The following is a 144,179-nucleotide window of genomic DNA, read 5'->3' on the forward strand; positions in this document are numbered from 1 at the left end:
GACCACAGTACATTTGCGGTGCAATCGGTGGGCCTGCGATGGATGAAGGCCGATGATGATAGAGTGGTGGTCACTACCCCAGCAGTCCAGCTCCAGGTGACAAGTGGGAGTGCCGGGATCCTACTACCACGTAAGATCCGGTGCGTATGTTGTACGTCGAGCTTGAGGTCCAGCCCGCGTTGCTGAATCGGGATGGTTCTGTAGTACAAACAACGCATCTGCGAAGGCCTCCCGCACACGCTTACCTCGGGGGCTAGAAGTAGGGTACTCCCAATCTGGGTGAGGGGCGTGGAAATCACCACCAACTAAAATAGGACACGCTGGTTATTGTCGACTGACATTCAATAACCAGCCCAGATTAATCCTTGAAGAAGAGTCACCGGCTGGTCTTACGTAGTATGACACTACCACAACAGTTGCCTTGGGTAACTTCACAGCTACTGTCAGTACCTCCCGATATGAGTTACACCAGTTTTCAAGAGAAAGGCAGACCTGAGGATAGCGCGTATCAGCATACACTGCCGCCTTTCCTGGAGGGGCAGCTGTGTGCACTCGACGGTCACTCATCGAAGGAGACACGTATCCAGTGAAGCCCATAATGGCAGGCAAGGCGTTGGTCTCCTGTAGTAACAGTGCCCACACCTGCAGCTTGTTCATGCGTAGATGGGATTTAAGCTCCCCCACTTTCGTGGAGAGACCTCTACAGTTACACTGCAGCACACCACAAACACCGGTACCCGCCATTTCAATTACGAGTCCAGGCGTTGTAAAATCACAGATGTCAGGTTGGATAACTGGCTAACCACGAACCGCAAAAGGAATGTTGTAGAGTTATCCAGCAACGGAGCAGAAGACCTGGTAGATTCTGCGAACGATACAGCAGAGCGTGACAGAGACGATAATGCAGCGGAATCGATCGTTGTAGTGGTAAGAGATTCCATTGCACGTCTGCGACGCGCAAGTGGTTGACGGTGCTGTCGGAGCTTGGAAACCTCCTTTAAATGGCGGGCAATTTGATTGTCAACTGCTGCCATATCATCACGCGGATGTTCCGGCACGCTCTACTTCTGTGTAACCAGTGGGCGCCGGCGGCCTTTGCGAACTTTGTCAGTGTAAGTCTGTTGGGAATGGGGTGCAGGCGGTTCGGGCTTGGAAAGCTTTGACCAGTCGTCGTCATCCCACTGGAGCGCCACAAACCTGTTTGATGTCGGCACTGGTTGTGTGGCAGCATGCTGAGGCCATTGCTCGTGAATCCCGCGGCGAACCTTCTGAATGGCCTTTTGCTTTCTGGGACAAGTTGGACAAGTTATCTCGTGGTCGTCGGTTTGCAGAGTTCACATCGGTAAGACACTGTAGCAGCTAGAACAGCTTCATCTGGCGCTGTAAACGGACAGGATCAGCGCATATGGCCAGGTCGGAAACAGTTGTAACAATAGACAACACTGGGCTTATATGGCCGAGGTCGTAGAATGCAGCCATAGTAGTACAGGTGGGCTGGGGGACTTGGTGGGCCCTACAAGGTGACGATGCAAGAGCGCCCCTTTCCCATGTAACGCGCTTGAATGACACGGTGAGTAGGACAGTAGAGCTCACGCTGGAGAGCAGTCTGGTCCTCGCCAACGTCAACGTTGTAAACGACACAGCGCTGTAAGTCCGAGCCCTCTACCACGTACACCTGGACCGGCACGGTGACTTCGCTAGTGATCGAGAGACACTGAAGTGTTTGCAAACGCTCGACAGTCAGTCTCTTGTCAGTACGTGCTACTTGTAACAGTAAGCGCTGGCTGATGACCAAGGTGTCGAACTGAACAGTATCTCAGCCCTAACCGAGAGCTGAACCGGTATTTTCAGACGATCCGCCACGCCCTCATCGATGACGATGAAGGCGTGAAGAAAACGGCATGACGACCACGGGCTACCGAAGCTTGGACGGCGGGAATGACCACTACAATATCACTACGACGGAATGGCGACGATGTCATGATGACAACTGAATTATGTCGGCGGAGTAATCATGACGGCGTGACGACGACGGCAGCATAACGAAACAACAACGCAGGGATGACGACAGAGGAAATACGCCGACGCGATCACGACGACACGACAGCTGAGAGATGATCACAATGAAATGAAGGCGATGAAATTACGGCGACGGAATGGCGACGAAGGCGCGTTCGAGTTGGCACTCACGTCCGCGCTTTTGTAAATCACCTGCCACCCCACGCAGCCTTGGGTTGCATTAGAAACCCTTCCCACGGTGATTACGTCGGCGCCGCTATGTTTGATATCGTGGGGACAACTCCATTGAGTGCCTCAGCTGCCTCCGTGTTTATATGTGCAGGACGCCAGTGCGGCTGGGCAAACCTCTGTTGGTGGATGGTGATAGAGTGAACGACACAAAGTTTTGGCAACAATGTCAGACTACTACTTTAAGAGCTTGCGACGCGTTGACGAAATGGCGAAAGCAGCACATACGGTTCTTGTACTTTTTTTAAGAACGCTGCTACATATGTATTCCAAGTTGCACAAACTTTCCGCATATGAATTAAATCATGATGAGTCTGTTTTGCTCTTCTTTCTTTATATGGCGAACACTTTCAAGCAGTGGCTTGATATGTTTTTGATTCAGCAAACTTCCTCAGTGCGGTCGCTATTTGGTTGTCTATTTTCTGTGTAATCGCTCGCGGGTGTGCCCGGTTGAGATATAACGGTTCTTGCTGCGTACAAGGCGTCTAACGTAGACGTCCTGCACTTTGTAGAAGCCTTTAGCAAAAACATAGTATCCCTAGCCACTCGTTTACTCTGTGGGCCGGTACGAAACGCTCAGCTTCGAACAATCTTGTGATATAGGTGTATGAAGCACTCATGCTTCACCGCACTGACTCAAGTGTGCACCCATTGAATTATTTTGATACGTTGGCGGTAGAGTGCGCGTAAGTTCGCGTGTGAGTTGGGATAGATGTGCGTAGGTAACGTTCTAGAAATTCACTAAGCCAGCAAGCGGCGCTACTCCATCTGTAACCGTGTAACAAACGGTATTCACTCTTGCCAACGTTGCGAGGTTGAAGTTCTTTCTTTGAAGTCTAGCAATATAACGCTCGCGGATGATTGAATTTTTTTATCCTCGAGGAAAGCCATACATAGGGAAGGGCCGGCAACACATGTAGTCTTTATGTAGCAGCTGTCCGTCATTCTGAACCATGCAAACCCAACCAAACATACCCAACCACACAGACCCTCCGCCTTGCACAAGGAAGCTATTGAACTAATTGAATTTCTCAAAGTAAAATACGTCACAACAGTTGTAAAGTATGAATTACACACAACCTACTAAGGTGATAGCGTCAGATTGTAATTTGAATACACGAGAAATGAACTCTTTTACTAGGAAACTCAAACACAAACTCCTTTTCGAGCGTTTCGAGCGTATATAGATAAGAGACGGCGTCTGAAATTGCGCGCGCCGGCGCGCTTCAATCTTGGAGGGCAGGGAGCGGCACGCCCGGTTCCTTGCAACACCTCCAGGTGGCGCTCACCTCCACCGCCGGCCTACACAATGGACCGCGTTTCTACCAGAAAGCTCGCATTCGCGCATAGCCTTCGCCGCAAGTCTTTCCCGGGAAACATTACAGTTACATAAGCTGCGGTTGCCGGAAAGCGTGAGACGCGGTCAGGGACCTTTGAATGCTATGGCGTTCCACTCTTAATAGCGAAGCTTGAGCGTCCTCCTAATTTTCCAGCATGAATGGAGCACAGTGCGTTAGAAAACACCCAATAAGATTGCTGAGTGCCCATCGCACAGAAGCAGGACATAATTGGTAACGGTTTCCTATTCGCGCGCTTTCACCAAAGCAACGCCTTGCGCGTTGCCGAACGCGTCATCTCGTTTCTCTGGAGCAAATTGTTCCGCTATGTTCCGTGCCTCTTTGTACTCTGTCTAGTAGCGGCCAATCTTGCAAGACAGCAGCCAGTATTCTATGAGGGATTAAAACAGGAAAATAACTTTAATAACAATATTGCAGACAGTTCAGTAAATTAGAGTCACAAAAGGAGTTGCCAACGCCATGACGCGCAATCCTGCGCATCTGCCCCACTATTCGTGTTTCAAACTGTTGTTGAAGGTCAGGCCGAGCTGACGCAGGAGAATTTCCAGTGCCTTCCTCCTTCTAAGAGAGAGAGAGAGAGAGTCACCTATACGACGGCAAGGCTTATTTGGGAGGAGCCCTCAGCTCAGTCCCCCTATGATCGCGGCTGCGACGTCCATTCCCCGGAAGAAGCGCTGCCGAGCCAGTGGAATGTATATTACGAAGTAGAAGAAGAAGACGACGAACAAGAAGAAGCGAATCCCGAGTTTCGAGGCCACATTGCAGCAATAGCGGAGACGCTCGACATCGCTGTGTCCTGCGTTTCAACTAGGAGGCCACAAACAAGAGCTGTTCGCCGCCTACGAAGCAAGGTTCCAAGTAAAGCCCGCGGATGCCTACTGCATACGGACGAGGCTTGCAGAGGAGGCGACACCACGGCTCTGCGCCCGGTGGCCATTACGACAATGAAGAGCCGCCGGCAACACAATGGATACCTACACAAGACCAACATGCCCCTGGTGAAGCACAGCGTGAGGATCCAGGAGGTTACGACAACGTTGCCCGAGACACGTTATCGGATCCTAGTGACCCGAGGCGCGGCGAACAATGGCGCGGAGGTTACAGAGACGAGTACAACCGTGCATCGGTCGCGCATGTGTGTTCGCCGACAGTATTCTTACCTCTTCCTGGCAACTCTGTGGGCAATATGGCTTGTAGGTGTGGTGGTTATAGCTGTGCCGTTGGCGTTCTTCCTGCTTCCGCTGATCAAGGAGAGTTTCCTAACCGCCACAGAAAAAGCTTTGGGCGCCAGTTCACCGACGCCCGCGAAATCCCCTACACCGCCTACACCAGCCACACCTGCTAAGACAACCAAAGGGGAGGCAATAATCAAAACTGCACGTATGGCAGAGCACGAGTGCCGTAGAGAAAGTCCTGACGTCACTGGCGCCGAGAACTTCTCTGACTTGCCCTCGGACAAGTGGTGGTGGTTTCGGCCTGACCCTCCCATCAGCGGTCTGCAACCAGTATACTGCGTCTACAATGTTACGCTATTTCGACGGCCGGACGATTACATCTTTCTGCCGCGACATATCCCATTAAACTTGTGTCCTGGCGTTCTGTATTGGTCTTGGAAGCTACCCGAAGGAAATCTCACAAGTAGGGCACTCGAATTCGACCAACGGTACGGTCTCGCTGCTTTCACAAACGCTGCCCGTCAGCAGAGAGCCGTAGTCGACGTCCTTCTCACGCTGGGCGGGTTTCGTGAGGACAGCGCCGACTTTCACAAGGTCGCCAGAGACGATACTGTACGCCACCGAATGGTACAAGGCTTCTACGACACATTTCGTCAGTACAACCTGTCCGGCGTCAACCTGCACTGGCTCCCGAACAAGCGTGACTGCGAGAATACTTACGGCGGTGGCGTACCCCATCTCGGCGAGTTTATTGACAGTCTCAGGGAGCTACTACTGCTGAACGTTCCCAACAGCCAGATGCAGGTAACTGCTATGGTCGATTTTGAGGATACTTACGAGATGCAGTTTTACCACGCCATTCAAAGCCGTCTTAATTTGACCTTCTTCAAGACTCACCAGCTCTCGGCTACCTACGGTTTCCAATACAGCTGCTCGAATTATATTCCCGTCTTCCAGCACAATTTAAAGCGGCTCAAGGCGTCGATCCTACCGCCTGCGCCGCTTCCCAACGGCGCTAAGAATTTCGGGAGGGACGGAGGACTGTGTGCGAGTTTCTCGCTGGCTATCTACGCCCGATTCGGTGACGATCTGGAATGGCCCACACCTGCGCAGCGCGTGTCTGGCACGCCTGGCTACCTGGGGCTGTTCGAAGTGTGCGAAGCCAAGGTGGAGTTCAGCAGGCCTAAAAAGACGGTGCCTGGTTGCATCTTCAGAAAATCTTCCAGTCCTTTTCTCAACGTAACGTTCGCGTTCGACACCAAGCAGACCTTGACGGAAAAGTTCGGCACGCTGTGGGCAGAGACGGAAGACGCATGCATTATCATATACGACCTCGACTTTGACACTTACCGTACGGGGTGCTTGGGTTATGATCGACCTTACCTAATGTTGGCGCATTTCTACTCTGCGAAGACTATCAACGATACTTTTGATATTGAGGACTATATTCCTTAGACTTCCTCAGTAGTCATAGCGGCGAGGTACTGTCGAGAGTCGGCGCTGCTTGACTTTGTTGCCGCAATCGTTGGGTGGTACGGTCCACTTATTTTAGCTAATTGCCCCCTTTCCCGTCCCATGCAGCCCCATTCGTGATTGGCCAGATAAAAGAAGATTACGCTGAGTTCCGCGGTTTTTATTTGTCGTTTAGTGAATATTTTAATAAAGCTTGAAATTTAATGTTGACCACTGGGCAATTTTTTTTATTAAAATCTCCATTTCCCATTTTAAGTGTAGTGCTCCCATCAGTACTCGACGTTATTGGGGAAATGAGCCACTTCTCGCACTTTTTGACGAAAGTGGCACTAATGAGGAGACACTGAATTCACAAAATTCACTTCCGAACAAATTTTCGCTTAAGAGAACTTGAATTACGTAAGTGTAATCACAACGCGAAAAAACGCTTTAGATGAAACTCTGGCGCCAGTGCGTACGGGAGCTGCAAGCAGAGCAGTTTATACAGCATGGAAACGGTGAGTTTTATATGGACTTGCCTAAACCTCGTCCTGCTGGCTACAAATGGCTTCTTGACATTGCAAAGTAATCATTTTGAAGAAAGTAGAACATTATAGGTTACGTAAAGGATATTAAAATAGTCCGACGGGAGAATTTTAATAGAGGACCTCTTGCAGAGAAGCGCGTTGTTGAAACCATTACGCCATGGACGCATGGTAAGCGAAACCACTTCAATTAGCAGCGATTATGTGTACTTGCAGAACACTATTGCCCTGTGCATTAAGGAAAGTCCATATTGCTTTGAAATTGAGGCTAAGCTAGATTGAGATAAAACGTAATAAACGAAGCCACAAGAACGTCAGAAGCCCCGAGCACGAAGATCATACAAGTCCGTGTATCGTTCCCATCATTCCCATGGTGGCTGAACGATCGCAGTGCCAGAGTTCTCTGTAGAAATTGTGGGAAACTCAACGTCAAAAATACCTGCCTCGCTATCAGATCTACCACCGCCGACTTGCTCGCTGCGGTTACGTGCTCGCTGCTCGCTTGCTCGCTGCTCGCTACGTGATCAGTGGTGACGAAACTGATATTTTGCGCCTGCACGCGGAAAACGTCGTGTAAGATGATTCACAGCGCCAAAACTCCCGTAATACTATGCGGCTACGACCAAGTCTCAGCACACGTTGAGACAACTCTTGCGAGCAGCAGGGTATGGATCTGTAACCTATATACCAGAAGGCAGTGCACTCGAACTGAAGAGTGACAATCGTATAGACGGATGAATTTTTTTTGACACTGTGAAATACTTTTCAAGCTATTATGCGATATTATCTACGGTTGCGCGGTTTTTGTAATGGTGAATAAGCGTCTTCGTGCATAGCGAAAAGCGTGGCTTGATTTGATCTAAACGCAAGAATAGTAGCGAGAACGGCATGCCTACACGAAATTTTGAGGCAGTTCTTGGCCGTGTTTATCAGTGACCGAGGTTTGCTTGTTGCCAGAATGATTTTCAAGTGTTTATGGAGCGGTCTGGTGCATTTCTCGGCTAGTTATTCTTATCGCTCGACGTGATACGAACCACTAACTAAGCTTTTATATGCGCTGTAAATTGTTTTAGAACAACTTGTATTCACCTACTGTTCAGCGCAGCACGTTTTGCGCTGTACTGTTGAGTTTCAGTGATTGCGCCAAATTGAGGAAGGGTTTTCACTAAAGAAGCAATGACTTGCTTTTTGAGAGTTGCTCTCGTACGCTTGGGCAACAAGCCTAGCACTTTCTGGGGGGAGGGGGGGGCGCATATCAACTATAATCACAACATCATGGGTGGTCGTAAAAATTAACGAACTACCTTACAATTTTTACGCTGAAGCACACCTAGGATGCAATGAAACAAGCATATCGCAGTGTCGTGCAGGCAGGCCATTTACCTTGGCTTGCACCACTCGCGCAGTACCACCATAGGAATGATGACAAATAAAGTCCCATAACGAGATTCTGTAAGAAGCTTTGAATTTCATCGACCAATCATTCAGCATTACAGAGTCAACACGTGGTGCTGGGTCATCCATTTTAGCAGTGCAATTTTATGATAGACATTCGCATTGAAACCGAAGGTTTCAAGTCTTTTACACCTCTTGGAACAAAAACGGTGATGATGTGGAAGTGGTCCTTTAAAGGAGGACCTTAAGGCGACCTGTAAGATTACGCAACGTAGAGACCACTTTTTCTCGTTGCGGAATCTGTATAGGAAGGAATTTTGCTATTTCTCGCGACGAGCAGAGCCAATATATTGAAAAAGAAATGTTGCTCGAATGGCTCTCCATCTAAAATACATTTAGCATGAATGCGAGATTACACCGGACTTCTACTCAATTTTGGCGAGGTGTTTATCTTTGCCAACCTTCTAGCGAAAAGTATTCTTCTGAAGAACTCCTCCAAATGGTGAAGAGCGTGTTCTGTCGCGGCTCTGTAGGGGGTGAAATAGTACCTAGTACAGTTAATGTCACTAGCTCATTCACGTGGTATTGGCATGATTGTGCCATAGAGTCTGTAAGTATGAGTGTAAATATTTCGTTTATCAGGTGATGCTTCTTTATGACACTCTGTGCACTGGAATAAATACCAGGAAAGAAAAAAATAATGTCGCCGAGGTGGTCAAAAGGGGTTACCGCCGGCTTGAAGTACGTCAGTTCGCAGTTCAAATCCAGGACGCGCGGCTTCTTTTTTTTTTTATCGAGTTATCTTTATTAAATCCTATGGCGAAACACTTCAATATTGCTTAACACTTTCGTTACCGCGAGAAAATGGTCTTTTATATGTCTTGGAAAAAATGTATTTACCTCCACAAATAATATTTCAGCACACATTGTAGCAAAGCATATTGTGCATAATGAAATTGTCGTTCAAAAACATACCTTGCCAAACAAAAAGAAAATATTAGGTAAAACATAAAAATTCTAGAAAGCGACATTCTTGCTGTCAGTTGATAAAAACAACAATAAAAAACATGACATCTGCAAAAACGGTACAAGCAAAGGAAAGTTAGAATATATATTTCAAAGGTAAATAACCCAGGAACAGTCTCTAAAAAAATGAATGCTCAGTACACCGCTGTTCTTTGGATACAAAAAAAAAAAAAAAACTGAGACCAGTTCATTGCTCATGACCTGGATTTTGTGAACGATAGGTGCACTCCGCACATTTCCCACAAAACGTCTGCTTTTTGTTCAACTTTGTGGTCCTCGTAACACATTTTGCAGTTCCACCTTTCCGCCATCCTATGAGGATGGTCCGATGAGAAGTCCAAGGAACGTACTTCACCAGTTCGTCTGGAGTCATGCACCTCTTCAAGGACCAATCACTCTCAGCGTAGCTGGGTAACTACAAGATTATGCATCCAAGCATATCTATTTGCATTTTTGCAGATTGTCTTGATCACCTCTGCAGAGAAGAAGAGTAGAAAGAAATCCCACGCCGTTGTAAACTGTCTTGCGCTGATCCGTAGCACTGGGCAGAGATGTGCTACGGGCGGCCTTCTTGGCGTGAACGAAAGAGGGGCACAATTGCCTTCCCACTGACAATAGTGGGGGGCAAAGTATGTCATTTGTCCCCCCCCCTTCCCCACACTTTTGAAAGCCGGCACTTTCGGTTGCACGCTCGCAACTCCAACAAAAGTACAGTTAAAACTATTTTTTTTTCTTAATAGAGTGAACACATACTGATGCTTTACTACACGCATACCCTGCTTGGACAGTGAGGGTTGTGTTTTGCGCCTTCTCAGGACGCCCTGTAGATGACGACGCGCGGGATTCGCCATGCACGCTTGCATTGCGGGGAATGCCTGGCGCTGGGCAATTCCCGCCGTAACAAATGTCAGCCTGCGCAACTGGCATCATGCCCAGTTTTTTGGGGGGCCGCTATAACCGTATTCAAATTAGCTTGCTACATTTAACCTGTGGTTGAAGAGTAAGTCCGGATACGTATTAAAATCAGCCCAACGATTGGTGTGCCTTACGGCATGAAGACATTGGGTTATCAAATGCGGAAACAATCTATCTCTGTCCAGAAATAGCCTGCATAGCTTTGCACTCTCAGTATCTTATCACCATCAAAATCTAATCTAACCTCTTACATGTATAACTGTGGAATTTCATTGTGTCGACAAGATTTATTGTAGATATGCTCGTGAAAATAACCTTGGTCGAACGTGCAAAGCCATTTCAATAGCAATAGAACACTGATTTGAGGTTTTTTAAAGGCATGTGTCCCTTCTGACTTTGACGATTTCATTTTCAGGCTGTTTCTGAGCAAGAGCTAGAGTATTACTTGTTTCCCCGCAGGAGAATAAACAGCAAACATTTCGTATTTTGAAAAAAATGAGGACCACTTTTTGCCGACGTCACTGACATATACGGAAAATTTGCGCTGCGGAGATTGCTTACGAACTCTGAAAATAGTTACTCATTATTCGCTTTCTCTCAATCTTAATGTGTTATACACGGCATTTAGTTGTGTTCCGCAGGTATCCTCGGTAAAGCGCGCGGGGGACGGTGTTTATATTCGAAGTACGAAGCAATGTCCTTAGTGACGACTGATATGTGTTAATTATTGTAGGTTCATTACATCCTTTTGTAGAGAGTTACACATTGAAGCGTTGCAGGGTGTCATACTGCCGCTAATCGAAAGGTTCCCAGCCTCCTAAAACAACCGCACGAGAGAGGGTTGAAATCCCGTGAAAATATACAACATTCTAAAAGCACTGCGTTGCGAAACATTCACTTTCGTGCTTTAAGTTCAAGTGTTGGAGATAATTACTTCCAATTGTTTTCGTGAATCATACCAGCTTCGTTGTTTGTTTCTGCGGTGTCCTCGGTCAGCTAAACAAGGCGTCTTGTTTATTTCTCGCGAAAGTTAGAAGCACGGTATGAACAATGTGAAGGCAATGTTCCGAACGGGTGGGTTAAATGCGGATTTTCTAGTAGAATACGTATTCGAGTGGTCCATAGCGCTATTTACGAGCGGTGAAAAATTTAGATGGCTGCGCTGGCATAATTGCAACTACAACTGAGCTAAATTTTTGCGAACATAAGGGAAACAATGCGCCAAGCTTATGTCCAATGGTAAATGCGTCTTGATAAATACAGGGTTAAAATAACAACTACATAAATTCTGCGAATCGTCTCTTAAAGCGTAAGCATCGTTTCGCTCGCCTGCGACTTGGGTTTTGCTAAGTGTTGCTTACATGCCTTTCCTAGCTTATGCATGTCTACCCGCGGCCGTTCCGGTGGCAAAGAATGCTTAGGCTTTAGAAGACAATTGTCAGATTTTCTCGCCGCACTCGTTGAACCCCTTCGATGGAATTGTACCGATTGAGCCGGAACGCCGGCCACGAGCGCGCTTCGACGGAGTTGCAGAGCGGTTGAAAGGAAACACCAGAGCTGCCATAGGGGCTGTTGTGACTTCGGGGTGGAGGACGAAAGACGGACTCGTTCCGTAGACGAAGAAGAAACGAAAAGCTTTTTACAATATTTACAGATAGTGGATGACAGCGTACAGGTAGCAGTAGGAGCGCATCAGACCCACTGGGCGGCTGCAAGCGACTTTCTCTTCTCACAATGGGCCGGTTCTCCCTTAAATCCCTTCGGCCACCCCTCGTCGACAGAAACCGGTTTGGGTGTGTTCTCATCGGCAGGAACCAGGCGGGGCAGGGTGATGACCTCGCCCGCGTTGAATTCTTGATTCGTCGCGGAGATGGCTGGGCGCTCCTTGAAGTCGCCTCCCGTGTCGAATTCTTGATTCGTCGCGAAGAAATGGGAGCTCCCGTCGCCTCGTGGTCGCCTCGTGGTGGCCTCGTGGTCACCACGTGGTGCTCGCAGTATGGCATAACAGGGCGCGTGAGGCGTTGCGTGAGGGGAGAGTGCATCGCCATGGCTCTATCGCTGTCGCTCTCGCAAGCCTTTGTAATGAGCGCGTTCCTTGTCTACGCAAGCTCTCGCCTGCGTTCTGATGGCGCCTCGGTAAGGCCCAATGAAAACGCACCAAGCGTCTCAACGCGCTCGCTTGCTTGCGAGGTGTTCATAACTCTAAGGACGCTCAGTAGCGTTCAATTAGACATTGGGCCACTCCAATATCTCAATCAGGGGCACATCCAAGTTTCAAGTTGGCTCACCCCCAAATTTTCCTCGTCGTCTTCTTCCGCAGCTGGCTGCCTCTATCTTGAAAGCGATCGTCTTATGCGAAGGAGGGACGGATGGACAGTTGTCTCGTTGGATAACCATAAAAAGACTTGCGCATTTAAAATCAGCCATTCACCTCTACACCCTGTCATATGAGTGTAAGGGGCAGAGTTATAAAAGCGAGAAAACACCGCACCCTCAACCACGTTATGCTAAATCCAGCGCACATTTGTGGCAAGTACGGAAAGTAGGAAAAGTGTATGCGGCTTGTGAAGTCCGCATACACTTTCGATAAATTCTCAGCGTTTCGAAAGACTGCTTGCGGCGCTTTACTGCATTATATACAGTAAAGTGACAGAATGTAATTCACAGGAAGTAAATTCATGAGAGCCGCCTACATGCACACTTATATCGGTCCAGGCATTTATCGGCTTAACTGGTGTTATGCATGGACCTCGTAGTAGGGATCTAAATTTTCTATTTTGTACCTTCGAGCCACATGAATGTCATGGTGAGTTGGACAGGCAAAGGCAACTCTTCTTACGCTTAGGTAAGCAGCAGCACTTGTGTAGGTAGGCTGGCGGGCTTATCAGGTGGGCTCGGCGTGGTTCACCACGTCGCTGAAGCTTTGTTGCTTTATCAGTAGTCCTAGAACTACAGCACACCCGCTTCAGATCAAGTAAAGTGATACCTAGGGTTAGGATTTAAAGGGAAGCTGAAGAGTCTGTCGAATTCAATAAGACGCCCATATACGGATGCGGGAACCTTATAAACCCTGCACGTAAAGCTTTGGGCGGAATTTTTCACCTAGGAACGACGTAATCACCGGTTAAAATTGCGTTGTCGCTCCGCCCCCAGTCGCTGCGTGCAGCGACTAGGGGCGGAACAGCATTAGCAGCAACGCCGTGCGCTGCTGCTAACGCTGAAGATGCGAGCGGAGACCGGAAACCGCGGCGTAGTGACGTCAGCACTGGTGTCCCGCTCCTTCGCAGTCTCCGCGACCGTGCCTGACCGCGCTTGTTTCGGCGTGCGTGCCGTCCTAATCTGCCTCCCTCGAGCCTACATTCCTTTGTTTGTGTGTATGTAGAGTAGTAGTTGACGTGCGCAGCGTCAATTTAAGTGGTGGGCCCATCATGCCGGCGTTCTGTGCAGCCTACGGTTGCAGGAACACCAGCGGCCGCGACGATGTTCCATTACTTCCCGCAAGACAAGAAGCTTGCAGCTAAGTGGGAGGTTGCTGTGAATCGAAAGAATTTCAAGCGCTCAAGAACAAAAGTGCTGTGCTCTAACCACTTCCATGACAACGATTACTACCAGAGTTTATCAATGATGCGTGAATGAGTGAGAGTACCACTTTCTGCTAGCAGGCTTACTAAACGCAGCGCGGAGAGGTCGGGGCAACGAACGCACAAAGGCGGGACGGGTGCAGGCGGACTGATTGTAATTGGTCTTGGAAGACCTTATGAATACACGAACTTGTCCAAACCTGGATTTCGATTTATTGCTAGCTCCTTCGTGATAGCACGCTGAACGGGAGGTACATGTTAATCTCCCACCCTTGACACAGGTTTCGTCGCAAACCGCCGTTAATTTTCTATTCGCACGTGTGTTGTGAAACAGCCAACATGCAGCTACCATAATGCAATGCAAGTGTAAAGTTTTCATGTGTTTGAAAGCCTGCGCACGCCAGGACGCTGCGCTCCCTTTCGCGCACAGAGAGAAACCGGCTGTCTCACGTAGCCGACGAAATTCGCCTCCTTTACGGCTCCGGTTACGAGTAGCCTGCGGATGGCGCGCTGATGAAGGCCACTACACGTGCTACAAGAGCCGGAAAACTTTTCCCACATGTAAAGCGTCTGTGTAGATTGCTGACAGCTTTGGGGCAGCGCACAAATGCCGACGATCGCATCCCTGCTGACGTTCCACGAGGAGGCATGCAGGAACATAACAGTACAGTTGTTTGCCCAGAAACGAACTCACTGGATCACTGAATAGAACTTTTGCAAATAACATACTCACCAAAGAACATTTCTAACACGAGGAGATCCTAACACTTCGCTTTCGTTCGCGTCGAAAGTGTTGCTTGCTACCCGCATATTTTGTTTCTTGGAGAGGCCGGCTACGTATACATGTAGGGAGCAACGCCGAACTCCTCAGAGAAACACAAGCTCTCGAAATTTACCATTACCGTTTCGCCAAACCACAGCGCCAAACCACCTTGCACCGTGCTACATGTGTGGTGGCAACGGCCGGTGCGGACGAACACCAATGTTGACGTCACGAGGCGCCCGACCAATCACAGGCGGAAACGAGGCGCGCGAGCTGCCCGAGTCTGATGCTGCACTTTTCGTCGAAATAAAATCTGTTTGCGCTTTCTTTCGCTCAATTTCGATGCGATATTCGAATTCGGAGGGTCGAAAACCATTACGTACAGCTCTTCAATAATTTTTTTCTGAAAGACTCTTCAGCTTCTCTTTAAGAGAGCTGAAAATTTAAAGCTCCCATTCCGTAAAGGTTTCTTTCCTATGAGTTAAGACTGCACACTCCTTGGCCATTCCTTCATGGTGAGCAATGCTTCAGCTCGTGGGTAGGAAACTACTAATCACCTCGTAGGGGGACCTAGCACACCTCTTCTCCGAGGCTTCAGATGTTGTTTATTTTCTCGTACTTCTACATCTCAGAGAAGAAACACAACGCCTGGCACACCTCTCATTTCATTTAATGAGATTAGCATTCACTCTACTTCGGGTGTTTCGAACCTGTCTGTCTGTCTGTCTGTCTGTCTGTCTGTCTGTCTGTCTGTATGTCTGTCTGTCTGTCTGTCTGTCTGTCTGTCTGTCCGTCCGTCCGTCCGTCCGTCCGTCCGTCCCCTCCAGCCGACCCAGTAGCCCATACTGTCTATTGTCTCGGGCCACTAGGTAAGGGCTTGTGGTCGCAGTGCCGTCGTGATCGTTGCATCGTTGCTATTCTAGCTTCGTTGTCCGGCTCACGTCACGTTGTCATCACCACACCTTTTAGGCGGACACAGTCGCCAAGTTGTTGAATACCTTCTGCCACTTTAGGTATGCGCTAGTGGTCGTGATGCCATCGTGTCCATTGCATCATCCTCATTCGAGGTTTGTCATCCGACACTCATCTTGCCATCTTCGTCATACAGTGCTTATGCATTAGTTGTCATGCCGTCGTCCCGTGATGATGTCGTAGTCATTCTCCGATTGTCATTCGCAGATTCATCATACGATTCTATTCATGCCATTGTCGTCATGAATGTCGTCGTCGTCACACCATGGGCACGTTGCAAGTGCTAGGCGGCGCCCTGTCTTTCCGACCCCTAGCGCCATCTGACGAATAGTTGCGCGAATGTGGTAGGATTACTCACGGCGTCAGCAGCTCGCGCTGCGTCTTTGGCGCCCTGTCAAACGCGAAACATCGTGCCGATATTAATTTTAACCGGGTTTCGGGAATTACAAGATCTTCATAGCTTTTTTCGTGAAAAGAATTTAGCAAAAGGAAGTCGTCTATTTGAAGTGGGGCACGTCTACGACGTGAGGGAAGTGTTGAACTCGCCTGATCGGAAGTAACTGCTAGGTTTATTCCGCAAACGAAAAATAATGCACCAGCGAGATGCGTGAAGCTCAGCGTAAGTTACTTCGTTATCTACGGTGTGGACGCATGAAATTATAGGCGACATTGATTCTTGAAGATCGGCGACAGCAGACAAATCCTAGCGGGGAGCTTCGATTACCGTGCTGGCATCGCAGGGAAGTGCAAGAACGCCGCGGTAGTTTCCCTGTACATACAGGACGGCAAATACGACTCCAAAACATATCATCCAAGAACGTGGGGCGTACGAACGACTCGTAAGACCTACCAGAGGTATTCTAACGTTGCTCTCCCCAAACACAAGAAAAGGGGATGAACTTACCAGTTGTGTTAGACTACGCTGGGAAAATATTTTCGCCCAAGTTACTGGAAGTGCGATACTTTTATGTTGCGATTTTTCAGAGCGTGCAAAGGAGGTTCCAATAAACCACGTTGTCAAAAATTTTGGTGATCTCAACTGCCCCTTAGTTGATATGCTGGGCTCAGAAGTGTATGCCAGCTCAGCCGGCTGCAAGCCCTAACGCTGTTTGAATGGGAGAGGATTGGGAAATAGTTCCACAGCTTTACTGCGGTACAGTGTGGGAACAAACTACTTTGTTTGCTGCATATCCTGGTACGCACTGCAAGCAGTGGCGTCACAACGGGGCCAGCGGGGGGGGGGGGGGGGGTGACAGAAGACCTATGGGCCCCGGGTGCCAGACGACGTAGCTACGCCACTGACTGCAGGTGTCCCGTTGCTGCCATCATTGATGTAAAAGCAAAGAATTCAGCGTTATAACGCACTTGGCATAACACCGGAACATAAAACAGCTTATGCCGTCGGACGAGTGCTATCCAGTGTTGACGCCGTTCTGCTTCATACGGTCGGCTTGGAAACCTGTAAAACTTTGTTCCTCGTGAGTTGGTGTAAGTGCTGTTGCAGCCCACTACTCAACAGCTCGGATTGCACTTCGGCATTGCTCAGAAAAGGCAACAGCTACGCGCGAAACAGTGCACAGACAGGCTTTCCGAACGCAAGCGGGCCGGTTGTATCCTGCCGGTTCCGCGCTCGCCGCCGCGAGGGGCGCCCTAGTAAGCGCGGAAACTACGTTCGCAACCTGCCTATCTTCGCAATACTCATACGTACACTGGGGTCGTCACGTCATCGTCGTCATACCTCGACGTTATCCTATTGTCCTCATGCTGTTATCAAAGACACCGTCCTCATTGGCCATCGTTATACACTGGTCGTCATTCATTCGTGGTCGCACCGTTGTGTAATGCCGTCTCAGTTGTTCCATGATCGTCATTTTACTTTCTTCGCCCGAATCTCCTCATGCCGCCGTCGCCATGCTGTCACCGTCACAGTCATCATACCACTGTCGCCACGCTGTAATCGTCACTCAATAGTCTTACCCGCGACATCACTCTACTAACGTCATCCCATTGTCACCATACCATCATCGTCCTACTACAATTGTCAATCCACGGTCGTCATTAGTTCTTCGTCATTTTATTGGAATGATGATGTCATTCAATCGGGATTATACCCTCGTTGTCATCTATGTCGTCATTTCATCATCGTCGGACAATCAGTGTCGCACATTCTTTGTCATACTGTCGTCGTCAAACAATGGCTCGTTCCGTCATCATCGTTCCAGCTTTGTCATCTGGTCGTCGTCACACCATCGGCGTGACGCTTACGTCTTCATAAAGCCTTCCTGATTCAGTCACAGCGATGCAATCGTCGTCATGCACTCGTGGTCATCCCATTGTCGTCATGCAATCTTCGCAACCCTATCCTCGTTACACCATCGCGATTTTTTAAAAATTTTTTTCCTCATTGTCGTCCGGCTGTCATCGTCATAGAGCCTTCGTCGTACCATCGATGCCGTTCTTTCGTCGTCATTGCGCCGTTGTCGTGCAGTCATCGCCATGCCGTCATGCTCGCGGCCGACCTTGGAAAGTGAGTGTCAGCAAAGTCGGCTGGGTATACTAGGTCCTGTGCAGGTCGCATGTAACCGAAGCAAGTGAGTTTCAGAATAACAGCTGCAGATTTCAAATAAACGTGTCTTCAGCGATATGGTTTCTAGGTACGTTGCTGGTATGCCAATCGCTTTACAGGGCATCGTTTCATGAATCTTGGCAAACTTTTTATTTGTTGAAATTTGTCCAGCCAGCCGCCTTATTCTTGCCCTATCTCGCGTAGTGGTTAATGCATTTGCTTTACGACCAACCAACCGATTCTCAAAGCGGCAACCTTCTAGGACTGCGCGGGAAGAAGAAGAAGAGAACGGGTGTGTGGCGACCGCTTATTGCATCTCCGCTCACGGTTTGTGCCAGTATCTCCAAAGATCTGCATCTACACCTACGTCTCCGCTGAGATCAACAACAACATCTCCGCTAGCTACCGCGCCACTTCAGTCAGTGCATCGCAAGGTCCGTCAATATATCCCGAGAGAAAGCAAAGCGCTAACAAGACACCACTGACACTCGAGATGACCAGTCCAGCTACAAGGGGTGCGAGGCATACGCGGCAACAACTGGGCGCAGTGCCTAGCACGCAGCACGCCGCCCGAAGAGCGAGACCGGAAACGCGACCGCAGCACCGGCATGACGCCGCGGAACCGAACCCTCCGTTAGGCGACGACGCCGCTGACTACGACGAGCAGCTCGTCCGTGTTCGACCGGATGCGGACGCCGGGAGACGCGCAGATTACATTTCCTCGTCGATCTCGGAAGCCTATGCCCGCCACCGCAGACGACGCCCCCGCGCGTGCATCGGCACGGTGTCAGCCTTTTGTCTAGTGGGTGCCGTAACGATCGTGGTGCCCGTGGCCATATTCCTGATCCCTTACATCAGGACCAGCCTCTTCGTCAGCGCGACCCCGGAATATTCCGGCGAAACGCCGGCTGACGTGTCGCCGACGATTCCATCGATACCGCCTTTGACGAATAAGGTAACAGCGGCGTTGGCGCCGGCGACGAAGCCGATCGAAAACACATCGCCGACTAAGCTAGACACCTGCCAGGGGTCCAGCCCAGACGTGCCCGACGCCGAAAACATGACGGACGTACTTCACCAGTACCTGGTCAACCAATTTAATAAACCGACAGGCCCGCCTCAACCAATATACTGTATTTATAACGTTTCGCGATTTCGACGACCTAACGCGTACGGATTCCTTCCGGCGGACATTCCGATGGCGCTCTGCCCGGGCATTGTGTACTGGTCTTGGAGGCTGTCCGGCGGTACTCTGGCCAGCAGGGCGAAAACATTCGACGTAAACTACGGACTCGCCGCATTCAAGAAAGTCGCTCGTCGTCAGCACGCCAACGTTGACGTCATCCTCACGCTAGGCGGCTTTCGGCAGGACAGCACCGACTTTCACGAAGTTCAGCGCGACGAAATTACGCGGCACCGATTAATTCAGAGCGCGTACACGACCTCCCAACAGTACAACCTGTCTGGCATCAACCTGCACTGGATTCCAAACGACGATAGCTGCGAGAACTCACTCGGCGGTCGAGCTCCACATCTGGAGGAGTTCGTCATGCGGCTCAGGGCACTGTTCGAGCTCAACGGACGCAGCAAGGGGTTCAGCGTCACTGCTATGGTGGACCCAAGAGATGGATCCCAGATGGAGTTCTTTCGAGGGCTCGCAAATCAGCTAAACCTAACCTTCCTCAGGACGCATGATTTGGCACCACTCAGCGAGTTCGGCGAGTACTGCGGGAACTCGCTGCCCAGCTTCCGGTCTCACCTTCGGGCCCTCACGCCTTTCTTTCGCCGCAACATTCGCCCTTCCGCTAGGCCTGCTGCACCACCTCCTCATCACAATAAACTCTGCATTAGCATGTCCCTCGCTTTGTACGCCCGGCAAGGCTACACAATGGATCTCCCGTCGCCGCCGCAAGCAGTGTCTGGAACGCCCGGATACATTGCGCTCTTCGAAGTGTGCGACTCAAAGATTAATTTCAGAGAAAAAGTCCGCCACGTTCCGGGCTGCGTGGTGAAAAGAACCACCAGCGTATTACTAGAGGTGACGATCGCGTTCGAAAACTCGTCGACACTGAGCGCTAAGCTGTCAGCTCTGGGGCCGAAAAAAGAATCGTGCGTACTCTTGTACGATGTAGACTTTGACAATTACCGGAGGGGATGTTACGGATCGACGGAGTATCTCATGCTGCAGCACTTCTACAGTGCCAGAGAAAACAAGAGCACGCTGAATATCACTAACTTTCTACCCTGACTAACTTGAGCATGGAAACTGATCTCAGACTTATAGTAGTATTGTTTTATACTTGTAGGACAAGCCGGCTTTGTTAATGCACTGTGTCTGCTTTGCTTTTTTTTACTCTTACAAGCACTTCTCTTCCGCTGTCTCTCGCAGCAAGTTTCGGTGACAGCATGTAGGGCTGCGGGGTATCTCAAGAGCTGGGAATTCGCTGCAATAATAAATAATTCACCCTTCCTCATAAGTGCTGCCGTATATATAGGGCGTTTGCATCTGAATATTGTCACAATTGCCATCTCGTTCCATAATACATTTGCATGTAGTGAACTCTGTGCCATACAGCGAGATTCAGTAAAGTCGTATCAACTTTAAAAAATTCACGTGTGTCACGGCGCAGCATTGCTTAAGTCGGCGAAGCACCGATCAACAGACGCCGAAAGGTCGTCGGAGTACGAACTGGCGGACAAGACGGCTATTGACGGCCACTCGGGCAAGCGGCCGAAAATATCGAAGGCAGGTTAACAGATTATTATTATTTTGTTGTTGTTGTTGTTGGTGGTGGTGGTGCGACCCTGACATGCCGAGTATCTTTTCTAGGAACCCCTTGCATTATCTGCCCCGCGCGTGCATTGAGAAGGTTGCTAAGCCGGGAAAGCTTGCGAATGCCTCGAAATATGTGGTGTCTCCGTGCAATCCCGTGTCCACGAATTGCAAACAGCGTATGTGTTGTCAGAGGGCTTGGCGCCGTATGGCTGGTTGCCGTAGTTTCTTCTGCGTTTGTCAACGGACAATAGAGTTCCGCCTGCCGACTCAAGGGTGTGCGCGTATGTCTGTGTGGTGCTAAGCAAGGGCGCGACCTCTAAAAGCGGGTGGGGGGCAATCACCAATTCCCTCGCCTCTAATTAAAGGTGCATGGCCAAGATTTAGGGAAGAGTCGTGCTACAATTGGGTGAACTGGATTGGATCGCCACCCAGGGAACTGAGGAAAGGAACAATTATTTAAATGAAGGTTTTAGACCGAGCTCGGCGGTCTAAAAACTGAGCATATAATCTGCTGAGAAGCTTCGAGGTGCTAGTATCGCCTGGGCCACCTAGCCGCGTCTTAACTCCGAGTGACTAATTGACGTAAGAGACGAGAAACCAACGCCTGCAACGAAGCTCACAGTTTTTGCCTCAAGTAAAAACGCACTCCTGTATAGGTAATGCCTGTCGTATGCACTCCAACCCATTATTATTCTTTTATAATTTGCTTCTCATGGGGGGGGGGGGGGGGGGGGATCAGTGTCCCCTGAGATTAACTGACCTAGGTAAGCGCACTCCTGTACAGATAATGCCTGCCGTATGCACCCCAACCCATTTTTACTTTTACGGACACTTATAGAAAAGTGTCCGTTTCATGATCAGGGTCCGCTGCGAGTAACCTAACTAGATAAACATACTCCTGTACAGGTAATGCCTGCCGTATGCACTCCAACCCATTTTAATTCTTCTGTAATTTTCCTTCTCATGATCAGTGTCCCCTGTGAGTAAATGACCTAGATAAACGTACTCCTGCACAGATTCTAGAGACTGACTGGCGATCTATGTCTTGTCTCGTCTTCCAAATACAGTGCACACCCACTATGGGGGATTGGGAAAGGGCAGGCTATTTCCTGGAATCTTGTTCACTTGTTCAGGCTACTGAACATTATCTTTGTCTTCTGCATATTAATCTTCAACCCCACTCTTACACTATCTCGGTTAAGGCTTCAATCATTTGCTGTTATTCGTCCCCTGTGCTGCTCAACAGGACGATGTTGTCTGCAAACCGAAGGCCGCTGAGATATTCGCCGTTGGTTCTCTGTCCTAAGTCTTCCCAATCTAATAGCTGGAAGAATTTTTCTAAACATGCAGTGAATAGCATTGGCGAGATTGTCTCTCCTTGCCTGACACCTTTCGTGATAATTTTTTTTACTTTTCTTGTGGAGAGCTAATAGGTAGCTGTGGAATCTTTGTAGATATATCTCCCAAGATATTCACGTGTACCTCTTGTACTCCTTGATTACTGAATTCTTCCATAATTGCTGATATCTATATGGAATCAAATGCCTTTTCATAATATATGAAAACCATCTAGAGAGGCTTATTGTACTGCGCAGATCGTCAGTTACCCGATTGATGACGTGGATGCGATGCATTGTAGAATATCCCATCCTGAAGCCAGCCCATTATCTTGGTTGATTGAAGTCAAGTGTTTGCCTTGAATTAGTAAAATAATTAGTCGCAATTGATTACCCAAGGTCATAGTAAATATGGTTCAAGTTGCTCATTAGAGCAGTAAACAATACTAATTTGGTGCATTTTCGTAACTCGCCCGTAATACTTTTAAAGCTTGGCCCGCCTAAGCTTATACACCCTGTTAGGTAGATCTTGAGTAGTTGTCAGCACCGAGTTCCGGACGTACGTGGCATCCTTTTAAAATTGATATTGCTTCTCTTGCGTAATTAATAATTTTCTAGAAAAACAAGACCCTCAAGCAAAATACACAAGCAAAAGTATACGGACCACAGGGTCGCCGAAAAAACTAAATTTCTTTGTAACTAACATGCATAAAGTGAAATTGTCGAGTACACTGGAAAGCTCGCAATGCCAAGTTTGGAGTGCAGTGCTCAATTTCAAGTTGCAGTCACAGGCAGAGGAACAAATAGGCTTTATCGGGCAATCCCTGGTTCGTATACTTTTGCTCAGGGGTGTACATGTATACTTGGTAGCGAAGCTTCCACAGAACGTAATACGTTCGAAACATGGTGGTTCATAAACGTTTCATGGAGGTTAGCGCCATCGGCGTTTTTAGGTAACATTTTCTGCGGTACAAAAAGGGGGACATTTTTGTGAACACAGACGCGAATATTATGTTGGCCTGTCATTGGGACCCGTACGTATGTCCCGCAACTAGATTTCATCAGTGCATCAAGTGCAGAAGATCTTCCTAGCTCGAAAAGTGGTGTCGCGCCCGAAAGTATCCAGTCTTCAGTGATTTAACTAAAGGGGCGCTTCTAAATACACTATCGCAGCTCTACTTTGCGTTCCATGATCAATTACTAACCTTTGACTTGCCATAGAAATAACGATGCCAGGAACAACGCTTTCTTTGTGGGAATCATAACAAACGCCGTAATATATACCAACATAGGCTATGGCAGTCATGCGGATCCCACAGCCTAATCCTTATGGAAGGAAATGAAAGCACCGACGAGAAACATTTATTTGCCTACAAACCATGCTGGCGGGTGATATTTGCTTTAGTGGCCACTTCTTTTGCAACACGATATTGTAGTCCAATTGAGGCCGGTTCACCGACGGACGGTATCAAGATTGGGGCGTGCTTTGCCCTGGTGTCTTCCTGGTAACCCCCACCTGGAATAGAAGACAGGTAACTGTTCTTCAACGCATGCAACAGAATGCCTAGTGGGAAAATACCTGGTGATTGGCACCTGATTCAAACCGTTAGCAGCATTGCTATCGTGTCCCGGTCGTAGACACAAAACACCTAGCAGTTTAGCGGAGCACAGCTGTCACACCAAAGTTATTAGCTCCACCTGCGCCAAGCTGACAATAACGATTTCAGCGTACCTACTGTGGCGCAAAGTAATTCTAGCCAAGCGCACGATTAGGCCAAGTTTAGCGAGAGTCGTCTCTAATTCGTGTTCTTTCAAGCATCCATCACTCTGGAAGGATAACAGGACATATGCAGCACGTCAGCGTGGCACGCCTAGCATAGCGGGCTCGTATATGCAGCTGCGCAGCATATACAATGTGCCCAATATAGCTTAAACAAAATCGGAGAACATTGAAGGATAACCTTATAATTGTGCGCCAAATTTCAGGAAGCAGCTTCAGAACTGACCCAGAAAAGCATGGAGGCCACAAGCAGACTCGCTGCTGACACCTTGTTTCTTGCTGTGGTAGAAAACTTCAGTACCTTTCGTGAAGAAACTATATATACGTTGTCTAGTGTCTTCTGTTGTGCCGCTCCGAGCGTCCACTTTCTTACAGCGTCCACGATGCCAAGCGCCTCTGACGACTGGGAGCATAAGCCCACCGACGGGCGCCATGTGGGCCGAGCCGATGACGTCATACATCACACAATAGCGCACTCGTTGTCCCTCGAGCGTCTCTGCTTTTTTTTTTCGGTTGATGGGGTCACGTTCTCTGCCACCACCGCACCCTGGCTAGCGAGGTGCTCACTATAATTTCTGATCGTGGCTACGTGTTACCGAAATTTTGACAGCGCTAAACGACAGTGCCTCGTCGTTCGTGTTTCATATTGAATTGTCCCGTCTTGGGCGCTGCTAAAACTTCAAGATTTACAATGTTACGAAATTTAACACCTTTGCCGTACGTCTTACCCTCACGAGGTGTTTTTCAAGCCCAACATCGGCACTTAGAGGAACAAGTGTAAGTGCGTTCAAAGTTTTGCAAAGCTGTCTTGTTTACAGTGACGCACCAATTTCCAGTATGCACGTTTGAGAACGTCTGCACGAGGAAGTCCTTGCGAAACATCTACGTTAAATTACGAAGGAAATTAATTCACAGTGTGATAATTAGGCACAGAAGGAAGACTAGCTCTATGTTGTGGTTGTATACATCGGTATGCCATGATGTTGAGAACTCGGAACGGCACATTTCTCAGAAAGCCAGGACACTGTGAAGTCACCTGAGGAGAGCAAAGTCCCGTCTGTCAGAACACTTCCCTCTTTACTAAAATAGCGTGCAAAATGCCCATCCTCCTATGTCGTTATTTGAAAATAAGCAGAACTTGTGCTGGGTCTCTGATCGTTTTTAATATAAACGTTAGCGGGAGCCGCTAAGCTTGGAAGGTAAGAAGATCTGTGCTCACTGCGCGTCAGTTTCAATAGTCTGTTCTTGTTTCCTTTACTTTCTTGTACCCAACTTCAGCAATCAATAACGACCGAGAAGAAATTTTACATGATTTCATTCTATGAAATTACGATATCTGCAGAAATGGCCGTTTCAGGCCAAGCCAAGGACGAGGAGAAGCCTTGCGCACTGGCATCCCGCAATTTCCGATGCTGGCACTGCGCATGCTGGGTATTACCAATGCATATTAGCGGCGAGACGTTGGAGCGGCCATCTCTCGCGACTGACGTCAAGGCTAGGACGCCGTTCGCTCTGGCTCTCTCGGCTTCCGCGGGCGCTCGCTTTATTTCGCGAATGCTAGGAACGAAGTAGGCGCGGGAGCCATGCTTCCCAAAAGGATGTTTCGGGTGCTTGCTGCTGTCCCGCCAGAAGTGGTTCGATTATTTTTTTTTTTTTTGACACCGCGCGACTCGCAAGCACTTGGAGGCTTAGACATTGGACGCTACGCAGAGTTGAAGATGCCTATTGGTCTTGCAATGCACAGGCGCCCCGTGTATGTCGGTAATCTTTTGTTTTCTTTTTAATGAAGGCCCGCAAATTCAGTGCGTAAAAATGTGTAAATTATTTTGTTCAAAACGTGAAGACTCGCTGTTACTGAGTTACAGTTGATACTGCATTTTGTACGGAACGGCAACCTGGCCTTTTGGTGTGAAGGTTGTGAATGCGCACCTACGACAGATACTGCCTGCGAACTTTCCGTCGAGCTTCTATTTGCCTGGTGAGTTCTTATAGTAAAATGTAGGCAGTATAATATTACATAAAAGGTAGAGTCCCGTTTGCGCATCCTCTGCTAAAAAAAAAGCTTGCTACTACTGTCTCTGTTCTCCGCAACAACCGCTAAAAAATACCTCATTCCGGGCTCTTACCGTACGACTGCGTGTCATATGTAGACACACATTTCGTGAATAGCTGGACAACTGTCTAAACCATTAATTAGATGGTTCAGACGGTGCTTTGCCGCGAAGCTCACTCTGATTTCCATAGTTAAGTAAATGCGAACCGCAGGAATACTTTTTTGAGACAACCACTGGGCCGATTTGGATTAACTTTGTCGCACTTGAGAGAGAAGGTAAACTGTAGCAACTCTGGGAAGCAGAAATATGATTTAGAGCCACGACTCTGGTAAAAAAAAAATTACAAGAAATTAGCAAGTTTAGAAATATACGTAGAAACACAATGTTTACTAATCCATAATTCTGCCCGAAAAAGATATATCGCAGTTCTCTTAATATATCTGTTAGACCTGCTTAGGTGGACATACCTTACGACAAGTTTACAGTTTAGATGGAATTGAATAGATCTCTTTATAGGCAATATTACATAGTATATAGGAAATAGCAGAGTCGAGCTGGGCACGCGCGAGACGCTATGACAGCTTTTCGCTTTGTGTGGTTCCGCTATTTTGGGGAATTTAGCGAGAAAGGCTAACGCTCGCGAGTCGCAAAGAAAGTTTCGCGTGGAAAACATGCGTTATCTAAATATTTTTCTGCTGGCTTTATTTATTTACAGTGTTGTTTTATTTCCTTCGAACTCCGTTGATGACCACTGCCAATGCTGCCTCGTCGCGTGTTCTCTCCTCATTTAGCACTGTTAATCGGTTTCTACATTTAGTTCGGCATTTGAGCTCTTTGATACAACGAATGGGTTTCGTTGCCTCCCTCCACCATTTCCGGGGTCGGTGGTCACAGGTCGGCGGTCATGCAAAGGCCGCCAACGCAAAGGCGTCGACTTGCGGGGGCTTGTTCGTCGCCCAAACTCCAGTTAGCTATTGGGATGCACCTGCTGTCGTGCGTGACCTATGTGGCGTCAGAAGATTTATACCCTAGTTAAGCTCCCGGGAAGTACCAACACCTCCTAGACTGGAAGTACTGCCCTCCTCTCCTCCCGCCGGTCTCTCCCCATGTGCATGCCAGCTATGGCAGAGGACTCCGGCTAGGAGAGGAGGAGAACGACAGTCGCACTCCGCGGCGGCGCTGCGCGAGGGTGGAGGCAATACGGCTAAGACGAATCGGCTTATAAGAAAAGCCGCCTGCGCTAGCGCTATATGCGTGGTGGTCAAAGAACCTGCTCTCCACGGAACTGCGCAATGAAAAGGCAAGCGCCGGCCAAATGTCATATCTGCAACGAACATAGAGGCCACTGAGCGCTTCATTCAAAAGAACAGATTTCTATATAGAAGCGTTCGGCTATTCGCTTACACAAAAAATCCTTATTGATGGCTTCTGCCCTCTTGATCTTCGTAAGGTTCCCGCTTCTTGAGAGGCGGGAGTGGCTTACAGCTTTGATATAAGAATATGAACACAAATACTGCTTAGAATAGTGGATGATACTTTGTCGCATTTGTCGCAACGATCAAGACGAGTGGCAACTGGACCACATTTATTGCCTCACGACAGGAGAACGAACGTCAGTCATTACATTGTTGGTTTGCTGAAGTGATTGCCGATAACGAGCGAATTTTCGTTCGCGCGACCATTCCTTTAGTCAATAAGCGTCAGCAAGAGAAGATTGCTTCAGGAATGCAGGATTTCATGGGCAACATAAATGCCTCCCAAACAACTAAGAAGTGCCCCTCTGTAGGAGCACAAACAATCAAATTGGAATTGTAAAATCTGGTCAGTTTTACTGTGAGGTGGAGAGTTCGCCACACTATAACCCAAAAGTACAAGACAACTTTGTTTACGCTACACTTATGTATAGCGAAGTACCAGGAAGACTCAATAGATGGAGGAAGGAAGTGCTTGGCAAATTTCTGAACACAAATGTTTCTTTACAAGCTTTAGCATTAAGCCAATTGAATGGCTTTAACAGTCGTCAATTCGAGCATCCGTCACTGCAGACCACTCGGAGCATGTCTTGACTAGAAGGCAAAGCCTGTGCCTTAAGGCAGAACAAAACAAAGTCCCAGATGCCGTCTCTTCTGTGTTTAACAGAAAAAACATCCCAATGACAGACCAAATTTGTATGTGTTGCCCGAGAAACTAATACGGCGCGCAGGTGCGTTCCTTCAATACCTACGGGGTGACGAGGGCTCAATGTCATTCCGCGTTAACACAATTGAAGAACGCGGCCTGTGGTACACATCTCATTCCAGACGTATTGTAGGCTTGTAGACGCCAAGCATTGCATGTTATAAGTGCATCAGGCGATGACAGCAGATATGTAGTGCAGCTATCGCGCTGCGCGAAATCGGCGCCGGTGGCGCCATGCTGCAGTTACGCCAGAAAGACATTTCATGATATTCCCGCTTTAAGGCTATCTTCCCTTACGACACGCCCAGCATGCTGTCATGAAACACGTACGCCAAGTCACACCTACCTGAGCGAATAGCCTTTGCAAGTATTCGGGTGGCGTTGAAGGCGCTCGACGCGCCATTCACCAGTGTTTTGCCCAGGGAGATCACTGGTGGCTCCAGCACCAGAACACGACCCGCGTCGACGCTGCGGCGCACCCTCGACCCGCTTTCCACGTCCGCAGCCGAGGCTGACGGCATCTCCGTTGACGGTTCAGCGCCGCCAACCGTTTCACCGGCAGCACTGGGGTCTGTGCCGGTGGCTTCTTTCGCGCTCGACGCGTCTTCGTCACCGGTGCCTTGTTGAGAGCTCGTTGCCTTCTCATCAGAGTCTTTTGAGGTATCTTCGCCTCCGTCCGGAGGCGGGGATTCGGCCTTCTCAATTTTTTCGGAATCCTTGGGCGACGTCACCGGTGCCTCTTGGGCGTCAACCGCAGCGTTCGCGTTGACTTCAGTCGTGGAGTCACCGACGGCTTCTTTAGGCTCAGTCAGTGTTTCACCTTTAGCCACCAAGTCTCCGTCAGGGCTCGCCGTCGTGTCCGTGGACACTTCTGAAGAAATTTCGCCATCGTTCACTTCTGTGGCGTCGGGTTTTTCAGAATTATCTGGACCCGGTGACGACGCTGAAACCACCTCGTCGTCCATGGACGTAGCGTCCACGTTGACGGACTCCGTCACAGATGCGGCGTTGGTTTCTGCTGTTTCTCCGGAACCTGTCAATTTGGAATCTTCGGACGGCGAGTCTCCATCCGCGACACTCACGCTGCCCGTGTCAGGTTGAGCGCTTCCGCCCTCAGTTACGGGCTCGTCTTGAGCAGAAGAGCTCTTCTGCACAGTACTTTCCGCAACGGGGGTTGAACTTGCGTCGCCTCCGGAGGGATCTGTCGGCTTAGTGGAGTCTTCTCGCGCGCCGTCGTCTGTGCTAAGATCATCTGGATGGTGTGCTGGGCCAGGTAGTGAACGCGCTGCGCTTGCGCTGTCGCTTGGATCCTGTGCATGTCCGCCCTCGGAACCTGAAAAGTAAAAGCATTACGTTTCGGTATGTTTAACACCATAACTTCCTTTTCAGTGTCTCGATGCATGCGTTTCAAGTCGCGTAGTCGCTTTGAATGCACGTACAACAGGCCTGGGACGTTAGGATGGCCAATGAGCAGTCATCTTCTATAATGCGGGTAGAGATCTGCGACAACTTTTTCATTGTGATGAAAAATTATGCAGACGCGCAAGGTGCTGTTGTCATTGGGGACACCGCCGTCATCTTGTTACGACATCGACACGCACGTGTGGCCCGCGCGTGCAGGCTTAGAGGGTCTTTATTAGAGACGCGCAACCAAGTGGATGCACCGTTAAGCTTGGCCGCCTCGGCTCTGCCGCATCCTTGGCAGCGTTCTGGCTTCGGCTGCTGGCATGAGCGTCGTGTGCACACGTATTAATGAACTGCTGAGCAGCTGCGTGCCTACCACACCGGGATGCATACACTGGTATGAGCAGAACAAACAGTAAACTTCAAGCTAAATAAATCAAGCCCTCGCTTTGGGCGCTTTCGGGGCGGGCTTCAACCCCCCCCCCCCCCCCCCCCCTGAAAATTTTTAGTGCTGTCCATGCACCGCCGACCAAAGCAACGCCATGCGCCGGAAATCATTCTGAATTTTGCCTAGAATGTCTTTCTCCCGCTCGAGAAGACATTTCACCGCGAACATTGCGAAGTCGGGCTGGATTTCGCGGCCACGCCAACGTACCGGCAGTCACATAACGCAATCAGCCCCATCCGAGCACAAAGTTTCAAGGGTGTTTTCATGGCGAACGGGCTCGCCGCGGCACCTCGCGGAGGCTGCGGAATCTACGGAGCGCATGAATGTCAATTCCAAAACTTTATGGGCATAAATCTCATAAACTTTTGATGTGAAATCTGCATTGACATTTACAAAGTTGTGCTGTAGATTTTCAATTGTGGATTTTTGTGGGTTTAGTGCTGTTATAAACATTTGACGACAAAGGGGCATTCAATTTTCTAAAGTCTTACATCGGAACATACAACGAGACAAGCCAAATCAACACACCATCAGACATGTTGACAAAGCACGCAGCGAGGTCGGATGAGAGGAAGCGTTGTGGTGGATCATTTGTGCCGTTATGCTACATAAAAAATACTAACATTTTTTTTTCACCTACGCCAAAGCCACCATGCCAAGACACTAAAGCAAGCCAAGGTAACTACGTTCTTATTTATTTTTTCTGCTTGGACTTTTATTCGCGCGGACACATTGAGCCTCTTCAATTTTTCTGTTCTCGTTACCCTACCCGCGAGCTGCCAGAGCCAGCCAGAGCGCATACGTTTTTCTCGTGTTGCCCCGACCACCGCGCGGCGCACTTCGGTGCGCGTTCGGTTTGCTATGGCCGAGTGGATTTTCACCTGGCAGAGTTTTGGACGCTTAGTGGCTAGCAGACGAGAAAAAGAAACAATGGTCGCTCGTCGCCATCACTGTGGGGACTCGACGGATTGCACCGCGTTCGCTTGAGCGCAGCCTCTCCGCTAAGTCTTGTCGCGCCGGTGTAGGATACCGAGCAGTATGCATATGGTTCTCGGTAGACCCAGCGTCTCACGTTTTCTTCCGTATTCCTTCGGTAGCCACATTAGGTGCCCAAAGTCGGCATTCGATTGCAGCCAACATACTTTCCTTTGCGTTTCTCCATTTCGGTGCTCCCGCCCCACAAGAGGAAAAAAAAAAGCATTGTTGCGGCGCAGCCAATTGTCGCATAGTGAAAGTTCGATTTTGTTACTTCTTTTGCGGAAGGTAATGGGCCACGGCACGCTTCAGTTCCGGATACTCTTATTATAATATTCCGATACCAATTATATGGACCCGCCAGGTGCATTCCTGCCGTCGCCCTCATGTTTCATATAAAGTTCAAGGGCGATAACATCGTGACCGAGCGCCTCATGCTGTGTGTACGAGTGAAACCGTAAGGGAGGGGGCGGGGGGGGGGGGGGGGGCGTTGAATCGGTGAGCCGACTATGGTGACTCGGTCTTGTGTGCGCAAAGGAGAAAAGCGGGGAGCAAGCGCGTCGCGCGCGACACATCGGGAGGAGGGGATAGAATGGGGGCGGGATCTAGGATTCTGTGAATCTGTGATAGCGCAACATGTTCATTTGTCTTGTTTGACCCATTATATGCAGTGAATTTTTCTTAGATACGTAAATTTATTGGAGACTTATACGTATATTTAAATGTCTTGTTGCGAGGTTTTGTGTATACGTGCATTGAACTTTGTTTGCACTGACACCTTCTTGCCCTTTATCAAGCTGTATCTTCGCATTTGTATATCCCATTGCATCTTCGCAATTCTAATGAACGAGGGCGAATCAAATGAAAGTTAGTCTACCCACCCCGCGCAATAATGGTTCGGTTCATTATCTGCGAGGCATGCGCGAAGCAGAGAAGCATCCCTCATTTACAAAAGTGACCCGGAGGTGTGAGGATAAAGGTTCTTTAATGTTCTCATACACGTGTTGAGCATGGTTGCGTGACATAAATGACACTCCAAAAGTTGAACAGCATGTTGCCGTGCAGTTTTTGACAGTTGAAGGTATTTTCCAAAAAGAAATTAGTCGCCGTATGGCTGCCATCTACGTTGAACATTGCATTTCACTGTCCACTGTGAAGTGTTGGAGCAATCGGTTCAAAGAAGGACGTGAAAACTGCAAAGACGATCCAAGACCGGGCCAAAGCCATCGTGCAATCACCCCCAACAAAATTACAAAGGTTGATGAGCTGATCAGACAAGAATGGAGGATAAGCATCGATGAACTTGCAGTGCGTGTGAACATTAATCACGGTTCGGTTCACGCCACAATTGATGAAAATCTCGGTTATCGGCTCTTTTGTGCGCAATGAATGTCCAAGATTTTGAACCATAAGCCAGAAGACGGAGAAGTTCGGCGCTGCCTTCACTTATCTGATCCGGTATCACAATGAGGGTGACGACTTCTTTTCTGCAATTGTGATCGGGGACGAACCATGGTGCCACTACTACGAGCCTGACACACGACGGCAAAGCTTACAGTGGAAACATTCGAATTCACCACCCCCAAGAAAGCAAAGGCCGTTATTTTCGCCGGAAAGGTGTTGTTGACTTTTTTTTTTCGATTGTCAGGAGCCATTACTGATAGAATTTGCTAAATCTTGAGAGTCTATCAATTCTTTCCGATATTGTGAAACACGGGATCGGCTACGTGTCTCAATCAAAAACAAACGACGTGGAAAATGGAGCAATGGGGTCAACTTGTTCCACGACAATGCCCCCTCCCCACGTCGTCCCCCCCCCCCCCCTTATGTGGTTAATATAAAATTGGCGAAGTTCAAGTGGGAAATTGCAATGTCCACCATACAGCTCAGATCTGTCGCCTTGCGACTTCCACATTTTGGGGGAATGGAAAAAGACAGCTCAAGGCAACCAGATTATTGTAGGACGGTTACGTGAAAGAGTCAGTTGCAGACTTTTTGGAGCAGCAACCCATGGAGTTTTATGAGACGAGAATCACGCGACTCGTTAGTCAATGGGACAAATGTCCGATTGCTCATGGAGACAACTTTTGAAAAAAGTACCCCGCTTGTCATATACTCGCCCTCGTACATTTGGCAGAACTCCTGCTTTTTATACGTGCTCTCTGTTGCGACTATTATTTCTATGAAATTACTCACGATACACGACCGGTGAGAGCTGCTACTGCGTAATGCATTAGAACAAATGACAGCATCATTGAGATTTTTCACTGGCTGTTGCATATGTACGGGAATGTAAACACGGTTCTTGAATGACAAAAATATATGACAAAGAATGACATTAACATATTTGTCCTAAACTTGTTCATTTCATGGCGTTTACATTTTTCATATCAACGGTATGCATTGTTTTGCTAGTTTCGAACTGATATAGTTCTAAAGTTCGCCTGATGTATTCTTTACTTATTAAATAGACAAAAAACGTGGACGCATTGATATCAGTTACTTTGGGCAAAATATTTGGCCCATACGAGTATATTCTTTTATGAAAAATACATATCTTGCTTGTTTTGACAGTGTGTAGCGTTCAAGAATTCGTTTGCAGCATCTTTGGCAATGCAATTATTATTCATGTATTTGATCCCTCGACAAATTGTTTAAGAGGAAGCTTTAGCTCGGGCTCAACTCCAACGCGGCCTGTTCAAATACATGTAAAACGCAGAAACGCTTCTCTGAGATAACCCCTAGATCGCTTTGAATGAAGTTTGTTGCACTTAAGAGCGAAAGTGAAATGCAAGTGTCTGTTGGAAGCGGAATTTCGATTTAGGGCTTGAATTTTGTGTAAATATTTCGAAGAATTCGAAAGTTGGAAAAAGAAATAGAAGCACAAGGTTTACAATCTAATAGCTCTGCATCAAGAACAGATATTGTGGTTCTGTAAACAGCAAAGCGAACAAATTTTGGCATGTGAATTCATACCTTACGTGAATTTGTTACGTTGTGTACAAGGGTACTCCAAAAGCCGTATTTCCATAATACTAAATTTTTTTGAGATTCATGTGTAACATAGCAATTTTGTCCACTGTGGACTTCCCTAGTGGACTTTCTCTTCTTTTAATCTTTCCGTCCCCTTTTCCCTTTCCCCAGTGTAGGGTAGCCAACCGGGCTCAGTCCTGGTTAACCTCCCTACCTTTCATTTATCATTTTCTCTCTCTCTCTTGTCCACTGTAGATGTACTACTAGCTGAAACTCACAGAATTATGAAATCATTTTTCATTGTTGTGTTACAGAGTTCTAAACTTGATCGTTTCGTTTTCTGAAAATCTGCGATTTTGGCCAATTTTTAATAAAGAATTGACAACGTAAATGAAGAATTCGAAACCAGCAGTGAATAGAATTTAAGTTTTTTCTTTTAAATGCAACAAAGCTCTTCAAATTTGGTGCAGTGGTTGCCGAGAAAAACGAATTACCCTTCTACATGTATTTAGATCGCAGCACCCGAGCTAAAGCTTCCTCTGAAGGAGCAGGCCGAGTTGCAACTTGAGCCCCCCCTCCCCCCCCCCCCAAACGAAATTTCTGGCTACGCCACTGCCCAATATCCTTGCGTTTAATAATGGGCCGTGCGAACGGGGAAGCTTACGGCGAAGGCGAAGCTTAAGCGTCCTCCAATATTTTTTTTAAAGTGATTTCGATGATAGTGCCGCTTGCTCGGTTCCTTCCTGAGCGTTGTTTTCTTTTCTATTCTTCGGCTATCTTTTCTTCCACTGTTGCCTCCTTTTTTACGTGATAAAGAGTTCCTCATGCATTGTTTGCCCCCTCATGTAATGCCGCCGGGCGTTTAAGGCATCAACACATGAAATGAAAGTGCCCTGTATTTTATTGCGATAGCAATTACATGGACACTCCAGGCGGGTTTCTGCTGTCGACGTTGACGTCGACGCCGCCGTCGCCGTGAGGTTCCGTATGAGTGAAAGCGTGTGAGAGTGAGCCGGCGAACGCGGTTCAATCACGTGCACGAGCGAGGAACACGGCCCGGATGCGTGCCCTCTCCTGTGGTAGGAGAGGGCACGCATATATATATATATATATATATATATATATATATATATGTATATATATATATATATCCACTAGCGTTTAATTGCGTGAACACGAAGCGATTGCCCACGACCCCGGCAGCCTTCGTAGATGATAATAATTTACATGTTTTCGGGAGACACGCACTTTTGGCGAGATGAACAAACAAATATTCCATCTCTGAATAATCAGGCACCATTATGTAGGTTATGTATAGTTCGAGTCGGTAAGCACAATCGACTGCCCTATTTTCTTTTTTTTCATAACCGTGAAGTCATTCGAGCGTCACGGCACTACCACCAGAGCTTGTACCGTTTCAGTTTCATTTCCCATAATTACTGTTAAAACAATATTGGTAGACGTTTACTATTCAAAACTCTTGTGAGTTGAACCGTTTAATCTCACCTTTCTCTGATCTCCTATGTGCACCTCGTGCTCTAGTACAGTCTCAAACAGGCGAGCATTTCACAACGCCATCATAGCTACGTTTACAAACTTGCTCATGTCATGAAAATCAATCAAACACACACACACACACACACACACACACACACACACACACACACACACACACACACACACACACACACACACACACACACACACACACACACACACACACACACACACACACACACAAATACAGACCATATTTATTTAAATAGAAATAGTACCCTGAAACATGCGCCCGTTACGTTTTTCTAACTCAAATTAGTGCACAACGAGGAAGTTCTCTCACTAAGCAATCGCTAAACGAGTTGAAAAAGAACAATGAATTTCAAAACGAATGCTAATTCGCCGAACTTCTAGAAAGCGATATTTCGATTTCTTGCCACGAGTATTTACAAAAAAATTGCCTAAATACGTTAGTTTAAAAGGACATCACGCAGAATCAACCCACATTTCGCAATCTATGTGAAGCGAAGCTTTCGTAATGTGGTTATTAAATGCAATACAACTGCACATTATCTGCGATGCGTATCGCAGCAAAGCGATTACGTGTCCTGCCTGGCACATGAGCAAGACGCGGAAACGGCCACCGGACGTGACTCACGCGACTGCCGATTACGCTGTCTCCGGGATCAGCCCAGGTTATGCCATTGCCCTATGGTCAGCATTTGGCAAGAAGCTGACCAAGCTGACGCGCCAAAATTCCCGGAAAGGAGGCACAAACAGCTTTGTTTTAATAAATTAGTTATGCGCTCAAAAATGTGCATTTCCAGAGCGTTGTGTAACAGATAAATTTTACCCGTTCAACAGGTTCAGAATCAGAATTATGATATCTGCTGAGTTGCGTAGTCACAAGCTTGATTCTTCAGCTTCGCGATTTTGATATTTACCAACATTTTAGAAACAAAATAAAAGAAATACTGCACTATACGGATAATATATTATAACTTTCTCTTTTATATGCAACAAATACAATCAAAATCGATGCAGTGCAAGCCGAGAATAACTATTTCTCCGTTGCCATCTATTTAGATGTGAGTTCTTGAAGCAACACTTCCTGTTAAAAGTGACTGAAGCAAGAAAGTAAAAAAGCAGTTGACTTTCCGGTGTCTACATTATAAGGTACGTATATTCAACTATGAATTAACCAGCTCAACAAGTGCTGCTGCATTATATTTACCAGTTTCAGACCTAGTGAATCCATTCGCAAGAATATGGTTGAGCAGTCTCCAAATATGCTCAAATTACGTTTTTCAAAGCAGAACTATTATAATGTTAAAGTTCAGACATTTATTTTCGCATTCTGACAAACCTTCCGGCACCAGTGGTGTGCCGCCGTGTGTTTATTACAGCAAAACTTCTACTTCGACGAAATTTTGAGGCCATGCATGCACCATCTCACGCAGTTCTCGTTTTTTTTTTCGTTTTTCTCTATATGGCTACTTTCTAGCCGATCGATGTCCGTAGACGAAAATTGGAGGACGCTTAAGCTTCGCCTTCAAGAGTAGGACGCGATAGCGTTATCGAGGGTATTGGGGCATCCTCGCACCGGTCCCCGCACGGCCCCAGTGCGCTCAAACTAGACGAAGGGGAGAAGTGGGCGAGTGGCGCGCCACCTGTCGGGGCAGCGCCATACATTGCAAGGATGGGGTCTTCTGTGTTTGCCGCAAGATGGCTCTGCGTGTGCGCCAAGCGCAGAAGAAATGTAGCCGAAACGTACTTCGCTACCCTTTTAACTGCGACTTCTGTAATTTACATGCTCATAATTACCAATATACACCTCAGTATAACTTTCTACGGCACGTTTCTAAGGCAACGCCGCATTCAATAGAGGCGCTTTTGTCCCACTTTGAACAATCGAACTCATGGCTGAGTGGTAGCGTCTCCGTTTCACACTCCGGCGACCCTGGTTCGGTTCCCACCCAGCCGATCTTGCAAGTTGCTTTATTTATCAATTGCGTTCCGGTATTTTTCGCTCTCGGCCAACGCCACCGACGCCGATGACACCGGCTTTACTGCGACACAAGCTTCTTTATGCTCTCGCGTTAAGAACCGTGGATCAATCCCGAAGATATTGTAATGATCGGCTGAACGGCGGTGGAGGGGAACCTGGCTTCAGGCACTTCGCCATCTTGCGAAAATGTATTTAAAATTTTGGGTCCAAACAGAACCGATATCAGATATTAGGATGAAAAGAACAGATACTACACTTTCAGACCCGCGTCGGCCATGAATATGTTCGCACCGCCCTCTTATTGTCGACTTTCCAAGCGTCTAGTTTTCTCGGGGGCGGCGTTCCCGTCGTCCACGCGAATGTATATAAAGATCACGGTAAATGAGTTAGCATTTATGTTCTAAATTCTGTGTCACCCCTGTGTCGCGTGCTAAACAGCTTCGCGGGTCATCCACCTTCAGAGTTGAATGGATCGTGGTGTTTTCTTTTGAAATTTTACCTAAGAAAACACTTTCCGACTTTTTCTGTGGACATTTATCCTTACTGAGAGTCCGAGACGGAAGAAAAAAAGCAAAAGACAAAGAAACACAGCCATATTATAAGTATGTTAGAAACAAATACTCGTTTATCTTATTCGAAACGTCTGAAATCAGCGCGATTCTAAATGAAATCATGCTATACAATTTAGCCCGCCTAATTCCGCAGTGAATGGTATTTTACCAATGTCTGACTCAGTAAGGCCTAATCCATAAAAGATATAATCGTAAATGAAAGGGTTACATGGACTCACCATTCCCATTCTCTGGCATTGCTGGACTACGCTTGAGGACAGGGACTCCATCTGGAAATGGAAGTCATATTGAGCTATCCAGCAGCAACGATACTTTTTTATGACATGCAATGTTTTAGAATTACAAGGAAATGAGGGGGGCGGGAGGCGGTTGCCCTTGCATCAATATCAAAGTTGTGTGTGGACGCCGTTTCTCTTGCTTATCAAAATCAAACGTAGACGTAGAACTTAAATATTCTTCGCGTACATCCATTGTATACCTAGTCCGATGGCTGATCTTTGCGAGGTTACGTCGATTTTCCACGTGAACAACACCGCGTAAGCTTTTTAACCGTGCCCGAGCGTAATCACTAAATGTTTGCCTAGATGCACCTATTTCGCCTTTTAACGAAATACACTCTCACCAAACTTCGTCGCGATTATGCTAATCACGTCCGCGCGATCGTTCCAGCACGTAAGGCAATTGAACCTTGATCTGTTTTACCGGCGCCGAAAGCGCAGCGTTATCCCAAAAACGGTTGTACGGTTACGCTCTCCGTACTCACACTTTGTAGGTGGACCATATTTTGTAGCCTTTCCGGGATAACTAGTCCTTACAAGTCATCCGGCACTGGATGACTCACTGACGCACCGGATGACTCACATAGCTCACTTGTAAAAGCGACGCCTCACGCTCCGTGCCCCACATGTGTTCGACGTTCAAGTTTTTCACAAATATTGCCCTCAATAGTTAATATATAACTGAACATAATGCTTAATGGATTTCTTACCGCGCACACACACCACATTCTCTATAATATGCATTTCTGTGACATTTCCGCGACAAATCCACGAAGTACAAGTATGAAGCACACAATTTTTGTCATTTGAGCTTGTTAGTGACGTTCCGTGATGATGGGGATGAAACAACGCAAACACGGGACAACGGCTTAGGGAAACAAAACACAGCGTTTTCCAGTATCTTCTCAGCCGTCGTCTCACGCATACACTGTTTCTTCACCCCTAAGTAGCACTGATCCCTACTTTTCGCAGCAAGATCAAGATGTGTGAAAATGTGTAGTTACAGCAGCAAACTGGCAGGCGAACGCTCGTGCAAAGCATGTGTGAAAATTGTGCCTCATTGCACACATTCTGCTAGTAGGTCGAAATATTGCGAGAGGTACTGGGATCGATACCCCGCACCTCCACCACAATGTTACGCGAAGGACGAGTCAGTAAGACGAGCAACTATTTACAGGTTATATTTACAACAGCGGTTGCAGCGCTGACCCGTTAGATTCAGAGCGCGAGCCCAGTATGTTCTTCCTCCTCTTTTCTCGAGTGATGGCGCCCACGCGCCTCGTTCAAACAATGAAATACCACACGCGTGTAGCAATATCCAACCAGCAATAAATGGTGAATGAGTAGGCTTGACAAATGCGTTTGGTTTTGAGGACAGCATGGGGGAAAAGATAAATGGAAGTGGCCGCGAATACTAGTAAGGACGACTGGCAGATAAGTTGCGCAGAAGAAGGGACAAAATTTGCGAAACACTTTCACCGTTTACACAGTAAAGACGTAAATCATTATAATGTTTGCGTGTTATAGTTTGGAGAATGTGGCTTACAGTGCGCTTCAAATATAGAGGCACCACCAGCTGGCATCAATATTCTCTCTCATCAACGTCTCAAAGCAGTTTCGGCAAATAAACATTGCTACAAAACGCACAAGCCAGCTACATACATGGGTTCAATGCATGTAGCGATTTTCGTTATAATAAAACGCGATATATATATATATATATATATATATATATATATATATATATATATATATATATATGACTGCTACTGGACAAGACACTTCCTTTTTCATTGTTAAGATCGCTGCTAAGCAGACGCGACCGGCAATTTCGTGTCGTCACATTTACACTGCTACGGAAGTACGTTTAAAATCGCCTACAACGCGTGCGTCACGCTTAAACTATAAAGGTAATGAAATAAATAAGTACGACAAATCTTTAACGAACGAGTTTGGTGGCATGGGTCACCGCCCCGACTCAAACGGTGGTGTTCATATCAGAGCAATAATGACCATTATTACAAACAGTTATGAGTAAGTGCTCAGCAAAACTTCACCAGGTGCGTGGCTAGGATCGTTGTTTACGTTCCACACGTGCTCAGAACAGCGCCGAATACATGGGCGAGCGAGCAAACGACCGTTGCTTTGAACAATTTTAGCATGAAGCAAACGACCGCACATAAACAGGAGAAGATGTCGCAAGTCGCTGATGCCCCTAAAGTGTCTCGCAGGTTAATCGATCAAGCTGTGAGGGACGTTCGGATATGTACCTCTCGACAATGCAGCGACCCACGTTTATTCGACTTTCCTACATATTCAAATGCGGCAAAGCTCACTTGCCTTTGCTGTCCGTCGCGTTGTCTTCACCTGCGTAGAGGAACGAGTTTTGTACGTGAATGTCTGGTGCTGCTTCATGACAGCCTTAACCGAGAAGCTGACTATAGTAAGCTTCTTTGTCTTAAACAGGTTGTTGCTTTGAAGGGAAGGCGTTGCGATGGCGCCTGTGCGAGTGCACCGTGGCCAAGCACGGAATTTTGAACTCAGCTGGACACTGGTGCGTATAAGAACAACAACAAGAAAAAAGAAAGCGACAACAAAAGGATAATGGTTTGGATACGCACATACGTTAAACTGAAAAGGTGCAGGTAAGGACGGAAATATTTCGATGTCTTCGGTGCTAGCTGAACATTAACAACTCGATGCCATGGAGCGTAAATATATCTTTCTATAATTTGTTGTTATATTACTACCATCATATTGTTCTATTTTTCCCTAAAGTGCAATTAAGAGGGCTGCCAAGCAATCAGGACTAAGCTCAGAAGGAATATCCCAAGTATTCGCCTGGGGCGTAATTGCGAAAATAGCTCAACAAATGTATTCAATACGGAAAGCAGCGGCACATGCAATGTCAGCTTAGATTTAAGTGCCAATGGCAACAGTAAAAAGTAAAATATTGGTCAAATAATTGCAAAACTTGTTCCTGGTGATCATAATGAGGTGCTGCGTGCAATCGCTCCGTTGACATTATTTTTCATTATGGCGCGGACAGAACTGCACATTTGGAAGCACAAATGAAGCCACCATGACACGATGTTACGTATGCAGAGGAAGCTGGAAGTGCGGCAAGGCGGCCTAGCCACTGTTGACGTTGGCACATTTGTAATTATGCCGGTAGCACATACCTTGAAACGGTGCCACGGAAAGCGAGCAATGCTAGAGGTCGCTGTACCTTTCTTTGTTTTATTTCTATGCTTCCCCTATATATCACCGCATCGAATCTAATAGATATCGGCTCTTTGGAGCATATTAGATGTGGCGTCTAAAGTGTGATGTTCTTTCACAGAATAAGAACTAACGTTTATTTTTTTCTGTAAGTGGAAAAGAATCAGTGTTTGTGCGGCGACAACTTTCTGTGGTAGCGCACTCAAAGATGGGTAAACTTCTGTGCATGTGTTACTACGTCAAGTAGTCGCAACGTGTTGCTGGTGGTATAGGTTATGGTTTGCCAGCGTGTTCAGCACTACAGCATTTTTGTAAGTGATCTTTTTTTTATATATATATGAGCCCGTTTAATGTATCTATACTGTCTGTGAAAGAGTGCCAAGGTAAATCTGATACGGTAATCCCTGATCAAAAGCGAATGTAAGTATTGACATAATTTATGAATGGTCCGCTGAAAGAACAAATAACTCTAATAGGGTATACTGAAAATGTGAAGTGCGATTCCGTCGAGTCGCAGAGAAGCGGCGTCCACCATTGTGTGAAAACACGGCAAAATAGAACCGTTCCCTCGACAGCATTTCCACGCACACAGCTCTTGCTTTCAGCCACGCTCTGCAGTGTCCTTCCACTGCTATTCGATGCTGTATGCGAAGGACGGGCTTCGTGCAAAACCCAGCCACGTGCTGTACGGTGTAGCTGTACGTAAACAAAGAAAGTCTACGAATAAAATATAATCCGGATGCAATACAGTTGCCAAGCAGATGTTTTCCATGTCGTTTCCCCGAGTCTATTTGTTTACTGCGACGTGCCTAAGCCTCCCCCCCCCCCCCCCCCCCCTCCTAGCCCCACCGCCACCTATAAAAAAATAACCTTTCTTTCCCTACATCGGGTTTATTGAACACTCAATGGCAACGCTTGCTTCCGTGCGAATAATTGTTTGGGAGCGCGAACGCCTGTTTCGCTTATACGAGCGCAACTATTTTTGATAAATCTTTATGTGAAGGCCCCATTTTATATACGACTAACTTAGATATTTCAAAGCGTTTACACATTAACGGCTTAAAAATAACTTTGCAAGGTGAATAAAAGCACCTCATGAATAGTTGCGGAAGACATTTCGCTATAAATATTTTCCAAGTGGAAGCAGTAATAAAGAAAACTTCTGACAACACAGCGTGATGTTCATGAAATGCTATTTTGATTCATCCTAAAAAGATAATCTGGAAATAAAGAAGCTTGACACGTTATGTAAGCGTGCAGGTGGAGCATTTATTAATGCAGTTTATTCACTGAAACGTCTAAACAGGTAAAGAAGGTCGATCAAAGCCGAACATATGCCGTACCAACAAGCCCCTATAGCTATTACCATCGATTAATGCAGGTTTTACCATACCAGAACAAAAACAAAAAAAAATCGGAAGAGCGGGTACGGTAGCGGGTGCACATCGCTCTAGCATACATGCTCAGGGCAGTTCGATAACGACATATGGAAAAGACAAGGCCTTGCAGCACGATCTATCCTGTAGTTTTGTTGTAGCGCACGCTGAACGACAAGGACAGCAGAAAGGCACGTGTGACACACACAGCGCTGTGTGTGTCAAACGTGGTTTTCTGTTGTCCTTGTCGTTCAGGTTGCGCTACAACAAAATAAGATATGGCGTACCAACAAGCACCTATCCTCTAGCTCCAGCTGCTTTACCACGCAGCGCGCTGATGAATCGCATGTACGTTTGTTTTCCGTACCTCCATTTGGTAATCAAATGCTGTGTTTTTCTTTTTTCGTTTTCGGCTCCAGTAGTTAGATGACAGGTTACATAGTGTAACAGCGCCTTTGCAGGGTTTCTCATGTTATTGCGGCGTTTGCGAAGACAGAGCGTCTCTAAACAGCGAAGTTCTCCGCACTTACCAACGCCTGCTGCACAAAAGCAGTGCGATATATAATTAAGCAGAGTACTATACACGAGTGGAAGAGAACATGCGCAACGCTCTGTGGTGTGAAAAGTTGACGCTTGCGGAAGCGAACGCGGCACGAAACAGTGCACGGAACAAGTTGACTCCTCACCGTCAACTTGCGAATCACGTTTGCCATCCGCTTTCACAGGACGTGCATGTGCGACTTGACTCACACAATTTCGGTTACCAGGCTCGAAGCGAGAAAACCCAAAGCGAACGGAGCAATGGTACTGATCATGCGTGTGCGGTGCTTCATCAGTTTTGACCAACGGCACTAGCACCGGTGCTTCGATTTTTCACATGGCGTGCGTTTGCTTGCAGATCCAACGAATCCGGGGTGCCGTAATGCAATGCAATGTTGTTTTAGAGGCGGCAGTAAAAAATGCGAGTGCATATGAGCAACTGCTTAAAGTACGCAGCTCAGGTTCGAAGCGCACGTCGCCACGAAAACACACTCGGCAAAGGTTCGCGTTCAAAGCCGTGCTCCCCTTGAAAATGCCGTCTGCGTGGACATCCAACGATGGAAAAAAACAAAAAAAAAACAAGCGAGCATGGCTTCATTAATACGTGGGGGCACAGCGAAGTTGCTAGACAATGCAGATCCGCAAAAAATGCATGCGCTCAGCAACTACGCATAAGATGGCTGAGGCCGCCAGTGTTTCCAGGTTACTATGCATTTTAAGTATCCTCTAATGCTTTGGGAACTCTTCTCCAAAACACACTACTTGAGTATCCTCTGCTTTTATGCTTTGCTGGGCACTACTCAACCACACATGTAACCGGGCAGGATGCTCTAAAATAATGCTCTATGGCAAGCAATGCAGCATTTGTATTGCGCAGTAGCGTAGGAACCAGTTTTGCACAGCAGCTGGACTCGCTGAAGACGGCTAGACCGCCGGTGTCGATGTGTCCATCGCGACCAGTGACGCACTTGCAGTGGTGGAATCAGCTGCATACAACTGAACCCCTGTCTCCGCAATAGTATGCAGGCAACGAAACATTCCGCAGCACACCAATGTCTTCCTTTTCTCCTGATAGATGAATTCAGCTTAGCTTACGAACAGTCGCTGCTACTTGCGGAAACCCTGCGATGCCATCTTTGTTTAGAGCAGCACGAAAGCCAGCCATGGACATTTAGAAGCCCGAAAAAAAAAACAGCGAGAAAATAAAATAATTTGATCAGGAAGTTTTTCTATGTATTATAAAAAGGCTTAAAAAAAGAAAACCATTTCTACAGTATTGTTTTCCACTGTGTGATCTACAGATGAATACATTCGCGGACCGCGTGCGTGCGTAGTAAAAAAACCTTTCCCCTACCGGAAAATAGGGGTAAGCATGGCTTGTCCTGCGCGCACCTAACCTTCGTCACGGCTTACTAACGCACAGGCAACTGTGCCGGATTGTTTCGGCCTGCCGCTTCCTCCGATCGGGATCATCATCTCGTTGCTGTTGGATTGCCTGGGCTCGGGCGGCTCTAACGGCTGGATCGGCGCGCCGACGGCGAGCCCTTTCATGGGCGAGTTATCGCCGCCGCTCATCGAAGGCTGGCGTTCCTCGGGGGAACGTACAACGCGTGGCCGTCCCAACCGCTGTCCGAACTGAACGGAAACGACGCCGGCGCAGCGCGCGCAAAGCCCTTTCCTACCCTTCTCCTCCCCGGATGAAGCGAAATGGCTCTGATCGGTTGCGCGCGTGGTGTGAGCGCGTGCCTACGCAGCTGGAATTCTTGCTAATGGCTGACGCTCATGCGCCGGCGAAGCTGTCAACTCATCAAGGCACCCTTTCCGGCAGATGCTATGCTCTGGGAGTAACTGCTTTTTTGTTTTTTCGTGACCACGACAAAGGCGCTTGTGAGCCAATACAAGCTTCGCTTGAAAAATGTGCTTCGGCTCCGTACCTTTCGCTGTACCCTGGAACAGAAACTTGTAGGGTATAGTTCGGAGAATCTCTACTGAAAAATCCGCGTATGCCCTATCACTCTCTTATCTAATAGTATTATATGGCATATGGGAAGAATGCGCTTTTACATTGCATCCCGTAAGTTTCATATCAGATATGGGAGTTATGGGGCATATGTTTTTTTTTTTTTTTTCTATAGACATGGCCGATGAACAAGAGCACTTGTTTCAGAACCAACGCTTGTCAGTAGATGCCAATGTAATTTAAAGGTGTAACTAAGCTACCGCCGTCTAGTAAAGAGAGGCCCTAAAGATGGCTCGACTTATTGAACGGTAACGGACGCATGCATGTGGCAGCGCCTGTGTCAATGTTTGCTTTAGCCAGGTGTATTCGACAAAGCTCTGTCCAAGGTCTTTCGCACTGCGAAAGCACAAGCGTTCATACGCCCTGGCATTCCGGTGCCCACACAGGTCAGGAGCTCGACCCATGCACCTAAAGTAGAGCGGTGAATTTGCTGATGCATAATTTCAGCATGTGGCACTGAAAACTGTTTCCCATTCTTGCTAGGCAACGCGCTATGGCGCTCTTTTTACTCTAAGTAACACGCGCTGCGTGACCCTATGTAACGTACACCTTCCAGAAGCGTTTGAATTTAAAGTGGACGGAAGCATCAACCGGTCAACAGTCGAGATAACAAGGAGACATTTAGATTATTGGTAGAAAAAAGTAAGTAGCAGATTCACACAACCCGATCCGTTACAGGCATAAGTAACGGTACAAGGTACACTGATAAGTTTTGAGGAAGAGAGCAAAGATTAAGGACGTATACACAAAAAAGCTAGAATCAAAAGCATCTACAGCAAACCTGATTAACTAAAGCAGGCAAGGTGAGTATTTGCCGCCCCCCCGTTTCAAATTGGATGCCAATAAATGGTAATTATCATCATCAGTTTTCCCGCGAAGTTTAAGCTCTGGTTGACTACAGGAGCCATCCATCACCTGCTGCCTTAACTGCTGAAAATTTGTCCTACTAAAAGAAGAATTTCTAAGTTGAATTCGCTGAATAGTGTCATGGGAGTCGTTTCGGGTACAGTTCGATAGAACTGTAGGTTTCGTTAAGGCAAATGGCGGACGTTGTTTTGAGCTATCAGGGAGATACATTTGACGAGAACGCACCGAGTTGCGTGAAAACTCCACCGTGCGCCATCGCGATCCTAAAACGACTACATGTCTTTAGGCGAAAAAGTATGAAATAAATGACAAAGAGCGAGCGTGCTTTAAATTCGCAGCATGAATGCGGGCTGTTGTGCAAACGCGCAGCAGGGCCTCTACTGTTTTTTGAACGTCTGCGCTCAACGCAGATGCATGCGCATATTCTTTCTATGTAACCTGGCTGGATTCACAAAATGAAGCTATGAAAAAAAGACGTTCCAGAGACTGGAAACTGACAGGTTGCAGCCGTTGGTTGGCAATGTTGCGTCGTGTAACCGATCCCGTTTCGCTTTACACATTTCCAGACACAATAATGTACCAGCAAAATATAAACACAGGAAATGAAAGGTTTTGTGGCAAGTGAATGATAGAACTGTTGTATTTTTGTATACAATCTGAAAAAAAAGAAAGAAAAGAAAGTGCCGGTCACTGTTTCAAAACCTACTGTTCATTTTTTCTTTCATGCCATTAGGCTCATATGTTCAGACTTCACTGACATTTTGGTGTCAGTGACATAAGACATGACATAAGAGGTGTCATGCATTAAAAGGTTCTTTTCAATTATTCAGTTCTGGGGAAGCTAGCAAGGCGCAGGAAGGTTCAGGAAACGCGAAATTGTGATCCCTGCGACTCTATAGCACGCAGCTACCAAGAAAAAGCATACGGGTTTCCTTTGTAACTTCGCGCTTATACGTGGATGACACTATTCTGTTTCAATTACGATACTATACAGTATAGCCCCATTCACGGGTGCCTTGCCGTGCCTTACAGGTTGCGTTTTAATTTGAGGATGAACCTAGTCCAATTCCAGGGTCAATACATTGTAGTCACAGGACATACGGGCCGTATGCATGGCGTCAGCATATACATGGTATTGGGGCGCGCTTTCGCAACAATGCTTATATAGATAGGCGAATTAGATAGATGTGGCGGGCACAGTGTTGGTCTTTCCCAAATATATATGAATATATAATCACATGATATTATTAGCTTTTACTGTTTTTGCGCAGCAGGCTTCTCGCCACCGAACGTTAGGCGGGCAACAGTTCTCTTCGCTGTAACAGAGGCTCATGTGACGGGTTCTGTCCGATAGACACGGACACTTTGCGTCCCACGTCCAAACCAGTCAATGAAACACGTACGAGACACTTCTTGTGCCTAATATATTCCTGCTTTGCCCTACAACAATATTCCACGCCATCTATGCGTTCTGCCCGCGTGATGAGCTATTGCCTATTGGTTTCAAATGTAGAAATATTAGACTAGACTGGCCATATTTACACATAGAGCTTAATTCTCATGCAAATGAAGTTCCTGCTTTGCACAGTAGAAATCATCCGAGCATAATATCAGTCTGCACACCCCAAACAACCCAAACGCTTTTACGAGCATACTTCACTGCGGAAGGACAGGCAATAATTTTGGTCAGAAATGCGACAGGGCGATGTAATTCATGTAGCCAGGTTTGATTATAGCCACGAATTACAAGCAACCTTTTAATCATAATAATGATCCCTTCGGACTATTTGTAGAAAAAGCATGGCAACACGCTAGGACCGCCCTCGTGAAAACTGCGAGCAAGTTTGTAACATATTTTATTTGATGTCTATTACACGTTGAAGGATAGACCCCGCATGTATCAAATGACAACAGGAAAATTTTGCGGCGTCTATATGAGTCATCTAGATGTAAAAGCAGAGGATTCGCAAAAACTTTAATTGTTCCAGCCACCCTCTGGCGGTTGGAGCTTCACAAGTAATAGTTCAGAGAGTACCTAGTTTAATGCAAACGAACCGCTTACCTTCGTCGGCATCGACTTCAAGAGCGCGTCTCACTGAAAATGAAGATAAGCACAAGTTGCACGAAAATCATCCTGATAAAGCTTGAGCAGATTCCTAGCCGTCAAGCCTGCCGCTGCAATAGCTTCACAATTGTGAGACGGCCAGACGTCCCGAATAACAAGTTGGTGGCAGGCAGGCTCGGTGCTTTGGAGCACTTTTAAATCTAATGAAAAGCATGACATCACGCTCGAAGGCAAGGATCATCAGTGGAGATTGAGGGCGATGCTTTGCAATATTCTCTCTCTTCGCAGGTAAGGTTTGATGAAGCAGCCGACTAAATGTCCTTTTTTTTATCATTTCAAAAAAGACAAATTGTGCCAAAAAGTTGCCCTTGGCATGAATGTGTTCTCTCCACATTTTACTCTACAGAATAGGAGAAAACAACAACGTCAAACGTGATGTAGTTATCGTTGTAGCAACAGTAGCAATGACCGTTAATTCTCTGCGCCCCGGTATTTGGTCTGTGATTTAGGATTCGCCACGCTTGTGAAGACGGGGACGACGTGCAGAAGCCCGGAAACAATGCCAAGAAAGTTTTACAAAGAAAGATTTTTTATTGCAATAGCGATTATATGGACACTCCAGGCGCATTTCTGCCGTCGGCGTCGCTATGAGGTTCCCTATGAGTGAAAGCGTAGGGTGAGTCTATTTCCAACGCCAGTTTCGGTGATGCTTCGACGTCGGCGGGTAGATTGCCTCGGTGGTTCGTTAACTGCATTAAAGCTTCTTTCTGGGCGAGTTGGTGCATACTTGACATGAAAACTGTTTACAGCGCAAACACATGCAACCACAAAGTATAAGGGACAGGACACAAGCGCTTATACTTTGTGGTTGCATGTGTTTGCGCCCTTATACACAAGCCCTTATACTTTGTGGTTGCATGTGTTTGCGCTGTAAACAGTTTTCATGTCAAGTTCTTTAACTGATTGAGGTGCCGTTTCCAGGGGAGTGTTCCCCACTTCACAAGCCATGATAGGCGATCCAAAAGTTTCACGAGAATACACAGGCGCTCGTCAGGGCCCTTTACGAATTGTTTCACCAAGACTAGTTCTGGCTGGAACCTTCTGTGCTTGGGCAGCTGTTTGTTTTTGTCAGCTGTTTTACATTTGTCGGCAAGAGGAGATCAATGAGCATCTACAGCTCGCGACCTGACTTAGCTCTAGCTGGTGTAACTCCAGTTGTTTCGGCAGGCCGTAATATGTTTCCGAAGTAAGAATCGCCTAACTCGTAGGTTCAGAAATCCTGATCACTCTCGGGTTAATGCTTTCTTCAGTTTACCAGCAAATCTTTCCGCGTGGCTGCTTGTTGCGGGCTGATAAGGCACACAGGTGAGGGCTCTGATTCCGTTGTTCTTATAGAGTTATTGAATTTACGCAGAAATAAATGCTCTCTCGTTAACTGGCATTACCTAGCGAGGTATGCCAAATGTCGCAAAAAGTGATCGCAGCTCACAAATGATGCTGTTAGGGTCTGTTTCTTTACATAGTGAGATCAAAAGTCGTTGTGCTGACATGTAGTTGCTGGTAGGCTTGTGCCGTGTTCAAAGCCAATTAATACTCTGCCCCCTGGCAGGATGTTGAACACATCCTAAGTTGTGGGCAGAACGTAGGAAGCATTTTTGTACTTTCCTTCACATTGCTGCGCTAGTCACAGCAGGCACGCCGACCTTTGTCGTTCTTGCGTCCCCACACGAGCTGAGTAATCTAATCGGAGTGCTGAGTTCTCTCCCAAATCCCATACTCTGCAAACTTCTCGATCAGGGCTTCCACCGCACAGCGCAGTTCAATAGGACAGGGCGTGCGTTCAAGGGCTTGAACTTCGCTATTTCGGCTAGTTACAGCTGCACTCGCGCCAAGGTGTGTTCTGCGATGTCTTCATGGAACACAAAACGATATTTTTAAAGCATCTGTGTCAGGTTGACACTACCGGTCGTACGATGAGTGACAGTCACTCTCTTTCCAGAACTTAACCTGCTGCGTCCCAGTAGATTGCGATGAGGTCATTGGACTACAAGCGAATGCAACTTGCTTGACTTTACTTGTGGCACCCACTCACCGTGGCAGATCCGAGTACTCTAAGCAATTGTTCAGACTATGTGGGAAGATGAACGCCTTACGTTTCAAGCTGAGGCGGGTTTGTTAGCCTGGTAGCACAATATATGTCATATGGCTGGCCATGCTGCAAGCAGCATCTGAGCCGACCTCGAAAGTCATTGCTCTGCCATTCACACGGACTGACAATGTAATCTTCGGTGCAGTCAACTCGCCTGTTACAGCGTTCAGGTTGTTGTAATCGCACCGCTGGCACGAGTTGTTGTAATCTCGGAGCTGACGCCCGTTGTTGCAAATGGGTCGCAAGCCCCAAGGGTAGCGTTGGCCTGGCGGCCTGGGGCACAACTGGAAGCATCCGAAGGTCCCGGCAAAGCATGAGTCGACTGGTAACAGAACAACTTGTTTATTCTAGCTTCGCAAAAGAGCGGGCGGTCAGGTCGACCGAAGTGGAGAGACGAGAGAGCACGTAACTCAACGGATGAACTCGGAGCCTCTCTCTTGGCGTCCGGGGGCAGCTGCTCTTATACTTTCGCAGTTGAGGGCAAGAAGGAAGGCCTCGTGACGAGGCCACGTGACGGCGGGCACGGACACGCTCAGAGACATGTTGAGACGAGTGTAGTGACGCATCCGCCAAGCGGGCGCCGGTCAGACGTCCTCGCTTCACACTTGGGGAGCTCCCCTCCCCGGCTGCCGCGCTTTGACAAGCGTGGGCACCAACATGCACACACACACACACGCACACACGAAGACACGTGGCATTGAAACACGCCTGGACGCGCTTGGCGGGGAGGCGTTGCGGCGGCGTCGAACGGGCCAAAATGTCCGCAGCTTTGAACGAAGCCCCGGCGTCCGTTGCATCCGCGTCGGCTATACCGCGCGTCGAAGGCGAAACGTAACAGACCGCCCCGCCGGGGGAAGGAGATCCCGATGGTCAGGGGACTGCATCCGCTGTCCGGAGGGATGTCGCTCGATGATGCTCATAAGCGAAGTCGGTCGTCCCTCGGCGTTTCTTGAGCGCAGCGCCCCGAGAAGGCCTTGTTCTCACGTTCAGGTTCACACAGGACACTGCAAAGTGACTTCGGGAGAGTTGACAGTTTTGTTCTTCTTCCCGGCAAGCGTTAGAACTACGCCGAAACTCAACCGCTCAGTCAGCAAGCACGGCACAACCCTCACTAAGCCCTGCCAGGCTCTTTCCCCTTTTATACTACTGCCCAGTTCCTTACAGTAGTTTAGCAGCACTCAGAACGCGTCCACAAATCGCAAAATTGCACTAGAAAGCACATCATCACTTTGAAACACTACACAAAAGCAATATGTTAAAAATCCTGCCTCAGGAAGAAAAACAACAGTAACAAACAATTTTGAGGCTGATTCCCACGTTAGGGGCTTCGACTTAAGCCATCGGCGTTACCGTTGAGACTCCCCTTTTTGTAACGCACCTCAAAGGAATATTGTTGCAAAGCGAGGCTCCAGCGCAGGAGGCGGCCATTTTTGGGAGAGATGGTCTGCAGCCATTGGAGAGGGCAGTGATCCGTCTCAATGATAAACCTCGAGCCGGCTAGGTAGCATGACAATTCCTGAACGGCCCACACGATACACGCACACTCTTTCTCGGTGGCGCTGTACGCCTGCTCACGACTGGTCAGCTTACGACTAGCATACAGGACGGGGTGTTCTACTTCTCCATATTCCCGTTGGCACAGTACAACGCCCATGCCTCGCTCACTAGTATCGCACTGAACAACGAACCCTTTTGTGTAGTCGGGCGATCGTAGCACAGGCTGGCTTGTTAGGGCGCTCTTTAGGGCGCTAAAAGCTCTTTCATTTGTCTCGTCCCATACGACTGTTTGGGGCTCTGTCTTTCTTAGAGCATCCGTCAGGGGAGCCGCGATATCAGAGTACCTGGGGATGTACCTCTGATAGTAGCCGGCGACACCTAAGAACGACCGAATATCGGTCTTCGTGCGCGGTTGCGGGAAGTCTCGCACAGCGGCCACCTTTATTTCAGAGGGGCGGCGACGACCCCGACCAATCACGTGACCGAGGTAGACAACCTCGGCCTGTGCTAACTGGCACTTGGGAGCCTTGACTGTCAAGCCCGCATCGCGCAGGCGGGTTAGCACTGCCCGCAAGTGGGCCATATGCTCAGGCCAGGATGCGGAGAATATCGCTACGTCGTCTAGATACGGTAAAGCGAATTCTTGCTGTCCCTGCAACACTTTATCCACGAGGCTTGAAAAGTAGTATGGCGCGTTCTTCAAACCAAAACTCAAAACTTTAGGACGGAATGTCCCCATTGGTGAAATGAACGCCGCATACCTACTAGCCTCTTCTGTAAGTGGAACCTGCCAATAACCCCTGACAAGATCTAGGGTGGAAATAAACTGAGCGCTACTCACTCTCTCAAGGCGCTCCTCGATGTTAAGGATCGGATAAATTTGATCCTTAGTGATGGAATTAAGCCTGCGGTAGTCGACGGAAGGACGAGGTTCCTTGCCCGGTACCTCAACTAAAATCAAAGGGGAGGTATAATCACACTCACCCGCCTCAATAACACCGAGCTGTAGCATTTTCTTTACCTCAGCCTCCATAATATCGCTCTGGCGGGGTGACACTCGGTACGCCTTGGATCGTACTCGCTCTGGGGAGGTAAGTTCTATGTCATGAGTAAGGACAGAAGTCCTACCAGGCCTCTCAGAGAACAGACCTTGAAACTCTTGTAAGAGCTGGTGTAGTTCGGTTTTCTGCTCAGGCGACAGCGATGCTTTACTGATTAAGTCACTAATGACTTGATCGGTGTCTTTCCTGTTCGTCACTGAGCCTAGTCCCGGAAGCTCGACCGGAAGCTCTTCGGGAACGTTTACCATCATGCACACCACTGCTTCCCGTTGTTTATAGGGTTTGAACAGATTACAGTGGTAAACTTGCTGTGCTTTCCGTTTTCCTGGCAGACTGACCACGTAGTTCACGTCCGACAGTTTTTGAACAATCCGTGCTGGGCCCTCCCACTGCACGTCGAGTTTGTTTTTTAGCGATGTGCGCAATATCATGACCTCATCGCCCACCTCAAAACGACGTGCCATGGCTGTCCGATCATAATAAACCTTGGCCCTCTGCTGGGCCTTTGCCATTGCTTCACCTGACAACTCCCGTGCCCTTCTTAAGCGTTCGAGGAGCCGAAGGACGTACTCCACCACGACTGGGTCGTCGCCCCTGCCTTCCCACGATTCTCGAAGCATGCGAAGCGGAGACCGCAGCGAGCGACCGTACACCAGCTCAGCTGGCGAAAACCCCGTAGCCGCATGCGGCGCGGTCCTTAATGCAAACATCACCCCAGGCAGACACAGCTCCCAGTCAGTTTGTTGTTCAAAACACAATGCTCTCAACACGCGCTTCATGACGGAGTGGAGCTTCTCAACGGAATTCGACTGTGGGTGGTACACTGAGCTGTGTAACAGCTTTACCCCGCACCTTTCGAGAAAGGCTGTCGTCAAAGCGCTCGTAAACACCGTGCCCTGATCTGACTGGATTTCCGCAAGAAAACCAACTCGCGCAAATATCGACAGTAGTGCATTGACTATCTCAACTGAGCTGAGTTCTTTAAGCGGCACTGCTTCAGGGAACTTTGTCGCTGGGCAGATCACAGTCAAAATGTGTCTGTACCCCGTGGCTGTTACCGGCAGAGGTCCCACTGTATCAATAACGAGCCGTCTAAAAGGCTCCGTAATGATAGGTACCAACTTCAACGGCGCCCTCGATTTGTCCCCTGGTTTGCCCACCCGCTGACAGGTGTCACATGTCTTCACAAAGTGGTCTGCGTCCCGAAAACGCCCTGGCCAATAGTACTCTTGCAAGAGACGGTCCTTAGTTTTCTTAACTCCTAGGTGTCCGGACCACGAACCCCCATGCGACAAGCGCAACAGATCCTGACGATAGCATTGAGGCACGATCAGCTGATCGAACTCCACTCCCCTGCGGTCTAGATACTTCCGGTACAGGACCCCACCTCTTTCCACAAAGCGAGCATTTTTCTTGGCGATACCTTCCTTGACAATGCAGCGTATGTTTTCTAGGCTGCCATCCTTCTTTTGCTCGGCTATTAAAGCCGACCGGCTGACTTTTAGCAACCTATTAAGTCCGTCTGACGTAGGCGCGATGAGCAAATCTGCAGATAGCTCTTCTAACTTTCCCGCATCGGGAATTTCCTCTCCAGTATCTGGTGCCTTTAACGCTACAGGCTCAATTTTATTCAGTTCGGGCGTGCTCTGAATATCAGCTTGCTGCGCCTCTGACCCTTTCTCATTGTTCGACAACGTGGGCCCCGCAACTACCGCCTTTGCAGCGAGCTCCCGAACCTTCGATCTGGTTAAGGCCTGAACGCTAGCCTCACCAAACAAAAGCCCCTTCTCGCGCAGGAGGTGATCGGACCTGTTCGAAAATAGGTACGGGTACTGGGGGGGCAGCATAGATGACACTGCGGCCTCCGTCTCAAGCGCTCCGAAAGGTCCTTCAATAAGCACTTTTGCTACGGGCAGACACACGCTATGAGCTTCCACGGCTTGCTTGATCCATGCGCACTCGCCCGTGAGCATATCGGGTTCTGCGTAAGAGGGGTGAACTACATCCATCGTAGCTGCGGAATCGCGAAGCACTCGGCACTCTTTCCCGCTCACGAGGAGGTCTCGCATGTAAGGCTCGAGAAGCTTCATGTTCTCGTCAGTGCTGCATAATGACAAAAACACGACTTTTGTTTTTGTTTCTGGACACTGCGCCGAAAAGTGACCCGGTTTCTGACACGTATAACACACGCCCACTTGCCTCGTCTCGAACCGCTTTCTGCGTTCGGCTTCGGCTGCCGCCGTCTCCTTACGTTCGGTCGGACTGCTTTCACTCGCATCCGAACTACGTGTGTCCCCCTTTGCTCTCATGGGTGTGAACTTCGGCCTCTCAAACTTCGAGCCAAATTCACCCTTTTGACCGTCCTTAGCTCCGCGAGCCCGACGCGTCACAACCTCCTCGGCTAGCTCAGCGGCTCTAGCCACCGTACTAACGTCTGTCCTATCCAAGACCCAGTACCGCACGTTCTCAGGTAACCCACTATAAAACTGTTCCAGCCCGAAACACTGCAGAACTTTCTCGTGGTCACCAAACGCTTTCTCTTCTTTGAGCCACTCCTGCATGTTTGACATAAGCCTGTAGGCAAACTCTGTATATGACTCACTTTTACCTTTCTCATTTTCCCGAAACTTCCGACGGAACGCCTCCGCTGACAGCCTGTACTTTTTTAGCAGACTCGATTTCACTTTGTCAAAATCCTCTGCCTCCTCTCTATTCAAGCGAGCGACTACGTCGGCCGCCTCGCCGGGTAACAAAGTGAGCAAGCGCTGTGGCCACGTTTCCCGAGAGAACCCCTGCTTCTCGCACGTTCGCTCAAAGTTAACCAGGAACAAACCAATGTCCTCTCCAAGCTTAAACGGCCGCATCAGGTCAGTCATTTTGAACATTACTCGTTCTCCTGCACCGTGTGCCTGACTTCCATTACGAGCGCGTTCCATCTCTAACTCGAGACGCTTCATTTCCAAAGCGTGTTGACGGTCGCGCTCTCTTTTTTTCTCTTGTTGCTCTCGTTCTATCTGTTCTTTACGTTCACGCTCATCTTTTTCTTTCTGTTCTTTAAGTTCACGCTCCTGTCTTTTTGCCCTCTCCTCAATGGTCTCAAGGCATTCCGACAGCTCGTCATACTCCGCTTCTAACTCAAGAATAGCCCTTAGCAGTTCTGGTTTTCTGAGTTTGTCTGAGACATCCAGACCCAACTCTCTTGCAAGCTCCAGCAATTTCGGTTTGCGCAACGGCTTCAAATCCATGGCTGCTATGAATGCTGCTTTCTCTACTGCCTACTATTGTCTTGCCGCAAACTAACCCGGCAGCAACGACAACCACAATTACCAGCTCTGTTTCTGACACTAACAAAAGCCTGGCAAAACTCAGAAGAAGAAAGTCCCGCACTCACCAAACCTCGCAGCCTAGAATTCAGCGCAGTCGTTCCGCTGCAGGCAACCAGTCATCACACAGGGCTCGTTGCACTGCTCCCGCATGGTCGTTGTGCTGCTCAGCATACAGTCAACTGCATATCTTCGCTGCTGGCCTCCGTTGTCGCGATCTCACCGCTGGCAGACAGTTGTTGTAATCGCACCGCTGGCACGAGTTGTTGTAATCTCGGAGCTGACGCCCGTTGTTGCAAATGGGTCGCAAGCCCCAAGGGTAGCGTTGGCCTGGCGGCCTGGGGCACAACTGGAAGCATCCGAAGGTCCCGGCAAAGCATGAGTCGACTGGTAACAGAACAACTTGTTTATTCTAGCATCGCAAAAGAGCGGGCGGTCAGGTCGACCGAAGTGGAGAGACGGGAGAGCACGTAACTCAACGGATGAAATCGGAGCCTCTCTCTTGGCGTCCGGGGGCAGCTGCTCTTATACTTTCGCAGTTGAGGGCAAGAAGGAAGGCCTCGTGACGAGGCCACGTGACGGCGGGCACGGACACGCTGAGAGACATGTTGAGACGAGTGTAGTGACGCATCCGCCAAGCGGGCGCCGGTCAGACCTCCTCGCTTCACACTTGGGGAGCTCCCCTCCCCGGCTGCCGCGCTTTGACAAGCGTGGGCACCAACATGCACACACACACACACACGCACACACGAAGACACGTGGCATTGAAACACGCCTGGACGCGCTTGGCGGGGAGGCGTTGCGGCGGCGTCGAACGGGCCAAAATGTCCGCCGCTTTGAACGAAGCCCCGGCGTCCGTTGCATCCGCGCCGGCTATACCGCGCGTCGAAGGCGAAACGTAACAAGGTCATGAAGCATGATAGCTGTTGCTCTATTTTGTCTTGTCGCCAGCGTTCTTCGAGTCACTCTTGAAAAATGTTACACTGATAGCCTTTCTTCATAGCTCTTTTCATTCTTTATGCAAACCTTCTCCAGGGTCCTTTTTCTCGACAATGGCTACGCGAGACTGTCTCCAACTTGCATGTGTTTGAACCGCGCCAACCATAACAGTGCCAGGATCGCTCACGCGCTGTCCAATGGCTTGATTGGACAGATATTGTAGCGTTTACTAAAGCTCCACTCGTGGAAGCCCTGTTAACTTCAGGTAGGCCGACCATCACTTGTTGATTAACAGAAAAACCCGCGCGAACGGCGAGATCAAAGGCTTTTTTCAAAGTCAGATCTTTTACCGCAAATAAATGTTGGCTGGTGGTCTGCGCCACGTTGACGACGCACGAGCCGGTCGCGGAGCATTACTTACTATGATGGAACTGTCGAAATCCCCACCAAAGTCGCTCGTGTAATTGTTGATTTCAACGCTGACGCAACATTCTCGTCTCACGTCGGTGTTGTCGCTGCCCGAAGCATCGTCGTCGCTGTCGTTTGTGGTCGACCGAAGTCCTAGAACGTGGCTAGCTTTCATAGCGCTATTACGCAGTCGTTCACAGATTCAGCCGGCCACTTATCATATTTCTGTAACATTGCTCGAAGGGCCTGTGGTGAAAGCGTTCTTCAAGTGCTGCGACGATTCCGTCGTACCAAACCGCGCCTGGCGTGCTTGGCTGTACTAAAGCACACGTAATGCCATAGTTCTTCTCACCACAAAGCGTCAGCAAGTGGCTCTTCATTGTGAGGTCCATAATGCCATTCACTTTGAAGAAAAACTGCAGGTGTCCGATCCACGACTCCGACGAAGAGCCGTTGAACTGTGGCATACCGAAAGAGGCGTGCGCAGACATCTAACACTGACCTACCGCAACGTAAGCTCAGTTTTACGTCGTCGCCAGTATGGCTACCACACCGACCACACTGGATCACACAGCTCTACTCTTGACTTCTCCCGCCAGAAACTCGACAAGGCGGCCGAATTCCATTGCCATATCAGTCGTCATCTGCCGGCGATTATCAGAAGCATCATCAGGTCTGGAACACCACGGCATGTGCCGCCACCGGCGCGACATCTCGCCCCGTGCACGAGTGTCACGTGACCGTGCACGCAACACTGCCACGAACACATGAACACCACGATTAAACGTATCACTCACCGTGCACCGTAGATGAAGAATTTGTCGCGTCACTTGACCCTGGCATCGATGAAGAATTCGAGTAGTCCGGCGTACTTGAGTCCGCTGTGCGCGAGATTTCTGCAAAAGAAGTACAGCTTGCGTTATTTCACGATTTCTGATTTCAACTACACGTAGAATCACGTTCTACACTTTAGCGATAATCAAAGCATTTCGCGCACTTATGAACGTACTTGAAGAATGTTGGAAGTGGGGGGTGGTTGGCCGGAAAAATCACTTCTTGGATAAGTCTGTTAGGCGCAATGTTCCCTAGAAGAATTTCACAGCCACAGGTGGTATGCCGGCAGTAAGAGAGACCCACCGCCGACTTCGTGATTTTGAAATGGCACATCAGCAATGACAAAAACTGTCAAGCGCTCGATTTGTATTGAATTCCAATGCAAGCCTTATCGCCGCTTAGGTAGCAGAGAGAACTCTGTACTGCACAGATAAAGCAGCGTTCCGAAGCAAAATTACTAAAGAAAAAGAAAACATATTTCGTCACCTTGCTATGTTTTACAGCTCATTCATCTGCGTTGCATACAGCTGTGGTAAATTCAACGCTGTTTCATTGCGTCTGACGATCAGTGCTTTCTTATTTACATCATAAGCTTGCGTTACTGTGCAAAAGAGATTTGAGGCTTATGTCTTTAATGTGCTTCCCGGTGAGCCAAGTGTTTGATTTAAAGTGAGACTACAACTCGCCAGCCACGTACCAGACCTGTTGCTGGGGTAAAACGGTCGAACAAGAGGCGCGGCTTTATGCCCCGTCAGTGCAATGTCATCATGCCAAGCTGGAACCGCGGCTCGCAGCGACACCTCGCGTTTCGTGCAGAATGTGTACAGGCGTCCGTGATCGCGAGCGGGAACAGCTATCCGGCGCCGTTGTTCGACCACTGAAAATCGGTGTTACCAGCCGCAGTCTGAGTCACGAAGGGAGTTATCGCGGTCGTCGTACCGCTCTACACTTGTGCAGCTGCCTCGATCAAGCAGTGTGCGTGATTTGAACGGAGATCTACGGAAAGAGTCGGTCCTCGACTGTTTCAGGCCGCCGAGTTGCGGCAAGTGCATTGACGGAATGCAGCTCAGGAACACACTACCCAGGGTCGCCTAAAAAAATCAGCCAACATAAGAGTAGTGCTTGCAGACGAACAAATTGAATTTTTCGATGCCATAACCTTTCATCGTTCAAGCAATGAAGCCCGTGATGCTGGAGTGCTTACGTATCCATAACAGAAAATAAAGAATGCCGAATAAGCTAGAGGCGTATGTATATGACGCCTCAGTAATGGGAACGTGCACCCGATACATTTTCTTTGTCTCTGTTTACAAAAAAATATACATCTTCCGCGACAACGGTATGTAGAGCATGCTGTATGGTTGAACACAAAAAACTCAACCGAGTGTAGGGACTCCATCAGTTCGACTCCTCACTTTGAAGGAGCACAATTTACCCGCATCTAATATTAGGGCACATAGCGCTATGGACATTTGATAAGAAATCCGTAAAGTATGTCTATAGCCGCCTAATGCTCGTGTGTTCCTAATTTGGGAAACAAATGTGACTGCGCTTTTTGAATACCTCGAAAATTTGGCTATCTCTTCACTTGTTGCGAAAGAGAATATTCTGTTTTCGGGGACGGACTACAAGGGCATTGCTATTACTTCCATGGTACATTGTTTTTGAGATGGGAGTAGTAACCTTTGTTTCACAAGAGTTCGCCTAGTCGCACGGAAATCTTGTGGACCAGCAAGGAACGGAAACCATCCCTGGGTAGCAGCGTGGAGCAATGCGTTATTTTTTTCTTGTGTGGGTGTGTTTCGTCGGGTGTCTTTAAGCTTGACATTTTATGATGACGTTAAGGCCCTCAATAAATGTGGAGTTCTTTCTGAGCTTACACCACAACTTCCCTAAATGAAAATTTCTTCCGTATATTCTTTTCGAGAAGCTCCACACGGTACTAGAATATTTTGCACAGGGCGCCGAGTACGAAACGAGATAATATGTGAAAGCGACATGCATTCCGAATGTGATCTCTGCATAATGGATGAATCGATCGGCATGGTTCCAGCCACGAAGCACACTATTGAAGTCACACCATGAGATTTATTTCGCTATAAGCTGAGACCACATCTCTTGAGTCTTTCAGCGACTATCTTTCTCCACATCAAAGCATGGCACTCTAAATTTCCTTAACTTCGACTGTAGAAGACGGTGATAGCACTAAATTCTAAGCGCCGTATTATGCATTATTGCCATAGGAATTATGCGAATGCCCGAGCAGCAGTCACGCCGTCGTGCTGTCCCGATATTGGCGCGCATGCGCGGTCCGCGCATTGAGCGTTACGTTTTCAGAAACAGGCAGTGCGTTTGGTTGCAAAGGGAACGGAATCGAGTGAGTGCACCGTGACGATCCACTCAGTAGGCTTTGTCGACGTTCTGGTTTCCGTTGCTGGCATGAACGTGTGCGTTTCACACACGTCAGCGTTCCTGCCTCGACAGGATATATCGTGCTAAATACATCGAATCCTATCTTCGGCCGCTCACAAACGCCGACGGTGTCCCTTCGGCCTCATCGTGTGCACCATGGACGTGCGACACCTGCATTAGCGTTTACTAGATGGGGAAGTGGGTCCGGCGCTGGCTCCCCGCTGAGGCTTCTTTTATTGAAAAGTTGGTGGCGCCACCACCTGAATGAGCGGTCCCACGCGCCGGCCGCACGCTTGTCGCGTCGGGGACCCTACCGCAGCTGTACGGAGCTTTGACATGCGTTTCACTATGCTGCTTCTACTTTTGACACTGGGTGGCAGAAACACTGATTTTATTCCCCGCCGCTCTGTAGCAATTAAAACGGAGAAAGACCGACGAAAGCAATGCACACGACGCAACAGCGATGGTGCATCGAGCAAGCACCGGCATAATTCCAACGTATTTGAATCGCCCTCGGCACTTGCTAAGGCATCCACTGCACCCAGTCCCCCATTCCAGTGCAGTGGAGCTGTAGCGCCGCCAGTGGCGCTCCGCACCACGCCAGCTAACGGCGAGGAGTGGTACCGTCAAGGGGCCCAAGCCAGCCTTCTGAGACGTCTCCAACAAAACGCTAAACATCGTCTGCTTTGCAATTGCATTGCAAATGCTTCGCCTTTGAGAGAAACAGCCAATTTTAACAGCAATCTCCGTTTCTTGCAAATATCAGGCCCCTTGAGACGATAGTTAGCGGTGCTACAGAAAGAGAGAGAGAGAGAATAAAAGAAGTATCTCCTTTTAAAAGGACGATGATATACCAGGCCTTCTGGTGGGTACCTACCTACTGGCGCAGATGACGTGGCCGATGGTTGCACGTGACCACTTTGAGGAACTGCATTTTTAGTGTATAAGCAAAACAAAAAAAAGAAGAAGAATGTTGTAAAGCAGGCAAGAGAAAACACAAGCAAATGATGGGCCGGACATAAGAGGGGGGGGGGGGGGAGGAAAATTTTTCTTAGACTCGGAAAACGGCCAGGCGGGTATGTATGTTCAGCGCAATATTTCTAAACTTAAACTGCGTACGCTGGCGCAGTGTAGATCAAATAAGCGATAGAATAATGCTCCTACATGTACACAATTTCCAGTCTAAGGTACTATTCCCACAAGCTGCTACAAAAAAGATAGGTAAATAAAGCTTCAGTGTTCCCCTCGAGATGGAGCTACAGGTGGCAGCACCGTCGCCGCGTTAGCGGTCGGCGGCACACGACGAAGTGTAAACGGCGGAACTTTGCTGTCAAGGATTTAAGTCCAATTTTTATGGTAATAAAATGCCTTGATGGGAATATATGAGCCTGTAATGCCGCATTTTCACACGAAATGCATCGAAAGCTTACTTTTACCTGAAAGAAGATCAACGCTTCATTCAAGCGGTGATGGACACTCGGCCAAACGATGTGTGTTTCGGTACTTCCTTGGGGCCGCTTGTGCACGTTTCGCTGGCGTTCCCATATTCTACTAAATTTGCTGTGCAACATAACTATTACCACATTCTCTGGGACTCTTTCACTGGTTATAAAAATGTCAGCATCTCCGTACAACGAAGTCAAAGCAGCAAGGTAATGCGCACTTCATCATCATATACAGGCATACATCTCTGTTTCCTTTTTACTTTTCTTCGCGGCGAAATGCAGACAGTTAATGAGGTGAAATAAACAAGCCAGGCCACTGCGAGTGACAGCACTTCCGCAGGATCTCTACGTTGTTTCAGACGAGAGTATTTTGATCGCAGTAACACTTAAAACACTTAAGCGCAAAGCTAGCCTTGGGTCGTTCTGCCCAAAGTTACATTTGAGAAGCTAATATCATTAGGTTGTTTTATTTCAGGTAATAATGATCGCTGTTTTCTGTCAAGCTAACAAATCCACACTGAAAAGTGACAACATAAAATTATAGAAATGACCTTTCAACTAAGTGATATGGCGTCCTCCGTTTAGGGACTGCTGTCACACATGAACCTCCACTAATACCTTACATTTTAACTTTGTTTTGTAACAGCAAGTCAAAGCACAGAAGTCCCTCATTTACTTGCGAGTCATACCCTCGTCTCATTACCTTACCCTAGAGTTACTATATATGCTACCACAGGTTACCTGTGGTAGCATATACAGTAACTCTACCTTACCCCACCCCCCCCCCTTCACCCCCCGCCCAACCACTCATGAAAAGAACACCTCAGTCCACCGCGTAACCATTAAACGAAGGTTATGTAAGGATCGCAATAATCATGGTGCAGTTATCGTTTCACCACGCCATAAGTGATTGCTAAACATTCTGTCTCTTTCCTTTTTTTTTTTACTGATTATTGATGTGCACGCCACCTTGTTAACGTTGCGTATTATCGCAGATATTGCGGAATTGCAACACATCGCGAAAAGTCGCAAACTGGCGGCATTCTCAAGTCGCTGCAACCACTTGATTTTTTTAAAAACGAAGGAAGATACTTTCTGTGGTTTACTCGAAACATAAAGCGACAATAAAATTGGTACGATTGCGGCGAATGGAGGGCGCAACGATCACACATCGCGCGGTCGATGTGGGCAGCTACTAGAAGATACAACAGCGGAAAGATGACAGCACACACCTAAATGCTTTTGCACATCGCCAAAAAAATGCGCACCAGTATTTGAGGCCGTACTACAACCATGCAAGAAATAGTCTTTAGATATATGCGCACCATACCGGCACATATAAACACGCAGGCTGTAGCACATGGCCCGAGGCGCAATCCCTATTGTCCGTGGTTCAGCCAGTGCCCGCCAGGTGGCCTCTCTGCTCCATCTCGCGGCCAATAGCAGATCTGTTTTGCTGTGGTCGCCTAAGAACATTTTCCTTTATGCCCTCAATTCCTATAGCCGTGCGCCCACATGTGCGAGAATTATTTCACCACATGGGCCCAAAATATTGCTCGTGGCCCGCAGGACGACTGTGCGGATATTAATTTGCCCTAATAATCACGTAACGTCTACAGTGTGTCTATAAAGTGCATACGCATAACAACAATTTCATATGAATTTAAATTTGGCTGTAAGGCTATCTGCATTCTTAAGACTGTTCACGTACTTACCAGCCCTGTGAGTCTGCCTGCCTGTCTACCTTTAACTGTTTTCCCGCGATTTTTGGTCACTGGGTAATCTATAGGCCAATGGTTAGAGCAATGAGCTGCTGTGCTGAGAGAACCTAATTTGAAACCCACTACTGGACCAATTTGGGTCACTTGGTACGTGACACGGGGTGTGTGCCGCTCTTCAGTGACGAAGAAAACGGACAGAACCCCTCTCATGATGAATGCCGAGGTTAATTTCGATTAGCGTTCAAGCACTTCGGCGCCGAGCCCTATAGCGACCGCCGAAACTCTTCCTCTTTGAGACGCTTGCCGAAATGGTGGAACTTACTTCGCGAATGCGACTAACTGCGGGAGACTATTGCGGATGGCGGAACGGCCGCGCACGCATGAATCTCGAAAGAACGATGCTCACTCGTCACGATTTGCTTCACGACTTAATGTGTGTTTTACAAGATGCACAAGGCGACGGTGAAGTACGCATTTATAAACAGAAGCGCAAATAAAAAGAATCACCGACCATTGGGATACTCGCTGATTCAAAATTTGAGCGCCGCTCAATTCGTGTTTTCATATCGCGATATATTGACTGGCATGGAGAGTGTCTGTCTTGTGCGGTACATTGCAAACGTAGTGAAGTGTGGCGCGACTGCCTAGCTAATCGGGAGGTCGCGGGAGGCAGCGCGTGGGTGACGTGTTGGCGCGATTCACAGCAGCCGCCGCAGACAAGCCTCCGCTCATGCAGCGCTTTGTTTTCGTACATGATATTGGACTACGGGCTCGTCGCACGCCATCGGTGAACAGATGACGGCCATCTCGTAGAGGTCATCGCCGCAGAGCCCGTCTTGCTCGGCACTACGCTTTTCTTTTCACACTTTCGCCATTAGCCCTGGGAACGACCTACAGGGGAGCTGCGAGCGCCACTCGCAGCATGACGTCAAGGCACGGACTCGCGCCTGCCGTCTGCTGCAGTTCGGGTGGTGTCCGGGTGTATTCTGCAGTGTTTCCCTTTGTTCGCCCAAGTTCCCTATGCTTGCATCCTTATGCACGGTCGTCTCAAATATATTTTTACGCTGTCTACTTTTGCAAAAATTAATCTACTTACTTCCTAGACGACAATATATTTCTCAAAGTTAACGCTGCAGTGCCAGCCGAAGAAGCTCAGACCAGCCCATTGCGAGTTTTTCGTGCGTGGATCTACACTTTACAGTGGTAACTCACGTGAATAATAAAAGCACAACCTCAAAAGCAGTACATAAGAATCCACTTAGCATATCATGCCTGATGTGATGCAATAAGCACCTCACAAGCGCTGGCTATATATGACTTCCACAACATTTACCTTGATTTTAATCCGCTAAAAGATGTTTGCTCACGAGAAGTAGTTCATGGTATAACATCGAATTTCGCATTTGTTCACAGTTACACTTGACAGTAACACGAGAACTTAACACTGCAGTTTAGATTTTAGCAGCACCAATTGATTCTTTACCTGTTTCTCAAAATTAGGCTGTTCTTCACCGTTACCTTTAGGCGGCTGCAATTTCATGGAAAGGTAATTGAGGCTTAGGAATTCTTGCAGCGTACAGAAAGGAATGTACCCGTGCTACACGTTCGACAATCGGACAATTGACTGGTAATTCTTGATTTCTGAACAGACATGAAAAACCTGATTGGCGAACTGAAACAGCCTGCTCGGCCCAAATGTTTGAGTGAAATATGCCTTTGGACCGGATGGCCTGCAGCCAGAAAGAAGCCGAAGCCTCACTTATTAGTAGTGTTGAAGATATAATTATTCCCCAGTTGAGGTAAAAAATAAAGTGAAGTCGTGTGAGGTTTGTGGTGCCTTTTTTATGAGGCGGGTATGCGAGGTCTTCTTTTACGTACTGACGAAGCGAATAGTGCTCAGTTTGCATAATTAAACAACGCAAAATCGAGACGTGGTGAGGAAGAAGGTGTTTGAATTTTCATTACCAAGGCGGCAATCGCAACGCCTAACTGTATATTAGGCGTTGCAATTGCCGCTGTAACAAACTCCATCATGGTTTCAATTGGAAGTTGCAGAGCAGATGTGGGGATTCGAGCTTTCACGCTGGTTGTGTGGAGCCGTTGAATTGCGTTTCCGGGGGCTCCATGTCCCTCTCCTTCTTGCTTGGACGGGGTGGCGGTGGGTCATAAAACACTGTCGCTCTGCTGTCATCCCGCCCACGGGAAGGTCAATGGGCTTTACCCATTGGCGGACATTTTGGAGGGATTCGGCCCCTGCTTGCGTGCGCTGCTAGTACGCGCGCGCAAGGCGGGGCCCCGGGGAGACAACATCGGGGCGACTGAAGCTGCGTACGTGTTCCTCTCTGCCGGCGGCGCCCCCCTTTGTCCGCCGCCGGCAGATGGTTACATCGCCTCGTCGGGGTCCCGGCTTCGGCGGGAGCGCCCACTGTTCCGCCTTCTCGATGTCCTGAGGCAGCGTCTTCCGATCGTGCCCCTGTCTGTTCATCTGTCGTTTCTTTCTATTTCCATTTTCTATGCCATGGGGCGCGCGATGGGAGGCGCTGACCGAAAGATACGCAGCCTCCCACTGCTGGATTCTTTGTTCTTTGTTCTCTCTGTCGCGGTGCGCCGTTAGCGGCTACCGGCGACCATTTGGCCAAGTTTTGTGTCTTAATTAGCTTCAGATTCGGAAGTGATGTTGAAACGTGTGTTTGTATTGAGTCCCAGCTTAATAAATGCCCTTTGTGGCTTCTAGAAAACTTTGCCTAGGGTCTCCTAGCTGCACGCGTGGTCTCACCTTCCCCTATGCTGGGGCCGGCGGTGCGCGTACGCGCGCAGCTGCGCGCCGGCACACGGAGCGGGCGGGAGCAGGCGCGGACGCGGCGCCCTCTATATGCATAGCGGCTCGGAGTACTCGAACCCGCGGTGGTCGTCCGGCGCGCGCGATATCAGAGCGTGAGCGCCGTGAGCGTAGCGAGGAGACCACACAGTAAGCAACAGGTTGGCTTCGAGAACAATGCGTGCCTCGCGATAACGACAGTCGGTTGCTGCTGTTGCGCGGGGTGTATGGCATATTGCCGATAAAGGCTACTGAGCGTCACTATGAGAGGCACAGTGATATGATATACGTAGCGCCCATTGATTGGCTCTCGATCTTAATTACGGACCTTTTCTTTCAGGTGATTGCTGTTATGGTATTCGTGAAGCATATACGTACTATACATGATGCGAACAGCCATTAGCAATGCACGTTCTACGTGCCTGTTTCAGAGAATAGTGACAGTATAGTTGCAAACTTTTTCATACAAAAGGCGCCTAACTTTTCCTTCTACGCATTAATAAAGTGGCCGTATTTGACTGAAAAAGCTCACCAGAATAATAGGGACCATGATGAAAGCTTCGCTGGGCAGTGTGCTAACAGAGATTTATAATGTTGATACCACATAGGAAGACTTTTCTTCTACGCAAAATGCAATGTCTCCCATAGCTAAGTACTAAGGGAATTTTAAGCGTTTAACGGAGCATCGCACACAACATCGCGTGTTGAATTTGCAGACACTCTACTTACGCAATATTTTTGGACGGACACGGCACATACATGCATTGCAATACCAGAAGACCCCTACAACACTACATAGCTTGCGATATGCAAGCCGCAAATTTTCTCGGCTCACGCGGTTTTGAAGAAGAAACTGTGGTTCGGGCATGACAGCATAAAGAGGGCGACATATCTGTCAATAAGTACGGCTCGAGCCACCAATACGCCAAGCATGCAAGACGGGAACACGCACGCGCGGCAGCCGAGCGAGCCGGAGCGAACGGCGTCCTAGCCGTAACGTCACTCGCGAGAGGGGGCCACTCCAACTTCTGGTCGCTAATAGAGTGTTTTAGTCGAGCGTCTTTACGGTACGCTCCGCGCCGAGCGGCCCCGCTAAGCCAGAGCGGAGCGGCGGGTGATTTTCACGTTTTAGTTGCACGTTTAGCGTAGCGGAGCGGACCTTTCGTAGTTGCAGCGCCCCCTGGCTAAATTCAGGGTAATGAAAGAAAATAAAAACACTTTATGATCACTCTTATACCGTAAAACGTATATATGTATATATATATAACTTGTTTCACCATGAAATATCTAGACGTGCGCTTGTAATGCGTTACCGGTCCATGTTATCCAATGGAAAATAAAGCGCCGTCTTGGGGAACGCCACGTGTTAGCCAGCGAGCTTGCTTTCGGCATCCAATCCAATCCGTTCGGACGCGAACGCTAGCCAAAGTGCTGCGAGGCACGCTCCGCTCAGGCAGCTTCTAAGCGGACCGTGTTCCTCGCTCCGCTATCCCGCTTACGGCTAAGCGGACGGCGCATGCGCATTCGCGCTTCGGCTCCGCTTAACTGCTTAGCGGAGCGAAAATACGCTCAACTAAAACACTCTAATACCTTATTCCTCCGCTTTTCGCCTCCGCTTCAATCGTCGCTCTCTCTTCGCTATCACCGTTTTTCATTCCTCGCTACGCTCTGCGTTCGCCCTTTCATCATTCGCTATGCTCGTTCGCTCGGTTACGCCGAGGGAGAACGCAAAGCCACGATGATGGCGCGAAACGCACCAACGGGCGCCTAAGGGCGAAGCTATAAAACACAAAATGGCAAGTTCTGGTTTGCCGCACCGAGGAGCTAGTCTTTAACCCAGTTCACAAAGGTTCCTTAAGGACAACAACCAGACGCTTTAGCAGACTTCGCCACAAGTGCACCGGGTATGTGTCGCTTTTCAATAAACGTCTTTCACGTCAGGGCTTTAGCCACCAGTGCTATGAATGCACTGGATATGGGCCGCTCTTCAACGAGCGTCTCGCCAACTTGCGTCACTGAGTATGTGCCACTGAGTGTGCAGAAACGAAGGAACGATTTTCTCTGGTCGTAGGCACCGTCGCGCCACACTTCTCGGAGTTGACGCCTGGACTTCAAGGGAGCGCCACTAGATGATGTAGCGTGTCCAGAAAGAAGCGCGAGAGAAGAGCCACTTCGCGGCAGCGCTGCTAGATGGCGCCAAGTGTTTTTAGGGAAGCGCGACAGATGAGTCCCGCTGCAGTACACGCCTCATACATAACTTGCTCCGACGGTGGCAATACTTAATTGTGTGGCTATATTGACTCAATGCTAAACACATTACCATCGACAGTCATCGTCGGATGCCAAATTTTAATGCGCTTTGCAATTCTATGCTTACTTACGGCATTTTCAGCCTATCTATCTATCTATCTATCTATCTATCTATCTATCTATCTATCTATCTATCTATCTATCTATCTATCTATCTATCTATCTATCTATCTATCTATCTATCATCTTACGCCGGCCCAGTGGACCAAGCTGCCAACCAGCTTGGGCCACTAGTTACCATGTTGTAGTATGTGGCAATTTTATCGTCGGCATTCGAGCTTCGTTATCTGACTCTGAAGGCGTCGTCATCATGCCTTCCACGCCCACTTAGCGGCCCAGTTTGTCCAGTAGCTTGGGCAACTAATGATATTTTCGTGGTGACGACGCCGTCGTATTAGCTTATTAACCTGACTACCGTCGTCATCACGTCGTCGTCGTCAAACAGTCGTCATGTGTCGGTTGTCATACCGTCTTTGTGATACCATCGTGGCAACTCCATTGTCGTCATTCCGCCTTGTGATCCGACTCTCGTCCTGCGGTCGCCATCACGCTAGTCGTCCCCAGTCGTCACACATTCAGTGTTGTACCGCCGTCGTGATATCATTGTGGTAGTTCGATCGTCTTCTTTCCAGCTTCGTGATCCAACTCCCGTCATGGAGCAGTGGTCACATCATTATCGTCATGCAGTCGTCATTCATTCATTGACATACCGTTGTCGTGATGCCACCGAGGTAGTTCCATCTTCCTTATTTCAACTTCACAATCTGACTCTCATTCATGCAGTTGTCGTCAACCCATCGTTGTCCTACCGTCTTTTCAATACAGTCGCCGTCAAGCCATCGTCGTCATACATTCGTCGTTATCTCACTATCCGCACACCATTTTCATGACCTCCATGTCACTACATTGTCGTCATACAGTCGTCATCCTGCAGCTGTTGTCAAACCATCCGACTCTCGTCATGGCGTCATCGTTATGCCATCATTTCCATACGATTACTGTCGTGCTGTCGTCGTCATGCTGTCATTTTACCAGCATCATCACTTAAGAAACATAATCAAATTGTGGTCATACCGTCGTGGTCCTACCAACTTCGTCCTTCCATCGACGTCATATTTTCTGTGTCATTCTAACGTAATCATGCTGTCTTAATTCTATAGCAAATATGCCGGAGTTGTCATTCTGTCGTCGTCAGACAATCGCTATCATGCATTCGTTGTCATGCCATCGTCGTCATGCCGTAGTGGTCACGCCATTGTTGTCATTACAGCTTGATCGTCCAGTTGCTGTCACACCGTCGTCATACACTCGTCGTCATCACAGTGTCCTAGTGCCGCCGTCGTTCTTCCATCGTCATCATCCATAAGCGCTATCTAATTGCCGTCCTGCCGTCGACGTCCAACCACCTTTCTCGTTCAATCCAAATTCATCGCTTCTTTGTCATTCGATTGCCGTCCCTGCGTCGTGGCCATGTCGTCATTTGCATGGCTGGCCTCGTCAACCGAGTGTCATATCAAAACGGGTCGATACTGGAGACTGCCTACATATGCCGCATATAGCCGAGGCGACGGAAGTCTCAGAATGACCACTACAAATTTTAAATAAACGCGATTTGAGCAATACGGTGTGTCGCTACATTGCTTAAACGCTAATCTCATTACCATCGGCAGTCATCCGGAGATGGGATCTGTCGCAATTGATTTTCACTGAAGAGTGGCACATACCCTGTGACTCAAGTTAGCGCCTAATTTGAACCCAGCTCCCTTATCGCAGCAGCCCGATGTCTCTTTCCGATTAGACCATGGACTATCTATTGACTCATGTTGGCGGGGAAATTGTTAGAGACATAGATAGCTGGGTAGACCGAGAGACACCAGAAATTGCATGAAGTATCTTAAGAATGCTAACCTACGTCATACATATTCAGCCAATGTCTGAAATGGCTAATTTGGTTGGGAGGCTATCTGGCGAGAAAATTATTTAGACATGTCTCGCGTAAGATTATTTCTGCGGAAGCGCGCATTCTCGTCTCGTTCTTAAGTCCAAATTGGAATGAGGGATTACCAACGCCAGCGCCGTGCACGTTCACCTTTGTTTTTTACCCCTCACTGCGAGGTTATTGTTGCTCAAAATAGCAGTTGCGCTAACCTAACCATGGTTCTCGTCGAATATTGATACCTCACTATTAAACGAGGCTTCGTAATCCTGAGTAACACAGGATCATCCGAACGTCATCGAAGTGGCTTATTGTTGATTTTGATCACCTCTATTAACTATAACACGCCCTTGGGTCTTGTGCGCTGGCCCTTACTTGCATTGCACCCTAGCGGGATTGCCTACTCTCACGACCAATCAACTCATTCGAATCCGCGCCTTCCTACTCGGAGGTGGCACGCTGTATACACTGAGCCGCCGGGTCCGCCTGTCTCCTGACGTATCGTTGTACACGTATGACGGGCTTTTTGGTCGCTCGCTTGAAAGGTCTAAAGGCACGTTTATAGCCCGACGTTATCGGCGCGCGGGCGAGCGTCGTTCGCGGTCAATCACGCTACGTCGGTTGCGCTGCGCCAGCCGAGATGCCATCCCCTCTATACTTCAATGCGCGCGCCGTCGGCTGCTATCTTCGGAGCATGCGCAGAACGTTCGCCAAGTCGCGCGCCGTCCGCAAAAGCCGTCTGCGGAATTGTGTTGGCGCCTTTTTCTTCGCGCGCAATGCATTGTGGTGCGAGAGTTCCGCCGACTCCGACGCGCGAATGGCTCAGGAGCCATATCGGCGCCGGGCCCGTCGGGGCTTTATGGCTGCGCCGGTGCGCCCGACTATAGGGGTGTCGTTTTCGCCGACATGACGTAGCGTGCGCGCGCGCGGGCGTCACGTCGGACTATAAACGGGCCTTAAGTGACGGCCCGACATTCGCCGGCACATTTGGGTTAGCTGCAAGTGAACGATTTATCCCTGACGTTAAACGTTTACCGCAGGTGCAGGGAGACATGAGGCATCCGTCGGCTGCTATCGGCGTGTTCAGGTCGCAGATCTCCCCGCCAGGACATGGGTCGCGGCACGAGTCGCGAACTGCGCGTGATAGACAAGTAAATCAGTCAAGGTGAGACTCATTGTGAGCTGCTATTGTGCTTCAATTGCGCATACTTGGTACAAACGGCGATGGCCTTTCCGCTGTATCTTTCTTCAGAAGCAATGAAAGTACAACACTGTGGCCTTCATTGACGATCTCACAAATAAACGAATACACAAAGGCCCCACGGGAACGTCCCTGAAGTAGCGCATGGTCTGGCTTCCGCTACTAGCATGCTATGAGGCGTTTCCTTTGTTAAGATCGCTTCGCTGACTGGCCACACCAAACTGAACCACGAAACTACCCATTACTTCGCACGTGGCAGAAGCACTTGCAAAAGATCCTTTTATCTCGAAGATCTCCATTCATTTTGAAGTATTTAGCCGAAAACATCTATTTCAACGTTAAAATATTTGAACATTCTTTCTCAATTATTTGTTTGCATTTGGCTCACAACAGGTACCTCATTTGCGACGTATTATAGGCACTATTCTCCCCAAATTATTTACACTTGCGCGTCAGCATTTGCTCATCTGTTCTCTTGCACTGACCCTTGTGGCCTGCGATGTCCCAAATCCTGTGAAAATGGGCCAACTCGCCAATTTGGTGCCTCTTCTCTACACTAAAGTGTCGCTTCCCTTCACTGCAATGTCCTTCTAGGCAATCAGCATAGACATTTAACATACAACGTCTTTCTAAGTTACGCAATCGCAAGGGTGTTTTCCGCGCTATGCCAATCAAACAAAATGGCGAACATTTCCACAGCTTTTCGAGACATTCAAAAAATCTAATAGGCTTAGGTGCCGTATGTCATAAAAATAGTGGTAATGCTTCCTTCGTGAGCGTTGAGCAACTCGGAATGTTAAATAGCAGTACTCACCGCAGGGGCAAGGAGCCACGTAGCACCGCGATGCGTCGAGTGGTTGCATCTTGTGGCACGAGAAGTTTGCAGGACAGAGCACTGGGCATGGCTTGGGAGTTCCTGCAGTAGTCAGAAAGAAGAAGCACGTGCTAAACACACCAGCAAGTATTGGTCGCGTCACAGTACGAAGACTTATGAACATGAAAACATATTGCAACTTGCACTTCGTAAGTCAAAAATACAAAGCAATTGCCACCAAGTTTAAATAAAATGTTCAGTAAGACAACGACATGAAAAACAGGGCGAGCTTTTTGTTCTCACGAGGTTGTCCATTTATGCCATTTTTCGGAAATATTTCGACCTCTACTGCAGACTATAGCACGGTTTAATTTGAGATTTCTCCCAGTTCACAAAGAGCGCTCGACGACAGGCCGAGGTTCCCGTCTGTCCGTGGAGTTGTAGTTGAAAACTATCAACGTTGTTAATAGTCACATAATGACAAGCATTACAAATTTTTAATCATCGCAAACTGCGAACGAATCTCCCGCAATGATTTTCGTGGCACTAAGGGTCTTTTGTACCGCAAGATAGCTGACCACACCAATGTCACCTCCACAATCCTGGAAATTTGCATGCCCGTTAAGTTTACCGTGAACGTCAAAATAACTTGCCAGGTATTTGTTGTTGCTTTTGTTTATCTCTTTATCGGCCTCTGTCTGTCTGTCTGTCTGTCTGTCTGTCTGTCTGTCTGTCTGTCTGTCTGTCTGTCTGTCTGTCTGTCTGTCTGTTATTTCATTGATAGATGGACTAATGGATTTTTTTATTTGTTTCTCTATTATTTCATGCTACCGGATGAGAGGCGTGTGGTATATGCAGAATAAACAAACTGCTAGCGTTCACAAGCCATACTGTTGCTGTCGATGTGTTACCGGATCGATTGTGTTACAAAGTCGAATGCGAATATGTTGCACAATAGGTGCATTGAATCTGACCCATTCCGAGACGCGGACCCATTCCACCGCTGTAGGCAGCAGCGAACCGACACCTCTATTTGCGCTGAGAATTGCACAGAAGCGCTGAGCCATTAACGTGCTAATTTGGTCCATGCTTTGTGGTCACTTCGTCCGCGCGCCTTGTTAAACCCATCATCGCATTATTTCTATGTCCACCACAGTTTAGCTGACAATAGCCAACGGCATATGTTTGCTGCTGCTGCAACCGACGTCTACAAGTATCATTGTATCTTCATCACCATCCAAAGGTGAACACATTTTTCACTTGACCAAACAGTTGAACAGGTGCAAGGATCGGCAGTGGTCCAGGACAACAGCCTTTTCTGATTTGACTAGATAGCTAGACATAGCTTTCTTGTAGCACCGAAGTGGTATTAGGGAGCTATGGTAGCACAAACGTGGCGCACATCCTTCCTTATATAGCACGGAAATGATACCAGGAAGGCTGCAGTGCACGACATCCCTAATGCATAGTGATAACATCTCCACTCCAGGTTATCAAGTCGCCCGTCCAGAAGATTACTCTCGTTGCCACATGACTCCAAATATTGCAGTGTGTAAAACCCTAAGGTGGCTTTTCATAGTCGCCACAGAAAAAGCAAGTTATTCTCAGTGCAAATGTTTCCTCCTTTTACAATATCTCCATCGACGTCACACCCGCCGCTGTGACTACACCATCGGCATGCTCTACTTCATTTCAGTCATGGGTTACCAGGGTTTCTGCATAGATCCGTGTGTCCGACTGATAAGTCGTCAATGAAACCGGTAACCACGTATCATGTTATTATCCCTGCTCCTCTTCTCCTCTCTTGTGCCGTTAGCTCTCTTGTGAACATCTAGCGATCACTCCTGTAATTTGCTGCCACCACCAGAGAAAAAACAGCGGCATTTGGCCACCGTGCAGCAGTTATATCGACTCTCAGACGTCGATAATTTGCCCATCCAGTCTTTTTATGCCCTTACACAGGGATTTATGACCAAGTTGTCTCGTGTTCAAAACACGCAGATCAACCGTGTGGGAACATGCCCTGAGATTCCTGTAGAGCCTACTTGTATAGTGAAGATGACTCTCACAAACACATCAAGTCTATTATCTATCAAACTTGCGTTCACGTGAGGACGCCCAGGCTTTTCAGCGCACCTGATTAGAGAAATTCGAGGCCTCACAATCGGTTTAGATATTGTCAGTGGAATTTGCGTCATAGCGTAAGCGTGAGCGCTTCTTGGGAACAATGTTCCACCACCTCTATTACTTACTGTTATTTTTTTACTGTTATTTTTTTTACCCTTAACAAGTAAGCCTACTGCATTGTGACCGCAGAGTTCTTAACCACTTCGTGCCTCCACAGAGCTGCAAGGCACGCAGTGCAAGAGTGCCTTTTGTTTTTTTCCTCACTCATGAGCATATTATATTTTCACGTCTAGCTATTAGGCTGCACATGCGTATACAGCTCCTCTATACCATCTTCAGTACATAACAAATTGCATGTCCTTGGGGAAGCCCCTGACAGAGTGACTGGCCATCAAGCGAGACACGATGGTTTGACCTAAATTGGACAATGACCCTTTCGGATCTTTGTGGGGAGAACTGGAGAGCATATATACTACCTAGCCGTGCCCAAGATCTCTTCTGGCGACGTTGTTTTTTTTTAATGTGAGGCATTCTTTGCCTCGTTGTGGCCTTTTTAAGGTAGGTAGGTAGGTTGGGTTAGGTAGGTAGGTAGGTAGGTAGGTAGGTAGGTAGGTAGAGGTAGGTAGGTAGTTAGGTACGTACGTACGTAGGTAGGTAGGTAGGTAGGTAGGTAGGTAGGTAGGTAGGTAGGTAGGTAGGTAAGTAGGTAGGTAGGTAGGTAGGTAGGTAGGTAGGTAGGTAGGTAGGTAGGTAGGTAGGTAGGTAGGTAGGTAGGTACACAGGTAGATTTCTATCTAACCTAGCTTTCATAAAAAGAAGAAATGCGTGACTGATGGCGTAATTGAACCTCTGCGTCGAGCGCAGCAGCCCAGTCCTCCAAAAGCTACGCGACGGTCGCTTTTTAAAATTTTCCGTTGTGGTGTTTCGTACAAATATCAAACGTACGTGTTCAATCTTACTTGGCGGCCAAAACAACCCTAGCTGCGTCCAGAAGCACAAAATAAACACTTCGCAGTAAAATTATTACGGTAACACATATCGAAACAATACGTCGCAAAGCTGCACGCTCACTCGGGTATCTACAAAGAAATTTAAAGAAGGCATCCTCAGAAGTAAAGAAGTTGGCGTACGTGACATTTGTCCGTGCGCAACTTGAATTTACTTCCGCTGTCTGGCATCCATCACCAGAATACCTAAACGTATCATTGGAATCTGCTTGGTCCCTTCCCATTATTCACGGTACACTAGTGTCACTTCTTTGAAGCAAACAATAGGTCTGCCAACACTGAAGTCACGCCGCATCATATCACGTCTTTGTTTGCTGCACTCCTTTTTTTTTTTTACAATCCACGCTCAAGGCACCACCTTCTTAAACCACCATTGCGAACTTCCTATCGCATAAGTCACAGCTCTGCCATAGCACGTTTACCGGCCGCTCACCTGCCGTGACCACTTCCTTCTTTCCTGACGCAATCGTTTATTGGAATGCGCTCCCTGACAACTTCGTTACCTGTACTGACCGCGAAAAATTTCGTGAATACCTAACAAATCACTTTGAATAACTTTCTGTTCCCAGTGTACATCGTTCATGAACCCATCATAAACCACTCGGAATAGTCTACCCTTATCACACCTTCCACCTATTCTTTTTTTTATGCGAATGTAATGCCGTGTTACCTCTTTAAATTCGAAATTTCTCTTTGATTGTGTAAATTCATACGAAATCAGCAATATTCCTTTTTTTTTCGTTGTTTTGTACGCAACCACCCTTACGCGTTTGTATTGCCCCCCCCCCCGCCCCCCTTATGTAATGCCTTCGGGCCTTCAAGGTGATAATAAACGAATTGAAATGAAATAAATGAATAAATAGTTGTCTAAAAGGGAGGCGATAGGTCAAAACTTCCGCATACCACTCTCGTTACAAAGGCAGTCACCTCTTAGAAACATTCGGCGCGTGTGCCACGGGCCACTGTCTCGTCTGCTTTCCCTGTGACCGATCGCGCTTTGAGGTGCCGTGCTAGACTGCACTATCTCCAGCACCGGCCTACTGTCCTGCTACTTTCCTTGTAGTAGCTTACGCTGCGTAGAAGCTGCGTGACACTGGAGAAATTTCCTGATCGCCCTAGTTAATCGTGTTTTAAGATTTCCTTCATCGAAGTACAAATGCCATCATAACGTTAACTCATGCCACGTGACGTTGCCACAGGTAGGTACGATTGTATAACACGAAGTCGTTCATGACATCACAATCGATGTTTCTCTCGCTTACGCTCGCCCACTACCCATGCAGGGCCCACCAATCGTCATGTAGTAAGCTCCCACCGAATCGACATACAAATGGTGCCGGCATAGAAATCATGCCATCGCTGCCGTACGATCGTCTTCGACGAACTCGTCGTCCTGCTGCTGCAATCACACAAACAACTACTCAATTCACACCCGGCACGTTACTTCACGGGGTAGCGGTTTCCGGAACCTCTAAGAAGGCTGGATAGCCAGTTAGCTGCAAAATGTTGCGAACATCGATTCCCACAGTGTGTGGCGTCTGCATATTTTCCCCCCTAGAAAGCGTCGTCATTTATCGGGTGCAAATTACGTGTAAAATGGCTTTTTTTTTCTGCAGGCAGCACACTCCGCTGATCCAATGAAGCGCCGTTTATCATTATCGTTCAATGTAATCGAGTCACAGACTAGCGCTCTATGTGTGAGTCCTTAACAAAGTCGTTTTATATGTCGTGAAAGTTCGTGTATTGCTGATAGTTACTAAGGCAACGATGCTGAAAGGCGATAGACTGCACACAAAATGTGAAAGAACGCGGGAAGACACACTGAATGGATGTGTGCACACGTAGTGCCGACGAGAGTAATGATAGGCGTTCCTTGGTCCTTAATGTTGTGAAGAACGAAATCCACGTACATTTCTTGCTCAGCCGCCCGTTTGCGAACTGTCGTGGCTCAATGATTGCAGCATAGGAACGTCTTGTCATTGTGCATTCAGTTAAGAGGGTAGCATTCGAATGAGGTAAGGTGTGCATAGCACCCGGAACAAGCGATTCGTGCGGAAAACTTAACAACACAGGTTCAGATCTTCGAGGAAAAAAATATTTCATCACATGGATTGCATCGTCTGAGTTTGAGTGCGAGTACCGTTCGCCGCTACGCCGCGGCATCCGCTGGAAATGGCGGATGCTTTCTCCGATGCACACTGCCAGGACTGGTAGTACTGCTCTTTGCGTAAATTCCAATGGATATAACTGTCAGCCACAGTCCTACTTGCAGCAGAAAGGTTTACCAGAACGTGTACTGCTCCCCGCTCGCTTGCGTACACCCGATCCTCCCCCGCGCTTGGACAGATAAAGAATCTGCTTTAGCTGAGAGTTCACGCGTTCGTTTGGCGTACAGTTGCATGCTGCAATTTTTAAAATTAGTGACTTTTTTATTTCTTTTCTTGTTTTTCACATGGATGGGTGCTTTGTTACACGAACGCAGTGAGGATGCGAGGCTGCAGCCGAAGACGCTTGATGTGCCACTTATGTGCTTGTCAACAAATCGTCGTATTCACAACCGTGCTTTTGGCGCCGAGTTTTCACCGTCATCTCGATTAGACAGGCGCTCTTTCAAAGATACAATGTTTCTCCCATGAAAATCAGCCGACCTGCGGCAAGGCTAGCCACCCTACCGCGGCAGTGGCGGCAGCCATTTTACATTTTCGTTCGTCTCGCTCACCGCGCTCCACTCGGCGAGCATTGTAGCGGGACGGAGGCGCGCCGCCGCTAACGCGCTGGCGGCGGAGCGTTCGGCGCATGCGCGTGGCTGAGCGGAGCAAGGCAAATGAAACGCTCTATAAAACTGTCTAATGTGTCAATACGCAATCATCGTCTCAAGAGAACCATCCTGGGGTGCTATGCAGCATAGAGTTTCCTGCACTACTACCAGAGAGAACTCTGGCGTTGCAATGGTGCAGCCACCACGGGAATGATGGGAAGCACATGAATTTGCCCAATCTTCGTGCGTGTGGCTTTGTTTACAGCGCTTTTTATGCCTGCATTGTCGTAACTTTCAGAGCAATCTTTACTTTTCGAAGTGCATATGACGCTGCAAACACGCACAATTGCTACCAATTGCAACGATTCAGCTTGTCGAGGTGGCCAAATAGAAAAGCGCCAAGAGTCTCAAGGCACTGGCTTGCCCGTGATGAACTCATAAGGGAGTTTTATGTCGCTTGTCAATGCATGCGTCCGTGGCGTAAACAATAAAGAAAAGCAAGCGTTCGTGGCGTAGTGGTTTCAATATCGAGGTTCTGTGCTGAGTGGTCCTGCGTTCGAATTCTGCCTTCGACCAATTTTAATAATGCCGTTTTAAATAGTTACGAAGCAGTACTTTCGTCTAAGTGACAAGTTTAATGTCACGAAGCTTCTTCAAGCCAGAAGGACGAAGTTCAGACAAATCCATGCACTTCCCATAATTCCCATGCTGGCTGAACCACCCACATTGCAGCTCCGGCAGACGCTAGCGCCACAGTTGCCTCTAGTAATTACTGTATAAAACTATATGCTATGCACGATGCCCCGATCTCCTCGCTCGCCTTTGTTTGCTCGACGGCAATCAGTGAAGAAAGATACGGCGGAACACGCGAAACTAGCCGACAAAAAAAAGTGGCTGTGGTTCGCGTGTCCTAAGCCTAGTTATACGAGCGAAAGCTCTGTTAAGCATGGTTAGACAAGGTTCTTCGGTGCTTCTTCCCCGCAATCTGTATCGGCAGGGTGCTCAGACTGAGCCTGGTGCCTGCGGCGAAGGGTTGACGCGCTCGCACCGGCGCGTGCTTAATCCACGGCGAAAGTGAGCAGCCAAGCGCCGCCGAATCGACTGCTTAAACCCTCGCCTATAGTCACGTGGTACACAAGGCGATGCTCGAGCGTGCGCAGCTGCGATGCCTCTCCGCAGTGGATCACATGACGTGACGTCACACCTTCACACTTGCACACCGGCGGCTGAAGGTCAAACGCGCGACGAGATTAACCTTGGGAGTTGTACCGGGAGAAGAGCTTTTAAAAATGTCGAGGTAAAGCCAGATACTCATGTCAACAGGAGCGCCCCCTGCGCACGCCGCTTCTTCGTTTCAAACACAGCTGACTCGGCAAAGTTACGCGCCAGCGCCGCTTATAGTTATTAACTGAATGTTGCCATACAGTGACTGCGCTGTCTGCACACTCAGCGCAAGGCGCCTGCTACACCTTTCTGGGGCGCGGGCATGTCTCCTGTTTCGGACATTATCTCTACATCCACCGTCGAATGCGAACAGTGCAGGCGTGGCGCATCCTCGCGGCAGCCCGTTCTTTTCTTTCCAATACGCTAAAGCATAACATATTTTTCTATAACTTGCACTGGTAATGCACTCAGTGGGACGATAAACAAATGAAAGATGGCACCGACGGTCTGACCATGTGACTCTTTTTTGGGCCGCTCATGAGGTAACGTACTAGTGATGATAATCCAAGAGTGAACCTAGACTCGAGAACTATAGAATCTTGGTACTGCAACTAGATTCGAGAACCGGAGGCGTGGCGAGGGTGGACCTTTATGTCTGGATACACTTAGCTCATTCATCTCAGGGCGTTACCGGAGCTTGCGGAGATTCCGAACTTTGCCGAACTTGGACTGCCGCTTTACCATGCCAAGGTGAAGCGCGCTAGTTGTTTCTGCCTTTCTTTTGGTATTATGTATAATAGTCTAGCTTCGCCCAGAAATATTTATTTTCGTTACTTTCTTTCAAAAGAAAAGAAATCCAATTAAATTAAATTCAAATTTTGTCAGAAATGGGCCCTCTTTTGAATCCTTCTTATGGTCCCATGTCGTCGGCGCCATTACATGATGCTTCCGTACCATGCAGTTTACCTAGCTTAAATTCTATTGACTGTTGGGAATAAAAACTAATGTGTGTTTATTGTGGTGAATTAACAATTAAGGAAGAAGGATCGTGGGCTGATGAATATAACAGTTAAGGGCAACACAAAGTTCCTACTACAGTTTAGCCTTTCCACTTTAGAGAGATAGCTTATATATTTAGTGGGCGAGGCGTTTTAGAGCGCATTTATACGGTGCGATTTCTGCGCGCCGGCACGGTGGAATAAAAGACTGACTGAACATCAGTAGAGCGCTTCTTGGGTGAAAATGGCTTAAACGAGTTCCAGTTACGATTTCATATCCAGCGAAACAAGCTCTCAAACAGAAATTTGTCACTTCTGAATGAGCAGACCACAGTCCATACAACGAGTTAAACTGAATCAGAAATCCTTGTACTGGAGTATATCTTTCCGATTGTGCTTCATTACGGTCTGAAAGTCCGTCATGCCAACCGTGGTCAAAGAATATTGTTGTTAGAAGTTGCGTTTCGGGCCGAATCAACGGAGAGCTAGAGAGGATTTAGTGACCCCCCCCCCCCCCCCCTCTCAAAATGGATAAGCGCTGCCATCACCTTGTAATATTCATTTATCCACAGCGAATTCTCTACTGTACAAACTTCAGCAACCAAAATTGAAAAAAAAAAGCAACTGACTGAAACACCGCAATTGTTTGCACCAAAACATACGTACAGTGGAACTAAAAACGCACGTGAACACCTCAGCGTGAAGCCCGATAGCATTGTCGCGTTCTCTACATGCCCTAGTGTGGCTAAGACTTATTGTTTGATAAGCCGCTGCACGCAACATATTATTACTGCAGGTAGATAACAGGCCAGTGTACTCACGTTGCACGCTGAGTCGTTCGCGCTTGTTCAGTCCCGTGTACGTTATGCGGAAACTTCATGATCAAACACCTCATGAATAGCTAGTGCACAGAAAAAAAAAAAAAACTTGAGACTGTGCCCACGCGCACGAGCAGTCAATTTTTATAATGTTCCCGACAACGTTCTCTTTAACGCAAGAGTAATGTAGAACATGGTGATTATGTTACAAGGTGGGGCAGCCAAGAGTTAGGCGCCCATTAAAGAGCTCCAGGTGATGAAATTTAATCCGCAACGGACCACAACGGTGTGCCTCATATCGGATCATGATTTTCGCACCTAAAACACCATAATTACGTTGGCAATCAATTAGTATAATCAATAACGAGCCTGTTAGCTGAGTTACCTTAAAGATGCGCTGAGTAATGCTGGTGCCTTTTCTATAATCTTTTTTTTTTTACCCGCCGTGGTTGCTCTGTGGCTATGGTGTTAGGTTGCTGAGCACGAGGTTGCGGGATCGAATCCTGCCCACGGCGGCCGCATTTCGATGAGGGCGAAATGCGAAAACACCCGCGTACTTAGATTTAGGTGCACGTTAAAGAACCCCAGGTGGTCGAAATTTCCGGAGTCCTCCGTTACGGCGTGCCTCATAATCAGAAAGTGGTTTTGGCACGCAAAACCCCATAAAGTGATTTTTTAATTATAAAACTTCGCCCGTTTCTCATTCAGCAGCACCAACAAATCTCAATAAATAAGAAATTTTCGAGAAGCGTCTGCTATCTTTAACCGGGATGCGCACTATTGCCCTTTAGAGTGCTTGTGCTGTACTTTCGGACAAACACAATCGTTCTTTGAGAACGAAAGCGCAGCTGGAAAAGAAAACAGGTTTGACTATTCTTAATCGTGCCGAGACGTGACTGTTATTTCATCAGACCTTTGCTTGCAACGTGCTGTGGGCCTCATTTTAAGCCCGTTCACGCTCATGCTTAAGGAAAGCAAAACTTATAAGCGACTAATAACCCAATGAAAAGAGATTTGGTTACGGTAATATTGCGACTTTTGCATCAGAAAAGGCCGTCTACTCAGCATTTGTGGCTCTTATCCGACGTCATCAGCAACACTCACAGCATATTTCAAATAAAATGGGACAAGCAAGGAAACCCTAATCACAAGAAGAAAAAAACTGGCAGGTCAATTCTGATAAATACTTATTGATGCGCAAGAATCAACTCGCTAATTGAGCGACAAAGGCGGCAGCGGCGTCTGTCGTCTGGGCAAGCGAAAAACGGCCCCTAAATTCCCATTGGCTGCGACGACATGTCACGAGCGCGCCTAGACGGAGCACAGCGGGCGAAAGCGAACACCTCACGCGATAGCGCGTGAGGTTTGCGTGAGGGGCAATCGCCACGACGCACGTCACCCTCGATTTCGGAAGCCTCTGTGTTATCTGCGCGTCACATGTCGGTGCAAGCTCTCGCTTGCGTTCTAAGTACAACTCGGTAATCACTTTAAATAAATTAATGTATAAAAATACAGAATAAATTCGTAAGGAAAAAAACGTTGGTGGCATTAAGCGTTGGAAAAGCGCCTCAACGCACTTGCTTGCCCACGATAATTCCATAACTTGAAGAATAGCCCAGCGGCATTCAATTGGACATTAATGCTTTCCCATTTAGAACTCATAAAAAGTGGTTAGGTGTCCTCAGACTTAATTTTAGTGCGACAGCAATTATAAAGACTTTCCAGGCGCGTCTTTACTGAAGCAGGGTTTCGAGTACGGGCTAGTTGGTATTCCATTGCAAATGTGATTTACTGGGCACACATAAAGGGACAGAAAGAACGACGAAGACAAGCGCGTCTTTGCCGTCGCCCTCGCCGTGATGTTCCTCATAAACTGCAAGGGCGACAACACCGTTGCCGCATGCTGCAGGGGCGAGTGAAAGAGCACGAGGGAAGCCGACGACCGCAGTTCAATGGTTCAATCTCGCGCGCGCAGTGGAGGAGAACAGGGAGGAAACGCGCCATCTTCCGAGGCGCGCATAGTGCCGGGGGAGGGGAAGGGCGCGGCGTTGTACTATGGCAGCAACTGCCCATTCCGAGGCCGCACACGGCTTATCTTGAAAGCGATCTGTATCGGGGATGGGGGGGGGGGGGCTGTGTCTCGGTGTGACGATGTCTGATACCTTTGTCCGTGCAGCGTTGTCGCAGGTAAGTTTGCGTTGAAGAGATACACAGCACGACGGTCACTACGCTTGCTGTCGTTGCCACGCTTCCTCACGTCAGCGTTTCGACAGCGAGTGTCCGTGGTCATCAGTGTGATGAATTCACGTTTGCCTGTGCGCGCTGACACCAAGCTTATTCATCTAGATAGTAAACGAATGTTTGCAAGTTCATATGGCCGATAAAATTACTATCCTAAGCTCGCGTAGCTGTCTATGCATTTGCTATCGCAATGGATGGATGGATCGCCTTTCGGAAGGAGCTGCGACGTTTTTATAGTAATGTGTTCTATAGTGACTAAACCTAAACGTGAAAATAATTTCACTTCCCAATATGGATTGAGATATTTAGTGTATCAACGTGGACGAAAATAAATTGGCCTTCCGCCGCCACTTACCGTCAGGATGAGGCATCGATGGTTGCGTTGTAGCCAGCGATACCGCCACTGCGGCAGTAAGGAAAGACAGGAACACCACGACGAATTATTATCACGCAGTTTCGCCGTTGGAAACGTCTATATATATATATATATATATATATATATATATATATATGATACAATAGGGTTCCTGGCAATTGTGTGGTTATTTCAAGGAATACACGTTCAAAACATAAATAAAATTACTTTCGGCGCTCAGTACTTCCGGAGCGGTCGATCAGTGCAGAGTGATCAGATAGTCTAGACCAAGTATCAGGTCCTGGGGGCAGTGGGCAGTGGACAAGCCCGGTGAAAAGGACGACATTATGGCGACTAGCAATGCTTCCGCGGGCAGTACACATTCCCACTTCGTCAACCGTTCTGCCGTCGGCGATGCGTACGACCCGAGTGATGGCAGGTGTGAGAGCTTTCTTTAGGTTACGGCGAAAGGGGGAGGTGGGTGCTCATCACGGAAATGTGTGTGCCGGTGTCGATGAGTGCTGCGCCAGGTGTGCCATCATTGTGCGTTATTAATAGCGTCAGTAGAGGATTTTAGGGTAAATCCAACAGTGCAGCACCACCCCGAGGTGCCGCGTCGTCTAGTTTATCGGCACAGTGGGTCCTAAGTACGGCAGCGAAGTAGAGCGGGGAAGTTAGATAAGTTCATCCAGTTAAAGAATACCATGACATTTGAAGGTCAAAAAATAGAAATAGTTGACAGTCAAGAAACTATTGGGGTTGATTTCTCTTCGCACCTATCTTGGGACATGCACGTAAATTATCTCTGTAGAATGCTTTCTTCCGTGACAGGGGTTGTATCGCATGTCGTAATATACTTCCTATAAGAGCCAAAGTGCAGATTCGTAATGCATTATTTAATGCATACTTACATTATAGCGCTTTAGTGCTGTGTACAGCCACCAAAACTAACATACACAGACTTATGTTACAGAAGAAGATAATCCGATATGTTGGAAATATAGGTTACTATTCAAGCACCATAGAGGCGTTCCCTAAGTATAACATTATTCGAATTGATAAGCTATACATTTTTCGTTTATTACATACTGCACGATATTCTTCAGAATTTGCTAGGAGCTACATAAAACAATTAGCCTCCTTAGAGCGTCCTCACATAAATACGAACGCGACAAATCCTGAGTTGTGGTCAAATCCATACTTCGCAACACTCTATAAACATCAGTCTTTAATATATAACCTACCATCCACTTTGAACAAATACAAGCATATTGAGAATTTCAGTAGGAAAGAACTCCGCTCATAACTTTGTTCATTTGTAACATATCCGATGTGATAATTCTTGTACCTTTGTGCATCTTTACCAGTGTATACTGTACAACGTGTTTAGTTTTCGCAGCAAATTCTAATCTTCGAAAATCATTCTCATGCTGCGTTGTCCAGCTGGTGTTAGATTGTCTTGTATATATATATATAGTATTGCTTATGGTAATGTTGTGTGAAATCCGTCGTGCTAAAACTATTTCATATGAGGGTAACTCGCCATGATGTAAAGTATGCTTCAGTATTTCCGTTCATGATGAATTCCAACTCTCGCGGGAATTATATGTGAATTCTTGTAAATGTGCATACACTGTTTAATTACTGCGCTACTGCCTTGTCTGGTCTTTTGGGTCACGTCAAGCTACGTATGTAGCTTTTAGCCCAGAATGGCCATACAGTATGTAAACTGGAGAATAAAATTGATTTGATTTGAAGATTTGATTTGAAGTTGGCGGCGGACGTGGCCGAGAATGTGGTGGTGAAGGCGAGCGAGCGTAACGGCGGTCAGCACCAGAGGCGTCGGAAGCGCCGAGGAAGTGGCGGCGTGAAGCGCTTCCGGGCGAAGGCGTCCAACGACTGCGGCAGTGATGGGAATCGTGGCCAACTCGACCGGAGCAAAAACAGATCGGCTTATCGCCCGGCGTCCGCCATTCGCGTGGATTCCGATAACGGGAAGGAAAGGGCGGGCTGCGGTAGGGCATGATCATAGGAGGAGTCATTCTGGCGTCAGGGCGATTGACTGAGCAGGCGGTGGGGCAGCCAGGGCTAGCTCCTTCCTGGCGAACCAAGCACCGGATTAAGAATATTGTTGTGCCGGAGTTGTCCTGTGGCGGTCTGCTGGGGTGAGGCGGGAAACGTAGCTTCGAGTTCGCGATGCACAATGCGAATCACGTTGTCAAATGAGGGTGGCGGGCTGTCTTGGTCGATGCAAGAGAATGTCGCGGCGGTATTCGGCAGGCGGGAAAATTGATGGGGGACACGGCGGTTCTTTGCTAGCTTGAAGCAGCTGCATTCCTTTATTATGGCGTTGACAGTAGAAACGTTGCTGAAAAGTAAGAGATTACATGCGTCATCCGCAATGTCATTGAGCATATATGTCCTACTTTTCCTGACTGCCATGGACATGTCCATTTATTGACAAAGGGCCAGGATGCCTTGAATATAGGAGACGTATGACTCTGTAGCACTTTGGGCATGGGTAGCGAGCTGCTTTTTGATGGCTAGCTGTTGACCAGAGGGATCGCCAAAGACGTTTGAAAGCTTCTGCTTTGTGTTTGGAACCAAACGCGCGGAGTTCCGTCCAGATAGAAAACGACATTGGCTAGCATTAAGGTCAGGTCCCACTTGTTCCCCTTGCTTACACGTTGGTACATGCTGAGCCATTCTTCTACGTTCATACCCTCGAGACCAGAGAATGTGCCGGGGTCATGCGGATTCGGAAGGGCAACGCACTCGGTGCTGACGGGTGCCGGTGCAGGCGTAGATGACGTGTCGTCCTCAGGAGGCGCTGTCAGAAGCTGGATGTGACGTCCACAGCGGAGCGCCGTTGCAAAGAAGACGGGTACGCCGCACCTCCACCAAATGTTACGCGTATAAAACTATTTACAATATATTTACAAAAAGCGAACGTTGGCGAAAACAAAAGAGAGCCTAGCCGGGCTGTGTCAACCTATCGTCGTCTTCAGGACCGTCGTCGTTCTCTTCTTCGCGTCATCCTAAAAACATATTTTTTGTACAACCTTGTTCCCAACCCTAATTAGCGGCCTATGTTATGTAAACTTCTCTTATGGATGGCTAGCTCCATTTTCTTACACCTATGTGACAGTGCTTTTAGAACTACGCGGCTTTCGGGCTTCGTGGAATTGGATCTACGGGTTGCCGCGCTGCATAGTTATTGCGCAGTGGGACGAGAGACCAAACGAACGCGCTATGCAAGTGAGGGCTGTGTTTTAACTGGGGTAATTTTAGAAGCACTTAATTCGCAAATACTCAACGTTTACAAGTAGGCTATCGTATATACCCGGGTCATGACAACTAGGTAAAGCCGAAGACTGCAGCATATGTCGTGCCGCATCTGATATCGTAACCGCCATAGCTTTTCGCTGAATGCTCGTTGAAGCTGAGACATCCGGCATCTAGAGTGGCTCGGGATACGATTCGGCGGAAACGAATTCCGTCGGAAAGGCCCTCTCCACGCCGGTCGGTTTCATACCGCGTTCAGCCAACACTGTCACCGGAATCCTTCGCCGCGGACCTATGGGAACGCGAGCCACAGACTGAGTCGTCCTTCCCGGCACTTCGCAACACGTTCTAGTTCGACGCCTTGCCGTCGTATCAAAAGGCTGGTTCGTCTCCCTTGACAACGGTAATGTCGATATGGACAGTGAGAGATTACCCAGTCCTGTAGGAGCTACACGCTAAGCACAAGTGTAATGTCCCGAAGGACGAACTGATGCTAAAACGAATAGCAGAATGAATGAATGAATGAATGATCATTTTTTGTCAGGATGACTCATTATCGTGAGTGCAAAAGTGGGTAGCACGAATATAAAGAAAATAAAAAAATAATTAAATATTGCAAGTCCAAAAAATAATAAAAATAATGAATAAGGAGTGGCGGTTACAAAAAGTAAAAAAAAATCGCAAGGAGGGTGACGGAAAATCGGCCATGTGGTGTCCAATCGTACGTGTTATTCCCGTATCTTTTATGAACTAGAGAGCTAGCAGATGTTACTGTGTATCTACTTGCGGATAGGGCCAGGATACATTCGTCTAGTGTCGGTATTGTGCGAGTGAACTTTCAGTTGCTACTATGAAATGCAGCGCATTCCATAGTAAATGGCGTATCTGTGGCCTCGCTGTTGCCTTGCACGAAGGGCAGCCAAGTACGAATTCGGGGATCGGACCACCATTGTCACCTTCTCCGTTCCCCTTCTTTCATTTGTGCGGCTCCCAACGTTCAATACCGTACGGCGTAAAGCCGAAACCAATGCGGGCTTTGCGAACCTCTCGGCAAGCCTGGATGCACAGGGCGGGCGTTACTGGGAATGTTGTCCCTCATGTGCCTGCGCGGCCCATGCCACATGCTATGGAGGATGGAAGTTGATTGCGTCTCTGGTGGTAGCGAGAGAGAGAGGTATTGCAGACGTAACTAGGCTGCAGGTGGAAGACAATGTATCTCATGCCACCCGGTACGCGTCTTCGTTACCAGGGACTTGGCAGTGGTCGGCAATCCACTTCGTTGTGGTTAGGATCTCGTGATCGGCTTAGCGAGGTGATGAAATCGGTTGGGATTCTCTTGACGATGGGCGCTTGTTCACGGTGATTGGTTTGTTCTAGTGGGCGGATCACCTGCTTGCAGTCGGTGAGCCTATCCAATGGAGAAGCGAGATGGTGGCTGTCATGGGTGCTAGCTAGCCGGCAAGTTTCTGAAATGACTAGGAGCTCGACAATCGTGACCTCTGGAACGCTTTCTTGCAGTGCTAAAACAATAACGCGCAGAATGTGCTACAATGTGGGCAGGAGGGAAAACTGCGCGCGACTCAGCAGACCACTCTAGTAGTGAAATATCGTTCGCTTTTCTTGTTCTCGCGGTATTTCGTGAGCCGGCAGCAGCAATGGTGCTATGAGCGTGTAATGGGGACGACGCAGGCATTTCACGGGCAGGCGATTCCGTGTCGCTTTAGACGCTGAGTGGCCCAGTGTGAATGAGCTGCAAGAAGGCGCAAATATACATTCTGCCATCGCTCAAAACAAAACTTTGCTCCTTGGTATAAGAGCTGTCCATGGAGAGAGCATACAGGCAGACCGCAGTCTTTCATTGACTCCATCCCCCGTTTTCGATGAGGTTGACAGTCGGTCTGTCACCGATGACAGCAAGACGCTTCTGGAAAAGGTGCGTGCTCTCGCGCAGCCGAGTCGCAGGCCATGTTCGTCACCGAACGCCAACAGCTCTTTGACACCCATGTGCTGTCCATTTACACTAGCGCTAAAGACGTACTGGTTAAAGCCTCCACTTTTACACAATTATGCAAGGAAGCAACGCACGCAACCTCGTCTCCTCACCACAGCGAGCATTTGCCTTAAAGAGCGCGATTATTGAATAATGGGAATAGCTTTCTAGAGGCGTTTGGTTGTGCGCTGTATTGATAAGCATCGTCGATGGTTTCTGAACAATTTTTCTTTTCCTGATGTTGTAGTACACGTTGCAAGAGTAGTTTTACTCAAAGTGTTATCGCTCTACCTCAACTCTACCTCTAGTAATATTGAAGTCTGGAGGCACATCCTCCGTCCTCAAAAAAAAAAAAACGAACGAAAAAAAAAACGCCGACTTTACTTCCATCAGCAGCGCAGCTGCTCAAGTCGTGCTCGTGAAGGCTTTTGTTGAGGCACCGACCCATCTTGGACATCGCCAGAACATAGCGAGTCCTTGCGAACAATGCCACCGTGTGAACAATTAGGAAACTTCACTTGTTTGAAACAACTCAACAATTCACGCATACTTCGTGGAACGTCTGCGGAACACCGGAACGGGAGCGTGACCAACGTCGGTAAAAGCCCGAGACGACATCGCTCTTTGCCATTTTCACAGCGAGGCAGATCAGTCAACCACTCACCGCATTGACAGTCCACTTCAAAGCAACCATGCATGTCTGTCGGAGCGTCCGGCGCGCACTGCTTGCCCGGCGGGCACCGGGCTGGGCACATTATCGGCACTGTGCGGCGAAAAAATAGGTGATGTCGAAAGCATCGAGGTCACGGCGTATTTCCTAATCAATTATTTCTGATGCTTTACATGCCAAAACTACGGACTCGTTATGATGGCAGTGGAATGAGAAAAGTTTAATGCAAAGGTAAATAAAAATCAAAGGCAAAGCCGCTCGTGAAAAAAATTCAGCGACAATTACGACACTCCCTAACGGGAAATTATAGCGCAGCTCTATACGTGTTTTCATTTCGCGATATATTGGCTGGTGCGGACAATCTGTCTCGTGCGGCAGGTTGTAAACGAGCGAAATGTGGCGCGACGGCCTCGCCAATCTGGAGATCGCGAGAGGCAGCGCTTGGGGGACGCGTGGGCGCGACTCACAGCGTCCGCCGCCGACAGACTTCCCAGACGACGCGCGCTTTTCTGGCGCCATCTCGCAGCAATCGTCGCCGCAATCGTCGCCGCACTACGCTTTTCTTCTCGCGCTTTCGCCATACCTTCCTCCTCCGCTTGCATCCTCGCGTCTTTCATCCCCCGCTGCGCTCCTCGTTTGCACTTGCACGCTACGCTGCGCTAGTTCGCTCGGTTACGCCGACGCTCGCCGTAGGAACAGGCGCCTAAGAACTGCGCTATAAAACAAGATTCTACTGTATGCATAAAAATAAGAGAATCAGGCCCGGTGGTTTCAACGAGAACAATCAGGGGATCTGGTATTACCCTACGTTAGTCGGAAATAAGCGTGTTTAACCATCACATGCAAACAATTATTGCGCGTTCACATACGCCGAAACGCTTCGTCGTTGCTCGGTGGCTATGACGTCCTGCTGATCGGCGTTGGGCCGCGGGTTCGAATTTCTGCCGCGTTCCAATTTAGGCGTAACGGAGAAGCGCTTGTGCGCTTCGATTTATGTGCATGTTAAGCCATTCACTTCACCGGCCGGCGCTGGGCCGGCTACGCAAGAAAACACCAAAGTGCAGGAGGCCGGCGGTGCGCCGGCCGCCTTTAAACAGGATGTTTTGACAAGCTTTTCATTTATGGCAGCACATGGCAAGCTATCTTCTAATTGTTTGGGGTTTCGCACACTACATGGACATCTCTGTCTACGCGTTTAGCTGGAGTTCTCAGTAAAACAATGGAAAGCTTCCCGCTGTTATAGCCGTTGCAGCCAAAGTACCAGGCTCAAAAGAAGCAAGCGTACAAGATTCCAAGGGGGCTCTTTTTTCTTCAGCAGATACCACCGAAAGCTGTGTAGCAGAACCATTCTAGGGTGTTTAGTTTTCAAGAACCAAGTTCAAAACTCCAAGAAGTGTTCAGAACGCAAAAAAAAGAAAAGGAAAATCAAAAGCACACTCCGCGTTCCAGCTCGTTTTAAAGTTTTTTTATACTCACTTTCTAATTTTCTTACTGCATATGACATGGAAATCTTTTGTGAACAAAATAAATCAGACATTTCGCAAATGTAATCTCAGTTGCATACTTCAGAAGCAATATTACCGCATTTCGGAACCCACTAAATGAAGCAGGGAAATGTGCCGCCGAACACCAGGTGCGGTGGAGCGCCGAAAAGACGGGAGCGAAAGGGGTTAAACAAGCCAAGATGCTCGAACTTCATGCGCATACCCCACAATGGCGTCCATCATCAGCATCATCACCACCAAAGCGAGACACGGCTATCATGCTACTATATCGACAAATCAATTTCTATCATCATCATCGTCATCAGCGTAGCCCATTTGCCGTTTAAGGTCGTTGAACCTGCGATAGGATTGATTCACAGACAAGCTTTGCACCTTGAGAAAGGTAGTTATTCATCACTTTCTGATTGCTTGCGGTACAAGCATCCTACTGCGAAAGATGTGGTCTGACTCTTTTCCGAGCGCTTCTTTCTTTCTGTCTTTTTCTTTTCCTACAACGGCCGGGTTTAGAACCTTATCCACGGGCTTGGCCGCATCAGTCCTTATACCGTGCAATCTTCACACGTTTCACATGTTTCCAGATTGAGACATTGAAGGCACTGAGTAGATCTGGTGTAGATACAGGTGAGTCTCTTAATTGTAGTATATCTGCTAAATTCTTGAAGCTTATAATTGAAAATAAACGTTACAAGGAACACTGAAACTGAGAAAGGGCGCTCGCCCTCCTTTCCGCATTGTTACCGATCTTGAGGGGCAATGTATTCAATGCATCGAGCCATAAGCTTTGCGTAGTACGTGATTACCAAAATTTGTACAAGCTTTGGTCTAGTAGACGGGCACTGTGGCCACCGACAGAGAGCCCAGCAAGACGTTCTGTCTAGCTTAACGAAAACTTATGCACACTTGAGCGATCTCTCGAGGACTAAAATGCGCATTAGCCGAACGTTGCTTCTGGAAACGCTTATGGCCCAAAAGGCCTTCCTTCTCAGCTGAAGCAATTCTCCTTGTATTCGTGCTAAGCGTCTGTCCAGATTTTTGTTGGGAAGGTAAACTTCACACTAATGTCTAATAAGTACCACTATAATAGCTTAAGTGAATTACGTTTAGGCAAACTCAGTCAATACACGTCGTCTCGGCGTGTTCTATCGTAATCCAGGCGTAATCTATCCAGCACTAACTTCCTGCAGCGATGCTGCTGAGTTGTCGATGTCTGCCGACGATTTATAGCTGGGCGTATTGCAACATACCGCAGGTGCATCCGGGCATCGGGCAGCCGTCCGGTCCCGCCGGCGTGTTTGGGTCACACTTCTTGTCCATCGGGCACTCGTGCTTACACGTGACTGCGTGCGCGGTTGAAGGAAAGGCAATTAATGGGAAGAGAGGGAAAAACAAGATGCACCGCCAATCAGTCCCTCCCAAACCGCGTCGCCCACTTCACCTGGTCAAATCGCATGACTCTTACTAGTACCCCGGCTATGATGCAAACATTAAATCCAGTAGTTCTTTCATTGCGTGAAAACATATTTCGCCTCTGTAGGCTTTCATGAAGTTTAACACACCAATACTGTTTCAAAATGCAAGTTTTCAACACCTTGCTGCACATCAACATTAATTGGTTTTCGGAAGGGATTAGTCATGTTGTCGAAGTTTGTATATTCTTTCATGTCCGCAGACTCCAAGAAATGGAACCGCCTTCCCCACTCCACTGCTTTCGCCACAGACGCAGGATAATTCAATGGCGCCTGGACAATTGTCTCTTTGTCTGTATGTTTGTGTGCGTTTTTTGTTGCACATTGATCTTACCACCTCTATAGATTTCCGTAGTGACATTGTACTCTGCAAATGCGTTTCACAAGATTTGTAAGGAGCAAGTTATCGCCTTGCAAAATAAAACTGTGGCGCTATCGTGTAATTTTTATTTCATCTGCGCTTTTAATCTTTAAAGGCTTTTACCACACCACGTGAACGTACAAATTCCTTCAAAATTAGCAACTTTCAGCCCACAAGAGATGAACGTTCAAGAGCCAGGACAGCGTCCGTACTTCTCTTTACAAATCTTTCCATGAATCTTTCCTTTACAGGCCGCTGCTTTGATGGAAACCTCTGCCCAGCTCCAGAGTTACCATCACCAACCAACAGTCTTTTCGTCACATTTTGCCTAAGTTTGTATACTAAGTAAATTATTTTGGTAGAAACCTGGTTGCAGAATCGTACTGCCTGATACTGCATGCCACTATATTCAACAAAACCTGAGCACCTCTACCCCCCCCCCCCCCTCCCATTATATTGCTTTCAGCCTCGTCGGCGTTTCTAAAGTAAACAAGATGGATCTGATCTACCCTAAATACTTTTTTGACTAACTAAGGGGTGCTGTTCGATTGAACGTATTTCCTTCTTAGTTCGCAGCAAGCATTTCAAGCCAGCATGGCTCAGCAAAGAGCGCAGATGCGAAAGTCACATGTCTCTTCAAGTCTGCGTACTCTACTGTTGCTTCACCTTCACTGCAAAACTTGTCCTATTTTATCCAACACCTGTGCACCAGCAGACTGTAGTAACAATTTCGATATGCAACGTGCCTAAAATCTGTCGCAATATTTGGTGCATCCAAAGTTTTTCGAAAGTGCTAGCTTCTGACACATCTTTAATAACTATCTCTCTTCTATACATAATTTTTCCTGCCCGTTTTCTTTATTATGTGCTCCTTTTTTCCCCGCTTAATGAGGCTTAAGGAAGTTATTTTTTCAGAAAGAAAGGTGACACCATATCCCGTAGCGATTCTCGATCTTGCCAGGAGTGGCGTCGTGGCTTCAGTGGTCAACAAAAGGCATCGTGTGCCGAGGTCTACCATGCAATTTACGATCAATGGCTTTCTTGAACTTGGGACAATGAATGACAGAAAAAGAAGTGGCTGACCGCGTTATGCCGTCAATGACGAAAAAGTGAAACTGATTCGATAACGCATCCGACACAAAACCCAGCGAAACATGGACCAAATTGGCAAAAACCTGAAAATTGGTGAGCCATCCGCGCGACGAATGTGTCTCGATGTCTTGGGCCTAAATAGCTACTAGGTGCCAAAGTGTGATGACCTGACAGAGAAAGTAGAAGAAATATCGCTGCAAAGGTCACGTGGCGCTTTGCCGCGGTCCGCCATCGCCGCATTGTGTACTCCGACGAGAAAATGTCCACAATAACGCAAAGTGCGAACAGACAAATTGATCGCACGGTTACTCGAAGTGGACAGGAGGCGAACCAGTGGGGAAGAATTGTGCAGAGGTCCGGTCAATCCAAAGCAAGGGACGCTCTCCGCCACCATGATGCTTCATGGAAAATCCGCATTTGTTTACATTCCACAAGGAGCCAAAGTGAACCAGGAAATTTACATGGAGGGTCATCCTAATGCGCTTCACCTATGGACAGCGCTTCACCTATGAACCAACAAGCGATTTGGAATCAAACATTTCTTATTCAACAAGACTCTACGCCCTCCCACAATGCCAGGACCTTGCTGCAGTGGTGCAGAAACACGTTTCCTGCGTTCATCGATGCCGAGGATTTGCCATCAAACTCACCTGACTTTAATCCAATGGACTACTCTGTCTGGAGGTACTTGGAGAGCAAGGTCTGCGCAACCCTCAGCAAATCTTCAGTCCTTCAGCGTTCACTCGTGACTTTGGTCCAAAATTCCACACGACTACTTGCGGGATGCAGTGGATTCCTTCCCCGAGCGTATAAAGGCTTGCGTTCCACCTTAACGGGAATTTTTTAAAGAAATAACAAGCACTTATCTTAATTTTTTTATGTTGAACGCACACCCATAAGATCTTTGGTTTTTTTTTTTTTCATGAACGCTCACTGCCATTCCACTCTGTGAAGGAGGATGACCAGCGAAGATGTGTATGTGGGCCCCTTGTATGTCGGCCCAGCATTGCACTATCTTCGGGATGGGCTAACGTATGGGAGGCTTTGTGTCTACACACGGACACAATCCTGGGAGAACTAGCCCTTAACAGCTTCGCTGTAATTCGCTGCAAAATTGGTTACTCCTTCGTGTTCCTTAATTAGTTAATGACGACAACGAACGCGGGAGCAGTGCCACTATCGAGCGCGTTCGCGTGGTAGCGCCGAGGGCGCCAACAAAACGACGACGATGATGGAGCCAATCCTGATGACGATAGTTTTGCATTATCACAAGGACACAATCCTGGGGAAACTAGGTCTTAACAGCTTCGCCGTAACAGTTTTGTTTCTGATGGCTCAGTAAAGCTATACAAGTACTTTTGACGCAGAGACGGGTGACATAACTCCACATTCTCTCGCTGTGCACAAGCATGCCGTTACAAAATGCAAGTAAAACGTCAATACATATTCTAGCACACTTAGACCACCGCCATCTGGAAATTTGAGCCCGTCCCAGGACTTCTGCCAGGTAGACATTAAATCAACCTCCTGCTAGCTTGGATTTCATAAATTGTAACACAGGTCCTAATAATGTTGGTAATGTCGAGCTTATTAGCTTATGATTGATAATTAGAGTATTATACTTTTCGACAGTCCCGCAAGTAAGTTTGTATCTTTAAACAAGTTCGCTGAAGCGATGAAATCATGCTGGCCTTGCTACAGACAATATTGTTCACATCTCACCAAAAAATATATATAACACCAGGTGGCACATACACCTCCCACGCCACTATATTATTCACGCCTGCAGCATTGTCAAATCAAACCCAGGCTCATTCCGGCTTCCATTCACACACCCGCACTAGCACGAAGGGCTTGGACTGAGTTTGAGACAAAGAGTGACAGTAAATGCCATTGATGAACAACCGGACATGACGGGCTCTCTCTGTCTCTCGCTCGCACGGCACCAGCCACCGCGTTACCACGGGGCTATTCTCTTGGCAGCCGGGATTGCGTCCCATTGCCCCATCGTTCGTAATCTATCGTCAACTGCAGCAGCGCGTACTGACCGCATCGACAAGATGGCGTGTAGCATCCGTGCTCGTCCAAAGGCGAGCCGAAGTGGCACACCTGGCCAGTGGCGTTGCACGGGTTGTTGCACATGTGCGCGGCCTCCGGCGAGTCTGTGAAGACAACAAAGGAAGCAGCAAAGTGAAAAGGTGTCACAATCTAATTGGGGCAAGTGCCGCGCGGACGCTCTTTACACGAAAATCTTTCAAACCTGGGTGTGTTCCTGACCAGGTGCGTTCCTGACCTGCCTTGATTTATGTTTCACGCTCGAAACCCGTCGATCGACTGCGTGGCTTTTCATTGGTTTCATTAGCCGGTTTCTTATGAACTCGCCATTAGCTAAGTTTGGCATTGTGTGGCATTAAGTTGATAGTTAAAGTTAATTAGCTCATTTTATTGACTTGCGATGCTTAGTCCCACAGCTAGCTTTCTTTTTACCGCCTTTGTTGCGAATCTTGTCCTGCGAAATAACATTATTGTTTCTCAAGTTCCCTATCTTTCGTAATTAGATACAGCCACACGTGAAACGCGCGGAATTGCTCGATTTTCAGGAGGGCCATTATGCGGGAGGCGAGTTAACCGATTCCTAGGAAGGGAAGCGGAACTGCTGTGTGCCGAAAAGCTTTCAACTAGCTTTATACGAAAATAAACGGCGCACAGCAATATACGGTGCACTGTACGCTGCGACGGATGCGGCTTACAATCTCGGTGCGGATGTCTTATACGGCGTGAGTTGTTGGCAGCTATATTGGTGTAAGAATGTACCCTCCTTATTAACCCTGTTAGCGAGGTACAAATAAATGAAAACGCAAGGCTGCGCGCAAACCACGCTTGTGGCCTGGCTACCAAAAATTTCCAAAATGGAACGGCGTCGCCATCTGCCGATGACAAACGGTACAACTTACGGGGTCACCAGCTTCCGCATTTTTATCTCCGTTCTGCCCAAGCAGATGGCGGCTGCTCCGTTTGGCGGTTGGCTTGTTGCTAGACTTCGCGGAACTAATACGGTAATTACTGCACTGTGCGCGCTTACAGCCGTTCGCTAGCCCTGAGCTATAATAATCAAAGTGTCGAGCATGACAACTCGAAGGAGATCTTCTAAGCTACACGCACTACACAGAATAAGTAAGAGCCCTTTAAGAGTAAATTAAGATAAAATTTGTGCTGCCTATGATGCACGCTTCAAACATTATGGCGTTGTATGAGTAACCACAACGTTTGGAATTAGAATATTCATTCGCAAGTGTAGGTGCCTTCATTGAAGATAAGAACTGTATGTATAACAATAATAAATGACAAAAAGCTTCAATTCTTCTATCCTTTTCCTATTTGGTGTCGACCACGCACTAATCATGTAGATGTACTATTTTAACACATAAGGACTAAGCTTAACTACTAAGCACGAAAAGAGGAAAATAAAATAAACGTCGTATTAATAATACTCTTGCATATGTTGTGACAGCACTCTCATATTTTCTGACGACCAAACACTGATTCCGGTACCATAAGAGTTGAAATTCTAGTAATAAATTAAACAAATGTCTCGCCCTGAAAAAGAGCACTAAGGGTTACCTTAATCGACACATCGCCATGGCTATGTTAGGCAGACGCAAAGAGCTTTGTAATGTCAGAGTTTTTACTCTCACCGCCAGGCACAAACAATATAGTGCACTTTCATCAAACCATCGTCATTACGGCAACGGTAACGCTCTGAAACCGGCACACATAACGTTTGAGCCTAGACGGACACTAGGAAAATCTTCAAGTATTTTCTCGGTGAATCTTAACGAAATTATTTTAAAAGATACTTGAGCTTAGCAATAATTAGAATAATAGAAATGAAAGCAAAGGAACAAGTGCACCATGAAATCAAATACTACCTTTACGCTGGCGAACTGCTACCGTACCAGGTTCCCTAAGGTAATCATAGAATGAAACTTCGTCATTATGTGTATGCCAAAAAGCTAGAGGCCAAGCACTCCGCACAGATGGTTAACCAGCGAAGCTGAAACGTGCGTCCCCGGTGTATATCACTGGGTTAATCCCGATGGTTCATTAAAGTCTTTCTCAATTATTGGTGATTTCCTTGTGTTTCTTGATGAGCTTATACACACGTTCGGCTGCAACGGAGAAAACGAAGTCTGTGATGGTATGCCCATAGCATGTCGTTGTCGCTTGCGTTCGACGTCTCGAGTTTACTCGGCACCTTGGTTAGCAGCATCCATCCGCCATTGCTGCTTGCAATTCCTCAAAATTAAATTGCGTCACAAAAAAATATCCTTAACGTAAGACAATGAAGGGCTCATATCCTCTTAAGCAATGGCTCAGACACCAGTAAACCCGGCCTCGCCATTTCGAGGGCAGAAAGGAAGTTAACTTCTACGCTGGAATGATGAGCGGCAATGGAGCTGCAGCTGGGGCAGAAGACTATGACGAACGCGGAAGCTGTGGCAAGAGCGCGTTCACGCGGTAGCGCCGATGGGCGCCAACGAGCAGCTGTGGAAGAAGACGCCGATGCTCGAGCCATTCTTGATAATGATAGTTTTCTGTACACAGGCGCGGACACACATGTTTTTGTTTCGCCTAGCCATATAAAGTTTCGCTTTATAGAGGGCGCCGCGGCTGAGCATAGTCCTTGCATAATTGACGCATCGAGAAAGTTCATGTATCCTGCAGCTACTTGATGCCTGTCATACGGTTTGTGACGACATTCCCTACTGCGCCATACACGCAGTAGTGCTATTAATGCATTGAACGAACATGTCCGTTTTTCCCAAAGCGGTAGCTCATGATACTTAACAGTCACGTTCATGGCCGGTCATTTTTGATCATATTCCAAAGCGTGGCGCGCACAAATTTACGCAGCCTCGAAGGCTGCTTTAAAACATGCCAGTGTGTGCACCTGTAAACAGCACCACTTCTCGTCAGAGACGCCAGTGCTTCGCGACAGAACGCTTCTCTTGCGTTTGAGAAGCCTCCGAAACAGGCAGGCAACCACACCACACGAATCTTGCTCTGTTTCTTCTATCAGGCTGAGTTGATGAGTGCCCCCTCATAACGTGGCGTCAGCCTTCAGTGATCGCCAGGCAGTAAGACGAAGACGGTAGTTTATCCCGTGGCCTTGCTTACATCGCTGCAGCAGTAACGTTTGCACATCATTGGCGGCCGGCCGGTTCCCTCAGGCAGCATATTCTCAGGTGTTAAGCTAGCTTGCGCCAGCAGGCCACGCCGCAACACACCACTCCCACGCTATTGAAAGCTGTTATGATGGCTGTGCTTGCATTTACTCAAAGTGTACGATTATTTGACGCTGAAATTACCGCTGCTCTTTCTCTACAAAAAGGGGTGTGACAGATATAGACGTAAACGCAAACACAGCAAAGTGCATATGGCTACCTCAATGCGAGAGCCCGCTGGCAGAGCAGTATACGTACAGCAATGACAATCCTGCACGAAGCACCCATCGGCGTCCTTCTTGGAGTCTGGATGGCACACCTTGCCGGCCCCCATGCACGGGTTGGTGCACTTGCTCCATGCGGTCGTGCCCTCCATCGCTGGCTCTGTAAACAGAGGGGACCACGAGACACACTTTCTAGATTCTTGCGATAAATTGCCTCGTGTTAATGAAGAGAAAGATGTGTCTTAACTGATGCTAGCTATAAAACTTATTGTGATACCCAAATCTGTATTGAAATTGCACTCGTAGTTACTACTTTTTCTATGCGCTACTCCGTAGATGTGAGTATAATGGCGCCGAATTACATGTGGACACCAGGCGATAGTTCATAGCGACGCATGCCACAAAAAAAGTTTTATCACGACGTTGATGGTTATCTAACATTTATGACAGGTGCATGAATAGTTCGCTGTTTATTCAGAGAGAATGTTTCCAAAAACAGGCTTCACCACTACTGGTCAATTTATACACTATCTAGCCAGTTGTATTCAGTGTGCGCACTTTTATGTCATTTTATAGGTTATGGAAGCAACACTTGGTTCTTTGAACTTCCAAGATTGTATGCAACTACCTTACCTGCCTCATAATGCTAGTGCGAAATTCAAACTGACACCTGCTCCGCCGAGGGCTGCTACAATGCCATAGATGGCAGCGGATGGCAAATTACAGCGTAGCATTGCCATAAAATTGAAATTTTCGAAGCCATTGTAGCTCTTCTATTGCACTGTTACCTTCGTTGACGGAAGTTTTTAATGACAATTGTTGACAGTACATTTGACTGCTGGCTTTCGCGCTCTCCCGCATCGCTCTAGTTTCCGCTGGTCCAACTGGAGCACTCCAAAAACATTCCCTCCATGCATTTAAAGCGGCGCCTTCCAGCTCAAAGATATCATTTTGAAAGTCGGACTGTGAATTCTATTTTCTTCAACATATGGAATAACATAAGTATGGTTTTACGTTTACTCTTGCCAGCTTTCCCTGAGTTCTCAGCTCAACGTCACAGAAATACGTGATTACTTTCGCTGCTATTCCCACAACCTTTTGTTGCAAAGCATTCCTGTCCGAGTTAAAGGGAAGCTGAAAGCTTTTCCAGAAAAAAATGAGTTAAGAGCAGTACGTCGTGGTTTTCAACCCTCTGAATTCGAATATCGCATCGTAATTGAGCGAAAGAAACGCAAACATATATTATCTCGACGAAAAGTGCAGCAGCAGACGCGCGCAGCGCGCGCGCCTCGTTTCCGCCTGTGATTGGTCGGGCGCCTCGTGACGTCAACAATGGTGTTCGTCCGGACCGACTGCTGCCGCTACACACGAAGCACGGTGCAAGGTAGTTTGGTGCTGTTTTGCTGAGACGGTCATGGAAAATTTCGAGAGCTTGCGTTTCCCTGAGGAGTTCGGCGTTAAGTCCAAACTCCACGAGAGCGATCTTGCGCGCGGCGGTGACGGGCGACGGCTTCGAGCGACAAAACAGGCCGTCGCTTGAACAGATCGCTCGGTGTTGTCGCTCGATCGCTCGTTTCTAGAAATATAGAACTCGTCGCTCGCCACCTGGAAGTGCTAGGAGCGACTAGCCAATAGTGCGAAACCGGAACTGGATGTACATAACTCAAATACTACGGTTTGTCGCACGGAACGACCAAACTATTGAATTTTACACGTGCAAGAATAAGAACCTAGTGCAAGACCTTCAGAAATATTTTGTGCTCCTTTTTCAGTAAAATGCATCAACTTAAAGTGATAAAGCATGTGTCACGCTAGTTTCGGCGCGTATATTGCTGCCCTCATACCGGGAAGTCGTCGCTCAAAGCCGTCGCTGGCATGGAGTTCGGCTTGCAGGTGTTAGGTTTGGCGTCTGACACCACGTTGCGACAGGAATTTCATCCGCCCATCTTCGTCGAAATGAGGCGTGACTTCTCCTGCGATGGTTAACGTCCCGCACTTCGTGCACAAGGAACTTTCTCTCACCGTACCTTTTACCAGGCCTTGTCGAAATAAAGAGTGACTTTCGAATTCGCCATGACCGTTTCGAGTGTGCCTGTCTGCCGGAAGCCCCGCAGTGTACGGCCTCTTTTTTGTGTTTGCGTGTGTATGTGCGAGTTTAGAGAGGCCCTTTCCTCGAATTGGACCTCGAAGAGAACTTCCACGAACCCGCAAAGCGCAGAAGAGGCGGACAGGCGTCTACAATTCCGGGAGGCGGGACGACTTCTTCCTTTCAACAGGCTCGGTATAGCCAGAGGAGGAGGAGCCCTCTTTCTGTGCCTGTCACGTGACATCGACGGAAGGAAGATCCCGCCCACGATGATATAGAGCCTATTTAACAGGCTCCGAAATGTACTTTTGATAACTTCATGCTCTTCTCATTTTCTTTCATCTACCTTTGAATAAACCGTGCAAGTTTCGCACTAGAAAATCGTCTCGCCCTTGCTTCGTCGCCATGGTCTACCGGATGCCTGCAGCCCGCCGACAGCACCACGCTACCCAATAAGTAACGTTGGTCGAGCTTCAATAGGCAGGCGGTGCTACTTCTCGGCAGCAGTACGATACGCTGTTCTGGAGTACGCAACACAGGCGACGAGTGAACGCGACAGCCATCGCCTCGCTTGTCGTGCTGTCGCTGTTGCGTGCAAGATCACTTGTGAGGGGTTTATACTTTACTCCCTACATGTACGAGTCGATTGCGAAGAGCCAGCCTCTCCAAGAAGCAAAAAATGCTGGTGCAAGCACTGCTTTCCACGCGAACGAAGGCGAAGTGTTAGCATCTCCTTGTGTTGGAAATGTTCTTTGGCGAGTATGCTTTTCGCTAAGCTGCATTCAGCGTTCCAGTGAGTACGTTTCCGGGCAAAGAACTGTAGTGTTATGTTCCTGTATGCCTCCTCGTAGAACGTAAGCGGTGATGCGATTTTCGGCATTTGTGCGCTGCCCCAAAGCTGTTGGCAATCTACACAGACGGTATAAACGCGAGAAAAGTTTACCGGCTGTTGTAGCACGTGTAGTATAGAACCTTCATCAGCGCGCCATCCGCACGCTACTCGTAACCGGCGAATTCCGTCGGCTACGCGAGATGGTCGGTTTCTCTATGTGTACGAGAGAAGGGGGAGCGCAGCGTCCTGGCGTGAGCAGGTTTTCCAACACATGCAAACTTTACGCTTGCGCTGCGTTATGGTAGCTGCATGCAGGCTGTTTCACAACACACGTGCGAATAGAAAATTCGCGGCGCTTGGCGATGAAACCTGCGTCAAGGGTGGGAGATAAACATGTACCTTCCGTTCAGCGTGCCAATACGAAGAAGAACCCAAAGCACGTATTATTGATAAACTCCGGTAGTAATCGTCACGTAAGTGGTTAGAGCACAACACTGTTGTTCTTGAGCGTTTGAAGTTGTTTCGCTTCACAGCAGCCTCCCACATAGCTGAAAGCTTCTTGTCCTGTAGGAACTAATGGAACATCGGAACATCGTCGCGGCCGCTGGTGTTCGTGCAAGCGTAGGCTGCACAGAACGCCGGCATGATCGGCCTACAACTTCAATTGATGCTGCGCACGTCAACTACCACTCCTATATACACACAAACAAAGGAATGTAGGGTCGAGCGAAGCAGATTAGGACGGCAGGCACGCAGAAATAAGCCCGGTCAGGCACGGTCGCGGAAACTGCGAAGGAACGGAACACCAGTGCTGACGTCACTACGCCGCGGTTTCCGGTCTCCGCTCGCATCGTCAGCGTCAGCAGCAGCACGTGGCGCTCGACGGGGGGCGGAGCTACAGTGCAATTTTAACCGACGATTGCGTCCCTTTTAAGTGAAAAATCCCCCCCAAAATTTTACCTGCATGTTTTATACAGTTCCCGTATCCGTATATGTGCGTCTTATTGAATTCGACAGACTCTTCAGCTTCCCTTTAACCCTGTTTTATTGCGAAAGCAATACTACGCCAGGTCTAACCGCTCGTCGCGTATGCCGTGGACCCCCCAGAGGCGGCGCTGCGCTTAGCAGGTGGTGTGACGTCAGCTCTCTCCGTTGCTATGACGACGTGTGACGTCAGCGTGCTCCCCGCCGCAGCTAGAAGGGAGGCGCTCGTCGCGTGTGCCGTGGCTCCCGAGCCGGCGCCGCGCTTAGGGCCGATTTACGCTCGTGCCTCCCATCGCCGCAAGCCGCACCGCACACTGGCGGTCGCGCGAAAAATTGCACGTATCCAGCACTTGTGCACAAATTACCATTTACACTGTGTACACAGTGTATACCTTACACATTGTAAACAGAAATTTGTGCACAAGCGTTTGATACGTGCAATCTTTCGCGCGACCACACGCGTGCGGTGAGGTTTGCGGCGATGGACGGCTCGAGCGTAAAACGGCCCTTAACAGGTGATCTCTCCGTTGATATGATGACATCCTCGCCTTGCATTCGCTCCGTGGCGGCTTCACTGGGATATATAGCGGTCAGCTACGCGTTGGTTGATCAGTCTCGCCATGGAAATTACCGACGAAGAGTCTATATATGAATCTAGTGGCTCTACTGCTTCGGAACAGTTAAATTCTAAGGCGAAAGCTAAGCAAGCTGGGAAGCATGAGAGAAGGAGGTTGCAACGTGCCCAGGAAACAGAGGAACAACGAGAGGAACGATTGCAAAAATGACTAGAAGCCGAAGCGGCTGAGCGAGCAGCTTTAGAAGGTGAGTCTAGTCGTGCTAGACGGAATGAAACTATGAGACGATGACGTGCCCAGGAAACAGAAGAACAACGGGTCGAACGTCTTGAAAATCGGAGGAGGAAAAACGTGTGTGTTTCTAGTGAAGAACCTGTTTCGCAATTCAACCAGGTTTAACCAGAGCTAAACCACAGACAATTTTTTCGCGTGTTTCTGGCCGTGTGCGTGGGCCGCTCCCCAAGAAAGTGCTGTCTAATAAAAGTAAGGAAACCACCGTTCGGATACTCATCGTACATGCCTTCCGTCAAAATTCAATTAAAAGCTTTGTGTCTCAGAAAGAATTGCCTAGAAATCCACAATAACCTAAGTCTTAACTGCGCCTGTTGAGAAACTACCTTGCATGAAATGCTGGGCAACCCTTGCCCTGGATATGCGGTTGCATATAAATATGCAAAGGTCAGGGCAGTCGCACTTTTTGCAAATTGCGTGCAGAACGTCATAGCATTTGTTGTTTAAGTCCACGTTGCTCGTGAGTGTTTTCGTTGAATCAACTAGTTTAGTCCAAATTGTTAAGGTGGAGTACAGACAGAATATACAGGCAGCATCAAGTGTGGCTGCTACGCGTATAAGTATTGGCAGTAAATTTGGGAATTTTCTTGAGATTGTAGGTGTGTGCTTCGTAATGCGCTTCAGATGTCCCCGTAACATCTTTGGAAGAGGCGTGGGGTATATACGAAGGACAGACACCACGTATCTTTGGAACGGATATCTTGTGGGTCCTACAACCATATTGACTGTAGGCCCGCTGGCTCATTCTCGGCTACCGCAACATCGGTTGTCCTGACCCAACTCCAACACCCTGCTAGATTCTGCGGTACCGACGCCATGGATGTCGAGGACTGTTTAACCGAACACCAGAGAGCCAGCGAAAATGACTGGTGGGACCCAGCCATCAAGCTGGCCAACCGCACCTACTACCTCAAGGGAACGGTCCGTGTTTGTTTGCAAACATACGAGGAGTAACTGACCAATTGCGACACCTGCAAGCGAAAACTACAGGATCCCTTCGAGAAGCTAGTCGGGCGCCAGTGAGCCGCCAAGAAGGAGCCTACGCGCCGACCTCAAACATCAACTGAACCGTTCGTCATGCATAATCAGGATGTACTAGCTCTGTGTTGGTCTGTTGACTAGAAAATGCCTGTAGCTTACAAAGTCCGCCACATTCTGAACGGCATCGCCGAGGCGTGTTCAGTCTACCTATACAGGACTGCTGGAACATCGACTACAGCATGATTTCCGATGTTTTCAAGGAGCGAAGAGCCGTCGGGTCACAAAACAATTCCTGTGGCTCCCTAACACCGCCGCTGCCTCAACGTGTGAGGGCGTCCAGCCGCCTGGTACTGAAAACTTGCCGCGTCTTGTGCGGCGTGAGATCCAGGCCGCGTCTGCGTCTATTCCTCAGGTCCGTTCTTACGAAGAGTCTCGCTTGGCAGTATCGTTCATCCAAGCCGTCGTACCCGAAGAGTTGGCGAACTTGCCGTAATCCGTGCCGTAATTCACCCTGCGATCACTAACTTCTTTCGATCTCCCCGCGCACAATCGACCTATCTCAGATACCGCAATCCAAACCAAGGGCGGACGGGAGACAGCAGGCCAATTATGTTTCGACTGCAATGGTACAGGTCTTATTTCCCGCCATTGTCGCTATCGCCGTCTTCGTCTCGCCGTCGTGCGCTCACATAGCGCCCAGAACGCAGTTGGTCGTCGTCATTTCATGCTGGCAATGATCCACCGCCCCATGACGTTTTTTACCTGACTCCACACTACAGCCCCTTGCTGTCTCCGCAGAACCGGCGTTCTCGCACTCCACTGCCACGTCGCTCACTGTCGCCACACCCTCCTCGTCCATCTTCGAGAAACTGACCAGTGCAGCTCTCAGAGGTGACGCTGCATTGGCCGATCGACCCGAAAATGCTTTCGTGACCCTGGCTACCCGACAAAACCATTTGGACGTAGAAGTGGACTGAGTGCCTGTTAAGGCACCCATAGACACTGGCGCGCGGCTAGGCGTCATGAGTGCTCGTCTTGCTCGTCGTCTCCGCAAGCCTCTCACGTCCATTATGTCGCATGTGTACTGCGCGGGTCAGCTTCGCTGGCCACCAGACCTCAACTTATTCGTCATTCTGCGGCAGTCCCCGTGACGTCACCCTCAGCCATGACTTCCTCAGCACCCATTCCGCGCTCCTTGATTGCTCATGTGGCCTCATAAAGTTGGAAATTCCGTCTGTGCCCAACCTCTGCACCAAGTGCACGTGTGCACGACGTCGAGGTTCTTCGCTTGCGACCAGATACAGCGACTTAGGTCCCATTGACCCCGGAGCCCGCGGTTTGTGACGGTGACTCCGTGATCTCCCGTTCCCCAGACGTTCTTTTGACGCGGTGTGTTGCTCTCCTTCACTCTGTTGTGACCATTGTACTGAACCGGGCATGTAAACCTACTCTCAACTTCGGACGCACCCCATAATGGCTTCGAGAAAGCATCACGATGGGCAGTATATCACCTTTAGACACACACGACCCTCCGGCCCTGACTATCGATGCTCCACAATCGTCACCTACAAGCCCGGAAAGTACTACGCTTGAAGACACTTTTGACGGTATGATGAGACCTGACTTCCCCCTTCCGAGTCCGACGACTTCGCCTCTTATTAGCATCTTACCGCGATGTTTTCGATTTTGCTTCGTCCCATCTTGGCCAGACATCACTTGTAACCCATCGCATCGATACTGAAGTTGCTAGACCCATCCATAGGCGCCTTTGCGGAGTATCTGCGACCGAACACCGTTTCATACAAACAGAAGTTGAGAAAATTCTTACTAAATGCATGATTCAACCATCTGCGAGCCATTGGGAATCCCCTGTGGTGCTTGTCAGAAAAAGCAGACAACACCCGGCGGTTCTGCATCGACTATCGGCACATTAACAAGGTTACAAAAAAAGGAGGTCTACCATTTTCCGCGAATAGACGAAGCATGCAACTCCCTTCATGGCGCCAAGTACTTTTCTTCCATAGATCTCCGGTCCCGCTATTGCCTCATTGCCGTTGACAAGCAGAATGGCGGAAGGACCACCTTTATCACATCCGATGGGATCTACCAGTTTAATGTTATCGCCTTTGGGTTGTATTACACCTCAGCAACATTTTAAAAAAGGATGGACTCCCTCCCTCCTTCGTAGTTTCAAGGCGTTTACTTGCCTATGCTACCTTTACGACGTCTTTGTTTTTTCGCCTACAATTCCCAGTCATCTGCGATGACTACGAGCTATTTTGCAACTACTTCTCAGCGCCCGGCTTTAATTATACTCCTCCAAATGCCGTTTCGGTCGCTGACAGATCACCGTAATTGGCCGTCTTGTTGATGCTGCTGGTATCCTCCTTACTCAGCCAAAGTACGCGCTGCTGCCAATATTCGAGCTCCCTATTCTTCTGAAGACGTCCACTCATTTTTTGACCTCTGCTGTTGCTTCCCACGGTTTGTGAAAAACTTTGCAGAGCTAGCACGGCCTCTCACATGCTGGCTCAAGGAAAACATTCGTTTACCTGTGGTCTTCCCCAAGCGTCTGCCTTTCCCAGCTCATTGCACTACGCATTACGCCACCTGTGTTGGCTCCCATTGACGATTCTGCTCCCACGAAAGTCCACAGAGCCGCCAGTGGCCATGGCATAACCGCTGTTCTGTCCCAATGTCAACGTGGTCAGGATCGTGTTATTGCGTTTGCCCGCCAACTCGTATATGGCACTGAGAGGAATTATTCCATTACTGAGAGAGAGTGCCTCGCTCTTGTTTGGGCGGTCGCAAAGTTGCGCCCTTATCTGTATGGCAGGTGTTTTACCGTCGCCATTGACCGCCACGCTTTCTGCTGCGTAGGTTCCCTCAATGACCCCATGGCTCACCATCGACGCTGAGAATTATGGCTTCTAGAACACTTATACACAGTCGTCTACAAGTCTGGCCGTTTGGATCGGGATGCCGACTGCCTTTCCCGGTACCTTGTCGACCAACCAGAACCTGCATCCAGCGGCTCCAGTCCTTGTGTGCTTGCCATCTCTGAACCCGTCAACATTGCTGATGAACAACGCTGTGACCCGTCCCTACTCAAGATTTACGACCATCTCGACTCCCAGGCACCTGATGCCTTTCTCTGCCTCTTTGTGCTGCACGAAGACACTTTATATCATCGCAGTTTCCTTCCTGAGGATTCGGGCAAACCTCCTCTCGACTATTTTGGCTCACCTCGGCTCTTCACGCAGATATGATCGCGCACGACGTCGGTTCTTCTGGCCAGGCATGTCCCACTCGGTGCGTCGTTACGTGGCCTCTTATTAGCTTTCTCAGTGCCTGCAAAAGTTGCCACTCCCACATGGTGGCCATCTTCAGCCTCTCGACCTTCCATATGAGCTCCATATGGCCAACTTCCTCTGTCTGTCTCAGGAAATGGATGGGTCACCGTTGCTCCAGAATATGCGACACGATTTTAATAACCTGTGCACTTCTCACCAGCTGCGCGACCGACATTGCGTACTTCTTACTTTACAATGTCATTCTTCAGCGTAGGGCACCTCGGTAACTCCTGAACGACCGGAGCAGACAATTTCTTTCGAAGGTGATCGGTGACATTCTACGGACTTGTTCGACGCAACACGAACCGACCACGGCCTGCCATCCACAAACGAATGGCTCGAGGTAGCGTCTGAATCGAAAGACAGCAGACATGCTGGCAATGTATGCATCCGCAAACCACCAGGATTGGAACACTGCATTGCCCTTTATGACATTCGTGTATAACACGTCAAGACATGCGACCATGTGGTTATTCGCCTTTCCTTCTCTTATTGGGCCGAAATCCTACGTTACCAATTGACACGCATGTGGCTTCTTCCACGAGCCCGGTTACCGAATAATGCTCGAGTGGCTATTGCCTGCGCGGACTATGCACATCATGTTGCCCGTGCTCAATTTTTCCAGCCGCAGATCCACCAGCAATCTATGTACAATAGTCATCACAGGACTACCCACTTCGTCCCTAGGTTGCTTGTACCCCTCTGGCGTCCAGCGTGCCATGTCGTACTTTCTGTAAAGCTGTTCCCGGACACCAGGCAATACCGAGTGTGCCGGCAAGTGACCGACGTAATATACGAAATCGCTACCTTGACTTCGTCCCCATCAGCCCAAAACTCCGCACCGATATAGTACACGTCTTCCGGCTGAAGCCCTATCATGTCCCAGCGATTGATTAACTCTGTGTGCAGTGAAACATTACCGTGCCGTCATTTTTCGACTGCACAGAGTCGGGAATTTCGGCGCCGCAGGGTAATGAGCCACCTATACTGAGCACGTAGGGGAAGAGGCTGTATAGCGGATCAGAAAGGGGACGAGACGTGCCCCGGCCCGCCATCGTTGTTGTTGGCGCCTCTCACTGTCGCTGTGTATTTATTGAACATAAATACATTTCGACACATCCCAGTAAAGTACAAACACACACACACACACACACACACACACACACACACATATATATATATATATATATATATATATATATATATATATATATATATATATATATATATATATATATATATATATATATAATATATATATACATACATACATACATACATACATACATACATACATACATACATACATACACACACACATACATACACACATGCATACATACATACATACATACATACAGGATGTTTCAGCGAACACTTTCAAAATTTTCGAACGGCTGCCTATGGCCGATAGCCCAATTCTAGTTCATAAGCCGGTCTAGTTGAAGCGGGGGACACTACTTGCACAAAAAGTTGAAATGCAAAATCGACCAATTAACAAGAATTCATTAATGAACTTTTAAGCTAATTATCTTACGACCCATATTGCAATGTACAAATTCTAGCAGTGGACTTCACGCGGCGGACTAAATCGGAACGAATTCTCAGAACAGCAATGCATTCCTCCGCAAAGTTCGGGAATATATATCTCGAAACTGGTGTAGTCCTGAGAATTCGTTCCAAGTGCATCCGCCTTGCGCTTCCGCTCAAGCACTTCGTCATGAAATCCTGTAGTATCACAGATTTATTAACAGACACTCATAATTCGCGACTGATTGGCGTAAGCCCACGGACGCAATTTCAGTGCACTTTTCACGGAAGCATACGGAAGGTAGGCAGCTGCTTACCAGCGGTATTTGCCGGGCTTCTGTTCATGAGGAACACGACCAGAAGGACAACTACCACGATAACCACGATGGAGATGATGCCAAAGACGAGGTACATGACGCCGTCTGCCTTCGCTCCGCTGTACTCCACGCTCTCGCTGGACACGCAAGCAATCACATGGTACACTTAAATTACGCGTATAACGCCTACAGGGTTACCATATAATCAAATTATACAACTTCGGCGGATGGTAGAACACTCGTTTTATTCTAGAGCAGCGTACTAAATTGTGAATGCGTTCTTGTCTGTGCGCTTGTGCTGTGTGTGCGTGCGCGTGCGGGCGTTTTCATGCGCACATTCTAGAATGATTCTTTAGCTGCATATACAACATGCATTTTCCGACTGTCCGTAACTGCTACGTTTTGAATATTCCATTAATTGGTGACATCAGCGAAGGATTTCTAATGAACGATGCCTTCTACGCAAAGATCTTCGAACAATGTAAATATGATTACTACGGTGGAAGTGAACTTTGTTTTGCGTGTGTTTTACGACGAATAGTAACAGAAGATATTAAAAGGACCCTGGTAATGGCAAGATGTGTAGCAGGTAAAATAAGGAGCTTGTTCTTGAAGAAATAAACGTAAACAGGAATATTATGTAATTCAGCAATAATAAAAATAATTACGTTGAAAAAGCAGGAAACGGACACTGTTACCGTCAAAGTGGTCGTTTTGTATGGTGCGCAATTAGTGGTAGTGAAGTCATAAAGGGAGCACAGACCAATAACTACATAACAGCGATGAGGTTCTGTAGTTGCTTCATGAGCTTTCCGTTACGCTTGTCGCGGACTTTTACTGCGTAAAGTCACAGCTACGTGTAGTTTATTAGTTACCAGCAAACAAGCAATAAATTGTATTTCAGAGAATGAAAAGACGCAACCAATCAAACTTCACGTGCGTTTTGCGTAACGTAAGAATCAAAATACAAAATAATGCATCGCTATTCATGGCGCCACACTGATGTACAAGCGCTCAGGTTCCTGCGTGAACTTTAAGCTATTAAGCAGAATCTGGCTTTCATTTTCAGTGGTGCAGTATGTCGAATCAGTTAACTTGAGTTAAGAAACAATAATACACAAATTTTAACCAATATAGTTGTTCGTTAGTGTTAGTTCATTGAATTCGAAAAAAAATTGCGCAAAATAAAAGGCTTTCTTACTCTGGCTGTTCATCTGTGGAAGAGAAAAAGACACACGTAAATCAGATAATGAGTCGACAATAAAACAATACGTGACTTGTTCATAGCCTTCAAACAGGAGCTGCTTTATCTTGAGGGTACGAGCGTAACAAGCTGCCCTTTTTGGTTTAAAACTACGCTTGACGTTTGTGACAAATATAACGGGGTTTATTGCAGGCGCTGTAGTGTAACGAGCAAACCACGGCACGGGTCTTCTTCTTTCTCAACGTGCCACGCAAAACACAGCTAGGGGATCGCTCCTGCTTCATTACAAAATGCATAATGATTTCTCTAATTCTACCGAAAATTCACTGCGCGAGAAAAATACCTCTTGGACGTTTAGTTTGTCAGTTTGCCAAGGTATATTGCTCGTACGTGGCGTGTTACCTTTTTGGCTTTGTCGAGGCCATACACGTGCACTAAGACAGCTTCGCCCACGCATGATAATTGAGAGCCCTCGCGTCTCTGTGACGACCTTCGCCCTCTCGCTGACTGAAGAAAAGCGCCCACCCCCCGCGTCATTCGCGCCCTGCTTCCCCTCACTTTCCCTTTACTTTCACATCTGCGAGGCACTTGGCTTGCTTTCATGTAACTGAAAATAGGACATTGCGCGGCGTTCAGGACCCAACGCTCTTGAAACAGGTGACACAGCACCGTTTCAGCCTTTAATGGGAACGCTTCTTCGGTGTTCCTTGTACTGCTATAAGCAAGACTATAGGTTTCCGGGTTTTTTTTTTTTTCGGGATTTATGCTGTCATGCATGGCACACGTGAGGCATCTCGGCTTACGCCTTGTGATTTTGGCTGAAAGCACGACTGTACTTCTCCGTCTAAAATTTTCCTCTCTACAGTTACACTCTCAGAAAAGTTTACACCCTTTGAGTCGTATCTTGCCAGACAACAATAAACGCCATCTGTCTTGTCCGCGTTTCCTATCGTTAACGCTGCGAGCCTGGCACTTCCCAGTAACGAACGGCATGCGCGTTATCAGCATGACATAGCATTGCCGACAGGAAAGTAGCGGGCGCGGCGTTTTCAAGAAAGGAAACCCCAGCCAAGCAGGTGACGATTATTCTTGTGTGGCAGCTATACAGCCCAAAGGGTGTAAACATTTTTAGAGTGTAGACATAATTTCCAGATGACAGGCGTAGAAAAGTAACAAAAACATGAATTGAGTTCAGATGGCGCCTCACAGGCATTCTCCTGGTAAAAAAGAAACTAAACAAGATAACAGCAGCGTTAAGTGCACCGAACAAGAACTGCAACATTGGTTCGAACCGTCGCAGTAACGTACCCTCCTCCGCCCCCCCCCCCCCCCCCAAATAAAAAAAATATGTGAACACTCATTCATTCGCTGCTAATTTCCCTACGGGTCCTTAAAGAGACACTAAAGAGGAACTCTCAATCAGTTTGTACCCATAAATTATTCTTTCATACTCTGCCTTAGTTTTGAATATAGAGTTTCAAGGTTGATTATTGGACGAAGACCTCAACGCAAAACTTCACGCAAGGTTTATGTTGTTCTTTTTTTTTAATTTCGCGCCAAGTTGTCGAATACCAGTACGTCAGTCTGACGTCACGGATGCCAACTGGTTTCCCGTATTTCAGCCGTTGTACAACAATAAATGTAATCAAAATGTGCTAAGTTTACTCTTTGGCTTCTTTACGACGCAATATGGTCAATACGGGCCGAAGAGAGGCCGACAAAATTTGCACGTTGCCGGCGAGCTACTGCCGAAACGTCGAGACGGCTGTCGCCACTCGTCTTCGTTATTTGCACCTTTCCTGATTTCGCAGGCCTCCCGCGAAGAATGGAGCCATTCCCGGAACGAATGGTTCTCTTGGTATTGTAGAAGCGTAATTTACTAAATACGCGTTAAGCTTATGTTTTTTTTTTCTCTCTTCAGAGTCCCTCCAAAGGCCCTGCAGTGCAGCTGCATGCCAGCTGGGGCTTCCCGACGTGCGCAGTTGCGCTGAGCGCGACAGCTAGACCCTTCGTACGCCAGGCGAGAGCACCGAAGCAGAGCTCGCCGCGGACTCACCGCTGCTGCCGCCACCGCCGCCGCCTTCGGAGGAAGACATCGCGGTCGTCGACTAGCGGAGCTTCTTCCTCCTCTTCCTCAGGTGGAACTTGGGCAGCGCGGGGCCCGACGCCGGGCGCCCCTGCGTTTCGCGGCCCCGGTGAGGCGAGGCGACGAGCGGGGCCCGGCTTCTTCGGCCTCTTCTTTGCCGTCTCCGCTCATTCGGTCCCGGCGGAAGAGAGTGCTGTGGCAGCCGCGACTGTGTTTGCCGAGAGCAGATTGCCGTGCCGTCTGGTGCCGCGGTAATACTCGGACTTCTCTGGAGCCTCGATTATTAATTTTATCGAGCGCGTGTTTTTTGACGTCTAGGAGGCAGCTGCTTTAGATGGCTATGGCGTTGCATTCGTATTTTGTGGCCTAAAGGAAAGTAAACTTTTCGAAATTTCTAAAAATATGGAAGAAGTGGACGAAAAATGCCCATAAACGTTCTGAGAAAATAGGAAGAGCAGAAATGTCGGAAGACGAGGTCGCGGGTTTGATTTACGGCCGTGTTTTGATGGTGGCGGAAAGCAAAAGAACGCGAGGGCACTTTGGCTGTAGGTGGAAGCTAACGAAATCTACATTGTCAAGAAAAAGCTGCCACGCGGTACTACGACATCACTCATAACTCGCTGTGAAAATAGGAGACGTTAAACCAGGCATTCTAAAATATTTCGTGTTTACGCGTGTAGGTTGGAATTAGAAGGCGCACAGCGCGTACCCCACACGCAATAATACATCTCTCAATGTCAGGCTACATTGTTAGACCTGAAATTATCTCGTACATTGCGTAGTTTGAGCCTTCGCAATAGTTTGTTAGAAAGCGCAGACATGGGTCAAAGAGAAACAACAGCTTTTCGACAATATCTTTAGTGCCACTACAAAGAACCTCCGATACTTTTAAGGGACAACTGTCACAATATTTTCCTTGCTTTTTTCTTGGGCCGAGGGGGGGGGGGGGGGGGGGGGCTGTGCTGGGCTGGAGTCGTGCAATAAATGAAATCACAAAGCATATAAATGGTAGAAAAAATATTTTAGCAAATTTAAACGCTATCGCGCCATATAAATTTTGCGATAACCAAATTTTCTGCAAACTAGTTTCGGTTTCGCTACCCAGATGGCAGTTGCGTCATGACCCACTGCCTCGCTGCGTTCCTGCGATTGCTATGAATTCCATACGCGACCGCAGCTTGAAGAAAAGCGCGCACCATCTAATTTATTTCAAAGCGACGCGTTCTTTGCGAGCCCTCGCTGCTGGCTAGGTGGATGCTGCTGCTGATGTCGTGCCGAATAGCTGGTAGGCAGCACAGTGCTACCGTCTTTGCTGCCCTTCATATGTCCAGGCTTCCTCCGTCCCTGAGAATTGAACATGCTCTCAGGAACGGAAGAAACCTAAAAGCAGTGAAGAAGAAACTAGGAATAAGCAAGAATCATATGTATGCGTTAAGGAACAAAGCCGGCGATATCATTACTAACATGGATGGGATAGTTAAAGTGGCTGAGTACTTCTATAGAGATTTATACAGTACCAGTGGCACCCACGACGATGATGCAAGAGAGAATAGTCTAGAGGAATTTGAAATCCCACAAGTAACGCCGGAAGAAGTAAAGAAAGCCTTGGGAGCTACGCAAAGGGGGCAAGGCAGCTGGGGAGGATCAGGTAACAGGAGATTTGTTGAAGGATGGTGGACAGATTGTTCTAGAAAAACTGGCCACCCTGTATACGCAATGCCTCATGACTTCAACCGTACCGGAATCTTGGAAGAATGCTAACATAATCCTAATCCATAAGAAAGGGGACGCCAAAGACTTAAAAAACTGTAGACCGATCAACTTACTGTCCGTTGTCTACAAAGTATTTACTAAGGTAATCGCAAATAGAACCAGGAACACTTTAGGCTTCTGTAAACCAAAGCACCAGGCAGGATTCCGTAAAGGCTACTCAACAATAGACCATATTAACAATATCAATCAGGTCGTAGAGATATCTGCGGAATATAACCAACCCTTACATATAGCTTTCATTGATTACAAGAAAGCGTTTGATTCAGTCGACACCTCAGCAGTCATGGAGGCATGACGGAATCAGGGTGTAGACAAGCCATATGTAAAAATACTGAAAGATATCTATAGCGGCTCCACAGCCACCATAGTCCTCCATAAAGAAAGCAACAAAATTCCAATAAAGAAAGGCGTCAGGCAGGGAGATACGATCTCTCCAATGCTATTCACAGCGTGTTTACAGGAGGTATTCAGAGCGGTGGAATGGGAAGAATGGGGGATAAGAGTTAATGGAGAATACCTTCGTAACTTGCGATTTGCTGATTATATTGCCTTACTCAGGGGACCAATTGCAATGCATGCTCACTGACCTGGAGATGCAAAGCAGAAGGGTAGGTGTAAACATTAATCTGCAGAAAACAAAAGTAATGTTTAACAGTCTCGGAAGAGAACAACAGTTTACGATAGGTAGCGAGGCACTGGAAGTGGTAGGGGAATACATCTACTTAGGACAGGTAGTGACCGCGGATCCGGATCATGAGACTGAAATAATCAGAAGAATAAGAATGGGCTGGGGTGCGTTTGGTAGGCATTCTGAAATCATGAACAGCAAGTTGCCACTATCCCTCAAGAGGAAAGTGTATAACAGCTGTGTCTTACCAGTACTGTTACGTTTCGCCTACAACGCGCGGTAATGCCGGCGCGGATGCAACGGACGCCGGGGCTTCGTTCAAAGCGGCGGACATTTTGGCCCGTGCGACGCCGCCGTAACGCTTCCCCGCCAAGCGTGTCCAGGCGTGTTTCAGTGCCACGTGTCTTCGTGTGTGCGTGTGTGTGTGTGTGCCCTCGCTTGTCAAAGCGCGGCAGCCGGGGAGCGGAGTTCCCCGAATGAGGAGCCTGGAGGTCTCTCGGCTCAACCGTTCGCGCCGTCGTGTGGGCGGGTTGGCGATGCGTCACTGCACTCGGTTCAGCAGGTCTCTCGGCTCGACCGTGCGCGCCGTCGTGGGCTCATGCTCCGCCGTCCCGTGACCTTCATCCCGTGACCTTCATCCCGTGACCTTCCCTTTTGGACCGCGACGCCGAGAGTATAAGAGCAGCTGCCCCCGGACGCCAGGGGAGAGGCTCCGATTTGTACTGTTGAGTTACGTGCTCTCCCGTCTCTCCACTTCGGTCGACCAGACCGGCCGCTCTTTTGCTATGTTAGAATAAACAAGTTGTTCTGTTACCAGTCTTCTCTTGCTTTGCCGGGACCTTCGGATGCTTCCAGTGCCACAGGCCGCCAGGCCAACGCTACCCTTGGGGCTTGCGACCCATTGGCAATAACGGGCGTCAGCACCGAGACCCCAACAACTCGTGCCAGCGGTGCGATTCCAACATCTGGTTGCCAGCGGTGAGATCGCGACAACGGAGGCCAGCAGCGAAGAGATGCGGTTGACTGTATGCTGAGCAGCACAACGACCATCCGGGAGCAGCGCAACGAGCCCTGTGTGATGACTGGTTGCCTGCAGCGGAACGACTGCGCTGAAGTCTTGGCTGCGAGGTTTGGTGAGTGCGGGACTTTCTTCTTCTGAGTTTTGCCAGGCTTTTGTTAGTGTTAGAAACAGAGCTGGTAATTGGGGTTGTCGTTGCTGCCGGGTTAGTTTGCGGCAAGACAATAGTAGGCAGTAGAGAAAGCAGCATTCAGAGCAGCCATGGATTTGAAGTCGTTGCGCAAACCGAAATTGCTGGAGCTTGCGAGAGAGTTGGGTCTGGATGTCTCAGACAAACTCAGAAAACCAGAACTGCTAAGGGCTATTCTTGAGTTAGAAGCTGAGGATGACGAGCTGTCGGAATGCCTTGAGACCATTGAGGAGAGGGAGACGGCAAAAAGACAGGAGCATAAACTTAAAGAACAGAAAGAGAAAGATGAGCGCGAACGTAAAGAACAGAAAGAGAAAGATGAGCGTGAACTTAAAGAACAGAAAGAGAAAGATGAGCGTGAACGAAAAGAACAGAAAGAAAAAGAAGAGCGCGAACACGCTTTGGAAATGAAGCGTCTCGAGGTAGAGATGGAACGCGCTCGTAATGGAAGTCAGGCACACGGTGCAGGAGAACGAGTATTGTTCAAAATGACTGACCTGATGCGGCCGTTTAAGCTTGGAGAGGACATTGGTTTGTTCCTGGTTAACTTTAAGCGAACATGCGAGAAGCAGGGGTTCTCTCGGGAAACGTGGCCACAGCGCTTGCTCACTTTGCTACCCGGCGAGGCGGCCGACGTAGTCGCTCGCTTGGAGAGAGAGGAGGCAGAGGATTTCGACAAAGTGAAATCGAGTCTGCTAAAAAAGTACCGGCTGTCAGCGGAGGCGTTCCGTCGGAAGTTTCGGGAAAATGAGAAAGGCAGAAGTGAGTCATATACAGAGTTTGCGTACAGGCTTATGTCAAACATGCAGGAGTGGCTCAAAGAAGAGAAAGCGTTTGGTGACCACGAGAAAGTTCTGCAGTGTTTCGGGCTAGAACAGTTTTATAGTCGGTTACCTGAGAACGTGCGGTACTGGGTCTTGGATAGGCCAGACGTTAGTACGGTGGCTAGAGCCGCTGAGTTAGCCGAGGAGTTTGTGACGCGTCGGGCTCGTGGAGCTAAGGGCGGTCAAAAGGGGGAATTTGGCTCCAAGTTTGAGAGGCCGAAGTTCACGCCCATGAGAAAGCGGTTCGAGACGAGGCAAGCGCGCGTGTGTTATACGTGCCAGAAGCCGGGTCACTTTTCGGCGCAGTGTCCGACCGAACGTGAGGATACGGCGGCAGCCGAAGCCGAACGCAGAAAGCGGTTCGAGATGAGGCAAGTGCGCGTGTGTTATACGTGTCAGAAGCCGGGTCACTTTTCCGCGCAGTGTCCAGAAACAAAACGAAAAGTCGTGTTTTTGTCTATATGCAGCACTGACGAGAACATGAAGCTTCTCGAGCCTTACATGCGAGACCTCCTCGTGAACGGGAAAGAGTGCCGAGTGCTTCGCGATTCCGCAGCTACAATGGATGTAGTTCACCCCTCTTACGTAGAACCCGATATGTTCACGGGCGAGTGCGCATGGATCAAGCAAGCAGTGGAAGCTCATAGCGTGTGTCTGCCGGTAGCAAAAGTGCTTATTGAAGGACCTTTCGGAGCACTTGAGACGGAGGCCGCAGTGTCATCTATGCTGCCCCCCCCCAGTACCCGTACCTATTTTCGAACAGGTCCGATCACCTCCTGCGCGAGAAGGGGCTTTTGTTTGGTGAGGCTAGCGTTCAGGCCTTAACCAGATCGAAGGTTCGGGAGCTCGCTGCAAAGGCGGTAGTTGCGGGGCCGACGTTGTTGAACGATGAAAAAGGGTCAGAGGCGCAGCAAGCTGGTATTCAGGGCACGCCCGAACGGGATAAAATTGAGCCTGTAGCGTTAAAGGCACCAGATACTGGAGAGGAAATTCCCGATGCGGGAAAGTTAGAAGAGCTTCCGGTCGAGCTTCCGGGACTAGGCTCAGTGACGAACAGGAAAGACACCGATCAAGTCATTAGTGACTTAATAAGTAAAGCATCGCTGTCGCCTGAGCAGAAAACCGAACTACACCAGCTCTTACAAGAGTTTCAAGGTCTGTTCTCTGAGAGGCCTGGTAGGACTTCTGTCCTTACTCATGACATAGAACTTACCTCCCCAGAGCCAGTACGATCCAAGGCGTACCGGGTGTCACCCCGCCAGAGCGATATTATGGAGGCTGAGGTAAAGAAAATGCTACAGCTCGGTGTTATTGAAGCGGGTGAGAGTGATTATACCTCCCCTTTGATTTTAGTTGAGGTACCGGGCAAGGAACCTCGTCCTTGCGTCGACTACCGCAGGCTTAATTCCATCACTAAGGATCAAATTTATCCGATCCCTAACATCGAGGAGCGCCTTGAGAGAGTGAGTAGCGCTCAGTTTATTTCCACCCTAGATCTCGTCAGGGGTTATTGGCAGGTTCCACTTACAGAAGAGGCTAGTAGGTATGCGGCGTTCATTTCACCAATGGGGACATTCCGTCCTAAAGTTTTGAGTTTTGGTTTGAAGAACGCGCCATACTGCTTTTCAAGCCTCATGGATAAAGTGTTGCGGGGACAGCAAGAATTCGCTTTACCGTATCTAGACGACGTAGCGATATTCTCCGCGTCCTGGCCTGAGCATATGGCGCACTTGCGGGCAGTGCTAACCCGCCTGCGCGATGCGGGCTTGACAGTCAAGGCTCCCAAGTGCCAGTTAGCACAAGCCGAGGTTGTCTACCTCGGACACGTGATTGGTCGGGGTCGACGCCGCCCCTCTGAAATAAAGGTGGCCGCTGTGCGAGACTTCCCGCAACCGCGCACGAAGACCGATATTCGGTCGTTCTTAGGTGTCGCCGGCTACTATCAGAGGTACATCCCCAGGTACTCTGATATCGCGTCTCCCCTAACGGATGCTCTAAGAAAGACAGAGCCGCAAACAGTCGTCTGGGATGAGACAAAGGAAAGAGCTTTTAGCGCCCTAAAGAGCGCCCTAACAAGCCAGCCTGTGCTACGATCGCCCGACTACACAAAAGGGTTCGTTGTTCAGTGTGATGCTAGTGAGCGAGGCATGGGCGTTGTACTGTGCCAACGGGAAAATGGAGAAGTAGAACACCCCGTCCTGTATGCTAGTCGTAAGCTGACGAGTCGTGAGCAGGCGTATAGCGCCACCGAGAAAGAGTGTGCGTGTATCGTGTGGGCCGTTCAGAAATTGTCATGTTACCTAGCTGGCTCGAGGTTTATCATTGAGACGGATCACTGCCCTCTCCAATGGCTGCAGACCATCTCTCCCAAAAATGGCCGCCTCCTGCGCTGGAGCCTCGCTTTGCAACAATATTCCTTTGAGGTGCGTTACAAAAAGGGGAGTCTCAACGGTAACGCCGATGGCTTAAGTCGAAGCCCCTAACGTGGGAATCAGCCTCAAAATTGCTTGTTACTGATGTTTTTCTTCCTGAGGCAGGATTTTTAACCTATTGCTTTTGTGTAGTGTTTCAAAGTGATGATGTGCTTTTTAGTGCAATTTTTCCGATTTGTGGACGCGTTCTGAGTGCTGCTAAACTACTGTAAGGAACTAGGCAGCAGTATAAAAGGGGAAAGAGCCTGGCAGGGCTTAGTGAGGGTTCTGCCGTGCTTGCTGACTGAGCGGTTGACTTTCGGCGTAGTTCTAACGCTTGCCGGAAACGAGAACAAAAATGTCAACTCTCCCGAAGTCACTTTGCAGTGTCCTGTGTGCACCTGAACGTGAGAACGAGGCCTTCTCTGTGCGCTGCGCTCAAGAAACGCCAAAGGACGCCCGACTACGGTTATGAGCATCATCGAGCGACATCCCTCCGGACAGCGGATGCAGTCCCCTGACCATCGGGATCTCCTTCCCCCGGCGGGGCGGTCTGTTACGTTTCGCCTACAACGCGCGGTAATGCCGGCGCGGATGCAACGGACGCCGGGGCTTCGTTCAAAGCGGCGGACATTTTGGCCCGTGCGACGCCGCCGTAACGCTTCCCCGCCAAGCGTGTCCAGGCGTGTTTCAGTGCCACGTGTCTTCGTGTGTGCGTGTGTGTGTGTGTGCCCTCGCTTGTCAAAGCGCGGCAGCCGGGGAGCGGAGTTCCCCGAATGAGGAGCCTGGAGGTCTCTCGGCTCAACCGTTCGCGCCGTCGTGTGGGCGGGTTGGCGATGCGTCACTGCACTCGGTTCAGCAGGTCTCTCGGCTCGACCGTGCGCGCCGTCGTGGGCTCATGCTCCGCCGTCCCGTGACCTTCATCCCGTGACCTTCATCCCGTGACCTTCCCTTTTGGACCGCGACGCCGAGAGTATAAGAGCAGCTGCCCCCGGACGCCAGGGGAGAGGCTCCGATTTGTACTGTTGAGTTACGTGCTCTCCCGTCTCTCCACTTCGGTCGACCAGACCGGCCGCTCTTTTGCTATGTTAGAATAAACAAGTTGTTCTGTTACCAGTCTTCTCTTGCTTTGCCGGGACCTTCGGATGCTTCCAGTGCCACAGGCCGCCAGGCCAACGCTACCCTTGGGGCTTGCGACCCATTGGCAATAACGGGCGTCAGCACCGAGACCCCAACAACTCGTGCCAGCGGTGCGATTCCTACAGTACTCACGTACGGGGCAGAAAGCTGGAGGCTTACGAAAAGGGTTTTACTTAAATTGAGGACGACGCAACGAGCTATGGAAAGAAGAATGACAGGTGTAACGTTAAGGGATAAGAAAAGAACAGATTGGGTGAGGGAACAAACTCGAGTTAATGACACCTTAGTTGAAATCAAGAAAAAGAAATGGGCCTAGGCAGGGCATGTAATGAGAAGGGAAGATAACCGATGGTCATTAAGGGTCACGGACTGGATTCCAAGGGAAGGGAAGCGTAGCAGGGGACGGCAGAAAGTTAGGTGGGTGTATGAGATTAAGAAGTTTGCAGGGACAACATGGACATAATTAGTACATGACCGGGGTATTTGGAGAATTGTGGGAGAGGCCTTTGCCCTACAGTGGGCGTAACCATGCTGATGATCATGATGATAGGTCCAGACTATTGGCCTTGTTTTCAAAGGAATTGCTCAGTGATAAGACAACTGATACCTCAATATCATCATTGCAAAAAATAGACGTCGTCAAGAACACAGATAAAGTACACCTTTTTTTTAACTTTTGCGTGCCTACCTTATTAACCATCGGGCCATAATCGAAGGTATACTTCTATCGGGCCAACGCCAACTCCCTCATTGGGATGGTCGCCGTGTGTTCATGACGATGATGATTCCCATACTAGGACACCCACCAACAACTGGGATTAGCCGAGTAGCGGGCGGGACACTTACAATAGATTGGAAGAAATTAATAAATGCGAGGCAATATAAGTGCATTCACATTCTGTAGCACGGGTACTCAAGAGATGCTGCATGCGCGCGTCAGTTCACTTTACGCCAAGGAGGCAAAAGCGAAATGGACAAATTTACAGCATTTCAACGTTATCACGTCGAGATAACGGTAGTGATGCCATGTCCAGCATATGGAGACCGACTTATAGTTAGTTATGCTTTCTATAACATGTTTCCAACCTTCATAGATGCTATTAATAATCGTTCAACGAGCGACAACCGTGTGGTAGAGTTTCTACAGCCTCGAAAGTAAACGCAAGAGCTCATAGCGAACTGAGGTTAAGATCCCCCGATTACGGTGCCTGAAGGCCCTGGCACTTTTGGAAATCTCTGTGCGAACTTTTTGTAGTGGCTCCCGAAGGGCGCCTACGAAGTCCTGGGCAATGCTACAAGGGTTTTCCGCTACCGGAGGAAGGACGCGTCAGAGAAAGACCAGCATGCTCGCGCCGTCTACAACGCCATCCGTCGGAAAGCCGGGGGGGCAACATATACCCGACTAGCGCCCGCTCCGCGAGGTGGCCGGTTTTGCATACGGCTGCAATTCGATAGTGTTTCCTACAAGCATTACTAGAGGGAACATTGGCGATAATGGCTACGGGCCCGCAAGTATGGTGGTTCATCCAGCATGGACAGTACATGGATGTGCCTAAACATTGTTCTCATGATTTCAAGCGGCTCTGCGGCTTCGCGAATTTCTGACTTTCAACACACACTCGTGTAACAAAGCAACTTTTCGTTATGAAAGTGCATGTGCGCAAAATCTCATTTCCCTGATTTGCCTGGCATGCATAGAGAACTGAGTGCTCTGATATTTAGAAAGATAAATCGTAAAAAATAATAACGCTACAATAATGTGTCAAGCCACGCGTGTGAAGAATAGATAAACTAGAATAGAAGATAGACAGCGCCACATCTCCTCCCTCGCGCAATTTTTGTCTCAAACTCGATGCTCACTATTAGCCTCGTCCCCGCCAGGTGGCGGTGCTGCGAACGGCGCTCCAGTGACGTCAGTCAGAGGACCCACCTTTGTCGTCTGCTACACTAGACGACAATAGCTTCATTATCATGCGTTTTCTGGCGCTCTGACTGCGTCTCGCGTACCACGGCGCTCTCCAATTACTCTCTGTATTATTTTTTCTAGATTTAATTCTGTAAATGACAGTATTAGCAAGAAAACAAACGTAGCATATTTAATGTACCTGCTATATCACCGCCCGATGTGGTAGTCCGGTGGATATGGAGTTAAGCTGCTAAGGTGGAGGTCGCTGATTTGAGGCCGGCCGCTGCGGCCGCATTTATAAGGTGACCGCATTTCGGTGCACCTTAAAGATGCACAGGGGGTCAAAATGCATCTGGAGTGCTCCACTACTGCCTGCCTCATAATCATATGTTGTTTTGGCACGTAAAATCATAGAATTTTTCCTTTTTTTATTAAAAAAAACTTCATATAACTAAAGCCATCCCGATCAGGGTCAAGATCTTGTCTCTAAGTCACAAAATATTGCGCCGAGCGAGTAAATGAGATTCTACACAGTTTTTGAAATGAAGCCCGATCGCAGGACTCATCCGCAAGATTTCGCATCGGCTAAGTGGCCTTGTACTTTAACACAAACTTTCAATTACGCTCAAATTCTAGTCACTTGGTGTTGCATACATAAAACATTTTCTGGCCGAAAAATTAATTTTTTTTACTCATAAGCGGTTTATCTTGAAGATTACTTGCACGACTTTTTATTATGTTTCGCGATGGTCAAGCATGATTTAGGCTATTCGTTTGCAAGTAAATCCCATTACCACTTTTTAATGCAAATGTATTGTTTGTTCAGATTCATATAGGACTTTTTGTGTTCAACACGCATTCAGACTACCGTAGAGCACCCGGACGAGGTCACTTTATCAGCGCAGAAATAAAACATTCTTATAAAAAAAAGAAAACGCAGAAACACCTGGTAACATTTATTGCCCCTTTGGACCTCAGCCTTTGTAACTCTGTACCTGTACCTTTTCCATCTTTGCGCAGCGGTGAGTGCAAGCGATTTATGCCATCGTTCGTTGCCTTTTTTCGGTCATTCTCACTAGTTCCCTTTTTCTATATTTTAGGTCTTGTTCTTTAAGTCTTATATTGCAGCCGAGAGTGAGCGGGGCTATACTAATGCAGGTACAACCAAATTAGGAAGGCCCACTAAGCTTGAACAAACACACTCTCTCACCAGAACAGGAATTGGCCTCCCTGGTGCACTATTCGGCCACAACCTCCCTAATGAAATGATCTCAATGAACCAATGGCCCTCAGTTACCAGCGGCTGTGGAGCACCTGACCAAGGCGGCGGTCAGACTTGCAACGCAGCAGAGGGTGCTAAGAATATCTGGGTCCGGACAGGCCGCCAATGGAAACTGATCCTGGCAACGTTTAACACCCGAACCCTCTCGAGTGGGGCTATCTTAGCAGGACTCTTCAAAGAACTATCAGACATTGTTCAGGATGTTATGGGCCTTAGTGAGATCAGAAGAACTGGTGAGGCTTACACATTGCTGAATAACGGCCATGTCCTCTGCTATTGAGGTCTCCCTGATAAGAAGCAATACGGGGTAGGATCGCTAATCAATAAGGACATAGAGGGCAACATTGACGAATTCTACAGCATCAACGATAAGGTAGCAGTAGTCGTAATGAAACTCAAAAAAGAGGCATAGATTAAAGGTAGTACATAAGTACGCTCCAACGTTCAGTCACGACGACGAGGAAGTGGATCAGTTTTATGAAGATGTTGAATTAACGATGAGAAAAGTGCAAACGCGGTATACAGTACTAATGGGGGTCTTCAATGCAAAACCGGGGAAAAAGCAGGCGCGTGAACAGGCAATTGGCAACTATGGTGTCGATTCTAGAAACGCTAGAGGAGAGATGCTGGTAGAATCCGCAGAAAGGAATAAGCTGCAAATAGTGAACAGCCTTTCCGGAAACGTAGCAACAGGAAATGGACCTGGAAAAGCCCTAATGGTGAAACAAGAAATGAAATTGATTTCATAATTTCTTCTGATGCCAGCATAGTGCAGGATGTAGAAGGGATAGGTAGGGTAAAGTGCAGTGATCATAGGTTAGTGAGGGCCAGGATTCACATCAATTTGAACAGAGAAAGAGTAAAATTAGTCAAGAAAGAACAGGTAAACTTAGAGGCAGTAAGGGCAAAAGCAGACAAATTTAGGCTGGAACTTGCAAACAAATATGCAGCCTTAGAACAGAGAGATGATGATGATGACATAGAGGTAATGAATGAAACCGTGAGGCAGCAATTCAAGTGGGAGGCAAGGCACCAAGGCAACCAGGAGGCATGCTCGCCCAAGTAACAAATGACCTAACAAAGAAACGACAAAGAATGAAAGTGTCCAACTCAAGAGATAAGATAGAATTCGCGGAACTGTCAAAACTGATCAACAAAGCCAAAATAAGTGATATTAGAAATTATAACGCCAGAAAGACTGAAGAAGCCGTTAAAAATGGGCGCAGCCTGAAATCAGTGAGGAGGAAACTTGGAATAGGACTAATCAAGTCTTATGCATTGAAAGATAAGCAAGGTAATATCATTAGCAATCTCAAAGGCATAATAAAAGCAGCGGAAGAGTCCTAAACTGACCCAGAGGACTCAGGAACACTCTACACGAAACAATAATTAACAGTATACAGAAACTCCTCCTATAAATAGAAATGAGGTCAGAAGGGCCTTGCAAGGCATGAAACGGGGAAAAGCGGCAGGAGAGGATGGAATAACAGTCGATTTAATGAAATATGGAGGAGACATAATGCTAGGAAAACAGGCGGCTCTATACGAAGTGTGTATCGACTGCAAGGGTCCCAGAAAATAAAAGTATGCAAACATTATACTACTCCACAAAAAGGGCGACGTTGAAGAACCTAAATATTATAGGCGCATTAGCTTACTCCCAGTATTATATAAAATATTTACCAAAAGGATCTCCAATAGAATAAGGGGAACATTGGACATTAGTCATCAAAGGGAGCAGGCTGGCTTCAGGAAAGGTTACTCTACAATGGATCGCATCAATGCCATTAATCAGGTTATCGGCATATCCGCAGAGTACAATAGGCCTCTCTCTATGGCTTTCATAGATAACGAAAAAGCAGTTGATTCAGTAGAGATACCAGCAGTCATAGAGGCATTGCGTAATCAAGGAGTACAGACCGCTTACGTAAATACGTTGGAAAATATCTACAGAGATTCCACAGCCACCTTAATTCTACTCAAGAAAAGTCGGAAGATACCTATAAGGAAAGGGGTCAGACAAGGAGACACAATCTCTCCAATGCTATTCACTGCGTGCTTGGAAGAAGTATTCAAGCTATTAAACTGGAAAGTTTAGGAGTAAGGATTGACGGCGAATACCTCAGCAACCTTCGGTTTGCCGATGACATTGTTCTGTTCAGCAACACTGCAGACGAGTTACAACAAATGATTGAGGACCTTAACAGGGAGAGTGTAAGACTGGGGCTGAAGATTAATATGCAGAAGACAAAGATAATGATAAATAACCTGGCAAGGGAACAAGATATCAAGTTCGCAAGTCAGCCTCTAGAGTCTGTGGAGGAGTATGTTTACCTACGTCAACTATTCACAGGGAACCCTGACCATGAGAAGGAAATTCACAGAAGAATAAAAATGGGTTGGACCGCATACGGCAGACATCGTGAGCTCCTGACTGGGAGTTTACCGTTATCATTGAAAAGGAAAGAATACAATCAGTGCATATTACCGGTGTTTACATACGGCGCAGAGACTTGGAGACTGACAAAGAAGCTTGAGGACAAGTTGAGGACCGCGCAAAGAGCGATGGAACGAAGAATGATAAGCGTAACTTTAAGAGACAGAACGAGAGCGGTTTGGATCAGAGAGCAAACGGGTATAGACGATATTCTAATAGACATTAAGAGAAACAAATGGCGCTGGGTAGGTCATGTAATGCGCAGATTAGATAACCGTTGGACCATTAGGGTAACCGAATGGGTACTAAGAGAAGAGGACGGCAGAAGACGGAATTAGGAAAATTGCGGGTGCTAGTTGAAATCGGTTGGCGCAGGACAGGGGTAATTGGAGATCGCAGGGAGAGGCGTTCGTCCTGCAGTGGACATAAAAAGGCTGATGAGGATAATTATGATGATGATGATGATGATGATGATTGCAGTTTTTTGCACTTCACCTCACGTTCTTCAAGTTCACTTCACATTCTCTTTCCCTGTATTCTTACGTGTCCTCCATTCTGTTTTGCGGCATGAAGCTCGCGTCCGTTATTTGAATATACGTTAACGACGGAAAGATTCTTCAATGGCGGGAACAATGGACCCATGTGATGCTGCAAGCACAGTGGCCATATTTCGCGGCCATCTGGAGCCTTCTGAATGACGCGTCAAGGAGCCTCGCTGATGCATACAATCGAGGGGTGCGTGCGGATGAAGCGAGTTCTACGCGAGCGGCGCGCTCGCCGCCTTACGGTGATCAGCACAAGTCTCGGCTACCATTAGTTACTTCTTCCCTGTGTAGATGGCGCAGGCGCAACATGTAAGAATATTGCTCATTTCTGAACCCAAGCGTTTCGTGAAAACTCGCAGTGCCTAAGGACGAAGACACTAAAGTATTTCTAGCGTTTCTTTTTTTTTTTTTTTTACTTTTACTAACAAGAGGATACGCGTGCAGACAGATGTTTTACTCTCAATACCCTGGGTGGATTCAGGAACTGCGTTCAAATTTCCTGGACCGTATATATTAGGGGGGAGTTAATTTGGCGATTTCATCGAGATTTTGCTCACCAGGATGGAACACAATAAAATCACTAGGCGTTTTACAAATAAATATAAAAATAAGCGAGCTAACTTTTTTTTTTTCGGCACGAAAGTCTGCTGACTGATCCTGATGGGGCTTTTTAAGCCTGTCGCCTCAAGAGAGTACATAACAACTTCCAGAATCGCATAAAGCTGGCGCTACTAACTTTTGCGCGGTAATGGATTCAGCCCCATTTCTCTGCGGAAACCGAGCATAAAATCTGGAAGCGTGCGACCTTCACGCATGCCCGCCGGCCAGTGGCTATGGCACTGCGCTGCTCATCTCCAGGTGCCGGGTTTCATTCCGGCCACGGCGACCGCATTTCGATGGCGGTGAAGTACAAAAATGCTCGTGTGTGGCGGTGAAATACAACAATGCTCGTGTGCTTAGCTAAGTTACACATTAAAGAACCCCAAGCGGTGAAGATTATTCGGGATTCCCCCAGCACGACGCGCTTCCCACTGTGGTGATGGTTTTGCCACGTAATACATCACAATTTAGGCAATTAAGTTCGGTTAACTGTCACGTCCATAGCGGACGCCCATTAGTGACGGGATTCCGCCTGACCTTCGTGTTCGAATGAAGCGAGGGAGATCACGGCTTAATTTATCAAAACGCCGAGTCAAACTTGCGCTCATTGATAACGTCGCACGGTCGTGCTTAAAGAAAAAAAAAGGTTTTACGCGCATTACTTGAAGCTGTACGTGCAGTGCTCATTGTATATGAAAAGGCTGTGATAAGCATACGTTTGTCCTACTATCTTATCAATCTTTATTTGCCGGGGGAGGGGGGCGGAGGGAGGGTTCCCGTCAAATTCATTATACGTACAGCTATTATTAGCAAATATTTCTGGTACTCCGATTGTGCACTTGACTTGTTCGTCTTTCAATTGGCGGTCAGTGTCAATTACGGTACAAGCAGGCGCCGCTCTTGCTTTAGCGTGACGTAACAGAAGTTGTCAATTCTAAGGTTTCAGTTATAAAGCGATCATTTCAACATTGCCGCCAAATGAGACTGCACAAGCGAAGAGTCAACCTGGAACCTGATTTCCATGCTGATAAATTAAACTTTCCCATCCAGGAAAAAGTCTTCCTGGTTTATCGCTCACAAATAAATCTGCCCTCAAATGTGCTCAGATATTTACCGGCACATAACTTTAGCAAAACTGTGTTAGTCACTACAAGAATTACTGCTTCAGTGACATCATTTTCGATGTTTTGTTGTGCTCTGCTAGCATCTTCGACCATAAAGCTGAAAGGAGCTTCCTGCGCGATCACCGTTAACTACTGACTAGTACTTCACTGATAATAATTACTGCTGTGGTGATGACTTCCAAATTGCGCATCATTTGTAAAAATTGCTTGTACATCTTGACAATGACGGTGACGTGAATTGTCTGTGGAAGAAGTTTGAGTCCTTGCGTCACTTCTGTATTTCATAATTCATTCCAGATCAAGGAAAAACGGTGGGATGACAGAATTCTTGGGCAAATACAGACATTACTAACGTCAAATGCAAAATAAAACGATACCAGAGGTCGAAAGACTATGACCGGACGCTTGTTAGTACGATAGTAAATGATTTGGCTTTAAAATTCGGAAACGCTAGTGAACCCGGATGTTCTCGCTCAGTTTGCGCTTGCGATGGTGACGAAACAATTACAAAAAAAAAAAAAAAACAGCGGAAACATTTCATTCACACTTTCAGAGTTGCTACCAGGCCAGGCCCTAGTGTCACTGAGAAACAGGTATCGTAGAGTACACATATGTTCATTGAAACTGTTGAAGGTGTAATTGAGCATCTTTGGCGGCTGGCTGTAAAAAAAAAAAAAAAAAAAAGAAGCATCAAGGTCAGAAAACGTTCTCTTGGCGTTCCTCAAAACATATTCAGAAGTATAAGTTTGAGTCTCGGTTAGCACTTTTTACTAAATCTCTAGCCTGTGGCGCTGCCCCTGACGATTGACGCTTGTCACTGGTAAACCGGTTTTTAAGACGGTGCCCGGACAAATGTTAATAATAACCTGCCGTATCCCTCACATGTTGCTGTTGTAATGCGCTAGAACACATCATAGTCAATTAATGATTTCTATGAGCGAAACAATGTACTTACTGCTACGCAGAATGGTTTGGCACGGGGATGCTCCACAACTACCCACCTAATAGTCATATTCCAGGAGGTCGCTTCGGTTATTCCAGTTCACGTTATTTTCCTATACTATTCTAAGGCATTCGACAGAGTAATACGTAAAATGGAAACATCCAAATATATATGCAGAATTCGTCGACTAAAGTTCTTCTACCAGCTTGTAAAAAGATATTATAACATAGATTCATCACATATTATCACTTACTCACATGGTTATGCTACCAGACAATGACTTTCTTTTACAATAAGAACTTCAGTTCAGCGTATTAACTGATTTAGGTGCTCTTTTATTCCCAGAACAATAGTAGAATATAATCACGTTGTGACCCAGGATTCATTATCTTTATTTGAAAAGTACTTACGATAATTCTTTGAGTAGCTTTACTTATGTTGGCGTGTGCCTTTCTTCTTGTGCTATTTAGGGTTTGCTACGCGTGCAGTGTTATCTGATCTTGTTCTGCATTTTCGGTTTTATTTAGGGTTTACTGTTGTGTCTCTCGATGATTTCTATTAGTCATCAATTTCCTGCTTTTGACATTTAACAAATTCTTATATTTGTTCACTATAATATAAGTACTGTTTTTATTTTGAACAGGTCTGTGCATTTGTATGTAAACACTATTTTATATATCACACCTGCTATGATCTCTCTTCTAGATCGCAGTATCCATAAATAAATATAAATAAATATATAAATTAAATCGTTAACTGAGTAATGTTATATCTGACTGGCCTTACGCACTCTGTAGAAGTAAACTGATCATGCTTTAGGCTTTTCGAGGTACCTTAGGGTGCACCTCTGGGATCGGTTCTCGGTCGAGCACAATTTAATATTTATAATAACAATCTAGTTAAAATTGTGAAATAATCAGAGCGCGTCCAATTTTTTGCCGATGATTGTAATATATTCAGTGCCATTTGATCCGTGTCAGATCAACTCATTCTTGAAGCCTCTTTCAATAACTTAGCCGTATGGTGTTATGAAATAAATTTGGGAATTAATTATGACAAAAAATTGCATAGGTGTCATAGAAATAAATTACGAAAACTAGAATATTTGTACAAGAAAAAAGGATATTGAGATTACAAACCTAGGAAGTTGCAAGCATTTCAGAATAACTTTACCTTCTTGTCTATCCTGGAGGCCTCACACATGCAGCATAACCTCGGAAGCCCGTAAAAAGCTAGAATTTCGAAAATTTATAGTCGGGTGACTGACTTGAAATCGTCATTATGATCAGCCACTTATAAAACATACAACAAACTCTTGCTTGTATAGCCTAGAACTATAAAATAAATTCAAAGATTAGTTGCTTGTTTTCTTTATAAACGCTTTAACCGACGCGATTATATCACTTGCGCGATGATAAACTGCGAACTTTGAGCAACTAACCAACAGAAGAAAAATCGCCAGATTAATTTTTTTTGCCACCTTTTGTTCGGAAAACTTGGAACACAACTACGCTACTTCATTATCGACACCTCATTTAGGATTTGCTCCCACAAATGGAGCCCGTAAGTTTACAACAAATGTTTGCACTAACTCACATTTAAAATGCTCATTTAAATACTCCTTCTAACCCGGAAATCCCCTCTGGTTGCAACCGCCCGCGCGAAGTATTTTATTGACTGCGTTATTATCCGCCCCATTCCCCTCTTTTTTACCTTCACTGTCGCATGTGCTCATGTCGCAACCCTGTCCAGCTGGGACATATGTCCACAGTGTTGCGAAACTCAAATAAAATAAATAAGTACATAAATAAATAAATGAATAAGCGCGACCGGTGAGGCCCGACGAGTAGCGAAAGCCACGATTTTCTTTTGGTATTTTTGTGAGCTTTGAATACCACAATCTAATTACGAGGCATGCCGTAGTGGGGAAGGGGGGAATAATCTCGACCACTTGTGGTCCTTTGTAACTTGCACCCAAGGCCCCTGCACACGAGCCTTCTTGCATTGCGCAGCTATCACGATTCTGCCGCCGCGGCCCGGATCGAACCCGTGACCTCGAGCTCAGCACCCGGCAACGCCATAGCCACTGAGCTACTGCGTCGAATGAAAACCAAATTTTTTTCGCTATAAAAGTTGGTGGTACCTCTGGCAAACCATACGCAAGCACACTCAGCCTGCAAATGAAGAGCATTAGGTAAGGCGTTCTTTCAAGCATTTATTTTCAGCATTTGAGACAATCAATAACGGAACTACATGTGGCCACATTTTAGTGCAACACGTAACTGCTTTTTGTCATTATGGTACAAGAAATAACTTTCTAGTTTCCGTTGCCTCTCAGTTTTTCTCAGTTGCATCTAGATCTTTTAGACCTTGTAATTTGTCCTAAACATGTGATACGTTGGGGAATCTGGATTGTGCGCGCATTTTACGAGCTACGAACGACGCAAGTGTGATAGCATACTTAAACGAGAAAAATCTAAACGTTCGAAATTTTATACAGATTTATTGCCGATTCATTCTTTTGACGGCGGTGACAACGCTGCATATGCACGACACCAATACGACAGCAAAACGTGAGTTTTTCCCAGAGAAATTCACTCACGAGACCACCATGCCATTCGAAGGCCCTTTCCGTTCCTTTGGATTTCCACAGCCCAATCATATACTAATTAGAATTGCCTCACTATTAAAGGACGTCGTCTCACGAATCTCGTGCCGCAAACATTTTTCTGATCCTTTAGCTATAAATGGAGTTAGCTCACTGATACCCGGCGTTCTCTCTCTTTTCGTATGCACTAGCGCTTTGGAAGCTTCACAACGGAGAAGCCAAAAAGTCAAAACCCTGCTGAAATGTTGTGTCGTGGCAGCAAAAGTGCTCGTCGCGGCCCCCCGTGGCCGCCGTGTCAGACACTTTTACGCAGCGCGTAGCTGCTGCGTAGGAAGTTTCACGTAGACCTGCAGTACAAAGATCAAATGATTTTAAATTATTCTAAATTATTTAAGCGCCCCGTGTCGCAGAAAATCCGTCGTCAGCAGAGTTATCCGTGAATGATAATTTCCATACATAATTAGATATATGTATGTATCACGCTCTACTGTATGAGGTGGCGGTATATGCGGGTTATATTGCCACAACATTCTATCCCTAAAGTTGCGCGTACCTTGTCTGACATTCTTGACAAAGTTATTCCTCGGAATTTTTTCCATTTTTCAGATCGCTAACATATGTATATTTCTGTTATGTAACTCAAAATTATCAATATTCTGTTAATAAGTTTGCTCTCGTGATCTCAAAACCTGTCAGTAGCATTTGTGGGTCCAGCTGCTTGCGATGATGCTGGATGTGGACAATGCGGAAGCGACAGCAAGCGATTTTTCTCTGCGTCTGACACAAGAATGTAAATTCCCTGCTGGATGCAGTGCAGTAATGTTTGACTCACGTGTTCGCAGCAGCCTCTACAGCAGATCGGCAACGTTTTCGAACTGTATGCAAAAAGATTTTCAGGGCCCCTTTGAAAGCATCTGGCTTTTCATGCTTGATCAGTCATAGGGAGCAAGCAACTCCGAGGACAAAATTTGTACAACTAACGTAACTCGTGAAAAGAATGGCGCAGTGGCACCTACACAATTGGAGCGATAGTCTTCTTTTTTTCGCTCCTATACATATGCGAGGCTAGTATATGGGGCATTTCGTTGCTGCTAATCCTGCGAGCTACGATGTGGGAAATTGTGTGGCGTAATTGTTGCGGCCTCGCTGTTGAAAGTGACGCCGTCGATTCTTTCTTCGTTGTTTTGCCCTAACCAGCTGATTCTGGGCGCATCCTCAATTTTGAGTATGTGTTTGTTTTAAGGTGGGTGATCATTATCGAATCTTCACCTCTTTCGTGCCGTCGACTCTTCTTTCACGAGCATGACAACAACAAAAAAAATTGCTCTCCAACTTATCGTGGTCTCGTCGAGAACAATTTCTATGCGGTGCACATATTGCCAGCCTCATACAGCAATGTTTGTACGGGTACAGTATTGTTTTTTTCTATCCTCCGAAATACATGCACAGACTTCACGGCTCTTTGAATCTGTGTGGAACAAAAAACCTTGGAGTGATTGTCCAACACTGTTGTTTCACGATAGCTCAGTGATTAGAGCGCCCAGTTGGGGATAGATGTAATTCTTTCAGCACCATTGGTGATGGTGAAACGGGGTCTGACTAGGCGGCCTGACGACGACAAAAACACGTCGATGACGACAAACAGTCGTCGTCAGGGTAATGGAATATATGGACGGAGGGACGCACAATGCTAATCCAGTTTCAAGCACTCAACTGGTGCCATAGCAAAGCCCCTTGGAGATGTGTACACATCCGAGCAACTTCGGAATTCGGAATTCCTGTTGGTTTGATAGCTTGGTACGTCTACACTCTCCGATATATCCGACGCATGTTTCTCTTTGCAGTGCTGGGCCTGATGACGGCGGTGCATCCCGATGGCCTTCTAGGCCTGCATTGTTGGCTATCCTTAGTGACCACTCGACACTGGTGCTGGTATGTGGCGGCACATTCTCACAGACGCCGCAGTCATACGACCATATCGGGGCTCCAATGCAGGTTGCGTTGCTTGCGATGGAGCTTCCCTTCACAACTTAACTGCAAAATAAAATCGATTAGATCTGGCCCATATGTGCATCCTTCAGGAACCCCTGTGACGTGAGTTGGATTCCACTCAGCATCGGAGGAGTTTCGAGGATCGTATTCGTCATTTTACAGCGGCCCATTTAGAGTGGCACCTACCTAGGGCCCTATAACGTAAAACTATTCCAATATGTTTCTATTCCAATCTCCTGACGTCAAATTTGCGTAACCACCGACGCAAGCACCAGGCCGTCAACCGCAGGGTTGTCTGAACAGACCAATCAAACGCTCTCGTCGTTCATAGGAGGTCACTTTTGTTTGCTTGAAAAACGAATAACATTGCCTACACTGAGCGGCTTGTCGTATCTAATTGGCTGAGAAGAGGTGAGGAGAACGCTCAAGTTGAGAGGGATTCACTGGGGCAGAGCCAGTGCACTGAAAATCGATAACCGGATGAAGAGGGTGGTGCCGACGTCTACGATTGGTCGGCTTTCCCTTACTTAGCTTGTGGAGGCTGGTCGAAAATCGCGGAGGCATGCAACGGAAGCTTAAGAATGACGCTAAATCTGACCCTCAGCAAAGAAGAGTTGGCAGAATGAGGTGGTAAACATGCCGGAAGTGCTGTAAAACGTTACACGGCCACGCAAGAAGTTTTATTATATGCAAGTACACCCATGCTCTCCGGCAGGTGCGAGTAGCCAGCGTCTCAGTGATTGGCGGCAGTCATCTTTTATTCCTTTCGGAACGGGGCAGCCTGCGGCTATTCCGAAGAAAATTCAGTTTTGTTCGGCATATTAATGCATCTTTATCGCGTACACGTCACTTTGACGCGGTGAGTTTGTGCGGTTTTGTGACGTCGCGTGACAGGCAGGTGAAGTGGGTGCAGCCCTAAAAATTTTACCAATAGCCGAGGGCTAATGGCGAAAAGCGGTCGAATCAGAAATAACTGTTTTTCTTTTTTCTGTCAAATTATGCATAATCAGTGTGTACACATCATATCAGGTGGGGAAGTATCGCGGTTTTCGTGACGTCGCGTGAAAGACAGGTGAAGTGGGGGTGGTCGAAAAAAGCTTTTGACCAATCGTGGATGGCTGATAGCCGAATTGGAATAGAAAAGTTTGGAATAGTTTTACGCTATAGCGCCCCTAGTTAGCCAAGTTGGTGTCTTTTTTTTTATTGCGATAAAGACTTGCCCTTAAGGCATAATTCTTGGTGTCAAACACGTTCATTGAAGCGAGTCACACGCCTATTCGCACTTACTTGGTGACCCAAGTTAAGATCACGGAAGTTCACTGGAAACCAGCACAGACCGAGTGGCACATGCCTTCAAGTCGGCGTCATAGAGTTTCTTCCAGCAAAGGTACCTGCCCAGTCCCGCGCCTGCAGGGACCAATGTCGGCGTTAAAGAGGTTCGTTGGAGTGGCACGTATGCACACATTTCCACATACTCAGTGACCCAAGTTAGTCCGATGGTTTGTTTCGAACCCTGTTACATCAGCACAGGTGCTCGATGTGCAACCAATTCCACGACTGAATACCGAGTGGCCCAGGTAGGCTGGAAAACGGTTAGACATGTTTGCATGTTTGTATGTGTGTATTAACACACATACAAACATAGCCTTAGAATAGTGCGTGAAGTACCCTAAGAATGCTAACACATTAAAACTTGGGTGACTGGGTATTCTACGGTCTAATGTTTAGCGCATAGGGCTGCTGTGTAGAGGGAAGAAGGCTCAAAACCAACTATCGGAACATCTTGGGTCATTCGGTATGTGCCCCTGGGTATAAGCCACTCTTTAGTGAACATCTTTGGGTCATTGGGTATAGTTGCTCATCAAAACTTCTTTCTGGGTGAGTTGATGCATACTTGATTCGACACATGTAGCAGCGCAAACACATGCAACCAAAGGAACAAAGACGAGACACAGGTGCTTTGTCTCGTCCTTGTTCCTTTGTGGTTGCATGTGTTAGCGCTGTTACATTGGTCAAATCGTGTATATCTGTCAATAGGCATGTGGCACTAGGTATCTGCTTCTGTACAAAAAACCTGTTTGATGTCAACTTGGAGCACGGGTATGTGCCACATGGTCTATGCCGCTCGTCAACGAAGTTTGAGAATAACTTTTGTCACCGGGTATTGCCACTATTCAAGAGCCACTATATGCGGCTATTCAATGAACCTCTTTGATGCCTGCTACGGTAACTGGCTATGTGCCACTGCGCATGTTCCGCTCTTCTATTAAAAAAGAAACATCCCCTCAAATTTCTCCGCTTCTCGGCCGAACCAAACACGTACCACACACGGACTTCGTGGCAACCTTCTAGATGGCGCAGCGTCTGCAGTGGGAATTGGGAGGTGGCGCCCAGCTGTGGTACATGTTTTGACGTTGGCAGTATGGTTTGTCACTACATTGCATCAATGCTAACGCATTAACGTCAACATTCGTCCGAAGATGGGTTCTGCTGGAATTCTGCTAGTGCCCCATCCGCAACAGAGGCTTATGCGTCAAACGCGGCCGCTTGATACCAGGGATATTGCAAGTTTGCTACGTTGATTCAAGTGGGCTGTTGGGAATAAAACATTATATACAACATATCGAGGTATCGCTTGGCTTTGTGGTTGGCAGTAAGTGTCATTTCATGTTTCTGCTGATGTGTCCATGATGCTTCGGGATTCATGGATGGCATGGAGATTGCACAGCAGGTCAAACAAGGAGGCTATCACTAGCATTGACATCGTTTTCAATGGTTTCTGCAGCAATTCATTTTTTAAATGAAAGTACTCAAAGTAATATTGATATGCCACCAGGAGGAGCAAACTTCAGCTTGTGGAGGCTTGTAAAGTGCGTATAGGGATGCAAAATAGGATAGAAATTAAATTCTGGAGCTTTAGTGCCAAACCATGCTCTGCTTATGACGTGCCCCGTAGTGCGGGACTGCGGATCAATTTTGATTACCTGTGGTTCTTTACCGATCACTCAATGGACAGTTCCATAGTCTTTGCACTTTGCCACTTTCGAAATGCGGCCTCCGCGCCTTGGATTCGGGTCTGCGACCTCTTACTTAGCAACACAACGCCATATCCGCTAAGCTCCCACGGTGGGTAAAGACATGCACCAGCTTCTGAGCTGTACAGAAGCTGTATTGCCGCTTTCCATAGTATAGTCTCTTTTACGTATGCGCCTCACCAATAACTTGTCTTTCTTCCCTGGCTATCTGCTCATTTGCAAGGCCAAAGTACAGCGCCTCTCAGGGTTCAAAGAACTAGGCCAACAGATACGTGAGAGGTGCCCTATTGAAAAAAAAAAGGAAAGCATATACTCGAACAAATTCGTGTCTATACTACAAGTGGGGAACCCTCTTTGTAATCACGACCTTCAGGACGGCGCCGGGGCCTAAGCGGCGAATTCCTCACGTAATGATGCTCGGGTGCCGGGTGGAAAGCATTCGGAGAGGTGCAATTATGGAAAGTTGTAAGACAAACGCTCTATAAGGCCCACAGCACTCTTGCACACCAACTCCCTTGCCAACGTTCAGCTGCTTTCAACTAAACAAACAAAAGCAAAGAAAGAAGAAAGAATAAAAGTTGCGAAAGACAGCGGGAGCCCATAGCGGAGAAAGTTCAACATTGCTGGTGCTCTCCTGTAATAAATGACGGCGAGCTTGCCGGGATGCGTTGGCGCTTAATGACTGCCGCGGCGCATGGAAAGCATGGCAAAATACCTTGCTTCTCTCCTGCTGGTGCATCCAATAATCGGCATTTAAGTATTCAAATCTGACGAAGGCATCTTGCAGGGACGATTGGAGACAAGCCGCCAGGGGGAAAAGGTGATGCGTTTGCCACAGCAGCTTCCACAACATTGCAAGTGAAATCTGTATAATGATAAAGTGCACTCATAAGTCTCGCAAACGTTTAATACGAAAGTGTATCACCTTGTTTTGATTGGCTAATATCACCTGCTTCTATAGCCGACAAACAGAGCTCTATATGGGAATATTTTATCGTTGCATTCCTGCAGGTAGATGGATATCTCGGTACACTTCTACAGGCTACATTCTCTTATACACGTGTGTGTCACGTCTTCCTTTCGTCCTTGTCTTTTCACGCGCTATAAGCCGCACGAGCCCTTATACACGCACTACTCGTTTTTTCTTCGTTTAATTCACCTGTGGTGGATTACGCTAGGCCACTTTTGCAGGCAAGCTCTCCTGAGAAAGGAATGCTCACGACGATGGGCTTGCGCCCCCATGTATGCCCTAAACTCAACAGCTACATAAGTAACTTAGTGAATTGCCTTGATATGATTAGTTTAAACGTTTGTATTGCTTCGCTACGAAAGCACACATGACTTTTCCCACGCGCGATTTGTAAAAAAAAGTACGTCATTCAGGAAACATAAGCAAATTGTTTGAACTGAAAAGGTGTCGAAACGACCATGCAGCCCTCAGAGTTGCTTGAACGTCTACCTTGACACTGTTGAAAACTGATAACAGGGTAGCCATTATTAGATAACAGCTCAATATACGATTCGATGCGAGCGACGTAGTTGCGTCATAGCATATTGCACTTGATTGTTCATAGTTCTGAATTCCTAATTACAAATTTGGCAAATAACGAAAACAGAAGTTACCAGCAGTGGCCAAATAAGTAACGTCACTGCAGCCAACGTTTAGACAGGGGGACTTGTCTCCGCCAGGGTCTTTGATGGAACGTGTGTTTCAGCCACCGTGGTATGGTCTTGGCGTGTCATGTTTGGCTTTTTGGGAAGGCGTTTTGTATTGTGCTATAGGTTGCGTGGCATTAAATATGTTGCTGCTAGTGGACTTCAGGTTCCTTGAAATGACTGCACAGCCAGAATAATTAGGGTGGAGTCCGTTCTGGGAACGGAGAATGGGTGAGTCCTGGTGTACTTCGGCGTGACCTGTGCGCCCATGTTTTCGTGGGAGTGTCCAATATCTAGGAGGAAGTGATTAACTTTACTTAGCCTGGTGCATGAGTTAGGAGTGTGGGTGATTGGTGAATAAGTTGCTTTCGGGCACTGACAAAATCGAGTGAATGTTGTCGGGGCGTTGGGACCAGCAACGTTCCTTAGCTATTAATGTATGCAAGAAAATCCTCGACACCGTATATTTTGATATAGCTTAAGTGGGACGGAAGAAATCAGCAGACGAAAAGCAGCATTTTATTCATGAAGCAACAAACAATTCCAGAGCAACTCAGCAAGTAATGCTTCCTATTTCTAATTTGAGGCTTTCTTGGTTAGTTCAACCTAGTTTTCTGCAGCAATTACCTCGGAATTTTCGTATGCCGATTCTGATGATAATGCTGTTTGAAAATGTGGTCCCTTCCAGTGGGTATGGGCCACATTTAGGTATGTGCCGCTCCCGAATTACCCTATTTGATGCCAACGTCGGTAGGTACCACTTGGTAAGGGCTCCTTGGGTCACTGGTTATGTGTCCGTGCATATATCCCATTGGGCCACTGGGTATATGTCACTGAGACAGCTGAGTATCTGCGCTAAAGTCACTACATGGCACTAGGTATGCGACACCGAGAATGTTTCCCGGGTGCCTCTGGGTACATGCAACTGGGTATGTGCCAGTGGGTATGTGCAGCTCTTCAGTTGAACAAGAGAGAGAGAGAGAGAGGGGGAAAACATGCGCAGGAAAGGCAGGGAGGTCAACCAACTTTGGCGCCTACTAGTATATGTGACACTAAGTACATGGATCCGGGCATGTGCCATTGGGTATGTGCGCCTAGGGCCACAGGGTATGGGCCACTGTTCAGTTATCTTTGACGCCAACTCAGGTCACTGGACTTCACAAGAATAAACAGCTACATACTTGCACGTATAAGTCAACTGGAGCTGACTTTGATTTTTCCTGTTTAGACGTCATGCGAGTGTGAAGAAAGTGCATTTATCTCGATTGCTAGAAACTTTTTTTGAATTCCACGAGAGTTTCAGCCTTCTAAGTCAAACTTTATTAGCACTTTACGCATCAAAGCGATCACAATGATCGCGCTACCCACACGCACACACAAATAACGGCTGCTGTGCTGGCAGATAAGATCGGCTCCCTAAAATTACTTTGCAATGTTTTATTAAGGCGAAAGCTTTCAGTGTCGAATACCCACGATAGTCTGGAAAACGCGGCGTGAGGTACATAAAGCCATGTGAGCTCGTCTCGCGCAGACACGCGCTGTTAGATACGGGACCTTTTCCTGAGCCTCCTTCGAGTTCACCAGACCACATCGAATCGCGCCACACCTAAGTAAGGAACGCAGAAGCAGATCTACCCCGTACCCGAGGCGCGGCACGTGCAAACGAGTTGGCGTCCCCCATTTCGTGCGCCGCAGGTGGAGCTATTCCCTGCTTGACTCTTCCCGAAAGTGTAGCGAGAGCCTGGCACTTTTCCAGGTAACGTGGGTCCCGTGGCAAGACGGCTGTAATGCACCGTGAAGCCCTGGCAGCAATCCCCCCATCCGCCTTTGTGAAAGCAGTTGCAGACCGGGAAGGCAATAGCGCAGACACAAGTAAGCCCTCGGAAAATTGGGGCCCAAGGAACGACCCTGTAAGCCGGGTGTAACACAATCGCACGGGCGCCTACCATTGGCCGAAAATGACGACACCTGAGCGGGCTCGCCGATTGGCCGAAAATGGCGTCACCTGAGCGGGCTCGCCGACTGGCCGAACGTGACGTGCCTTCGAGACACCGAAGGGCTTAAAAGCCAGAGACCTGGAGCAGCAAAAGAGCATTCCTAGAGCATTCCTTCATTCATCTCTTTCGACCTTCTTGCCACGGGCCGCAGCGTCCGAGTTGCTGCCGGCCCGTAATGACTTTATGACTGTTAATTTCTTCGTACTCTCACTGTAAATAATGTAAATAAACCTCCAGTTTTCATCTCAAAGTCCTCCTCAACTTCGGCCATCTCCCGCACCCAACGGCAAGGTCCAAATATCTGGGGGACAGCAATTGGGATTGTCCTCCAGATCCAAAAACTGCTGGCAGCGCTAGGGATGAACCTTCGTCCAGGGAGATCCAACAACTGGTGGCAGCGGTGGTATCGTCTCCAACTCCAAGAACTGGTGGCAGCGCTACGGATGAACCTTCGTCGAGAGAAATCCTGAGGAACCCGGAACAGCGAAAGAGAGCCTTCGTCGAAAGAAGTCCTAAGGAACTGGGAACAGCGAAGAAGAGCGAGCCTTCGACCCCGAGATTCCTGAGGAACCGGGAAGAGCGGACCGATGAACCAGATGGCAGGATCCTGCAACCGTAAGTGAGCGCGTGGTTTTTTCCCTTTTGATTCGCCAGACTTCAAATGTTGTGTTTCTTTTGATAGTTCTAGGAATCGGGAATTTGTTGCACATTGTGCGTTTGCACAAATTAATTAAGGGAAGCAGCTCTAACCGCAAGTCGGGTCGGCTGCCATGGATCTTAGAAGGTTGACGAGGTTAGACTTGTTGTTGGTGTGCGACGATTTGGGAGTTGAGGCGAACGAACGAATGAAAAAGCCAGCTATCATAAAGACGATTCAAGATAGTGGCAATGATGATAAAAACATTGAGATTGCTTAGGAGGTGATACAAGAACCACGGGAGCGTGAGCGTCGTGAACGTAAGAGTGAGCGTAAGTGTCAAGAACGCGAGAATGAACGGAAGCGTGAGCTTCAAGAACTTACTCTTAGGTGTGAGCGTCAAGAACGTCAGCGTGAGCGTCAAGAACGTGAGAGTGAACGTGAACGTAAGTATCAAGAACGTAAGCGTTAGTGTGAGCAACGAGAGAGTACGTGAGAGCGTGAGCAATAAGAGAGAGTAGAGTGAGAGAGAGAGTGAGTACGAGAGAGAGAAGGCAGCATTGATGAAACAGATACAATATTGTGAGCAGTTAAAGGCACAGAGACAACGACTGTCTGAAAATTCTGTAGATAGTGCAGAGCAAAAGAATGAGGAAGTATCTAGCGCATTTTCAC

The 144,179-nt window shown here is 47.8% G+C and overlaps 1 protein-coding gene and 1 non-coding gene across 4 annotated transcripts; both read right to left on the reverse strand.

Annotated features, from left to right (window-relative positions):
* Positions 1–23,454: 23,454 nt before the first annotated feature.
* Positions 23,455–111,599, reverse strand: LOC126525279 (uncharacterized). Of its 3 annotated transcripts, XM_072286760.1 has the most exons (14): positions 111,469–111,599; positions 100,554–100,679; positions 97,119–97,232; positions 93,396–93,488; positions 90,641–90,739; positions 84,702–84,749; positions 73,234–73,335; positions 72,254–72,352; positions 61,866–61,916; positions 58,540–58,638; positions 48,363–48,395; positions 38,216–38,266; positions 28,467–29,453; positions 23,455–23,624 (listed from the first exon to the last, which is right to left on the reverse strand). In XM_072286760.1, exons 1-14 carry the CDS (start codon positions 111,563–111,565, stop codon positions 23,479–23,481), a joined length of 2,145 nt encoding a protein of 714 aa, XP_072142861.1. In that variant the 5' UTR covers positions 111,566–111,599; the 3' UTR covers positions 23,455–23,478. The 3 variants fall into 3 exon arrangements, with proteins under 3 accessions (XP_072142861.1, XP_072142863.1, XP_072142862.1); XM_072286762.1 differs by lacking the exon at positions 90,641–90,739; XM_072286761.1 differs by lacking the exon at positions 48,363–48,395.
* LOC126525342 (U2 spliceosomal RNA) lies at positions 37,521–37,710 on the reverse strand. Its single transcript, XR_007598211.2, has one exon. It is a non-coding gene; the product is annotated as a U2 spliceosomal RNA (small nuclear RNA).
* Positions 111,600–144,179: the final 32,580 nt, after the last annotated feature.

Source organism: Dermacentor andersoni, chromosome 3 (genome assembly GCF_023375885.2).
Source record: "Dermacentor andersoni chromosome 3, qqDerAnde1_hic_scaffold, whole genome shotgun sequence".
Taxonomy (NCBI): Eukaryota; Metazoa; Arthropoda; class Arachnida; order Ixodida; family Ixodidae; genus Dermacentor; species Dermacentor andersoni.

Excerpts from the sequence above, each read along its gene's own strand:
- LOC126525279 (XM_072286760.1), bottom strand. The coding sequence starts at position 111,565 with ATGTACCTCGTCTTTGGCATCATCTCCATCGTGGTTATCGTGGTAGTT. Across the intron at positions 93,489-97,118 it reads CACGCCATCTTGTCGATGCG|TCACGTGTAAGCACGAGTGC; the intron begins GTCAGTACGCGC and ends CCGCGCACGCAG. Across the intron at positions 73,336-84,701 it reads ATCGATGCCTCATCCTGACG|GAACTCCCAAGCCATGCCCA; the intron begins GTAAGTGGCGGC and ends TGACTACTGCAG.